The 125746-nt window shown below is 52.1% G+C and overlaps 4 protein-coding genes across 7 annotated transcripts in view; 2 read left to right on the forward strand and 2 right to left on the reverse strand.

The window, feature by feature from the left end:
* Positions 1 to 476: 476 nt before the first annotated feature.
* On the forward strand, positions 477 to 45102 carry LOC133349803 (integrin alpha-6-like). The gene is given in 27 exon segments (XM_061563574.1): positions 477 to 1056; positions 7870 to 7994; positions 17813 to 17892; positions 18422 to 18683; positions 19451 to 19585; positions 20694 to 20901; positions 21456 to 21649; positions 22455 to 22543; positions 23503 to 23636; positions 28166 to 28252; positions 29090 to 29151; positions 30411 to 30580; positions 30987 to 31127; positions 33835 to 33947; positions 34444 to 34603; positions 34994 to 35077; positions 35488 to 35567; positions 36091 to 36168; positions 36633 to 36732; positions 38172 to 38204; positions 38206 to 38343; positions 39767 to 39844; positions 40535 to 40648; positions 41159 to 41266; positions 42655 to 42780; positions 43152 to 43282; positions 43617 to 45102. Coding segments are annotated over 26 exon segments (3168 nt in total). The 5' UTR covers positions 477 to 898; the 3' UTR covers positions 43263 to 43282; positions 43617 to 45102.
* A 1498-nt stretch (positions 45103 to 46600) lies between these two features.
* On the reverse strand, positions 46601 to 66983 carry LOC133349804 (pyruvate dehydrogenase (acetyl-transferring) kinase isozyme 2, mitochondrial-like). Its single transcript, XM_061563575.1, is given in 12 exon segments — positions 46601 to 50262; positions 51432 to 51545; positions 52414 to 52524; positions 54809 to 54910; positions 55563 to 55639; positions 56748 to 56825; positions 57812 to 57901; positions 61469 to 61653; positions 62653 to 62724; positions 63751 to 63770; positions 63772 to 63893; positions 66138 to 66983. Coding segments are annotated over 12 exon segments (1227 nt in total). The 5' UTR covers positions 66253 to 66983; the 3' UTR covers positions 46601 to 50121.
* An 8951-nt stretch (positions 66984 to 75934) lies between these two features.
* Positions 75935 to 110851, forward strand: LOC133349805 (uncharacterized). 4 transcript variants are annotated; one of them, XM_061563576.1, is made up of 12 exons: positions 75935 to 76060; positions 76903 to 76964; positions 79097 to 79171; positions 80678 to 80725; positions 80858 to 80912; positions 89523 to 89612; positions 90221 to 90284; positions 93583 to 93649; positions 94122 to 94203; positions 95115 to 95198; positions 109707 to 109765; positions 110644 to 110851. In XM_061563576.1, the coding sequence occupies exons 2-11, from the start codon at positions 76910 to 76912 to the stop codon at positions 109738 to 109740; spliced, it is 654 nt and encodes a 217-aa protein (XP_061419560.1). In that variant the 5' UTR covers positions 75935 to 76060; positions 76903 to 76909; the 3' UTR covers positions 109741 to 109765; positions 110644 to 110851. The 4 variants fall into 4 exon arrangements, with proteins under 4 accessions (XP_061419560.1, XP_061419561.1, XP_061419563.1 ...); XM_061563577.1 differs by lacking the exon at positions 80678 to 80725; XM_061563579.1 differs by lacking the exon at positions 79097 to 79171.
* Positions 110852 to 111189: 338 nt separating this feature from the next.
* LOC133349858 (uncharacterized) overlaps positions 111190 to 125746 on the reverse strand; it is a 56748-nt gene continuing 42191 nt past the window's right edge. Inside the window, exons 8-15 of the mRNA XM_061563662.1 lie at positions 124647 to 124723; positions 121932 to 122005; positions 120228 to 120317; positions 119565 to 119690; positions 119253 to 119288; positions 117600 to 117756; positions 114198 to 114253; positions 111190 to 113961 (exon numbers count right to left, since the gene is read on the reverse strand). Of these exons, the coding sequence (XP_061419646.1) occupies positions 113065 to 113961; positions 114198 to 114253; positions 117600 to 117756; positions 119253 to 119288; positions 119565 to 119690; positions 120228 to 120317; positions 121932 to 122005; positions 124647 to 124723 (1513 nt within the window). The 3' untranslated portion in view covers positions 111190 to 113064. The remainder of the gene's footprint in view (positions 113962 to 114197; positions 114254 to 117599; positions 117757 to 119252; positions 119289 to 119564; positions 119691 to 120227; positions 120318 to 121931; positions 122006 to 124646; positions 124724 to 125746) is intronic.

Below are 125746 nucleotides of genomic sequence, written 5' to 3' on the forward strand. Positions count from 1 at the left end.
AGTTAAAATGGCAACCCGGTGATTTTATTCTCCCATGTGGTCACCCGTACAGGAATGCAAATAAAGATTTTAAGAACCGGTGTGTATTGGGGGGGGGGGGGGGGGGTGACACAAAGACGCTCCCGAGATGTGCTCGCCGTTCTCGTCAAGAGGTTGGGGGGGGGGGCTCTCACCGCGATGTTCATCGTGTTCAGTCGCATTGGCACAACGTGGTGCACTGGCCACGGTGCGAGGTGGGGGTTGGTGGTGGGGAGTAACGGGGGAGCTGTGAACGGTGTCACCGCGCGCCCCAGGGCCCTCTGCGAGCAGGCAGCAGGAGTGGCGCTCCGCCACATTCCTCAGTCGGGAGGGAGCGCAGGGAGATGCGGCGTTGACCGCAGAGGAGCAGAGGGTGGGGTTCGTCACTGAGACGGCGCGGGGGTAGGTGGGGAGTGGGTGGGTGGGTGGGGGGTAAAGGAAGTGGTGGTGGCTTGGCGGAGTCACGGCATCATAAAAGACAGTGCGGAGGCGCGCGTGGTCACGGCACCGAGGGAGCGCGCACAGCGGCGAGACTCGAGGCGGGGTTTGGATACAAAGGTGAGGGCGGATAGCGGCAGGTGATCTCGGCGGTGGGGAGGGAGCGGACCCCTTACTCGGGCACGAGTCGACGTGGGGTGACGCTGAGACAAGGGGAGGCGTGGAGATAAGACTGCTGCCGGGTTTGTGGGTGGGCGGGCAGCTCACAGACAGGTGAATCGGGGTTAAGTCCGAGACAGGCGAGCGAGCTCGCTCCCCACCAATTGGACCGGTCTCGGGGCTTTGGAGGCGAGCGGCGTGAATTGAAATCCCGGCGCCTCGTAGCGCAGGAGCGAAGGGCGCGGCTACCTCGCCTGGCGAGCGGTGTGCGGTGATCGATCCGATGGGCGCGAAGGAGGCCCTCGTGTTCCTGGCCCTGCTGGGCCCCGTGGGTGCTTTCAACCTGGACCCCGCTGGGGCGCTGCTCAAGACCCAGCCGGGGAAGGGGCTCTTCGGCTTCTCGCTCGCGTTCCACACGCCCAGGACTGGCGCGCCCCCGGAGTAAGTGCCACCTGCACCGTCACATCTCTTACACCCTGCACTGTTACATCTCTACACCCATCACAGTATCTAACACCCAAGCAAGTTCTTGGGAAAGATTCACGACTCCGGCACGTGTGTGTGAGAAGTTTGTATGTTCTCCCCTTGTTCTGCACGGCCTTCCTCTGGGATTCTCCGGTTGTCCTCCCATAGGTGGAAGAAAACAAAAATGAAGCTGGGAATTTGCCAAACATCACGATGCTGAAATAACACCTGAAAAATATATTCAATTTTAGATCGCGCAGCAGCAGCAGCATCGCCCCCTACTGCGAAAACTTGATAGGGCCCTCGGGGAAGAGTTGAAACTGAGTATTTTCTGGGGTAAACAAACGGAATAATAAAGAATCATCAATACTGTAGTCATACACTCGGCACATCGCGACAGCAGCAGCGAGTGCACGTCCATAATTCACGGCCGCAGCGCCTGCAGTCATTATTCGTAATGGAGGTTTTTGGGTGAGATCGCGTAAATATAGATGTGTCGTTAAACCCGCCACCACCCTACAGAGACAATTAGCAAGGGTTGTCACGGAAACGAAACGCGCCAATTCGTTTTCGTTACTTGTGCAGCACACTGCTGTGTTGTCGAGTAAACCCACGGCATTTACAATTCGAGTACGACGCTTCGTCAGGAATTACAACCAGCATCATCAGGCGACAGATAGAGTGGTGGAGAAATTCTCCCGTGTAGGTTTTTAAAAAATTGGTTCGCCCAGGTAGATGCAAACCCCAGGTGTGTCAGCTCACAGGTGTGTGTGTGCAGGCCGATGCCTACAAGTGGGGAACGGTAGCGCAGCGACGGCCCGAATTCGATTCCCGCTCACGGCTGGTGCCAGTGACAATTATCAGAACTGGTCCTGGGCCTCCCCCAGGCTTAGATGAGTAGCTCGTGCGATGCAGAAACATCGCCACTCGAGAGACAAAGGCGGCCGTGCGTGGTGCTGGCCACCCACCCGCCTGGCGCGACGTCCTGACCTTCATAGGTGCTGCTCGCTAACAGCACTTGACCCAACAGTCCGTGAAGGCTACACGGGGAGGGGAAAGGGGGGGGGGTCTTTGTAGGTTTGATGCCAGCACGTGTGGCCAGGTTGTGTATGTTAGGGGTTTGTTGTTAAGCACCCTTAGCCAAACAGCATAAGATAGCAGCAGAGATGTCACTTCCGTGGACACGGCGCGGGGGCCAGTGCTGGATTAAGCTACTGCGGGGCCTGTAGCGTATGTTATAAAGGGGTCCTAAATAAAAAATAACAAATAAAACACATAGATTTTGTTTTACTTGCATAGTGTAGTAATTGTATTTTTTCATTTGATATACATCCAGATAATACGACAAATCGCTAACCTTAAACACCCAATCGTCCATTAAAGTTGAAGGCGGTATAGTACTATAGTAATTGAGTAAGTGCAGAATCACTGAACCGGAATTGATAGCTTGAAAGCATTTAGCGCGGGGCCCTTGAAAGTGTGGGGCCCATAGCTACTACATATGTAGTAGATACTACATATGTAGTAGATACTACATGTGTAGTAGATACTACATGTGTAGTAGATACTACATGTGTAGTAGATACTACATGTGTAGTAGATACTACATGTGTAGCTACTCGTGCTTCTAGGAGAATCCGGACACTGGGGGGGACGTGTCGGAGGGGGGCGATGAGTTGAGAGGAGGGACGACAGGGAGAGAGAGAGAGCGGGAGAGGGACAGAGGAGCAGGACGATGATGACAAGATGGCGTTTGAGACTGGGAGATCCGCGTGTCAATAAAGGGAGCCCTCTCCCTCCCTATGTGGAGCCTCCGTGCCCCCTTCCCTTACACAAGGCATGCAGTGTGCGTCAGAGCCGTATCCGTGAGGTGGTGCTCGAGTCTTCTGAGCAGCTGCCACCAGCGCAGGGACCTGGCAATCGGTGGTGGAAATGCGCTGCTCGCGAGAGGCGGGGGTGGACACGGACCGGCGGCTTTGGCCACGAACCGGCGGCTGGGGAGTTTGATGACCCGTGAACAATCCCCGTTGAACGTTCGAGACGGCGGTGTTTGGTCAGGATTTAGGATTTTTCTAAATTCTAGACCGGGGGGCGTGCAGGTGTGTGAGCTTACATTTGCGTGTAGTTGTGCAATAACGTCGGTGGGTAGGCTTTACAGGCGGGTGAGTAGGTCGACACAAGTGAGCAGGCTGACTTCTAGTGAGTCGGCTTACAGGTGAGGAGGCTTGTAGGTGAGTAGGTTGACGCACAGGTGAGGAAGCTGACACACACAGGTGAGGAAGCTGACACACCAGTCCGTACCTGGAGGGCACCCAAAGTGAGTCAACATTTAACGATTTCCCGTGTGCTGGAGGGCGGGGGGAAGAGAGGTGGCTGGGTAGCGGGTAAAGGGGGTTGGTGGGTGGAGGCGTAGCGGGGGTGGAGGGGTAGGGGGGGGTAGAGGTGGTGGTGTTAGTAGTGGTAGAGGTAGTAGATGTGATGGTAGAGGTAGTGGAGTTGGTGGTGGTAGGGGTGGTGGTGGTAGTAGAGGTGGTGGTAGAGGTGGTGGAGGTGGTGGTGGTAGAGGTGGTGATGGTGGTAGTAGAGGTGGTGGTAAAGGTGGTGATGGTGGTGGTGGACGAGAGTTGTTGTCGTAGTGGTGGTGGTGTTTGTGGTGGTGGTGTTTGTGGTGGTGGTGTTTGTGGTGGTGGACGCGAGTTGTTGTATTTCTCGCGGTCTCGTCGTGAGTCGTCGCCTCGTGGGCGTGGCCCCGTCGCGGTGCTGGCACGAGCCCGGGGGCCTGCGGGGTGCAGCGTGGGGGTCGTGCGCTTGTGTCGCTTGTGTTCACGTCCTTGTGTCTAAGTGGTTGTGCGGTGTGTTTACGTGTTACTGTGGATGTGCTTTGTCTGTTTGGTTGTGTAGATGTGTCTGTGTGGTTGTGTCTGTGGTTGTGTGGTTGCATCTGCGTGGTTGTCTGTGTCTGTGTGGTTTTGTCTATGTGGCTATGTCTGTGGTTATGTCTGTGTGCTTGTGAGGAAGTGTCTGTGTGGTTGTGTCTGTGTGGATGTGTCTGTGCGGTTGTCTCTGGTTGTGTGGATGTGTCTGTGTGGATGTGTAAAGGAGAGCCGACACAAGATTGCAGGGGGTTCGTCTTTTAATCCTTTTCTCCCATCCACACCTGTCCCCAGCCGTCCCAATCTCGTTGCCGCCAAAGGCCCCTTCTTCCCGCCCGTTCTCCCCTTATATCTCCTCGATCACCCCTCCCACTAACCCTCCTATTGGTGGGAATCGTTCCCCTGACATCCCTACAGATGTGTCTGTGTGGATGTATGTCTGTGTGCTTGTGTGGATGTGTCTGTGTGGATGTGTCTGTGTGGTTGTGTCTGTGTGCTTCTGTGCTCGCTCGGGGCGGGTGATGTTTGTAGCCGCCCGCGTCTCCCACTGCTGCCCTCTCCCTGGCACCACCGTTCGTCTCCCGGCACCGATCTCACGCCGTGACCGAGTCTCCCACTCGCCGTCTGTGACTCTTCACACGTGACTCTTCACACGTGATGCTTCACACGTGACGCTGACCTCAATTGTTGGCCTCTCTCACTAAAACAACCTCACCACCACGTCCTGCGGCAGCGTTGTCTTCAGCGTGGACAGAACCAGCGGAGAGATTGAACCGCATGGCCCGCCGCACCTAACAACGCATGGATCGTGAACATTTTAGCGGTGTGTGCACGTTGAACTTCTTTTGCGCCGTACGCAGCCGACCGTGTGAACCGTCCTCCGTGTGGATGCATCGTGCCCGGGGGGGGGGGGGGGGGGGGGGGGGGGGGCGGTACCGGTGAGATATGCGTCCGAGCTGTGCGATTTTTTTCGTGCAACCTCTGCCAGTGCAGGGCACTTTGACCGGTTTCGGCGATTGGGAGGTGATTGACGGTGAGATTCTAAATACCCAGATAAAGTCACACCCCTATTTACGTCTCCCCTCCCCCCCCCCCCGTTCTTACGTCGAACCGCGAAGACGTCGTCTCTTCATTATTAACACGCCACCTGATGTGCGTCGCCTCATCCGCCACGATCACGTCGCCGGCAGCATCGTCGCCGTCCCTCCTTTCTCGTGAATCCGTCGCCTCTCAGCCTCCACCACCTCCTGCCCTGAAAGTCGCTTCGATTGACCTCGTTTGGATATTCGTCGTCGCAACTTTCAGGAACACGCATCCCCGACGTAAACCGGGGTCATTACTGTTAGATGACCTTTTCACTTTCGAGTTTTTCACGTGAAAAATTACACTTCCCATCGTGCCACACACAGCCTTTTGGGAGTGCGTGGTTTAAGCAAATTCGTGACTGATTTCAACACTCTGACTCAGACAGACTCGCGTGTAACTGCGGGTGAACTGCCAGGTGATTATAGGCAAGGATCCTCTCTCCGTTAGTTATTGGTCCTAGTTCCGACGCAAGCGAATTCATACACGACACAACAATAATTATCATCGGCGTTGTTGTGGAGAATTCAAGTCACAAAAAGAGCCCACATCCCTCCTCCCAAACGCAGTCAAAGTACATTCATCGTGACACTGGGCAGTGGCAAGTGCGCAGTGGGATGGGACGAGTCTCTACGGCGGTGGTGGCGGCGGTGGTGGCCGCGAGACGCTCCCCGGCCCGCTGGCTGGCTACTGGCTGCTGTGTCACTCACTGCAAGGCACAACCTGTCCCAGTCACCACCCCCACACCCCACACCAGCCTCGCCCGCCCGCGGCACATTCCGCAGTCGGGTTTACACCCAGAGCCGGGCACACTCCATTCCCTGAGCGTTCACGCGAGCCCCCCCTCCCCCCCCGAGCGTGTGGCGGCTTCGCGACGACGGCTGTGGCTGTGGCCGCGCCTTTGCTCGCAGCTCTGCCGCTGTCGGGACACGCGCCGCGTCCGCAGGTTTTACTCGAGCAGAAATTCCATCGCAAAAAAAAACCCACGGCGACGCGCGCGCGTGCGTAGATTGTAATTGTCGACGGTCGAAGTGGGGTTAGTTTGACTCGGTCGGTGCGAAAGAATCAACTTTTTACTTAATACGTTACACGCCGATGAATTTCAACGGTGGGACGCGTTTTGCACCGGACTAATCGTGAGCAAGCGCATTAACCATTTGGGACGCGACGGCGCGATTGGCAAATGCGAAGTACACGAGGGAGACAATTCCACATGGGTGGCCCACGGCCCTGCACACACGAGAGCACTGCCCCCTGACCCGTAGCCCCATCCGCTGACCCACAACTCCGCCCCACAGCTCCGCAGTGCACTCGGTCGTGGATGTAGTGATCGCTCGGCCTAGGCCCTTTTGCGAGGCGTGGGGCCACGGGGCCATGGGGCCACGGGGCCCAAGAGTCAGGGTGGCCCAGCGGCTCGCGTGGCCCCTGCAGGTGGTGCCGGCGGCAAGTTCCCGTGGTTGCCCCATAATAAATGTTAAATAACCACGAATGAAATACATGTGGTAACATGGAACAATATTAAAGACATTTCTAAACTCATTGATCGTAAACAGTGCAGGTTTCCAAGAGTAACCAGCGAGTGCAAACAAATTGCGTCACGCGTGCAGAGCGTTCCAAATTCGCTTGCAGTAACTCGCCCGTTAGGACAACCTCACAACATGGGCAATTGGTTAAAATATTAATCTTGATTTGAAGCTTTCGTGACTGCAGGAATCCATACTCTTTGGTAATTTCGGTAAAGTCACGTCGGTAGAAAAATAAAATAAAACAAAAAATAATATATCACGACGTTCCAATCGCAACACAAGCGGTCGTCCTCAGGCAGAAAAAAATATCCAGCAGTGGTACTGCTGAACCAGCGAGAGAGCTGCTACAACAAGAGGTTATATATGTGGCGATGGGCAAGCAGGCAGGGTCTGAGCTGGAAAGGAATTTCATCCCCGGACGCAAGCACGTCAGTTGTGTTCATGAGGGAGATTAGGGAGAGAGAGAATAGGGAGAGAGATTAGCATGAAATGAGCTTCTGTCGCCGCATAAGAGTATCGCTCCCGCATATGCGCACAACAGCAGTGTTAATGGGAGAGATTAGCACGATGTTGATGGGAGAGATTAGGCATGGAGATTAGGGGGATCAGTAAGTTAATGTCATGTCTATGTGTAACACAAGCTGCGGCGCTGCCAACTGCGCTGTGAGAGGCAAGCGCGTCCACGCAAGAGAACCACCGCAACGGTGGTCGCGCCAGTGAGACACACAGCCCATCACACAGCCAGAACCGTCGATACATCGAAGCTAAGGGAGCAGAGGTGGCCATGTTAGTGAGACTGCAGAGGCACCTAACAGGGCAATGCAACTCAGAGAGTCGGAAATAACAGCCAAACGGCAGGGAAGAAGGGAAGCACCACAGCAAGTGACGACTTTGCTTGGTTAATAACGTCCTTACAATGATTGCTCAGCTTATACCCATCTTCTCGGTTGAAATTGTCTCTGTGTTTATATATCTGGATGGCTTCATGGACAAATCTTTGATGGTAGCCCGAAGGTTTGCAGAGTACCTTGGTCTCGGAAAAAACAATATCGTGCGAGCCCACTGCGTTATAACAATGATCAGCCACGGCAGAGTACCTCTGCAAGGTTTGATATGAGCTGAGCAACCATTGGAAGGACGTTATTAACCGAGCAACGTGTGTCTCCCCCACCTCCTCCGTGTCTCTCGTCCGTGCGTCTCCCCCCCGTGCACCCCGTGTGTCTCCCGCGTCTCTCCCTGTCCCCCACGTGCCCACCCCGTGTGTCTCCCGCGTCTCTCCCTGCACCCCGCGTGCCCACCCCGTGCAGGCTGCTGGTCGGGGCCCCGACGTCGTTCTCAGCCAACCCCCGGTTCTCCTCGGTGCAGACGGGCGCTCTCTTCCGCTGCTCCGTCACCGCCGGCGGCTGCCGCCGCGTGGACATCGACGTTGACTGTGAGCTTCCGTCGCGAACTCTCCCTCCCTCAATGACACCAGCCACTCTCCCTCCCTCAATGACACCAGCCACTCTCCCTCCCTCAATGACACCAGCCACTCTCCCTCCCTCAATGACACCAGCCACTCTCCCTCCCTCAATGACACCAGCCACTCTCCCTCCCTCAATGACACCAGCCACTCTCCCTCCCTCAATGACACCAGCCACTCTCCCTCCCTCAATGACACCAGCCAATCTCCCTCCCTCAATGACACCAGCCACTCTCCCTCCCTCAATGACACCAGCCACTCTCCCTCCCTCAATGACACCAGCCACTCTCCCTCCCTCAATGACACCAGCCACTCTCCCTCCCTCAATGACCCAGCCACTCTCCCTCCCTCAATGACACCAGCCACTCTCCCTCCCTCAATGACACCAGCCACTCTCCCTCCCCTCAATGACACCAGCCACTCTCCCTCCCTCAATGACACCAGCCACTCTCCCTCCCTCAATGACACCAGCCACTCTCCCTCCCTCAATGACACCAGCCACTCTCCCTCCCTCAATGACACCAGCCACTCTCCCTCCCTCAATGACACCAGCCACTCTCCCTCCCTCAATGACACCAGCCACTCTCCCTCCCTCAATGACACCAGCCACTCTCCCTCCCTCAATGACACCAGCCACTCTCCCTCCCTCAATGACACCAGCCACTCTCCCCTCCCTCAATGACACCAGCCACTCTCCCTCCCTCAATGACACCAGCCACTCTCCCTCCCTCAATGACACCAGCCACTCTCCCTCCCTCAAGTGACACCAGCCACTCTCCCTCCCTCAATGACACCAGCCACTCTCCCTCCTCAATGACACCACCACTCTCCCTCCCTCAATGACACCAGCCACTCTCCTCCCTCAATGACACCAGCCACTCTCCCTCCCTCAATGACACCAGCCACTCTCCCTCCCTCAATGACACCAGCCACTCTCCCTCCCTCAATGACACCAGCCACTCTCCCTCCCTCAATGACACCAGCCACTCTCCCTCCCTCAATGACACCAGCCACTCTCCCTCCCTCAATGACACCAGCCACTCTCCCTCCCTCAATGACACCAGCCACTCTCCTCCCTCAATGACACCAGCCACTCTCCCTCCCTCAATGACACCAGCCACTCTCCCTCCCTCAATGACACCAGCCACTCTCCCTCCCTCAATGACACCAGCCACTCTCCCTCCCTCAATGACACCAGCCACTCTCCCTCCTCAATGACACCAGCCACTCTCCCTCCCTCAATGACACCAGCCACTCTCCCTCCCTCAATGACACCAGCCACTCTCCCTCCCTCAATGACACCAGCCACTCTCCCTCCCTCAATGACACCAGCCACTCTTCCCTCCCTCAATGACACCAGCCACTCTCCCTCCCTCAATGACACCAGCCACTCTCCCTCCCTCAATGACACCAGCCACTCTCCCTCCCTCAATGACACCAGCCACTCTCCCTCCCTCAATGACACCAGCCACTCTCCCTCCCTCAATGACACCAGCCACTCTCCCTCCCTCAATGACACCAGCCACTCTCCCTCCCTCAATGACACCAGCCACTCTCCCTCCCTCAATGACACCACCACTCTCCCTCCCTCAATGACACCAGCCACTCTCCCTCCCTCAATGACACCAAGCCACTCTCCCTCCCTCAATGACACCAGCCACTCTCCCTCCCTCAATGACACCAGCCACTCTCCTCCCTCAATGACACCAGCCACTCTCCCTCCCTCAATGACACCAGCCACTCTCCCTCCCTCAATGACACCAGCCACTCTCCACCTCCCTCAATGACACCAGCCACTCTCCCTCCCTCAATGACACCAGCCACTCTCCCTCCCTCAATGACACCAGCCACTCTCCCTCCCTCAATGACACCAGCCACTCTACCTCCCTCAATGACACCAGCCACTCTCCCCTCCTCAATGACACCAGCCACTCTCCCTCCCTCAATGACACCAGCCACTCTCCCTCCCTCAATGACACCAGCCACTCTCCCTCCCTCAATGACACCAGCCACTCTCCCTCCCTCAATGACACCATCCACTTCTCCCTCCCTCATGACACCAGCCACTCTCCCTCCCTCAATGACACCACCACTCTCCCTCCCTCAATGACACCAGCCCTCTCCCTCCCTCAATGACACCAGCCACTCTCCCTCCCTCTCCCCTCAATGACACCAGCCACTCTCCCTCCCTCAATGACACCAGCCACTCTCCCTCCCTCATGACACCAGCCACTCTCCCTCCCTCAATGACACCAGCCACTCTCCCTCCCTCAATGACACCAGCCACTCTCCCTCCTCAATGACACCAGCCACTCTCCCTCCCTCAATGACACCAGCCACTCTCCCTCCCTCAATGACACCAGCCACTCTCCCTCCCTCAATGACACCAGCCACTCTCCCTCCCTCAATGACACCAGCCACTCTCCCTCCCTCAATGACACCAGCCACTCTCCCTCCCTCCAATGACACCAGCCACTCTCCCTCCCTCAATGACACCAGCCACTCTCCCTCCCTCAATGACACCAGCCACTCTCCCTCCCTCAATGACAACCAGCCACTCTCCCTCCCTCAATGACACCAGCCACTCTCCCTCCCTCAATGACACCAGCCACTCTCCCTCCCTCAATGACACCAGCCACTCTCCCTCCCTCAATGACACCAGCCACTCTCCCTCCCTCAATGACACCACCACTCTCCCTCCCTCAATGACACCAGCCACTCTCCCTCCCTCAATGACACCAGCCACTCTCCCTCCCCTCAATGACACCAGCCACTCTCCCTCCCTCAATGACACCAGCCACTCTCCCTCCCTCAATGACACCAGCCACTCTCCCTCCCATGAACCAGCCACTCTCCCTCCCTCAATGACACCAGCCACTCTCCCTCCCTCAATGACACCAGCCACTCTCCCTCCCTCAATGACACCAGCCACTCTCCCTCCCTCATGACACCAGCCACTCTCCCTCCCTCAATGACACCAGCCACTCTCCCTCCCTCAATGACACCAGCCACTCTCCCTCCCTCAATGACACCAGCCACTCTCCCTCCCTCAATGACACCAGCCACTCTCCCTCCCTCAATGACACCAGCCACTCTCCCTCCCTCAATGACACCAGCCACTCTCCCTCCCTCAATGACACCAGCCACTCTCCCTCCCTCAATGACACCAGCCACTCTCCCTCCCTCAATGACACCAGCCACTCTCCCTCCCTCAATGACACCAGCCACTCTCCCTCCCTCAATGACACCAGCCACTCTCCCTCCCTCAATGACACCAGCCACTCTCCCTCCCTCAATGACACCAGCCACTCTCCCTCCCTCAATGACACCAGCCACTCTCCCTCCCTCAATGACACCAGCCACTCTCCCTCCTCAATGACACCAGCCACTCTCCCTCCCTCAATGACACCAGCCACTCTCCCTCCCTCAATGACACCAGCCACTCTCCTCCCTCAATGACACCAGCCACTCTCCCTCCCTCAATGACACCAGCCACTCTCCCTCCCTCAATGACACCAGCCACTCTCCCTCCCTCAATGACACCAGCCACTCTCCCTCCCTCAATGACACCAGCCACTCTCCCTCCCTCAATGACACCAGCCACTCTCCCCTCCCTCAATGACACCAGCCACTCTCCCTCCCTCAATGACCACCAGCCACTCTCCCTCCCTCAATGACACCAGCCACTCTCCCTCCCTCAATGACACCAGCCACTCTCCCTCCCTCAATGAAACCAGCAACTCTCCCTCCCTCAATGACACCAGCCACTCTCCCTCCCTCAATGGGACACCCAGCCACTCTCCCTCCCTCAATGACACCAGCCACTCTCCCTCCCTCAATGAACCCAGCCACTCTCCCTCCCTCATGACACCAGCCACTCGCCCTACCCTCAATGACACCACCCTCTGCTCCTCCCTCAATGACACCAGCCACTCTCCCTCCCTCATGACACCAGCCACGCTCCCCTCCCTCAATTGACACCAGCCACTCCCCTCCTCAATGACACCAGCACTCTCCCTCCCTCAATGACACCAGCCACTCTCCCTCCCTCAATGACACCAGCCACTCTCCCTCCCTCAATGACACCAGCACTCTCCCTCCCTCAATGACACCAGCCACTCTCCCTCCCTCAATGACACCAGCCACTCTCCCTCCCTCAATGACACCAGCCACTCTCCCTCCCTCAATGACACCAGCCACTCTCCCCCCTCAATGACACCAGCCACTCTCCCTCCCTCAATGACACCAGCCACTCTCCCTCCCTCAATGACACCAGCCACTCTCCCTCCCTCAATGACACCAGCCACTCTCCCTCCCTCAATGACACCAGCCACTCTCCCTCCCTCAATGACACCAGCCACTCTCCCTCCCTCAATGACACCAGCCACTCTCCCTCCCTCAATGACACCAGCCACTCTCCCTCCCTCAATGACACCAGCCACTCTCCCTCCCTCAATGACACCAGCCACTCTCCCTCCCTCAATGACACCAGCCACTCTCCCTCCCTCAATGACACCAGCCACTCTCCCTCCCTCAATGACACCAGCCACTCTCCCTCCCTCAATGACACCAGCCACTCTCCCTCCCTCAATGACACCAAGCCACTCTCCCTCCCTCATGACACCAGCCACTCTCCCTCCTCAATGACACCAGCCACTCTCCCTCCCTCAATGACACCAGCCACTCTCCCTCCCTCAATGACACCAGCCACTCTCCCTCCCTCAATGACACCAGCCACTCTCCCTCCCTCAATGACCACCAGCCACTCTCCCTCCCTCAATGACAACAGCCACTCTCCCTCCCTCATGACACCAGCCACTCTCCTCCCTCAATGACACCAGCCACTCTCCCTCCCTCAATGACACCAGCCACTCTCCCGCCCTCCAATGACACCAGCCACTCTCCCTCCCTCAATGACACCAGCACTCTCCCTCCCTCAATGACACAGCCACTCTCCCTCCCTCAATGACACCAGCCACTCTCCCTCCCTCAATGACACCAGCCACTCTCCCTCCCTCAATGACACACGCACTCTCCCTCCCTCAATGCACCAGCCTACTCTCCCTCCTACAATGACACCAGCCACTCTCCCTCCCTCAATGACACCAGCCACTCTCCCTCCCTCAATGACACCAGCCACTCTCCCTCCCTCAATGACACCAGCCACTCTCCCTCCCTCAATGACACCAGCCACTCTCCCTCCCTCAATGACACCAGCCACTCTCCCTCCCTCAATGACACCAGCCACTCTCCCTCCCTCAATGACACCAGCCACTCTCCCTCCCTCAATGACACCAGCCACTCTCCCTCCCTCAATGACACCAGCCACTCTCCCTCCCTCAATGACACCAGCCACTCTCCCTCCCTCAATGACACCAGCCACTCTCCCTCCCTCAATGACACCAGCCACTCTCCCTCCCTCAATGCACCAGCCACTCTCCCTCCCTCAATGACACCAGCCACTCTCCCTCCTCAATGACACCAGCCACTCTCCCTCCCTCAATGACACCAGCCACTCTCCCTCCCTCAATGACACCAGCCACTCTCCCTCCCTCAATGACACCAGCCACTCTCCCTCCCTCAATGACACCAGCCACTCTCCCTCCCTCAATGACACCAGCCACTCTCCCTCCCTCAATGACACCAGCCACTCTCCCCTCCCTCAATGACAACCAGCCACTCTCCCTCCCTCAATGACACCAGCCCACTCTCCCTCCCTCAATGACACCAGCCACTCTCCCTCCCTCAATGACACCAGCCACTCTCCCTCCCTCAATGACACCAGCCACTCTCCCTCCCTCAATGACACCAGCCACTCTCCCTCCCTCAATGACACCAGCCACTCTCCCTCCCTCAATGACACCAGCCACTCTCCCTCCCTCAATGACACCAGCCACTCTCCCTCCCTCAATGACACCAGCCACTCTCCCTCCCTCAATGACACCAGCCACTCTCCCTCCCTCCATGCACCCACTCCCCCTCAATGACACCAGCCACTCTCCCTCCCTCAATGACACCAGCCACTCTCCCTCCCTCAATGACACCAGCCACTCTCCCTCCCTCAATGACACCAGCCACTCTCCCTCCCTCAATGACACCAGCCACTCTCTCCCTCCCTCAATGACACCAGCCACTCTCCCTCCCTCAATGACACCAGCCACTCTCCCTCCCTCAATGACACCAGCCACTCTCCCTCCCTCAATGACACCAGCCACTCTCCCTCCCTCAATGACACCAGCCACTCTCCCTCCCTCAATGACACCAGCCACTCTCCCTCCCTCAATGACACCAGCCACTCTCCCTCCCTCAATGACACCAGCCACTCTCCCTCCCTCAATGACACCAGCCACTCTCCCTCCCTCAATGACACCAGCCACTCTCCCTCCCTCAATGACACCAGCCACTCTCCCTCCCTCAATGACACAGCCACTCCCTCCCTCAATGACACCAGCCACTCTCCCTCCCTCAATGACACCAGCCACTCTCCCTCCCTCAATGACACCAGCCACTCTCCCTCCCTCAATGACACCAGCCACTCTCCCTCCCTCAATGACACCAGCCACTCTCCCTCCCTCAATGACACCAGCCACTCTCCCTCCCTCAATGACACCAGCCACTCTCCCTCCCTCAATGACACCAGCCACTCTCCCTCCCTCAATGACACCAGCCACTCTCCCTCCCTCAATGACACCAGCCACTCTCCCTCCCTCAATGACACCAGCCACTCTCCCCTCCCTCAATGACACCAGCCACTCTCCCTCCCTCAATGACACCAGCCACTCTCCCTCCCTCAATGACACCAGCCACTCTCCCTCCCTCAATGACACCAGCCACTCTCCCTCCCTCAATGACACCAGCCACTCTCCCTCCCTCAATGACACCAGCCACTCTCCCTCCCTCAATGACACCAGCCACTCTCCCTCCCTCAATGACACCAGCCACTCTCCCTCCCTCAATGACACCAGCCACTCTCCCTCCCTCAATGACACCAGCCACTCTCCCTCCCTCAATGACACCAGCCACTCTCCCTCCCTCAATGACACCAGCCACTCTCCCTCCCTCAATGACACCAGCCACTCTCCCTCCCTCAATGACACCAGCCACTCTCCCTCCCTCAATGACACCAGCCACTCTCCCTCCCTCAATGACACCAGCCACTCTCCCTCCCTCAATGACAACAGCCACTCTCCCTCCCTCAATGACACCAGCCACTCTCCCTCCCTCAATGACACCAGCCACTCTCCCTCCCTCAATGACACCAGCCACTCTCCCTCCCTCAATGACACCAGCCACTCTCCCTCCCTCAATGACACCAGCCACTCTCCCTCCCTCATGACACCAGCCACTCTCCCTCCCTCAATGACACCAGCCACTCTCCCTCCCTCAATGACACCAGCCACTCTCCCTCCCTCAATGACACCAGCCACTCTCCCTCCCTCAATGACACAGCCACTCTCCCTCCCAGGACACCAGCCACTCCCTCCCTCAATGACACCAGCCCTCTCCCTCCCTCAATGACACCAGCCACTCTCCCTCCCTCAATGACACCAGCCACTCTCCCTCCCTCAATGACACCAGCCACTCTCCCTCCCTCAATGACACCAGCCACTCTCCCTCCCTCAATGACACCAGCCACTCTCCCTCCCTCAATGACACCAGCCACTCTCCCTCCCTCAATGACACCAGCCACTCTCCCTCCCTCAATGACACCAGCCACTCTCCCTCCCTCAATGACACCAGCCACTCTCCCTCCCTCAATGACACCAGCCACTCTCCCTCCCTCAATGACACCAGCCACTCTCCCTCCCTCAATGACACCAGCCACTCTCCCTCCCTCAATGACACCAGCCACTCTCCCTCCCTCAATGACACCAGCCACTCTCCCTCCCTCAATGACACCAGCCACTCTCCCTCCCTCAATGACACCAGCCACTCTCCCTCCCTCAATGACACCAGCCACTCTCCCTCCCTCAATGACACCAGCCACGCGACGCCACGTCCCGCTGGTCGCGCACGCTGATGAGGCCCCTTTGGTTTCACCCCCACCCCTCCCCATCCCTCCACCTACCACGAAATGTATTTCTGTTGCACTCTGAGACTCAGCATTTCCACTTAGAGCTCTCTGAGTCGCGAGAGAGTTCACGTGACCAGTTGTGAGTGTGAGTCGAGGTCGGGATCTCTTACGAGGCCGACTTGGTTTGCGATGGCCGTACGAGTGACGCGGAGGGATAAGACGCGCTGCCGGGACATTTAAAGTGATCGTTGCCGCAGGTGGGCAGGGTGCAACAAAGTTAAATGAAGGTGTTCGCTCGTGAAACGAACAATATCATAAAATAATGTGCAAAAGATTAACGTATGAAAATAAGAATAGGTATTTACCATTTCTGTCGATAAAACAGGAGGTGCTCAAACACCAAATAAATACATTTTGTAGCGTCAAGTCCTCATTAACCACATGTGCTTGTGGAAAAACATTCAAACATACATGCTCTGAAAAGATATGGGCATTGTCTTTGAAACTGATCAGCCTACACCAGAGATGGCCTTCTTTATGGCCTAGTCCCACCAGTGTTAAGCCAGATAATCATTCAATCCAGTCTTCATTTCTATCGCACTATTTCGTGCAAAGAATGCCAAAAGGCGAACAGTACAAAGATAAGTAATATTTAAAAATACTTTATAAAAAACACGCTTTAATGAAATGTACCCAACTCGTAATGGCAGAAGTCCAGGAAGTGGCCCCGAAGCTTGCCAGTTGAGTGTGGACAATTAGGCCCAAGCCGAAACATAACATATATAAATGAATGTTTAAAATACTTTTTTTATATTTTTTATGATAGAATATAGTATTGTCATCAGTATGACATAAGTATACCAAGTTTGCAGTCGATACCACATTGGGAAGTGGGTAAAAATTGATAATGATATGCACTGTGCTTGAAATTGATTGGTCCACACCCGAGACGGCTTTTCTTAGAGCCAAGTCTCCACTGGTGTGGCCCAATCAATTTCAAGGACAGTGCATATCATTATCAGAGTTGTCTCTTTTTTTTACATTTTGGCTGCTTGTGTTCTAGTGATTGCAAACATGATCCCTTGTATAAAGGTGTCAGTTTTGGTGCCAGATATAAGGGTAAAAACATATTACTATATCTTGCTACTGGCAAAGGAGGTCTCATAATATTTAAAACTATATTTTTTATTTTACCTGCTAAGGCCCACCAGTGAGCCGTAAGAGCTCTTTTTTCAGAAGCGGCCTGGCCATCGCAAATGACGTCTCGACGTATTGGCTTCCCGTCGTCGTGTGCAAACCTATGGCAGCCAAATTACTCAAGGCTCCAAATATTGAAAAAGAGCACCCCCCGAGTGGCAGCGATGGCCGTGTGGCACGAGAATGACCCCGCACTGAGCCCGCGGATTGGTCACGAGTCCGCCAGTAGGGGGGCGATGATTGGCCACGTGCCATCCCAACTGACTGATTTGAAACGCGCGCGCGGTACGTGTGTGCACGTTTGAACTCCTTTCGCAACGTACTTAGCCAACCGTGCGAATTGGAGGCGCGCTTTAAGCGTGCAAGCGATCGTAGAGTGCGAAAGAAGTTCAACAGACGCATACACCTTAAAACGCACACACGCACGCGTGCACCTTAGCTTACATCTCCATCCCCACGGGGCGTTGAGACCCTGCTGCCGGTGCCATCTCCATTGCGGTGACGAGGTCACCGCACGCGAGGTCACCGCACTGACCTCGTCACCGTCGCTCTCTCGCTGCCCCCCCCCCAACCGCAGACGACCCGTCCAAGGAGTCCAAGCAAGACCAGTGGCTGGGATCGGTTGTGCGGAGCTCTGGGGTCGGTGGCAAAGTCGTGGTAAATACACAACCACGGAGTGGCACGGCGGCATTCACCCTCACCGTGTGACACCGCCCAGTGGCATGGCGGCATTGCCCCCTATCGCTGCCCTGTGCAATGCCCAACGAGAGGTGGCGACTGAGCTGCGTGTGGTGCTCTGCCCTCGGTCGTGCGGGTAGCGGTGGTACAACGGTTAGCGCTATGCCACGCTACGAACCCCGGCAACCCGAGTTCGATTCCAGCTCAAGGCCATTAACACCGGTGACGATTATCTCAGCGGTCCCGGGCCTCACCGAGGTCGACTCAGCCCTAAATGAGTACCCGGTGCGGTGTGTAAACGTCGGTGGCCGGGCGCGACGCTGGCCACCCACTGACGCCACGCAGACTTACTGACTCACTCCTCTTCACTCACTGTGGAGCACGAGGCCGCAACAAGCCCATGCCATGTCGGACGATCCTCAGCGGCTCTCTCTGCGTCACCCCAAGACAGACGAGACTCGCCGAGGCTACACGGGGTTGATCTTTTTTTTATTTTTCTGGGTCACAGGTATGTGCCCACCGCTACGAGGTGCGGAGCAACGTGGGGCAGGTGTCGGAGTCGCGCAGCCTCATCGGCCGCTGCTACCTCCTCGACCAGGACCTGCGCGACAAGACCAGGGACCCGATCCACGGCGGACAGTACCACTTCTGCGATGGGCGCGCCGCCACGCACGAGTGGTTCGGCGTTTGCCAGCAGGGCCTCGACGCGGGCTTCACGCACGACACCCACTACCTCTACTCGGGCGCCGTCGGCTCCTACTACTGGCGCGGTACGTGCGCCGTTGCAGCCTCGCGTGAACGCGGTCGGCCACGTGGGTGGTGCGGAAGAGGTTCAACGTGTGTACATACATGGGCTCGCCACATAGACCCATAGACTCGTCATATGGAGACCCATAGTTTGTTGTCCTTCCCCTGCAGCTCCGATTAGCGGAGTTGGCTACGTACGGTGGTGCGAGGGAAGTTAAACGTACACACATAAACGTACACCCACACCGTTCCACACCTCACACAAAACACCAACACATCACCAACACACACACCACACACACACACGGTACCCTACACACACCACACACACACCACACACACACACGTACACACACGTACACACACCACACACACACCACACACACCACACACACACCACACACACACACGTACACACACGTACACACATCACACACACACCACACACATCACACAAACACCACACACACACACACCACACATCACACACACACACGTACACACACAAAGGTACCAGTCGAGGCCCGGCGGTCCGGGTTCGCTTGCGTCTGTGAGTCACCCGCCGGAGAAGCTCTGTATCCGGCTTACGCATGCGTGTGTGGTGTGTGTGTGTGGTGTGTGTGTGCGTGTGTGTGGTGTGTGTGTATGTGTGCGTGTGTGTGCGTGTGTGTGCGTGTGTGTGTGCGTGTGTGTGCGTGTGTGTGTGGTGTGTGCGTGTGTGTGTGGTGTGTGCGTGTGTGTGTGGTGTGTGCGTGCGTGCGCGTGTGCGTGTGGCGTGCGCGCGTGCCAGGCGTGGTGCACGTGGACGCCATCAACCTGACGCTGGTGGAGCGGGGCGAGGTGCTCAACGACGGCCCCTACGAGACGGGCGACGAGCGCATCAAGAACGGCAACGACGTCCCCGTGGAGCAGAACAGTTACCTGGGTAACCACCCCCCCCACACACCCCCCTCCCCTCCACCCCCACCCCCCCGGGAAACTCTGGGAAGGGGGGGTGCACTCCTCCCCGCCGGGGAAACTCCCCCCCCCCCCGGGTAATCCCCCCCCCCACCCACCTAGTAAACCTTGGAGGGGGGGGGGCGGGTGGGGGGGTGCTCCTCCCCATCGAGGAGGCCCCCACCCCACCCCTCCTCCCGGCTCAGCGAGGAGCCGTGGGTGGCCGGGCGACTGCCCTGTGGAACAGACTCGGCCCCCGCCATAGGTGAGTGGAATTTCCACCGCTGGCTCAGGGCTGCAAACTGGGGACGAGCACCAAACGCCCCTGTGGTCGTTTGCGCAGCAGGAAATGGCTTTTGAACAACGCGCCGTTTCCCCAACGTCTACGCGCTGTATTACACGCGCGCGTGCGCTGACGTGGCACGCGCCTATACGATGCGCATGCTCGTGTCTGGAGGACACGTTTAAGGTTTAGTGTTTAACCAAAACTATCGGACAAACGTCTACAGCTGTGCAAAGCAAAGAAAAAGAATGGAGAGATGCATCCTAGGAATGGCATCGATAAGGGGCGGAACACATGGATGGGAGAACATGGGGTGCGATGGTGGCGAGATGCTAACTACCTCACCTAGTAAACAGGAAGTCGTGGGTTCGATCCAGACCACGACCCTGTATATTTGCAGTTTGCGTGTCTCTCTCTCTCCGTGGTCGCGTGGATTTTTTTCCGGGTCCTGCGGTTCTTCCCTCCACATTTAGAATCAACATCACGCGTTGAGAATAAATCAGAATCAGTATTTATAGTGGGGGAATTCGATGAGCTATGAAGCTTTTTGTCACAGATGTCCAGAAGGGGTGGATAAGAACGTTGCAAATGGCTGCTGCCATAAACTTCCACACGATAAGCCACGATGAGCATGCAGGCACCGGATAGATCGTCGCATCGTGAGGTCGAATCGCGAGGGGTGGTGGCGGTGGTCGCGGTTGGCGGCGGGTAGTAAAGGCCTTCGTCCGGCAGTGGATAGACCACGGCCGACGTGGGCACTTGCTGAAGACCGCGAGTCGCGAGTGAGAGGCCGCGCCGTTTGCCTGTGACGCAGGCTTCTCCATGGAGTCGGGCATCGGCGTCACGGACAAGGACCGCGAGACGTTCGTGGCGGGAGCGCCGCGCGCCAACCACACGGGCGCCGTGCTCTTCCTCAAGATCAGCCCGCCGAGCAGCATGGAGCGTGAGCAGGTCCTCTACGGCGAGCAGCTCGCCTCCTCCTTCGGCTACGACGTGGCCCTCGTGGACATCAACAACGACGGGTCGGTCCCGCGCTCGGCGCAGCGCAGCGCAGGCCGCTCCGGTGACTCCGGCCATACCGGTCGCTCGCTCCACTTGCTGGTGCTCAGTCACCTTCTCTTCACTCGCGTGGATTTCTACCCAGGTCCTCCGGTTTTTCCCTCCACATTTAGAATCAACATCGCACGTTGAGAGTAGTTGTGCGCTGTTCATTTCCACGCGATAATCCACTTCGTTGAGCTATCATTTGGGGACAGATCGCTTCTGAAACAGAGGTTGCTCAGTGGGCCTTTGTCTCCCTAAGCGGCGTTGTTTTACACACCGCACTGGGTCCTCATTTGAGGCCGAATCGACCTAGGGGAGGCCCAGAACCGGTTTGGATAATCGCCACTGATGTCGTTGGTGTCCTTGAGCGGGAATCGAACCCCCGGTGACGCCATCGCTTCAGTAGCGCAGTACTGCTCTGACCGCTACACCACCACTCCCGCTACGTATAGACACGTACAACGGGGGAGACTTGACACAAGACGACTCATGATCCCCCCCCCCTCTCCCGCGTGTCCCTCGCTCCGCGCAGCTGGAAGGACCTGGTGGTGGGAGCGCCGCAGTTCTTTGACATCAAGGAGCACATCGGCGGCGCGGCCTACGTCTACCTCAACAAGAACGGGCACTTCGACGTCCAGTACCACCTGCGCCTCAACGGCACCACGGCGTCGATGTTCGGCCTCTGCGTGGCCGCCGTGGGCGACCTCAACCAGGACGGATTTCCCGGTGCGTCCGTCGCCGCCATGGTGCAAACCATTTGTCTGCGGGGACGCCTGCAAACTATTTATTTTTTAAACGATAAACTATTTACGTGTAGGTATTTTCCAGACGCGACGTGGCTATCGCAAATGATAGCTCAACGAAGCGGCTCATCATCATCGCGTGGAAATGTATCGTGGCCAAACACTCTAAACGCGTGATGTTGATTCTGAATGTGGAGGGAGAAACTCCGGAGAAAAATCCACGCGACCACGGGGAGGGAGACATGCAAACAACAATTATACAACAAGCGTCATGGTTGGGATCGAACTCACAATCTCCTGCATACCAGGCGAGGTAGTTAACATCCCGCCACCCTCGGAGCGAGGATGTTCTTGCAGGGATGCGTGGTGTGGCCAGGCGCTGCACCATGCAGGTAGTGAGGGTTTGGAGGATCGACCACATTTGTGAAACTTCCCAAATCTTCGATGCTGCGATGTCGCCATCATCCTGCCTTCGGCAAGGGTGTGCCAGACACAGCAAGTGGGACGATTTTGATCGGCGTTCTAACCGCACGGGGGGCGGGGGGGTTCCTGGTACTCCACTTTCCTCCCACATGCATACACACTAAACATCCAAATGTAGGGCCAGAGAGCTCGGGCAATTGTTGACGCCTCTCCTGCCCGCCCTCTAGCTCAGCTTGCGGTTTCCCCGGCGCCTCTGAACCCAACGAGAGAAACGCGTCACGGACGGAGTGCGACGATGACGATTGTGCTCGTCTCTTTTCTCTCTCTCTCTTTGCGCGCGTAATCGCCACCTCCGCCGCCTGCAGATGTGGCGGTGGGAGCTCCGTACGACGGCCTTGGAAAGGTCTTCATCTACCACGGAGGCTCGCAGGGGCTCAATCCGAAAGCCACCCAGGTGACGATCCTACACTCGCCCATCGTGACGTGACCAAAGCAATCAAGCGTTGCACTGTTTCCGGATTCGTGTCACCGTACCGGCTGTGCACATCCCTGACTCCACCCCCCTCCCCTCCCTGCAAGGATAATTCTCAATATTAGAGGTTTTTTGGGTTAGATCGCGTGAATATATAAATGTGTCGTTAAACTCGCCAACACCCGGTACAGCCAACTAGTAAGGGTTGTCACGTAAACAGAACGTGCCAATTTGTCACTAGTACAGCACACCGGTGTGTTGTGGCTCTCCAACACACCGGTGTGCTGTACTAGGGAGGTCCGGAGATGGCGATGATATTAACGAGGGCGTGCCGATCCAAATCGTTGTCGTCCCAATTTATTTTGAATCGCGAGCCTCTGTAGCACGTGTCGGATTTTCGCGACCAATGTTATTGCGACCGTCGCCTTACTCCATTTTAAGAAACGAGGAAACGGGAAGACTTCTCCACAATTTTTAACTAAACTGTTTACAATTGTTTTGATTTCACCAGGCAAGGCCCACTGAGCCATATAGCTCTTTTTCAGCGACCTGGCCAAAAACGATAGCCCAATCAAATGACTTATCGTGTGGAACTATATAAAAGCCAAATACTCTGAACGCGCGACGTCGATTCTAAATGTGGAGGGAAAAACCGGAGGACCCGGAGAAAAGTCCACGCGGCCACGGGGAGAGAGATACCGCAAACTTCAAATTTACAGCAGGCCAGGATCGAACCCGCGACCTCCTGTATACCAGGCGATGTAGTTTTAGTGAAGTCAATCGGTCCATGGTGGCTTCATATAAACGTCGTAAACCGTAGACCGCCTGCGGTAACCAACTGGCACGTCTTGTTCGCGTGGGTTCACGACGCATCCGCCCAAACGAACGAACCGCGATCATTAACCCCGGGGGGCCTTTCGTTGGGGGCGCTGCTGCTGTAGGTGATCGAGGGCGAGGCCTTCTCGAGCCCCATCAGATTCTTTGGCTACTCGCTGGTGGGCGGCATCGACGTGGACGGCAACAGCTACCCCGACATCGCCGTGGGCTCGCTGTCCGAGCAGGTGGCCATCATCAGGTGCGGGCACCGCCGCTGCCGCCATCACGTTGGGGGCACTGCCATCACCGCTGTCGTACCGCGGCCAGGGCACGCACACAGACACAGGGTACACACACAGACACGGGGCACGCACACAGACGCGGGGCACGCACACAGACGCGGGGCACGCACACAGACGCGGGGCACGCACACAGACGCGGGGCACGCACAAAGACGCGGGGCACGCACACAGACACGGGGCACGCACACAGACACGGGGCACGCACACAGACACGTGTTGGTACCACCCCGAAAGTAGCAAAGCATTTAATTACACAGCGAAATATTTGTATGGGTGATGAGAGAGGATTGTACCACAACTCCCGCTCGTTTCCAAAGGGTTGCCGCGTTATTCACTGGTATTGGCCACATAGGGGAGTAGGGAGCTCGGCAGCGATGACGTCCCCAGGCGGTAGCGACCAGCGAGAGGACTTGGTCTGGACTCGGGGACTACGGGTGATGGGCACGAGTTCAAGCGGTGTTCGTAAGTTTAGTCGGTCGCGTGTGTTGGGGTCAAGTGTGCGTACTTCCCACCTCTTGGAAGACCTCCGGCCAGTTCGGAATTGGAGGCCTAAGAACCCATTGTATGTGGTGTGTGTGTGTGTGGTGTGTGTGTGTGGTGTGTGTGTAGTGTATGCATGTGGTGTGTGTGTGTGGGGTGTGTGTGTGGTGTGTGTGTGTGGTGTGTGTGTGTGTGTGGTGTGTGTGTGTGGTGTGTGTGTGTGGTGTGTGTGTGTGGTGTGTGTGTGTGTGTGTGGTGTGTGTGTGGTGTGTGTGTGTGGTGTGTGTGTAGTGTATGCATGTGGTGTGTGTGTGTGGTGTGTGTGTGTGTGTGGGGTGTGTGTGTGCTGTGTGTGTGTGGTGTGTGTGTGTGGTGTGTGTGTGTGGTGTGTGTGTGTGTGGTGTGTGTGTAGTGTATGCATGTGGTGTGTGTGGTGTGTGGTGTGGTGTGGTGTGGTGTTGTGTGGTGTGTGTGGTTGGTGTGTGGTGTGTGTGTGTGTAGTGTATGCATGTGGTGTGTGTGTAGTGTATGCATGTGGTGTGTGTGTGTGGTGTGTGTATGTGGTGTGTGTGTGGTGTGTGTGTGTGGTGTGTGTGCTGTGTATGTGGTGTGTGTGTGGTGTGTGTGTGTGGTGTGTGTGTGTGGTGTGTGTGTGTGGTGTGTGTGTGTGTGGTGTGTGTGTGTGGTGTGTGTGTAGTGTATGCATGTGGTGTGTGTGTGTGGGGTGTGTGTGTGTGTGGTGTGTGTGTGTGGTGTGTGTGTGTGTGGTGTGTGTGTGTGTGTGTAGTGTATGCATGTGGTGTGTGTGTAGTGTATGCATGTGGTGTGTGTGTGTGGTGTGTGTATGTGGTGTGTGTGTGGTGTGTGTGTGTGGTGTGTGTGCTGTGTATGTGGTGTGTGTGTGGTGTGTGTGTGTGGTGTGTGTGTGTGGTGTGTGTGTGTGTGGTGTGTGTGGTGTGTGTGTAGTGTATGCATGTGGTGTGTGTGTGTGTGTGGGGTGTGTGTGTGGTGTGTGTGTGTGGTGTGTGTGTGGTGTATGCGGTGTGGGTGGTGTATGTGGTGTATGTGGTGTGTGTGGTGTATGTGGTGTATGTGGAGTGTGTATGTATGTGGTGTGTGTGGTGTGTGGTGTATGTGGTGTGTGTGTGTGGTGTGTGGTGTGTGTGTGTGGTGTGTGTGTGGTGTGTGTGTGTGGTGTGTGTGTATGTATGTGTGGTGTGTGTGTATGTGTGGTGTGTGTATGTGGTGGGTGTGTGTATGTATGTGGTGTGTGTGTGTGTGGTGTGTGTATGTATGTGGTGTGTGTGTGTGGTGTGTGTGTGTGTGTGGTGTGTGTGTGTGGTGTGTGGTGTGTGTGTGTGTGTGGTGTGTGTGTGTGGTGTGTGGTGTGTGTGGTGTGTGTGTGGTGTGTGTGTGGTGTGTGTCTGTGTGTGTGTGGTGTGTGTCTGTGTGTGTGTGGTGTGTGTGGTGTGTATGTGGTGTGTGTGTGTGTGGTGTGTGTGTGCTGTGTGTGTGGTGTGTGTGGTGTGTGTGGTGTGTGTGTGCTGTGTATGTGGTGTGAGTGGTGTGTGTGTGTGGTGTTTGTATGTATGTGGTGTGTGCTGTGTGTGTGGTGTGTGTGGTGTGAGTGGTGTGTGTGTGTGGTGTGTGTATGTATGTGGTGTTGTGTATGTATGTGGTGTGTGTGTATGTGGTGTGTGTGTGTGTGTATGTGGTGTTGTGTGTGGGGTGTGTGTGTGCTGTGTATGTGTGTGTGGTGTATGTATGTGGGGTGTATGTATGTGGTGTGTGTGTGTATGTGGTGTGTGTGTGTATGTGGTGTGTGTGTGTGGGTGTGTGTGTGCTGTGTATGTGTGGTGGTGTGTGGTGTATGTGGTATGTGTATGTGTGTGTGTGTGGTGTGTGTGTGTGTATGTGGGGTGTGTGTGTGTATGTGGTGTGTGTGGTGTGTGGTGTATGTGGTGTGTGTGTATGTGGTGTGTGTGGTGTGTGTGTATGTGGTGTGTGTGTGTGTATGTGTGTGTGTGTGTGGGGTGTGTGTGCTGTGTATGTATGTGGTGTGTGTGTGGTGTATGTGGTGTGTGTGTGTGGTGTGTGTGTGTATGTGGTGTGTGTGTATGTGTGTGTGTTGTGTGTGTGGTGTGTGTATGTGGTATGTGTGTGTGTGTATGTGGTGTGTGTGGTGTATGTGGTGTGTGTGGTGTATGTGGTGTATGTGGTGTGTGTATGTATGTGGTGTGTGTGGTGTATGTGGTGTGTGTGTGTGTGGGGTGTGTGTGTGCTGTGTATGTGTGTGTGGTGTATGTATGTGGGGTGTGTGTGGTGTGTGTACGTGGTGTGTGTGTGGTGTGTGCTGTGTATGTGGTGTGTGTGTGTATGTGATGTGTGTGGTGTGTGTGTATGTATGTGGTGAGTATGTATGTGGTGTGTGTGTGTGGTGTGTGTGTGTGTATGTGTGTATGTGGTGTGTGTGTGTGGTGTGTATGTATTTGGTGTGTGTGTGTGGTGTGTGTGCTGTGTGTGTGTGTGTGGTGTGTGTGGTGTGTGTATGTGGTGTGTGTGTGGTGTGTGTGTGTATGTATGTGGTGTGTGTGGTGTGTGTGTATGTATGTGGTGTGTGTGGTGTGTGTGTGTGTATGTGGTGTGTATATATGTGGTGTGTGTGTGTGTGTGGTGTGTGTGTGTGTATGTGCGTGTGTGGTGGTGTGTGTGTGGTGTGTATGTATTTGGTGTGTGTGTGTGGTGTGTGTGTGGTGTGTGTGGGGTGTGTGTATGTGGTGTGTGTATGTGGTGTGTGTGTGTATGTATGTGGTGTGTGTGTATGTATGTGGTGTGTGTGGTGTGCTGTGTATGTGGGGTGTGTGTATGTGGTGTGTGTGTGTGGTGTATGTATGTGGTGTGTGTGGTGTGTGTGTGTGTATGTGGTGTGTGTGTGTGGTGTATGTATGTGGTGTGTGTGGTGTGTGTGTGGTGTGTGTGTGTATGTGGTGTGTGTGTGTGGTGTATGTATGTGGTGTATGTGTGTGGTGTGTGTGTGTGTATGTATGTGGGGTGTACGTTGAACTTCTTACGCACCGTGCGTAGCCAACCGTGCTAAACGGAGGTGGAGGGGGGAGAACGACAACAAACTAAACAACAAATAGAGCATTGGAGGGGTTCCCCAGTGGAAGTTCTCCGCCAGCGCTGCTGCGAGCGAGAGGCTGCACGGCTGCACCTTTACTCGGCGCAGTAGAAAGCCCAAAAATACAAATTGAGCAAATCAGAAACGTTTCTTAACCGTATAAGCATCACATTCGTTGGGTCTTTTGGTAAAGTCACGTGGATAGGTTCAAAAAATAATAAAAACATAAACAAAAATGAGCATTGCCTAGGAATAAACAACACAACGTAATTATTTGTAATCTTAGCAGGTAAGGCCCACTGGGCTGTGTAGCTCTTTTTTAGAAGCGAACTGACAATCACAAATGAGAGCTCAAACGAAGTGGCTTATCGCGTAGAAATTTACATCAGTAGCCAAATGCTCTGAACGAGTGACGTTAATCCTAAATGTGGAGGGGAAAATGGGGTTGGACCCAGAGAAAAATTGCTGTGACCACGGGGAGAGAGACGTAAACTGCAAATATACAGCAGCAGGCGTCAGGGTAGGGATCGAATTCACGACCTCCTGTATACCAGGCGAGGTAGTTAACATTTCATAGCCACTGTGATGATGATGAGAGAGAGAAACACTGCAAACTCCAAATAGACAGCAGCAGGCGTCAGGGTCGGGATCGAATCCACAACCTCCTGCGTACCAGGCGAGGTAGTTAACATCTCCGAGCCACCGTGGCGAATATGACGGAGTGGCGTGAGGTTGTCTAGCGTTGGCGTGAGAGCCGCGGGAGGGGGCACAGGGGAGTAGAGGTGGGTGGTGGGGGGCGTGGGGGGTGTGGGGGGGGCGTGTTGCTGTTTCCTCACCTCTTCGTGGCCGCTTTGTGTTTGTCGCCATGGGGGGGGGGGCTTTTAGGTCACGGCCCGTGGTGAGCATAGAAACGGTGATCAACAAGCCCATGGACATCAACATCAACGAGAAGAACTGCGGCCCGCACACCTGGTGAGCGGTGGTCGGGGCGGTGGCGCCATGCCGACGAGCGGCGCATCGTGCCCCTCGTCTGTCGTGCCGTTACAGAGCGCCGCGTCGTGCTGTTGTTGTCGTCGCTATTCCTCGACTCCGCTCGTGCACCCGGCGAGGAGTTTCTTCTTCACGAGGGTCCTTGCCAAGTTCTCTCCGTCCGTGGGGGCGAGGGGGCGACGGCTACCGCCGCCGCTGCTGCTGCTGTTGTTGTGCTCCCCAATTAACCCTTTGCCGCTCCGATGGCGTGCGTGGTGTACGTCATCAACACAAAACCGGAGGGAAAACCAAAACTAAAATTAACTTTGTCGGTACCGAGGCTCCCGCAAGGCCACGCGATCGAGCGTGCCGCACAGTTTGTCGCCGGCTGTCCGAGTGCGGTCCTGTCGCCACGGCTGTTTGCACGCGCGTCACGGCGTCTTTAAAAGCAACGGCGCTGCTGCGCCTCCCTGGGTAAGAATTGACAGGGCTTTGGAGCGCGTGTCCGAGATTCGAGCGGCGAGCGGGACACTACGCAACCCCGCGACTCGCAGGCGTCTCGGAACCTCGGCCTCAAGGGCCAGGGGCGTTCACCCAACGAGGGGGGGGGGGGGGGGTTGTGAGCGACGGCGGCGCCTGGCGGCGTGGACGTCGAAGCGCGGGGCCGAGAATCGCGACGGTGCCCGGGGGGCGGCAGCGGTTTTCCCGTGGAGCTGCGTGACACGCGCCCACCCCCGGCGTAACACGCGTGTGCGCCCCCCGCCTAACATGCGTGTGCGCCCCCCGCCTAACACGCGTGTGCGCCCCCGCTGTGCCCCCTCTGCCCGCTGTGCCCCGCAGCGCCAACATTGACGCCTGCTTCACCTACCAGGGCAACAACCCCACGTCCAGCCCCGGCACCCGTAAGAGCGCCCGCACTGCACTCGACTCGCCGCAGGAATAAACAAACAAACAAAGTGAACGTTGATAATAGTTTTTTTACCCTTTTATCTGGCAACAAAACTGACACCTTTTTTACGAGGAGTCATGTTTGCATAGACCACAATACCTGCAGTCATAATGCAAACATGACTCCTCGTAAAAAAGGTGTCAGTTTTGTTGCCAGATAAAAGGGTAAAAAAACTATTATCATATTTTTACTGGCAAATGAGGTTCCAATGGTGTAAATGCTTACCCCCAGCTCTCATACTCTGATGGTGCATTGTTTTTGAGTTGTGCGCCTTTTTTCGTCATCTGGTCCAACACCATGTGAGACTGGGCTCTAAGGAAAGCTGTCTCGGGTGTGGACCAATCAACTTCAAGGACAGTGCATACATTATCAGAGTTATGTTTTTTGTTTGCATTATGACTGCAGGTATTGTGGTCTATGCAAACATGACTCCTCGTAAAAAAGGTGTCAGTTTTGTTGCCAGATAAAAGGGTAAAAAAACAATTATCATTTTTTTTACTGGCAAATGAGGTACCAATGGTGTAAAGTGAACGTTGACGCCGTTCAACCATTGGGGCAATGGGTCCTTCTTCATAGCACGTAGATGATGTTGTTGTTGTACCCCTGCGGACGCAGGAGGGCACACACGCTCGTCTTAGATGTGTTCGTTGCGCATGGCGTGCACGTGCGTACGCGTGCGCTGACCAGGAGCGCGGTGATGTTCGTGCGCTGAGGACCCAGTGACACGAGTTCAATTCCCACACCATGGTCGACGCCAGTGACGAATATCTGAACCGGCCGTGGGCCTCCCCTAGGTCGACTCGGCTTTAAATTAGTACCCCTCACGGTGCGTGATCGTTGGCACTGGGGAGACAAAGGCAGCTTGGCATGGTGCTGGCCACACCACCCCCTGGTGCACTGTGCCAGCCTTCAGAGGTGCAAACGTAGAGCACTTGCCCCAACAGTCGGTCAAGACTAAAGGCTACACGGGGGATCTTTGTCCCTGATCTTTGTTCTGGTGCGTGTGCGCGCATGCATACATGCGTGTGTGTGTGTGTGCGTGCGTGTGCGTCGTGTGTGAGTGCGTGTTTGGTGCGTGTGTGCGTGTGTGTGTGCGTGCGTGTGCGTCGTGTGTGAGTGTGTGTGTGCGTGCGTGTGTGCATGCGTGTGTGCATGCGTGTATGCGTGCGTGTGTGTGCGTGTATGTGCTTGCTTGCGTGCGTGTCGGCTCAGGGCTCATCTTCACGGCGAGTGTGGACATGGACCGCGTCAAGGCCAGCCTGAGCCCACGCGCCGTCTTCCTGGACGACTCCGGGGTGCCCCAGCAGGCCGAGTCCTCGGGGTTTGTCGACCTCGGAGGGCAGAACAGCAAGAAGTGCATCCGCCGCACCCTGCAGATCAAGGTGAGCTCGCGCCGGCACGCGGCTCCGCGACACCGCGAGGGCGCCGTCGTTCCACGCCGGAGATTCTAATCCCGCGCTGCGGAGAGCCTGCGCTCGAAGCCGGGCGGCCACGTGTGGTTACGCAGGGCTCTCGAGCGCAGTGACGGTCTGGGTCCCGTCACTGATGGATTCAGAACAACCCCACAAAGCGTCGTTTGGGGTTTTTCACTTCAATTGGCGACACGCTGGGCGGCACGCTGGGTGGCGGTGGGTGCCTCACGGCGCGTTTCCCTGGTCCTCGCGCCCTGCCGTAGCAGCGTCGCGACGTACGCGCCGTATGTCCAGGAGTTTGCGATGCTCTGAGCATGCGGCGCTCGTTTAGCAAGCTGCCCCCGGCTGAGCTCCCTCCCCCTTCCCTCTCCCGCAGGACGACATCAAGGACAAGCTGAGGCCACTCAAGGTTTCCTTCGACTACAAGCTGCAGGGGTCACGCAGGCGGCGGCAAGCCAGTGGGGGGCAGGAGAGGCCCGTGCTCGACTTGCTCAAGCCCAGCTCCTCCGCCACCAATGTGAGCCGCCGCCAACACGCCCTCCCCGCCATCACGGCCTCCTCCACTCCATCACGACCTCCTCCCCGCCATCACGGCCTCCTCCACTCCATCACGGCCTCCTCCACACCATCATGGCCTCCTCCACGCCATCACGGCCTCCTCCACTCCATCACGGCCTCCTCCACTCCATCATGGCCTCCTCCACTCCATCACGGCCTCCTCCACTCCATCACGGCCTCCTCCACTCCATCACGGCCTCCTCCACTCCATCACGGCCTCCTCCACACCATCATGGCCTCCTCCACTCCATCACGGCCTCCTCCACTCCATCACGGCCTCCTCCACACCATCACGGCCTCCTCCACACCATCACGGCCTCCTCCACACCATCACGGCCTCCTCCACACCATCACGGCCTCCTCCACTCCATCACGGCCTCCTCCACTCCATCACGGCCTCCTCCACACCATCACGGCCTCCTCCCCTCCATCACGACCTCCTCCACTCCATCACGGCCTCCTCCACACCATCACGGCCTCCTCCACACCATCACGGCCTCCTCCACACCATCACGGCCTCCTCCACACCATCACGGCCTCCTCCACTCCATCACGGCCTCCTCCACTCCATCACGGCCTCCTCCACACCATCACGGCCTCCTCCCCTCCATCACGACCTCCTCCACTCCATCACGGCCTCCTCCACACCATCACGGCCTCCTCCACACCATCACGGCCTCCTCCCCTTCATCACGACCTCCTCCACTCCATCACGGCCTCCTCCACTCCATCATGGCCTCCTCCACACCATCACGGCCTCCTCCACACCATCACGGCCTCCTCCACACCATCACGGCCTCCTCCACACCATCACGACCTCCTCCACTCCATCACGGCCTCCTCCACTCCATCACGGCCTCCTCCACTCCATCACGGCCTCCTCCACTCCATCACGGCCTCCTCCACTCCATCACGGCCTCCTCCACTTCATCACGACCTCCTCCACTCCATCACGGCCTCCTCCACACCATCACGGCCTCCTCCACACCATCACGGCCTCCTCCACACCATCACGGCCTCCTCCACACCATCACGACCTCCTCCACTCCATCACGGCCTCCTCCACTCCATCACGGCCTCCTCCACTCCATCACGGCCTCCTCCACTCCATCACGGCCTCCTCCACACCATCACGGCCTCCTCCACTCCATCACGGCCTCCTCCACTCCATCACGACCTCCTCCACTCCATCACGGCCTCCTCCACACCATCACGGCCTCCTCCACACCATCACGGCCTCCTCCCCTCATCACGACCTCCTCCACTCCATCACGGCCTCCTCCACTCCATCACGGCCTCCTCCACACCATCACGGCCTCCTCCACACCATCACGACCTCCTCCACTCCATCACGACCTCCTCCACACCATCACGGCCTCCTCCACGCCATCACGGCCTCCTCCACACCATCACGACCTCCTCCACACCATCACGACCTCCTCCACTCCATCACGGCCTCCTCCACACCATCACGACCTCCTCCACACCATCACGACCTCCTCCACTCCATCACGGCCTCCTCCCCATCAGACCTCCTCCACACCATCACGGCCTCCTCCCATCACGACCTCCTCCACACCATCACGGCCTCCTCCACGCCATCACGGCCTCCTCCACACCATCACGGCCTCCTCCCCTTCATCACGACCTCCTCCACACCATCACGGCCTCCTCCCCTTCATCACGACCTCCTCCACACCATCACGGCCTCCTCCACACCATCACGGCCTCCTCCACACCATCACGGCCTCCTCCCCTTCATCACGACCTCCTCCACACCATCACGGCCTCCTCCACTCCATCACGGCCTCCTCCACTCCATCACGGCCTCCTCCACTCCATCACGGCCTCCTCCACTCCATCACGGCCTCCTCCCCGCCATCACGGCCTCCTCCACTCCATCACGGCCTCCTCCACTCCATCACGGCCTCCTCCCCGCCATCACGGCCTCCTCCACTCCATCACGGCCTCCTCCACTCCATCACGGCCTCCTCCACACCATCACGACCTCCTCCACTCCATCACGGCCTCCTCCACACCATCACGGCCTCCTCCACACCATCACGGCCGCCTCCACTCCATCACGGCCTCCTCCACGCGATCACGGCCTCCTCCACACCATCACGGCCTCCTCCACGCCATCACGGCCTCCTCCCCTCCATCACGGCCTCCTCCACGCCATCACGGCCTCCTCCACACCATCACGGCCTGCGCTAGCCACTGCCTCTGCGGTGCTCCCCCACCCCCCCTCCCCGCGGTCTCCACTCACCCAGGGACACCTCGAGGTGCTGCTCGTTGATACGCCAACCCCCCCGTCCAAAGCCAAGTGGTGGAGCGTTGAACATGGCTCGTTCCTCTAACGGCACGGGGCAAGGGGAGGAGTTTCTATACATTGGGCGCCGCTGTGGCGAAATGTTAACTATCTTGCCTGGTATGTAGGTGGTCGTGGGTTCGAGGCCCTCCGGTTTTTCCCTCCACATTTAGAATCAACGTCGCGGGCTCAGAGTATTTGGCTGATGTAAATGTGCAACGCACATACGTAGCGCATGCACAGCGTTTGTGCGGCGTGTGTGCGGTGTGTGTGCAGCGTTTTTGCAGTGTTCGTGCAGCGCTGCTGGACCTTCCATGGAAAGCCCCGCTCAGCTCCACGCGTTCTCTGTCCTCAGATAAACTTCGCCAAGGATGGGTGTGGATTGGACAACATCTGCCAGAGCAACCTGCAGCTGGCTCACCTCTTCTGCCGATTTGGAGGCAACAACTCCTACGAGCCGCTGCCAACGTACGCAGTGACCCCCCACCCCCCGCACAGCGCCCGCACCGCGGCGTGCCCGCGCGCCAGCCGGTAGACGTTGACGAATCCGCCAACTCTGTCGTTCTACGGCGCACGCGGTGGCCCTTCGCATCAAAATTGCAACGCCGAGAGCAGCGCTGGGGTTCGCACCACGTGCTCGCGGCGCGGCGCCAGAGCATCCGTGACCGCATTTCGAAACGTCCGCATGCTAATTGCTGCGTACCGAGCCAGTGACTAAGGTGGGAAAACATCGGCGGGGCCCCAAGCTCGCGCGGGGTGGGGGGGGGTGGGACGCTTCCTGAGGGCCCTGTCCGGAGCGACGCCGCATGGCTCTTATTGGAGAGGGGCGCCGCCAGGCCGCCACGGGGTTGGCCGGCGGCGGTTTTCGACTCCGTGGGGGCCGTGCGACTCTCTATCCGCGCGTCTCTCTCTTGACCGGCCGGCGCTCCCTGCCCCCCCCCCCTCCCGTGTCCCCTCTGCGCAGGGAAGGCCGCGAGCAGGTGCTGCTGCTGAGCGGGCAGGAGGAGCTGGCGCTGCAGTTGACCATCACCAACCCGGGCGATGACGCATACGAGTCGCGGCTCAGCATCCGCCTGCCCCCCTCGCTCGGCTACATGGACGCCCGCCCCAAGGAGTTCCCTCCCGTGAGCCCCGCGGCACGCGCGCACGCACATGCCCGCTGCGTACTGCACACGCGCCACTTCCTGCACTCCTAGCATGCACGTGTGTCTACACCTACGCTAACCTTGGTGCACGTGTGTCCGTTTGCATGGTGCATGTGTCTGTGCGTGTGTCTGTGCGCGTGTCTGTGCGCGTGTCTGTGCGCGTGTCTGTGCGTGCATCTGTTTGTGGGGGTGCGTGTGTCTGTGCGTGTGTCTGTGCTTGTGTCTGTGCGCGTGTCTGTGCGTGCATCTGTTTGTGGGGGTGCGTGTGTCTGTGCGTGTGTCTGTGCGTGTGTCTGTGCTTGTGTCTGTGCGTGTGTCTGTTTGTGTCTGTGCGTGTGTCTGTGCGTGGGGGTGCGTGTGTCTGTGCAGGGCCAGCCTCCCGTGTGCAACGCCAACGCCAACGGGACACTGACCGAGTGCGAGCTGGGGAACCCCCTCAAGAGGGGCGAGAGCGTGAGTCCCGCTCGCGCACTAAACTCGAACGAGCATTCGGTTGGTGCCTTCGCAGCCCTGAGCCAGTGCTAAAAATTCCACATTCCCCTGACAGGGGCGACCCTATAAATGTGCAGGACAAACCGCTGAGCCACCTGGCTGGGTGTCGGCCGCTACGATGCGACACGCGCGGTCACGCGGACACGCCACCGCCGTGTCCGCGTGACCACTCGTGTCAAATAAAAAAAAAAAAATACTTGCAAATCACTTCATTGGGACCGCTGCGAAACTTCAGCAGGACCCACCAGAAGTTGCGCCGCAGTCTCACACCCCCCCCCCCCCGAGCCGCGCCGGGCTGTTGCTGAGAGCGCGGCGAGGGGAAGCGCCGCGGCGCCGACCGACCGTCGTCTTCCGCTCTCTCTCTCCTGCAGGTTGTGTTCTACCTCCTCCTGAGCACCAACGCCCTCAACGCCGACCAGGAGTCTGTGAACGTCGAGCTGCAGCTCGCCACGTGAGACGCCGCCTCGCGCACCCTGGGCCCCGTCCGTGGGACTGTGTTGCCCGTCCGGCAGGAGAGGGCGAGAGACAGAGAGCATGGGGAGAGAGAGAGCATGTGGAGAGAGAGCGTGGGGAGAGAGAGCGTGTGGAGAGAGAGAGCGTGGGAAGAGTGTGAGAGAGAGCGTGGGGAGAGTGTGGGGAGAGCAAGAGAAAGAGCGTGGGGAGAGAGAGAGAGCGTGGGGAGAGCCTGTGGAGAGTGAGAGAGAGAGCGTGGGGAGAGAGAGCGTGGGGAGAGAGAGAGAGCGTGGGGAGAGAGAGAGAGAGCGTGGGCAGAGCGTGGGGAGAGCAAGAGAAAGAGCGTGGGGAGAGAGAGAGAGCGTGGGCAGAGTGTGAGAGCGTGGGGAGAGAGCGTGGGGAGAGAGCGTGGGGAGAGAGAGCGTGGGGAGAGAGCGTGGGGAGAGGGCGTGGAGAGAGCGAGAGAGAGAGCGTGTGGAGAAAGCGAGAGAGCTGAGTGCCGATGTCTCCGTGTGTTGCAGCACGAGCGAGCAGAGCGACCTGGCGCCACAGACGGCGCGCCTGCAGGTGCGCACCGAGCTGCTGCTCACCACCTCGGGGTGAGCGGCGTTCACGGGGCGCACGCGGCACGGGCGGGCAGGGCGAGAGGGGCGCACACTCCGTGCTGATGCTGCCACTGATGGTAGTGGTGGACGCTGTGTTACTGGTGATGACGGTGGATGTTCCGTTGCGATGGACGCTGCTGTTCGTGTTTGGTGGTCTTGGCTGTGGGGAGGAGTGAAATTTTTTTTTTATAATATTACAAATATTACATAGAAAATATAGAGGGAACAAAGACATGGAGTAGGGAGAGAGGGGGTAGAGAGAGAGAGGGAAGGGCAAAGGAGAGCAGAGCGAGAAATCTTTCATTTCAAAAGGGGGGGGGGGGTTAACATAAAGCAAAGAATAAAAAACCAAATGATGAACGAAGCAAAGTGCCGACTGCACCGAGCATCGTCTTGTTTCCTCTGATCGTAAAACAAAAAAGGAGTAACGAGCGTTGTTTGTTGCCTCCCCCGGGCAGAGTGGCGAAGCCGTCCCAGGTTTACTTTGGCGACTCCATGGAGGTCGCGTCGACGCTCAAGAAGGAGGACACGGGGAACATCGTGGAGTACGAGCTCACGGTAACCACGACGACAACGCCGCCGCACGGCCACAACGACCGCAGCGCACGTGGCGTGCGACGGCGTGGGCCCACGAGAGATCCGGCCACACCAACACGAACCACGCACACCCAGCCCTGTGACTGATCAGCCCACACCAACACGGCCCACGCACACCCAGCGCTGTGACTGATCAGCCCACACCAACACGGTCCACGCACACCCAGCGCTGTGACTGATCAGACCACACCAACACGGCCCACGCACACCCAGCGCTGTGATTGATCATTGATCAGCCCACATCAACACGGCCCACGCACACCCAGCGCTGTGACTGATCAGACCACACCAACACGGCCCACGCACACCCAGCGCTGTGATTGATCATTGATCAGCCCACACCAACACGGTCCACGCACACCCAGCGCTGTGACTGATCAGACCACACCAACACGGCCCACGCACACCCAGCGTTGTGACTTATCAGCCCACACCAACACGGCCCACGCACACCCAGCGCTGTGACTGATCAGCCCATACCAACACGAACCACGCACACCCAGCGTTGTGACTTATCAGCCCACACCAACACGGCCCACGCACACCCAGCGTTGTGACTTATCAGCCCACACCAACACGGCCCACGCACACCCAGCGTTGTGACTTATCAGACCACACCAACACGGCCCACGCACACCCAGCGTTGTGACTTATCAGCCCACACCAACACGGCCCACGCACACCCAGCGTTGTGACTTATCAGCCCACACCAACACGGCCCACGCACACCCAGCGTTGTGACTTATCAGCCCACACCAACACGGCCCACGCACACCCAGCGTTGTGACTGATCAGACCACACCAACACGGCCCACGCACACCCAGCGTTGTGACTGATCAGACCACACCAACACGGCCCACGCACACCCAGCGTTGTGACTTATCAGCCCACACCAACACGGCCCACGCACACCCAGCGTTGTGACTTATCAGCCCACACCAACACGGCCCACGCACACCCAGCGTTGTGACTTATCAGCCCACACCAACACGGCCCACGCACACCCAGCGTTGTGACTTATCAGCCCACACCAACACGGTCCACGCACACCCAGCGCTGTGATTGATCATTGATCAGCCCACACCAACACGGTCCACGCACACCCAGCGCTGTGATTGATCATTGATCAGCCCACACCAACACGGCCCACGCACACCCAGAGCTGTGATTGATCATTGATCAGCCCACACCAACACGGCCCACGCACACCCAGAGCTGTGATTGATCATTGATCAGCCCACACCAACACGGTCCATGCACACCCATCGCTGGGACAGACCCGGCCACGCCAGCACAGGCCGGGTTTGTTTCCCTCCTTGTTCTCACATCGCGAGCGCAGTGCCGGGTGCTAACGGGCGCCCGTGCCCTCCGCTGCCTCTGTGTTGACCGCGCGGTGCAGGTGCACAACCTGGGCAAGTCTCTGGGCTCGCTAGGCATCCGCCTACCTCAACATGTCCATGCCGGCCTTCACGCCGAGCGGCAAGCAGCTCCTCTACGTCACCAGCACCAGCGTCGTGGCCGGCACCGTGGAGAGGAGCTGCATGGCCCTGGGCTCGGACGGGCAGTTCCTGGTCAGTTCCCCCACGCCCCCCCCCCCCCCCCCCGCGTGACCCCGCCGCGGGAAGCCCACGGGCAGGGCCGGTGCGTCGAGACCGACGCGGCAAACGCCACCGTTGACTGCGCTCGACGCGCTCCAGTTTACACTTCGAAGCGTTCGTTGTGTGCTCGGTTGTGTTTGGCTTTGGTCGCTTCGTGAACCCAGCTCAGCCTCGCCGGCGAGGATCTTCCTGGTCTCTTCACTTCTCGCCTGGTGAAACAAATGTTACGCGAATTAATTCGTGAATTACTTTATACGATTGCACTTTGGTCTTGCCGGGAAAACTTCACAGAGTCTCTTTTCGTGAGGGTGGGGGGGGGGAGGGGGGGTCCTGCTAAATGTCCGCGGTGTGGGGGCGACGGAAGTGCTGCGTGCGCTTCCAAAATTCGTTGACTTTGCGGTGTGGCGTTTTTTTAAAATTTGGCGCATGCCGACCTTGCCGCTACCTCGAGCGATGCCACGGGATCTGTGGCGTTCGTTGTGAAGCGGACGGTGCGCGCTCTCCCGCGCGGTTCACGCACGCTGCGGTATTAGCCAGGGCGGCCCGCGCGACTACGACCGCAGAGTCTCTGTAACAGCGAGCGGCGAGGGCTCCACGGCTGGGCCGAGTCGCCACCCCCCATCAATGACTGCCACGTGGACGGTGGTGTCCTGTATGCTCGTGTGTGCGTGTGTGTGTGCTTGTGTGTGTGCGTGTGTGTGTGCTTGTGTGTGTGCGTGTGTGTGTGCGTGTGTGTGTGCTTGTGTGTGTGCGTGCGTGTGCTGGTGTGTGTGGATGCGTGTGTGTGTGCGTGTGTGTGTGCATGCGTGTGTGTGCATGTGTGCGAGTGTGCGTGTGTGCCAGTGACGATTATCTGAACCGGTCCTAGGCCTCCCCTAGGTCGACTCAGCCTCAAATGAGTACCTGGTGCGGTGTGTAAACATCGCCACTGGGGAGACAAAGGCGTTCGGGCGTGGTGCTGGCCACCCACCCCCTCGTGTACCGTTTCGGCCTTCATAGGTGCTCGCAAACAGCACTTACCCCTACAGTCTGTTAACGCTATACGGGGGATCTTTGTCTTTGAGGTGTGTAGCGGTTTGCGCGCCGTGCTACGAACCCGGAAAACCGGGTTCGATTCCTGCTCATAGCCAACACCAGTAACGTTTATCTGAACCAGTCATGGGCCTCCCCTAAGTCGACTCAGCCTCAATGAGTACCTGGTGCGATGTGTAAACATCGTCACTTCGGAGACAAAGGCGTTCGGGCGTGGTGCTGGCCACCCACCCCCTCGTGTACCGTGCCGGCCTTCATAGGTGCTCGTAAACAGCACTTGCCCCAACAGTCTGTTCAAGTCTCCACGGGGGATCTTTGTCTCTCTGTGTGTGACTGCGTCATGTCCTTGCTTTGGCTGCTGAAGAGGAAGAGGAGAGATGAGACTAAAGAGGGGAATAAAGAAGCCTTCATCTCCAAGCTGAAGAAGAAATACTTCAAGCTGGTGAGTGCTGCCCCTTGCACCGACTCGCTTCCAGTGCTGGTCGCCGCTCCCCCTTTTAACGTTACCATTGCAGCGCGAAACGGCCAAGCAGATTAAAACATACATATACATTTATTTCAGTTTAACACGTAGACTTTCGCGACCAATATTTATAATAAAGGTTTTAGGGTTTTTGGGGCAAATCGCCCAATGATGCTGGATGTAATCACCAGCGAAACGCCGTGCTCCTCCGATTGTAAATGTTGTGGATTTACTCTCCACCACACCGGTGGCCTGAAGTAGTACACTACACTATACACTACACTATACACTACATTATACACTACACTATACACTACACTGTACACTACATTGTACACTACACTATACACTACACTATAGTATCCACTACACTACACTATAATTGGCGTATTGTTTACGTGACAAATCCCTTATTAATTGGCTTTTCCGGGTGGTGGAGGGTTTCGACACATTTATACTTACGCGATCTAACCCACAAACATTTATCACGAATATATCTCTCCCAGTTTAACGTGCCCGGCATAGTTAAAATGACAAGTGAGGTGACAAGTGCTTTCTTATCCATAGTAGAGGTTTTTTTGGGGGGTTAGATCGCATGAAAACCTCTATGATGCGATGACATTGATCGCGAAAGCCCACGTGTTCAACGGAGTGCTTTCTTGTTGGCAGCAATGTGGCAGCGGCGACGTCCTCTGCCAGCTCTACCACTGCCCCCTGCAGGGCATGGACACGACCGCCGTCGTCAAGATCCGCGCCAAGCTGTGGAACAGCACCTTCACGGAGGCACGGCACACGCGCACCTCGCTCACTCCTCGTTCGCTCCTCGTTCACGCCTGTTCCTCCCCTGTTGTGCCACACGGCGCCCGTGGGTTTCTCCCGGTACTGGGCACGTGGCGATGTGGCCAGCAGTGGATAGACCATGACGCGTGATGCGGCCCGGTGTGTGGCCCTGGCGATGTCCTCCACGGTGCACAGATCGGGTGGGTGGGTGGATGGGTGGTGGATGGGTGGGTAGGTTGGTGGGTGGATGAGTGTGTGGATGGATGGGTGGGCAGGTGAGTCTGTGGGTGGGTGGATGACTGTGCAGGGGGTGGGTGGGCGAGCAGGTGGGTGGGTGGATGACTGTGCAGGTGGGTGGGTGAGTGGGCAGGTGGGTGAGTGTCCAGGTGGGTGGGTGGGCGAGCAGGTGGGTGGATGTGTGTGGTGGATGGGTGGGTGGGTGAAAGTGCGCCGCTTGGCATCCTCCTCGGGAACGCTCGCTCGCTCATGGGACGGATCCGTCGTCGTTTGCAGGAGTACGACGACGCAAACTACCTGGACCTCATCTCGTCCGTCACCACGGGACTTTTCTCTCAGAGCAAGAACATCATCCTCAAGGGATCCGGCCTCCAGACGTTCCCGGTGAGCTGCTCACAGCCCCGGCACGGCGCCCCCCCCCCCCCCCCCCCCCCCCCCGCTGTCTTTGTCTCCTGCGCGAGTTGCCGAGCGCAGGGGTCCCGGAGGGCCCAGAAGCGTCGAGCAGGCCAGCGACAAGCAGCACGGTCAAAGTTGTAATCGATAGGGGTTGATACACGTTCGTCGATTGAAGAAGGTTGTTGTTGTTATTGTGAGAGCTCGGGGGGGGGGAGGAGATGGGAGGAGGGAATTCCAGAGTGGAGCAGTGCAAGGAAAGAAGCGGAAAGAGAATTGAGGTGATCTGCGATGTGGTGAGTGGGTGAGTGGGTGGGTGAGTGGGTGGGTGAGTGGGTGGGTGAGTGGGTGGGTGGGTGGGTGAGTGGGTGAGTGAGTGAGTGGGTGAGTGAGTGAGTGGGTGAGTGGGTGGGTGGGTGAGTGGATGGGTGAGTGGGTGAGTGGGTGAGTGAGTGGGTGAGTGGGTGAGTGAGTGGGTGTGTTGTTGTGACCTGCAGTGTGGTGAGTGGGTGGGTAGTGAGTGAGTGGGTGGGTGAGTGGGTGGGTGAGTGAGTGAGTGAGTGGGTGAGTGGGTGTGTTCTTGTGACATGAGTGGATGGGTGAGTGGATGGGTGAGTGAGTGGATGGGTGAGTGAGTGGATGGATGGGTGAGTGAGTGGGTAGGTGGGTGGGTGAGTGGGTGGGTGAGTGGGTAGGTGGGTGAGTAAGTGAGTGGGTGTGTTGTTGTGACCTACAGTGTGGTGATTGGGTGGGTGAGCGAGTGGGTGGGTAGTGGGTGAGTGGGTGGGTGGGTGAGTGAGTGGATGGGTGAGTGAGTGGGTGGGTGAGTGGGTAGGTGGGTGAGTAAGTGAGTGGGTGTGTTGTTGTGACCTACAGTGTGGTGATTGGGTGGGTGAGCGGGTGAGTGGGTGGGTGAGTGAGTGGATGGGTGAGTGAGTGGGTGGGTGAGTGAGTGGGTGGGTGGGTGAGCGGGTGCGTCGTGGGGACCTGCAGTTGAACACGGTGTATAGGATGAGACGAAACAGTGGGACAGAGACCGAGTCCTCACAACGGAAGGAGGAATGAACGAGCGACGTCCACGGCTACGGTAACCACGGGAGCAGGAGACGACTGACCGCCAGTGAGCGAGTGGCTGGAGTGAATCAGGCAGTGCTCGTCATTGGAATTCTCTCCGGTGCGGCGAGGTAGGAGCCGGGATCCCCACCCCAGATTTGATGGCAGCAGCAACAGGAGTCCAGCTTGCGGCAAATTTGTGCTCTGTACTGTAGCGTGTGTGACGTGTGTGTGACGTGTGTGTGTGACGTGTGTGACGTGTGTGTGTGACGTGTGCGTGCTTGTGTGTGTGTGTGTGACGCGTGTGTGACCTGGTGTCCACACAGGTGAGGCTGACCGTGTTCCCGGAGAAGTCGACAGTGATCACCTCTGGCTTTCCGTGGTGGATCATCCTCGTCGCCATCCTCGTGGGGATCCTGCTGCTGGCCCTGCTGCTCTTCCTGCTGTGGAAGGTGCGAGCGACGATTCGGCAGCCTTGGCTCACGACGAGCTCCACGTAGCTCTTTCTCACAGAAGCGAAGTATTCGCAGGCGCCCCGTAGAATGATGCCGCTCGGTGCTCGGGAACTCGCCAGGCCGTTGCGGAACGCTCCCCGGCACCGATGGCGCAGTTGAACGGTTGATCAACGTGGGGGGGTAGGGGGGGTGAATAATGTTTTCCACGTGCGGCCCTTCGTTAATCCGCTGGGTGGACGAAGGCCTCCGACGGCGCCGCGGCGTTCGCGCGAGTAGTTTGACGGTGCTCCAACGCGCTGGCCCCCGTTTGCCGCGCGGCCTCCCCACAAGCCGGCTCTCACCACGTGTGGCGGCGCTTGTGTCCGCAGTGCGGCTGCCTGAACTTCAACCGGAAGGCCGACCTCTACGAGGCCAAGTACTACCACGACGAGGTGGAGGTGCAGCCCTCGGAGACGGCCAAGCTCACGTCCGACTGCTAACACGGCGCCGGCGTCAAAAGGTCAGTGGCGGTCGGGGCGCGGTTCCAGTGCGCGGCGGCGGCCGCCGGTGCTGCCGGTGCCGCCGGTGCCGCCGGTGCTCGTTTGACCCGGCGAGGTCCGGGGAACCGGCGTCTGCGTTCGGGCGGCGGCGGCAGCTGCAGGAAGCGAGTTTTGTGCCGAGATCTGCTGCCGCTGTGCTGCGACGAACTTTGCGCGTCTCTCCGGTGAACCTTGGCCGGCTCGAGGAATCTGTCAGGGTTTGGGCGAGCGGTGGGAACAAGGTGGCAGCGTGAAGGGAAAATGAATCGGTGTCGGCGCTTATGTTCACGTGGCTCGTAACTTGTCTCGTTTCAGGTTTGCGTTCTGGAAGTCAAAGCCGAGAGCCGCGTCCGTCGTTTCACAAGCTTCACTTTTTCCCCCGCATCTTCCATCATCCCCCCCGCCTGTCCCCTCACCCCCATCGCTTTTGTGACTTCCGACAACCGTCCACTCCCCCCCCCCCCCCCACCCCTGCGTCTGCACGCGGAATCCCTGCACGCGCACGACGCTCGCACGGTCGTCACTCCGCGATCACGACGACGACGAAGCGTGGCTGCTGCGCTCCTACTTGGGGGGCAATTCGCGTCTCTCGTGGGAAAGGGAGTCCCGCCGACGCTCGATGTATGCTGCGGGCAGGCCCCCGTGGGCCTTGCTGTGAGCCTCAACCATTGCAAGGGCCACGGTTGCACAGGCGGGAGCCACGCTTCCCTGGGAGTCTCCCCATCCTGTGGCTCCCCGTGGCTCCTCGTGGCTCCTCGTGGCTCCCCGTGGTTCCCCGTGGCTCCGTGGCTCGCGCCGAGCCTCACGCTTTGCGCCCTGCACCCCCCACACTTTGCGCCCCGCCCACCGAGAGCGGCGTCCATGAGAGCAGTCTCGCCGCGATCGCGCTCGGAGCGCTTTTCAAAAATCCCTCCTTTTTGCGCGGGATCCTTTTTCTTTTCGCGGATTTTTTACAAAACGTCGTCGGTCTATACGTCCGGCAATTCGAGAGGGAATTACGGAACGGGTGTTCTGATTATTAAAATCATCGCGAATTGGATGTTAGCCCGCCCGCACGGTCGTTCAGATCCAATGATTCCTTAAACGACGAGAAAACTCATTCCGCGTGCGGGCGGGAAACGACACGGGCGGCACGCGATGCAGCTCGCACCGAGTGGGCGACCTGAAACAACAGCACGGCCGGACGTTCAGTTCTCTTGAGCTGGTGGTCTGGACAAGGTCGAGAGCGTCGTTGTGGGCAACGTGCGAGGCATGACGGGAGTGGGCGTTCGACACCGTGGTGTCAAATCTCAGCCCCGCGGTTGCAACAAATCGCTTCCCGTGTCTCAAGAGGGGGGGGGGGCACTGGGGGGGGGGGGAGGTTGGGGTTTCTTCAGATGATTTTTTTTATCACAAGGCTCTGCGTGGGGCCTTGGGACTAAAACCATCTGGCGGCGGAATTGGCAAATCAAGTAGAAAAAAAAACTGCTTTGTCACTTTCGCGCACAATTCTGTAAGATGCAGACGCACCCCCCCCACCCCACACACGACGCAGCGTCACACCCGCACTGCCCTGTGCAGACATTGCCCATTTACCCACGGCACTTTTTTTGTAGGTTTACTTTCGACGGCGCTCACTTCCAGCGTACGCTTTCAAGCAGAGCGTCGTTTCTTTCCCCGCCACGGTATTTGCGTGGCTCGCAAACGGCACAAGCGGCGACGCGCGCGTCCACGCGGCCCTCGCCGGTAACGAACGCGTTTAGTCTTCGAGAGAGCCGGCAAGGGTGGGTTTAAGGGGGGGGGGCACGGGGGGGGCACGGGGGGGGGGCCCATCCGGCCCACCCCGGGGGGGGGGGGGGTGGGAAATCGCGGCGTTCGTTCGGGTGGTGGGGGAGCAGTTCACGCGTCACGAAATTTCGGCCGCCCCACGCGGCGTCCCCGCGGCCGATGGCTGCTCTCGGACGCAACGCGGCGGCTAGGAGATTGTCACCCCCCCCCCCTCGCCTAGTCTGCAGCAGCCTCTTGGGTTCGATTCCGACCCTGGCGCCTGCTGTGTATGCAGCGTGCTTCAAAAACAAATGTTAACATACTCTTTGGTAGAAAAATTAAATAATTATTCTTTAATTAGTTTTTCTACCTATGTGACTTTACCGAAAGAACCAAAGAGTATGGATTCCTGCAGTCACGAAAGCTTCAAATCAAGATAAAATGTTAACACTTACACGGGACTATCGTTTAAAATGGGAAAAGAACGGATAATGCGCTGTAACGTGATAACAAATGTATGTTAATAGCTTCAAAAAGTAAAAGTGTTCCACTCGTTCACCATCAATGTCAACGCGTGCCTGGAATCTTCTCCAGGTGGTCTCTCCAGACCCGGAGGCACATTTCTCGTGGCATTGTTGCAAATTCTCTGGAGTGTTAAAAATGTTTTAAAGCACCCTGTATTTGGAGTTTGCGTGTCTCTCTTCTCTCCGTGATTGCGTGGATTTTTCTCCGGGTCCTTTGGTCTTTCTCTACACATTTAGAATCAACGTCGCGCGTTCAAGAGTATTTTGCTGCAATACATTTCCACGTGGTGATGCTAAAGCCGCTTTGGTGAGCTCATCATTTGTGATAGCCAGGTCGCTTCTGGAAAAAAGAGCTATACGGCTCAGTGGGCCTTACCTGGTGGAATAAAACGTTTTGTTTCGTTTAATGTTGGTACGTGGGTCGTTTTTTTATTGAAAAATACCTTTAAAACGCGTTAGGCCATTATTTGTGAAAATTACCACTTTAACACGTAGCGTACACACTCAGCCAAAACACAAAGGAGGGTGGCATTGACTTGTTCTTCAAAAGTCAAGTCTTGAGCCATTTTTGTCGACGTCTTTCGGGGGTGACAAAAAAATTGGATCGTAACAACAACAAAATAACCACATTCCAGATAATCCTCATGACGAAAAGCTCAGGGCCCACGAGCTCAGAGGGGTTTACAGCCTCGTCGAGCGGCTATCGGCGGCGCTGGCAGTGGCAGCCTGCGGCGGCGGCTGCTGCTTGCACGCAAGGTCGTCCACCGCCGGTGGGTCACGGGCGCTTGCGAGCGCTCTTCAACGAATGTCTCTCGACTTGCGAAAAAAGGGCGGTTTGGATCTTGCTGCCGCCGCCGTCCTGCGTGGAGTTAATTGGGAGCAGGAGACTCGCAAAACACAACTCGGGTCGCACGCAGGAGTGTCAATTGTCGCTTTCACGGAATTCCGCGTGGTTTTTTCATCCTCCCAGTGTGTAGATGACTTTGTAATGTTTGAAAGTGGTGTCCAATAAAACAAAACCGCTACAAATACTTGTCACGATTTCTTTATTAAACGTCATAGATGACACGTCACTCTTCACCACGACCTTTTTTTCCCCGAGCGATTTTTTTTTACGTGCAATTTCCCAATTTCCTTGGATACATCGCACGGTGAGCCTCAACACGACGGAGCAATTCACTTTTTATTGATACATAACGCAAAATAAATTGTGGCATATTTGGCCAAAAACAACTTGTGCCGATGTGCCTTGGGTGTTTCGGTAAAGTCACGTAGATAGGTTCAAATTAATACAAATAAAATAAATAAAAACCACGACGTTTCGATCGCAACACAAGCGGTCGTCATCAGGCGGAGAGGAAAGGGGGGGGTAAGCCTCTAAATGCAACTGTTTATAAAGGTTTGCAAGTGGGCGTAGCCCAAGTGTCAGAACAGAGTGGGCGGGGCACAAGGGTCTAGGCCAGCAGTGGATGGAGCATCCTCTAGAGATGGAGTCTCGGCCATGACAGAGCAAAAGCTATAGAGATGGAGCCTAGCCCAGCAGTGGATAGCGCATGCAATAGGCATGATATACTAGAGGTAGTCTAGGCCAGCAGCGGATAGAGCAGGGCTCCTCACCTCAGCTCTCTCCCCAGCGGTTGCAGGCGGAATGAGTGGAGCAGGTTGTGCGAGGGGTAAACAACATCTGGTGAGCATCGGAGTGTTACAAAACGGAGAGATGGTGAACTCGAGGAAGTCTCGCCCAGCAGCGGATAGCGCATCCGAGTCTTTTTCGGGTCAAAAACGTAATGTGGAATTTTCCAATTTCTTTTAATGTGTAGATAGCATCCTAACCCCTAACACATCATAGGAATTCACTTTCTATTGAGAGTTAACTCACATATTTTTCAATACTTTTTAGCCAACACCGACGATTCTTTTTCAAAGTAAAAAAAAATTCCGCGAAAGAAAACCGTTACACTCCCCACGTGTTCTATTGGTGACATCGGTGCCGATTGGTCGTGTCCACGTGACGTCAGAGAACAGGTCGGGGAGGGGGGTTAGGGTGCATGGGAAAAGTTCGATAAATTCTACACCAAATTTTTCACGAACCAATTGAAACTTTTTAATGCCCACGAATCAAATTCTAGAGCGAGCAAACCAGGGTATCTGTTCACGCTCTCGTTCACCCACATTTGTGTTCGTAGGCTGCTGACGGCAGCCTCCAACTGTCCTCAATCTGCAATCAAATGTCCCCTGAAGTGACGACGAGCATGTCACCCGGCAACGATCATTTAAATAAAATTAATTTGTTTCAATTCCACAAAACCAAGTGGACGTTTCCACGGTGCAGTGGACCCGCAGCAACAAGTCACTGGAGTCAAGGGATGGACAGCAAGAGTCCCAGCCTGGCTGGGGCATGGAACCCGTCGTCGTCGTCCTCGTCATCACAACCGCTCCATCTAAACACGAGCTCCCACAGGGTCCCACTGGGGGATTCTGTGCACCTCGTTGGTATAGACACAAAGCACCCTGCAGGCCAGTTGGGATTCTGTTTGAATATCAACCGACGACGGAAATTTTCCCAAACATGATGCCAAAATGACGCGTTTAAAACCACAGGAGCCCAACACTAAAATCCAAACTAGACTGCCCTTCCCACGACAGGCAATGCACTTCGTCCACCCAGCGGTGCCCTCACGCCCGCGGCACTTCCCACGGACAGAGATTCGTTATCTTCACAATTTGTAACGGTGAACGTCTCTTGATGCCCGGGTGGGGCTGCTCATATCAAACGGCAGGAGTCCAAAAGGCAGGTGGGGGGGGGGGGTCACAAAACACTGGGCAAGTGGGTTCACCACAAGTGACGGGGCCCTTCACCGAAACACCAAGACTCAGAACACGAGGAGAGAGGCTGGAAATGATTTCATTGCGATGACGAAAAAAAAGGTAACCGCCGCAGTAATTCGTGACTCCGATTAAAATGAGAGTAACACATGAGAATAGGTTTTACCCTTTCTGGCAATAAAACAGGTGTGTGACGATGTTAAAACACCAAACACATAGACTTGTGGTGAACATGCAAACAAAAAGCATGCTCCGGTAGTATATGCAAACGGATTGGTCCACACCAGAGACAGCTTTCTGAAGAGCTTAGTCTCAAACAGTGTTAGATCAACTGGCAAGGGAGGTCCCATGAAGAGCAACCCAGTACTAGACGTTGTTGTCGCCCGATTAAAATTGCTTATGACCCAACCACAAGGTTCTAACCTAACGCCATCGAGATGTACAAAGTGGCAAGAGCAAGGGAGTCAGCCGCGGTTTCAACTGCAACGCTACAGAGTTGAGAACACATCACGTGACAGCTTATCAGTAATACTTAAAAACGTTTCATCTTTGCAATATTTGAAATGGTTGGATGAAAACCAAAATCTTACGTGTGTGCACATATATATTTTTTCATATTCTTAAAATAAACTGGTTAAATTGTAACGAAGTAAAGCTACATGTTCAGTGTGATGCAGTGCACTGTGACCGCCCAGAGGTCGCCATTAGGGTTCCATCTTCCGATGTCTAAAAATCCCTCCCCGGTTCTGCCTCAAACTCGACGTTTGTAAGACGAAGCACGACCCGTCTGAAGTTGGTGTCCGGAGACGAGATTCTAGAGAAACCGATTCGCCAGATTCGAGAATCAGATTCTGCAGATTTTAGAGAAACAGATTCTGTAGCTTCGGGAGCTAAACAAATTCTGCAGATTAGAGATATAAACACATTCTGCAGATTCGAGAGCTAAACAGATTCTGCAAATAAACAGATTGTGCCGAATAAAAAAAAAATCCTCAAGCGTCTGTTTAGTTTATGTTGACGGTGTGTATTACGTGTCTCACGAGTGTATTACGAGTGTATTACGTGTGTATCACGTGTGTATCACGTGTGTGTCACGAGTGTATTACGTGTGTCGCAACGACAACGCGATGTGACGGGGTCCGCGCATTGCCTGAATCATAATTTTTTCTTTTAAACGTCGAGTGAATATTTCGTGAAGAATGGAACTCGTGTGGCCATCCGGACGCTCCTCCTGAAGAAATGACCACAGCTCCTCTCTCTCCACCTCTTACCGCATCTGCAGCACGGACGCGGAGAGCGACGGGACCCCTAAGGGCGTGCACGAGTGAGAAACCGGGAGCCCCCTTTGAAATTCATGAAATGAGTGTGTGGACGTACGTGATCATTTCACGTTGAAAAGGAAATGCTGGGATCTTGTCCTTACACGTTTTGATACTATACTCTATAGAGTTCTGTACTATTTACAGTTCTATATTCACACAGACTCACACCAAAATATATTATTACTCCGTGACCTTTCAGAGTGAAATCGGCGCACCCACACCACCGCAGGATCGCACGCGCTGGCAACCATCACGCGCACTGCGGAGGTAGGTGTGGGGGGGGGGAGGGTGCCATGTCGCTGGGTGCGGGCGAGTTCGGGAGATGACCGCACAGTTGACCGCACGCCGATGGGGCACACGGCTCGGGCGAGCGGTGCCGGGCGGCGGGGCGCCCGACGGCCCCTAGCGAGGCTTGTAGGTGGCCATGTTGCGCGGCTCACTGCTCGGCACGCACCAGTCGTCGGCCTCGTGCGCCTCGTGGTAGTGGCGCCACGCCGACTTGTTGTAGACGGGCAGCCGCTCCACCGACTCGCTCGACAGCGCCTGCGCACGCACGCACAGACCGGCCGCACTCCGCTTCACCGCATCCATCGGACGAGGCACCCGCCGGGGTACGGATAGCGACCGCAGCGGGGCACCGCGAGGCGATGACCGCACGCGCTTTACAGAATCGGAATGATTATTTATACTGGAGGAATCCGACGAGCCGTAAAGCTCTTCCTCCACAGATGTCCAGCAGTTCATGGCCAGAGAAGCAAGTGGGTGGACAATGGACGCGTCTTTCCGTCGCACGGCGGCACTGCGGCCTCGGTGGGAGTGCATCTTTTTTCAGCGGCACTGCTTCAACACGATCAGCATCTTTTATTCAGACCGGAGGAGGAGGAGAAATCCGATGAGCTATGAAGCTCTTTTTCCCCGCGGATGTCCAGTCGGGACGGGTCAGCAAGTTACAACAGCAAGAAGTACAAAGAGACGACAGGGGTGCAAAGTAAGAAAAAAGGTAAGCAAGTCACTAAAGGCAAATAAATAACGTACAGAAGGACACATTTCATCAGCATGTACATTCCTGCTGATACGTCAACACCAAATGCAAGTTCGGGCAAGGCAGCAAAAGCAGCAACAACGACAGTCCCAGACCACATCAAGACGACACGCAGTCCCTCAATGAAATTGCACATTAAAATGTAACTATCGATACATGAACAAATGATTAAAGAAAGATCCCCCATATAGACTTTACAGACTTTTGGGGCAAGTGCTGTTAGCGAGCACCTATGAAGATGAACGCAAACAAGCAAATGATGGGCCGGTTTTGACATTAATTGTCTCATCAGCAGTCAGGCTTGCCTGAACAAATGTTGGTGTTAAAAGGCAAGGACCTTGTTCGACATGGGTGCTAGTTCAACACAAAACTACACAATACACAACTCAAAGAAATCATTTGTGTTGTTGTGGAGAATATTTAATTATAATTATGATTATTTGCTTTTACATTAACATCTATTCCTTCCGTTGATTTTTAGGTGACAGACCACAGAGTGTGGTTGTTAACATCTCGCCGTCGCGGCACCCCGAGCTCTTGGCCGGATCTCAAAAAACTCAACGCCGTAAAATGCTGCCAAGTCTCCACACGACGACGTCGCGTAGTCCCGGTAACGGCGGCTTCTTAGTGCATCGCAGCTCCCCCACCGATCTCAGAGCAGCCAGCTCACCTTCAGGTAGACGAGGGCGGAGGTGCCGTGCCCCTCCATGGAGTACAGATGAATGTCCCCCTGGAAGTAGCGAGCGTAGAGCCGGGAGAGAGGCAGCCCGTATCCAAAGCCAGCCTGAACGCCACGCACACACAAAAAAAGCCAGTGCCCTACAGCACGCTGGGGATCTGCGTTCCGTGAATATCTCTCGGCCCCGCTGCAGCACGGCGGAAGCTGCCACGGGTCACAATCACTGTAGGGGGGCCTGAATTAGCCTGGAATGTGTGTGCAAGTTTGTTCGTGCTTTGTAATTGGCCATGCTCGTGTGGCAGGAAACAAGGGGTCTCTGTACGGAAAGAAACTGAATGGAGACCGGTTACCCAGGATGCAATGAGTCGGCAAATGTTGGTGATTTTACTTTGAATGCAAATTAATTGTGCATTATATAAATGTTTGATGTGTTATGAGTTTCGTCTGTTACCTAGTATCCACTCATGAATAACTATGCACATACCAATGAAGTACTGGTCATCTTGAAACATCCTTAAAATATGTATTATTATTATCAGAGCCCAATGTAATCTCCAACTGTTGTTCACTCCATCTTTATAGCCTTTTTGTAAGTACTTCTGTATAAATGTTTAACTTCTTTCGCACTGTATGTAGCCAACCGTGATAATTGGAGGTACAGGGGAAGGACAACAAACTAAAGACAAAAGGCAGTTTTAAAGAAATTAGTTTTAAATCTCAAGGTTAAAGTGCATAGCTCCAGAGGCTTCCTAATATCGGAAGAGCTTTCCAGACGGCCACATAAGTGCCTCTGAAAGCGCGTGATGCAAGCGCGATGAAGAACTGCCATTGCCCCGAAACATCGCCGATCACACTTTATGATATTCTGTTTAGTGCAGCGCTCTTGATGAATGCACCAAGTCGCGCTTTGTCATTTGCGGCAACCGCCAGATCACGTGACCGGGCTGTGGCGCCCGCCGCTCGGCTTCCATACCAGGGGGGCAGCACGGGAGGTGTCCATGCGTGGTCGGGGCGCGGTGGAGTACATGTAGTTAAACAGCCGATCGATTTTTCGGAGGGGCACCCCGCCTCCCTTGTCGCTCATCTGTCAGGGCACACGGCACACGGCAACGGTGACGAAGCCAGGCCACTGGGGCGGTGACACCGTCAAAACATCTCCTCTCGTCACTTGGCATCGCCACGCGCCGTATAGCTTCGTGGCAGACGAGGACTCACGGCTGACGAGGCGGCTGCATTGCTGTGTACACACTGGGCCGCTCGCCAGCGTTCGGTTCAAGCCAAGGAGACACTGAATGTCAAAACCAGTGCAGAGTTGGGCTCGTGTTGAACCAACGCTGATGAAAAGTAAATCATAAGGCCCTGTGGCAAATGAGATGTGTAAACAAATGCCGTGATTTTTGACGTGAAAAGGTCAGATATGGGAAGTAGGAATTTTGTCTGGCCATTTTTTGTTTGCAACAAAAGATGTACATTTCATAGATGTAGTTGGCGAAACAAACACACGCGTGTGATTTGTAGTAAATAAAGAAACGTTGGTTTGATATCGAGACTGATGGTCGTAGGATTGTGCCTTTCTTGATTGGACATTGTACACAGCAATCACCGCCTCCGACTGGCAGTCGAACGCCCCAGGTCACTCTTGCAAATGAGATGATGCTGCTCCCTCAAGCTCTCACCGCCCGGTTAAACAAAGTACACCTGAAACTTTGTCTGAATTAGTTCTTAACCGGTACACAGGTAATGGTCATCTATCCTTAGTTCGGGGGCTGTTACGAGGCCGCACCTCCGATCAGCACGGTCGGCTACGTACGATGTGGAAGAAGTTCAACGTACATATACGTACGTATGAAGGCAGCGCATTCGCCCCCTGTTTCAGAGGTTCACCGTTCCAATCCGCCAGGCCACCGTGGTTAATGCTACGGGTGTATTAAGCATAAAATACTCGCAGTGTGCTTCACAGGGGACGTTAGAGATGCCGTGGCGTATTTTCAGGGAGGGAGGGAGGGAGAATGGCGTGATCTAAATTTGTCAAGTAAAAAAAAATATTTACAAATTACTTCATTTGGAAACCCTTAGCAACTATTGCGAAAACTTAGCAGGACCCAGCAGAAGGAGAGTCTTGAGACTCGGTGAGTCACACTGCACACTGCAGGAGCTGCAGTGTATAGCAGCAACATCCGGCGGTGTATTCTAATTTATTTATTCACGGCAAACGCGGGCGGGGTGGCATCAGGTGGCCTGCGTGGGCCTGTCAACCCAGGGCAATGGAGGTCATTCCACACCCCACAACTGCTATACGCCGGAGGGGCTGTAACATTTAACGGCAATCAGGTTCTGCCAACATTGCGAGCATTCGTGCCGCGAATCAATCGGAGTATTTACTGTATCGGTGCCGCTGCGGTGCAACTGTCAGCACAACCCAGAGGTCAGCAGTTCGATTCCATCTTCCGATGCGGCGGTGACGATTCCACAACCCACGATACTCGTGCCACTCAGCAGACTAAACGAGTCTTTAACCATCGATCGGCAGGTCGCGTATGGGTGGGGGGAGTGCGGGGATGTAGAGTTTGGGTACACCTCATCAAAAACGTCTGGTCAACGTGGAAGAGTAGACCAAAAACACCCTCTATAAGGGGTGTTCTAGAGCAGCGCTGGGCAACCGGCAGCCCGCGGGTGGCATGCGTCCCGTGGAGTCTCTCGCGGTGGCCGGGAGGCAGGGGCTCAGCAACCAAAACAACAGCGGCAAGAGCAGCCGCTTTTTGTCAAATTCGGTCCCACAACTCAATACTTCAAGATTTCCGCAACGCGATGCGAACGAGAGACTGCGGCCCTTTCGTAAATAATAACGTCAACAAGCGCGGCCCTTCCAGAGCCGCACGCAGCTTGCCGACCCCTGGGTCTAGGGCGACGCGCAGGGGTCACGATGAGCGTGCCGCCAAAGCTCCGCGGGCCGCTGAGACGAAGGAAGGCCGCACGTGCCGGCCCGCAGACTCGTCCGGGTTGCCCGCCGCCGCCGCTCGAAAGCCCCCCCCCCGCCCTCCCCAACGCCGTCCCGTTGCCTTGCACATTCGCCGCGGGGCCGCTCGGGGTTCGTAAAATCCGCTGTTGCCCTCGGATCGCCTCTCGGCCGAACAAGGCCAATTCGTGAAAACACCTCGACAGTCCCCAGAGAGCCTTGCAGAGGAGGTAATAATAACTGCGCGCCTCCAACGGGCTAGGAATAGAATGCGGCCCGAGGTGGGGCTCATCGACAATTTGTGGCTCTGAGCCAACGGTGGAAATTCCACAGTGCTATGGTGGGGGGGGAGAGGGGGGAGGCGGCGGCGGCAAGACTTAAGATGCATCGCAGGAGTTGTCGCGGCGAGTACCCGTATGGTGAGGTCCTCCTTGCCCAGCGCCACCAGCACCTCGATGGGGGGGTACACCAACGTTTCGGCCGGGTGGTGCTCCACCGTGGCACGCATCGCGTTCTGCCACGGCACGTAGAGCACGCACAGCACATGCGGGGCATATACAGGGCTTATACAAAAGACAAAGATCACCCGTATAGCCTGTAACAGACTGTTCGGGCAAGTGCTGTTAGCGAGTAGCACCTATGAAGGCCGGCACGGCACACGAGGGGGTGGGTGGCCAACACCACGCCCGGCCACCTTTGTCTCCCGAGTGACGACGTTTACACATCGCACCGGGTGCTCATTTGAGGCTGAGTGGACCTAGGGGAGATCCAGGACTGGTTGGAATATTCGCCACGATTATTGGTCGTGAGCAGGAACTGCACTCGGGTCGCTGGTTTCGTAGCGCAGCGCGTTAACCGCTACACCACCGCTCCCCAACGCATACCCAGAGCTTGTACTCGGCATCCGGCACACGGACTGCAGCCAGCTTAGGTTGTTGTCTTTCCCCCGCACCTCCCATTAGCAAGGTTGGCTACGTACGGTGCGAAAGAAGTTCAACATACATCCACAACACGAGCACGATACAGAACACACGGCGCACGCTGTAGACAACAGGAGACGAACGTGAGCCCAGGACAGTTCACGGGCACAGCCAACAGTGTCACTCCGGTTTCAAAGAAATCACCTGGACATTCCAAGACAGACAGAGTCGCAGCAGCAGACTTACCTTGAAAAGTTCAAACAGCATGTGGTACAGGTGGGAAGGCACATTCACCACGTAGATGGCTTGTTTGGGCGTCTGGGCTGGAAACACACGCACGCAGGCACGCACGTAGGCACGCACGCAGGCACGCACGCACGCAGGCACGCACCCAGGCACGCACGCAGGCACGCACGCACGCACGCAGTCGCGTCAACACCCTGCACGCAGCGCGCCATCCACCCAGCAGTTAACGCTCGAGGGTTGCACACGGATTAGCACCTCCGATTCGCACGGTCCGCTACGTACGGTGCGAAAGAAGTTCAGCGTGCATAGGTACGGACATGCACGCGGTTCGCCGATTTGAGGCAGGCCGCTACGATTTACAGTTGTTTTGCTATCGGTGGCATTTGTTGCGCAATGGTGTCAAGTGCACAACAATCCGAGCCAAGCGTGTTTCCAGTTAGCTTGGCGAATTGTGAAATACGTGAACCCAGACGCTTACAAGTTGGTGCCACACAAAAGTACGCGTCCGTCCAGCGCTCACCGAGCTGCATTGGCTTATGGGTCCTGAACGAATGCATTATTATGAGGCCGCACTCATTACACACGAGGCACTTGCCACAAAATGAACCACAATACCTTGCTGATCTCGTCCAGGAGCAGCGGCTTTTGGCTAAGCCATCGAACAAAGGATGGTCACCGCATCAGTGCGCTTTCAGATGCGCTTCTGCTGGCCGTCTGGAACGGCTCTTCCTTCCGATATTAGGAAGCCACTGGAGCTATGCAATTTTAAATCTCGATTGAAAACTCATTTCTTGAGGACTGCTTTTAATGTTTAGTTTGTTGTCCTTCCACTGCACCTCTGATTAGTGCGGTTGGCTATGTACGGTGGACGAGGGAGTTAACATCTCACCACCGTGGGTTCGATCCCTACCCTGACGCCTGCTGTATATTTTAAATCTACATGCTTCTCCTCGTGCTTTCGTGGATGTCTCTCCGGGTCCTCCCCAGCTTTTTCCCTCCACATTTAGAATCAACATCACGCGTCGAGAGTAGTTGGCTGCTGCTATAGATTTCCACACGATAAGCCACTTCGTAGAGCTCTAATTTGTAATAGCCAGGTCACTTAAAAAAAGTTATTTCGTTGATCAAATAAAATAAAAAATAGTGTAAACATTCCCGGAGGTGATGCGTGGCTGCAGGACATACCATTGCACTCGGTGATTTCCAGTTCAGGGGACGCCAAGTAATACTGGTCACAGAGCATCTTGGCATTCTCAAAGGCATCTGCAGAAGGTGATATTATTTGAAACGGTGACAGAATATTGAGAACAGTTGAGAATTAACTTCAGTTTGTTTGCCTACTTTCATCTCTTGTATCTCACTTGGTGCTGATAAATGTATTCGTGGGATTTACACGAAATGGCCAACCCTTAAAACCTGTTGTGGATACAAACCACAAATGACATCACATTACCCCTTGTCACTCTCCATCAGAGTCCTCCAAAGGTTACAGTTTGGCATTTCAACAAACACTCCACTGGGCAGTGATAGCAAGTGTTTGCGTAATGTGGGCACACTCACACACACCCACAAAAAGCAAAGATAAAGATCCCCTGTATAGTATTAACAGACTGTTGGGACAAGTGCTTTTAGTGAGCACGGCACACAAGGGGGTGGGTGGCCAACACCACGCCCGACCGCCTTTGTCTCCCTAGTGGCGATGCTTACACACCACACCAGGTACTCATTTGAGGCCGAGTTGACCTAGGGGAGGCCAAGGACCGATTCAGATAATCGTCACTGGTGTTGGTGGTTATGAGCAGGAATCGAACTCGGGTAGCTGGATTCGTAGCGGAGTGGCTGCACTACCCCTGACACACACTCACACAAAGACATAGATCCCTCGTATAACCTGTAGGCTGCTGGGGCGAGTGCTGTTAGCAAGCACCTACACTCCCACACACACTCACGCACTTATTCACTGACTCGCACACACAATTATTGACTGACTCTCGCACACACACTCACACACTCATTCACACACTCACACCGACTCACTCAAAGCACATCAGAGGATGGAAACACAACTGTGGCGGAGCGCGCCGAGGCCATGCAACACTTCTCGCATTTTTAAACCATCATAATCGATTGGGAATGAGAACAGATTTCAAATGCACTCTGCCCTGACATCATCAGTAACTGTTGCCATGAATGACGGTGTGTATTCGTCGCACATTCCACGGCATTGGTGGCTGCTGTTGAGTGCTCACCTTTGATGACGCCAACCACGTCGCAGTTCGGGTCGATGCTGCCGATGTGCTTGGGGTGAGCTGGGTTCACTCCCCCTCCAAACAGCAGCGCTGGAGAATAGTTAATAATCACCGCTTAGGCTCTATAGCAAATCACCATCATCATCATCTCTTAGAGTGCAGAGTTAATCATCACCAGTTAGAGTGCACGGTTAATCATCACCACCTCGGCTGTATTTGTCCATAACATGCATCTCCGCGGTCAATGGTTCCCAGCCAGGGATCTACATACTGCTGGTAGTACGAGAGGGTCATGGGAAGTGGTCCTCGGAACTCCCCATTGCACCACTACCACTCATTGCACAACTCTTTCGATCGTATTCACGACTCACCAACACAACTGGCTGTTGACCAAATTTGCCAATTTCTGGCAACGCTGAGAGTAACAAAACGAACGAGCGGGCTATACACCTCCCTCCCAACCGTCAGCCACCGTACGCCCTTCCGGGAGTGAATATTTTCATCCGAAATTGGTTCAACACAAGCAAACTCTGGAACCGTTTTGACATTCGGTGTCTCGCAAGCAGAGTCAGGCTGTTGTTTTTCTCAAGTACAGGGTGGCCAGCAAAACACTACCCGAGGGTTGACGATGACCGACCCCGGGGGTCAACGTCGGTTCTGAACGCGTGCCCCCAGATTACTTCTAGATTTGAAGCTTTCGTGACTGCAAGGATTCATATTCTTAGGTTTCTCCAACCATTATATAAACGGAGTGGTAGCTCCTGCAATCTCTCATTTACTTGATACAGCTGTCGTGGCTGTGACGGTTCCACCTGAAGACGGAAGCTTGTGTTTACTCCGAAACGTCGTGATTTTTATTTTATTTTACTTTTATTAATTTTAATGTTTTACCCCAGATTACATCGCGGCTGTAAACCAAGTCGCGTGCTGCCACTTCAAACTGAGCCACCATTCAGCCACTGAGTAAACTTTCATGAATATTGCGATGCTTTCTCGAGTCTTTTCTTTTTAACGTTTGAAGGAACGCCATCGCGTCGTTAAAGCCCCTTTGAGGCATTTATTGAGGAATAAGAATGTAACTGTTTGAGAAATGTGTTTCGAACGCCTACCTGGGCCGGACTAAAATAGATTTTATTTTCCAATGCTCTTGCCGGAACCACAGTGTTGTGAAAACTAAAAGCTTTTGTCTGCATGCCTTTACTGTTTTGCACTGTACTTGTGTAGTGCTGCTGTACATTTTCCATGCGACTTCTAGCCCAGGTCACCTTTAAAAAAGAGACTTTAGTATCAAGGCCCTCTCACCTGGCTATCCAGGGTATTTATTATTATTACTGATGGGTTCACAATGATGATGTCATCTTGCTCGATTTAAGACCAGAAGCAGGTAGATTGCTTCACCATTCTGGCAAATCGCCCGATGATGCTGGATGTAATTACCAGCGAAACGTTGTACTACTCAAATTTTAAATGTTGTGGATTTACTTTCCAACACACAGGTGGGCTGAAGTAGTAACTAACTGGCACATTGTTTACGTGACAAGTCCCTTACTAATTGGCTGTATCGGGTGGTGGAGGGTTACGACACATTCATACTTACGCGATATAACCCAAAAACCTTGATCATGAAGGATTACTACACTAGTTTACCCTGGAAAGCATCACTTGGGTCTAAAGACTCTTTTTCAGGAGGGTCCTGTTAAGTTTCCACAGTGGGAGGCGATGACTGACATGCTGTTCCCAGCTTAGTAGCTTGCGGGTAATTTTTTTAATTTGGCAAATCTGGACCGCGACGCCAGTACACAATGGCCGACTCTTCTCCGAGTGGCATCATGGGATCTTTAAAGTCCACTGTGAAGCAGGCGGCAGATCGTTTGTGGTTAACAGGCCCGCAGTATGAATCAGTGGCATCTTCCAGGATATCATCCCGAACCTCTCTCTGCAGCAAGCAGCGAATGCGCTCCCGCTGGGCCACGTCACCGCCCCAGGAATGAATTGGGCGCCAAGGTGGCGATAACTTCCTCGCCTGGTGTACGGGAGGTCGTGGGTTCGATCCCAACCCTAACGCGTGTATGTTTGAAGTTTGCATATTCTCCCCGTGATTGCGTGGATTTGTCTCCGGGTCCCTTAGGTTTTTCCCTCGACATTTAGAAACATGCATCTAAGAGTTATTTGGTTACTATAAATTTCCAAATGATAAGTCACTTTGTTGATCTATCATTTCTAGCCAAGTCGCTTCTGAAAAACAGTTATACAAGTCAGTGGGCCTTAGCTGGTAAAATATTAAATAGTTTGTATAATTAATAGTTAGAATGTGATTTTCCTAAACGATAGTAGTACTGCCAGCAGCAGCCAATCCATAAACTCTTACAGTGACGGGGCGGAGACCAACGTGATGATGGCATGACCTCCGATTAGTGCAGTTGGCTACGTACGGTACGAAAGAAGTTTAACACACAACATAAGGATAGGCTTTATCCTTTCTGGAAATAAGATGTTCAAACACCAAATAGATACCGATTGCAAGGCATCAAGTTGGCATTAACCACAGGTACTTGTGGCAAAACATTCAAACACGCTCTGATAATAGAAGCATTGTGTTTTAAACTGATTGACCTACACCGGAGACAGTCTTTGTTATGGCCTCGTCTCACCAGTGTCAGACCAGAGAACACAGAAAGCTGAATAGTTCAACGACAATGCAGATATCAAAGTATTAATTTCTCGGGTAGAGCAGTTATGGCAAAAAGGTCTCAAAGATAGAACTGCTCAACACGAGCTATTAATACTTTGATACTCACATTCCCTTTGTGCTGCTCGCCGATTGGTGTTCTCCGGATCCCGTAGATATACTTACAACATACATACAACAGCTCCAGCTACAAAGACAAAGATTCCCTTAAAGCCTGAACAGACTGTGGGAGCAAGTGCTGTTAGCGAGCACCTATAGAGGCCGGCACGGCACACGACGGGGGTGGGTGGTCCAGCACCACACTCGGCCACCTGTCTCCCTCGTGGCGATGTTGACACACCGCACCAGGTACTCATTTGAGGCCGAGGCGACCTAGGGGAGGCTCAGGACCGCTTCAGATAATCGTCACTGGTTTTGACCGCGAGCGGGTTCGTAGTGCAGTGCGCGACCCGCTTTTCCACCGCTCTAGCTACACACCACGCACGCACTATTTTTATTTTAAATTTTACCAAGCAAGGCAACTGAGCTAAGTACCTCTTTTTCAGAAGCGATTTGGCCACAAATGATAGTTGTTACTCTGCATCTATATCAGCCATACGAAAGATCGTGTGGAAATTTATCGCAGCCAAATACTCCAAAACGCATGTTCCTAAATGTGGAAGGAAAACCAGAGGACCCTGGCAAAAATCCACGCGACCACCGGAAGAAAATGCAAACTCCAAATATAACGCAGGCGTCAGGGTCAGGATCAAACCCACGACCTCCTGTATACCAGGCGAGGTAGTCAACATCTCCTAGCCACCGTGGTGATGAGGATCATGAGAGACGCAAACTCCAAACATACAGCAGGCGTCAGGGTCGGGATCAAACCCACGACCTCCTGTATACCAGGCGAGGTAGTTAACATCTCCTAGCCACCGTGGCGCCAACACACACAAGGCTGTGCCATGCTCTCAGACAGCGCTCACTGTGCTGGTTGATGAGCATGCGGATGGAGATACGGCTCATGTAGAAGCGGTCGAGGAAGTACTGAACGTTGGAGCTGGACACGGGATCCACGCCGTAGGCGTCCTTGTACTCAATCACGCCCTGGGCCATTGTGGGCACCACGTCGTTATGCCGGTTCCGGATCTTGATCAGCGTTTCCACAAAACTGGTGCGATCACAGGGGGAGAGAAACAACACGTGGTTATGATGTCCAGATGTGCAGCTGCACAGCACTCGGAAAAACAAACCACGAGCACGATGAAGCAATCAGAAAAGGCTGAATTACGATCGTTGCAGATCGCATTCCGTGCCGTCACGTATTGAGAGTTTACCGAAAAGCATCCCAAATGGGATACATTACAGATGTAATTAATAGTACACACTACAGTGCTCTTGCAACTGTACTGTAGACACTAGCACCTCTTAGAACATATGTGCTGGAAAGTCACACCCGGGGAAAGCCAACCCTACTCCTATTAGCCCAAGCAGCAAAGGGTGTTTAAACAAGAGCACACATTAAACGTAGCCATCTCAATGACGCCTGTGGTACTTGGTGTGATATTAAGCGTGACGCTTTTGGATGTAACAATAGTCGTGTTATATGATAATGCGGCGGTAGTTGCGTTCCTGAAGAACATCGCGTTCTGGAAAAACCGCGTTATAATAAATAATATATCATATAGAGTAAAGCACAGTCCGTGATAACGTGTGCGATGTGTACGCAGGCTGAACGAAGACTGAGGCGCGTGGGTAGCCTCTAGAAGCATCCAGCAGCATCCCAATGCCTTGTGCGATGCTACGCTGAGGCAGCCGTTGCAACCGCTTAATCAGTACTCGCGCTGTGACGTAGCTCTGTCCACTCGATCGCATAATATCCGATTCGCATCCGTGTTCTAAAAAAATGTGTTCCCTTATACAGTCACCGCGTTATATATCTAATTTGCGTCATTAAAACAAGAAGCGGCGTTATAGGAAGAACAGACTGTCATTTATATTTATGCAACCTCACCTCAAGGGTCTGTGCAGAAAGGATGGGTAAGTACACTGTATCGGGACAAACAGGGGGCCACTATAGGACAGGAAAACGGAAGGGTAACTGCCCTTGGACCTTAACAGGGCCCGGGGAAACCAGTGTGGATCCAGACGGTCCAGTGTTCTCACATACGTGTTGAGAGTTGTGTCTTCCTCAGGGTCCTTGCGTTCGTAGTCGAGCATGTCCAACAGGCTCTGGTTGTACCTGCAAGATAAAGCGGCGTTCCAATCGAACGCAAATCGAGCACACGGAGGGTCATCGACGGGCGAGCTGACCTCTAGCTCGGGATCAACATTTTAACATGGAAGAACGCACGGCTGACCTTGTCCCTAGCGCCGCAACAGAACGCTCCGCCTCCAATGATCTTCGTGAAGCATTCATCCGTGTGCGATAAGAGGCTGATGGCTCCGTGATTCTTATAAGTCAGTTTCATCATATTTTTATAAAAGCAGAATTTTGCGGGAGGGAGATAGATCGTTGCATGGAGATGGTATCTATGTATGTTGAACTTCTTTCGCACCGTATGTAGCCAAACGTGCCAATCGGACATGCGGGGGAAGGACAACAAACTCACAAAATGCAGGTCTAAACATTTTTTGTGTGAAAACTTTGGGAGGCTTTTATCCAGCAGTAGACGGATCAGTACACTGTATTTCATCAATAAATTATATTGTAACTTTTCCCATTTCATATTCACCTTTGCCACTGCAAAAACCATATGAATGCAGTGTTTTAAAAGCCGTCATATTTACATAAAATAAACGATATGTGTAACGCCAATGAATCAGTGACAATACGAATGCTTCCTCGACATGTACTATAAGCGGCAACGCCTGCTGCTTAAAATAGCCATCTTTTCCTATCGTACAAGTTACCAGTTCTCTCTCTCACACACAGCTGGCACACACACACATATGACACGTCGCCTGTCATCGCTTCGCACCGCACACAGATGAAACCCAAGACAACACTGTGCCCACTGTCCGACTCCACGATCTGCACGTCCCCTAACGCTGGCCGCACGATTTTCCAGCAATTACAACAAAAACGATCGCCCGATCGGCTGACCGCACGCATAATGAACTTGGCGTCGGTTTTCGCATCTCGGCGCAGTTGGTTTTCTCGGGTGCTGCGAGGGAGGATCGCGCAGTGTTGCGCCCATCTTAGGTTTCACACGGAGAGACCTTGGCCTGACCGTGACGCCCCGGGCACGGGGCAGATGCCACTCACCAGCTCTGAACGAGGCGTACAGGACGGCGTCTGCAGGAGTTTGTCTGGGAGCAAATTAATCTCCTTCATGATGTTGCAGAGTCGCACCGGGAGCTCATGGCGCAGGAACGTGAAAGACGTTTTCTCACACGCATTCTCCGAGCCTGTCAACACGCGGGGTGGACAACAACAGGCAAATTTAAAGTGTTGCTGTTGTTGTTTGGAACAAATTCAAGGTATCAGGAAAGAGAGTAATAGACCTAACAGAGAATGGGGCTTGACGACGACATCATAAGAGATTGGTGCCAGAAAGACGTGGCACTGCTTGAGCATCGTGGCACAAGACAGAGAGGAAAGTGGAAACAAATGACGACATGTGCAGTGTACACCTACGGGGGCAATCTGCCCATGGAGCGTGATGATGATGATGACCACGCACACACAAAACATGCGATTGCTTTCTTTACCTGTTACCCCCAGCTTTACCCCAATTGTGTTGCCGACGCGATGTCCCATGAAGAAGAATCCAAATTGTAAATCTCGCAGAGCTGTGCAAACCATCATGTTGGAGAATGGTCCGTGGAAGCAGGTGTTACAGAACTACTTCTGAGACCCCTTCCAGTGACATATTTTTCACACTAGGGCACAGCACGCTCCCACCTACCCTGCTATAGATTAATATTCATTGCTTGACAATCGTATGAACATATATTTATTATCCGAGCTGGAATTCAGCCAAATTAACTGCGTAACCAAATGTAACGTGAAGGTCTTTTGGTGCAGTCATTGGTGACGGGGCTGGAACCATAAACCCACTCGACTCAAGAAGCCGGTTTAATCAGTGGCCTTTGCCAGCTAGGCGCTAACCTCCGGGCGACTGGGCCAACTCACATATAACAACAATATATAAGCACACACACACAAGCGCGCGTGTTTTAAGTAAACAAAACTGCCCGCACACAGAGATATCTAAAATAAACATGCATGAGAAATGACATGACCGCAGCAACGAAGTGTTAATGTAACGCCAGACCAACAGTGCTGTCACAGCTCGTGGCAATTCAAACACGATCCTTGCTATTCGTGGTTAATGCGAAATCAGTCAAATGAGCCCAGCACATACAGAGATCACCACCTGAGTTGGCATCACTGTAGAAGTTCCAATTTCTTGATAATGGACAAAATCAGTGAATTCTGTGATAACCATTTGAAAAAGTTTGTTATCAAAAGCATCCTCTCTCTTAACCCAAATACATCGGTGCGATTAAAACGCTCTGCGACCTTCGGTGGTACAGGTATCCGTGTCTAGTCTGGCCAATGGATTAGGTTTCATGTAGGCAAACTGCGTAGGCCACATTTGACATCCTTTGTCTCATCAGCAGCCAGGCTTTGCTTCTTGAACCGATGCTGGCGAACTGACAGCGCTTTCCGATGCGCTCTTCTGTGGCCGTCTGGAACGCTCTTCCTTCCGATATTAGGAAGCCACTGGAGCTACGCACTTTCAAATAATCTAGACTGATTTCTTCAGAACTGCTTTTTGAGGTTTAGTTGTTGTCCTCTCCCCGCATATCCGATTCGCACGGTTGGTCAAGTACGGTGCAAAAGATGTTTAACATACATTCCACATGGCGGGCAACAGCAGGGAGCAAGCAGGGAGCTATGGGCAGAGGAACGAAGGGTAGCAGGGTGTCGAGTGCGTGGGGAAGTGATAGGTCGATCTGGCGGTAGCAAGCAACGTCCAGCACGGGTCCAGCACGGGCGCAGCGGGGTGCGGGGGTGCAGCACGTGCGCAGCACGGGTCCAGCACGGGCGCAGCACGGGCCCAGCACGGGCGCAGCACGGGCGCAGCACGGGCCCAGCACGGGCCCAGCACGGGCCCAGCACGGGCGCAGCACGGGCGCAGCACGGGCGCAGCACGGGCGCAGCACGGGCGCAGCACGGGCGCAGCACGGGCGCAGCACGGGCGCAGCACGGGCGCAGCACGGGCGCAGCACGGGCGCAGCACGGGCCGCAGCACGGGCGCAGCACGGGCGCAGCACGGGCGCAGCACGGGCGCAGCACGGGCGCAGCACGGGCGCAGCACGGGCGCAGCACGGGCGCAGCACGGGCGCAGCACGGGCGCAGCACGGGCGCAGCACGGGCGCAGCACGGGCGCAGCACGGGCGCAGCACGGGCGCAGCACGGGCGCAGCACGGGCGCAGCACGGGCGCAGCACGGGCGCAGCACGGGCGCAGCACGGGCGCAGCACGGGCGCAGCACGGGCGCAGCACGGGCAGCAGTCCAGCACGGGCGCAGCGGGGTGCGGGGGTGCAGCACGTGCGCAGCACGGGTCCAGCACGGGCGCAGCACGGGTCCAGCACGCGTGCAGCACGGGTGGGGTGCACAGCGGGGAGGGAGGCCGCTCTCACCGAAGTCCATGAACTGCTTCATGGAGAGTGGCGAGGGCGAGAAGCGGGAGTAGTGCTCGATGTGGCGCGGGATGCTGCCCGCGCCACTCTGCAGCAGCGCGCGAACCAACCTCATGGTGCGCGGAGAAGGAGGGGGACACAGAGACAGAGGGGGACACCGGGGGGAGACGGAGACAGAGGGAGACACAGGGGGGGGAGACAGAGGGAGACACGGGGGGGAGAGGGATACCGGGAGGAGACGGAGACAGAGGAAGACACCGGGAGGAGACTTGGAAGGGCTGGGGGAGCAGGCGGGATACAAGGGTCTAGAAGACGGAAAGACGCCGAGATACCGGGAGATTCCAGGCAGAGACGGGGGGGGGGGGAGGGGAGACACGGAGAGACACGGGGATCCTGCGGGAGACACGGGGAGAGAGCGAGAGACACGGGGAGAGAGCGAGAGACACGGGGAGCTCGAGGGGCCGACGAGACGGGGAGCGCCGCGGTGACGCCGCCGATCCTGCGGGGTCCCAGGCCCGCACTGCGCGGCACCGCCGGGGGAGGTCACGTGAGCCGGGGGAGGTCACGTGAGGCGGGAGACGTCATCAGCGCGCGACCCGCGGTGGTTGTAGTTGGTGTGGTGGTTGTTGTTGTAGTGGTTGGAGTTGGTGTGGTGGTTGTTGTTGGTGCGGTGATTGTTGTTGTGGTGGTTGGAGTTGGTGTGGTGGTTGTTGTTGTGGTGGTTGGAGTTGGTGTGGTGGTTGTTGTTGGTGCGGTGATTGTTGTTGTGGTGGTTGGAGTTGGTGTGGTGGTTGTTGTTGTAGTGGTTGGAGTTGGTGTGGTGGTTGTTGTTGCTGCGGTGATTGTTGTTGTGGTGGTTGGAGTTGGTGTGGTGGTTGTTGTTGTGGTGGTTGGAGTTGGTGTGGTGGTTGGAGTTGGTGTGGTGATTGTTGTTGTGGTGGTTGGAGTTGGTGTGGTGGTTATTGGTGCGGTGATTGTTGTGATTCTTGTGGTTGTTGTAGTTGGTGTGGTGATTGTTGTGGTGGTTGGAGTTGGAGCGGTGATTGTTGTGGTGGTTGTTGTAGTTTGTGGTTATTGTGGTGGTTGTTGTGGAGGTGATTGTTGTTGTAGTGCATGACTCGCTGATGAGTTAAATTCTCGACGATGGCAACTGGCCACAGTCAAGCGCATCAAGCCAAATGCCCGCCGGGGCTGCCTGTCCCGTGCGACGACTCATTGCCATTCGGGCTGAGAGGATCGAACCTGGCCCCCACGCGATCCTTCGCACACTGCTGCTGTATATTTGGAGTTTGCTGTGTCTCTCATCACCATCACGGTGGCTTGGAGATGTTAACTACCTCGCCTGGTGTGCAGGAGGTTCGTGGGTTCGATCCCGGACCCTGACGCCTGCTGCTGTATATTTGGAGTTTGCTGTGTCTCTCATCACCATCACAGTGGCTTGGAGATGTTAACTACCTCGCCTGGTGTGCAGGAGGTCGTGGGTTCGATCACTGACCCCTGACGCCTGCTGCTGTATATTTGAAGTTTGCGGTGTCTCTCATCACCATCACGGTGGCTTGGAGATGTTGACTACCTCGCCTGGTGTGCATGAGGTCGTGGGTTCGATCACTAACCCCTGACGCTTGCTGCTGTATATTTGGAATTTGCGGTGTCTCTCCCCGTGGATTTTTTTCTCCGGGCCCTCCGGTTTAGAAACACGCGTGTAGGGCATTTGGCTGCTATAACATTTCCGCGTGATAAGCCACTGCGTTCAGCTTATCGTTTGTGGCCAGGTCGCTTCCGACAAAAGAGCTTACAGTAGTAATGTGGCTCGGTGGGCCTTCACCCGGTGAAATACATAAAATTGTCAAACAGTCGTAGGCTCGGGCTACCAGCAGATGGCAGCACGTGGCGCTCGCCCTCGTGAAACTGGAGGTAAATCAGCTGGCGATGCAAAAGCTCCCGGGATCGTGGATGCTGATCGTCGATGATGTTTGGCGAGTTGTTACTCCTCTGGTGCTTATGAGGTCACCCCTCCGCATTAAATTAATTGGCACTAAACCACAAATATATCTCTAACTAAGCTTGTGCCAGAGGCCCCGGGGGGGGGGGGGGGAGAGGCTGCTATGACGTCTTCTGGCAAAATCACAATTGGCATAGCCAGGAGACTGAAACCTTTACCCTCGGTGTTTTTTCAGAAGTGGCAGTAAACCACTGTGAGTGGCCACGTGGAGGAGAGGCTGCCACTCCTCTGTTGGGAGGTGAACCGGTACTACCTGGATCTCTGGCATTCAGGAGGTCCGGTGGACTGGTTCTGGCTCCAGGCACCATGAGCAGTGGACAGTCCTCTATTTGGAGGCAGGAGACTGTCAAACAACATCACACACACTACAATCACCACACGCGGGACTAGCCCAATAGCATAGCCACCCCCACCCTGGCTCCTTCCATATTGATTTCCATCCCGGCAGTCCTCATGGGATGACCTCGCTCACAGTTTCCAGGACATGGAAGGGGGCAGCTGACCCAGGGTGTGGGAGCGGGAGGGGGCGTGGTGCAGACAATGGATGAAGCCTGCCTACCAAAATGCCAAGTCTCAAGGCCACCCTGTTAAGAGGATCAATCAAGGTTATCATTTAATATATACCATTGTTATACATATAATGAAATAAACCCATGACTCCAACTAACATTGCATTTCGATTTAAAGCTTTCGTGACTGCAGGGATTCATTATTGGTTCTTTCGGTAAAGTCACTGTAGAAGGGAAATAAAAATAAAACAATAAAAATTCTCACGATGTTTCGGCCACAACGCAAGCAGCCGTCCTCACGTGAAGACCAGCTTTTGGGAAGAGCGTCCGAATGAACACTGCTCAGCTTGGCAGCGTATTTTAAGCTGGGTGGGAGGAGGAGAGCGCCTTGACAAAGGAGTTTACATATCAACAGGAATTTAGCATGTTGATGACAAATGCAGGTATGGAGTTAGTCACTCCTTGTGGAATGTGTAGGTGATGGGGGGTCTCAAAGTCATTATGCTGGTGTATTATGTAGGATTAGCAGTAATGAAGGAAGGGAAATTTTAGTAACAAAGAACTGCAGCAGCCAAACCACCGCGTATCAAGCTAGTGCACTAGCAAGGGCCTGAGTCACATCGCTGCAGACGTAGCAAGATCTGAAATCGCTGCAACCCTCAAAAACGCTAAGATGCCAGCTAGCAACAGCAAAGATGAGCGTTTTGAATTATCTCAATTAAAAAAGAGGGATGACATTGTCATCCTCTCAGCCGACAAGGGCAATGCCACTGTCATCATGGATAAAATATAATATAACAACAAAATTAAACTAAACGATGGCAGCTATACAAGAATAAAAAGAGACCCCACCAACAGCCTCGTCATAAAAAAATAACAAAATAATTTCTGATTCAACCGCATTAATTTGAGTTTTTGCTCCGCTGCAAGTTTCCTTCTACCACTCTCCCAGTGACATTTATTTGCTTCCTCTTAGTACCTTTCACGCGACGGTCAATGGTATGGTGTATAGTAAATTGTTTAATAATAAATAGTATAATAGCGTAATTCTAGATTTGAAGCTTTCGTGACTGCAAGGATTCATATTCTTAGGTTTTTTCGGTAAAGTCACGTAGGTAAAACATCAAAATTAATGAAAATAAAATAGAATAAAAATCACGACGTTTCGGAGGCAACACAAGTCTCCGTCATCAGGTGGGACCGTCACAGCCGGATTAGCTGCATCAAGTGAGGCAATGATTCAAGATGTAATCCCTTAAAAGCAAGTTGAGGGGGGAGGAGAGGGGGGGGGGCTCATCAGAATGTGGTAGCCAATGAATGGAACGTATCGGGAGGGAGGGGGGCGGGGCTCAAAGACGGCACGGAGTGCCAAGTACAACACATCGGGAGGGGGAGGGGGGCGGGGTCAAAAGAATGGACGACGGCTTGGACGCGGTTGCTGCTGCACACGCCAACGCATTGGACAGAGAGGGGGAGGGGAGGCCTGATACACATGATAGAAAAAAGAACGAAAATGCCCATGTTTATACCAATGCTGGCTTAACAATGAAGAGAGTACTGTTAAACACTGGGGATGTTAACACTCGGTAAAGTAAAGTAAGATAGTGCCTGTCAGATAAGATGGTCCAAAAAAGTGTAATTAAGTCTTTTTTGCGTGGTTGATAACATCTTTCCAATGATTACTAAGTTTGTACCCATCATCACGGTTGAAATTATGTCTGTGTTTGTATATTTGTATGGCTTCGTGTACAAACCTTTGATGGTAGCCGGGAGGTTTGCAGAGGTTCTCTGCAAACCTTTGATGGTAGCCGGGAGGTTTGCAGAGAACCTCTGCAAACCTCCCGGCTACCATCAAAGGTTTGTACACGAAGCCATACAAATATACAAACACAGACATAATTTCCACTAATGTCACTGAAATACCCCCTATTTTTTCAGGTATAAATGATGAGCCTCCAGATGCTGCTATCATTCTATGTTTCAACTTTCGAATTTGGGGTTTTGACACGCCAAACTTATTTACTGGAATTGCTTCCAAATTAACCTGAATATCTTCAATTAATTTAACTCATCGTTTGTGATGGTGTCAGATTTTGTGTTTATGTTCATGTCCACTGTTATTTAACGAATGCATACTCTTTGGGTATTTCGGTAAAGTCACGTAGGTAGAAACTTAATAAATTCTGATGTACCGGCCCTGGTGAGACACTGCCTCACCAACACTTACTTCACTTGGAATGGAACATTCTACAAACAAGTTGAAGGTACCCCAATGGGTTCTCCCTTTTCTCCAGTGGCAGCTAATGTTTTCATGGAAAATTTTGAGACAGATGCCATCCAGGCATCCATCCTACGTCCTTGTGGAAGAGATGCATAAATGACACGTTTGTCATCTGGCCACATGGCCTGCCAGCTCTGAACCAATTCTTCAACCACATCAATTCCATACACCCAGCCATAAAATTCACCATGGAGGTGGAAAAGGATGGAAAGTTACCATTCTTGGATGTTTTAATCAAAAAAAGACCTGATGGCTCAATGGGACACTCTAAAGCCACCCACACGGATGCATATCTACAACCTGACTCCCACCATCATCCAGCCCAGAATAATTCCCTCATCAAAACTCTACACCATAGGGCTCGTTGCATTTCCGACCATCACCACCTAGCCAGTGAACTGGAGCACGTACACGAAGTCCTCAAGATGAATGGATATTCGGACTACACAATCCGTAAAGCTATCACCCGAACCGTTGGGAGAGAACCACCTGATGACCCAATCAAAACCATCACCTTGCCATACATAGCAGGGGTCACCAAAAATATTTCCAAAATCATGAGCAAACAAGATCCAGGTCCGGTTCAACACAGTACATAAGATTCGTGATCTGATCCAATCTGTGAAGGATGTGATCCCTGACAGGCAATACCCCGGCGTCTACAAACTAAGTTGTGCCTACGGCAGCAGTTACATTGGGGAAACTAAGCGACATGTCTCAGACCGTGCTCACGAACATAAGGCGGATCTGAAACGGTATGACCAATACTTATGCCGTGGCTGATCATTGTTTTAACGCTGTGGGCACCCATGAAATTGATTTTTCCAAGACGATGCAAACCCACTGGCTATCAACAAAGATATGCAAATCCTTTTGTCAAGGCGCTCTTCTTCCCCCTTCAACCCAGCTTAAATATACACTCCAAGCTTGGTGGTGTTTCATTCTTCACCTGAGGACGGCTGCTTGCGTTGTGGCCGAAACGTCGTGAGAATTATTTTATTATGTTTTATTTTTTATTATTTTATTACTTCCCTTCTACGTGACTTTACCGAAAGAACCAAGAAGAAGATCAACAAAGATTTGTTCATGAAGCCATCCAGATATATAAACACAGACACAATGTCAACCGAGAAGATGGGCAGAAACTGGGCCATAACTGGCTGTGATGCTTCCATCCTACCTGCCGAAGTTAGCAGTTATTTCCGACTCTGAGTTACATTACCTTGTTAATTAACAGGCTAAATGTCTCACTAATAGAGCTGCTGCTCCCTTTTCCTCAATGCGGCGGTGGCGCTCGTTGTTTAATAGGCTGAATGTCTTTCATTAAAACAGCCGCTGCTGCGGGATCCGTCTCACATTGACACGCTAATCTTAAATCTCGAACAATACAATGGGTTATTCAGCACCGTAGTCGTGGGGTTACATTAACAGATTGAGATGCTAATCTCTAGCAACACAATAGCCAAGGTATACCTAGCTCTGCGATCTTACATTTACTTGTAAATTCCATCTCTAGCCCCGCCCACTTACCCTTGGGTTGTACCCATCTCAAACCTATATAACCTTTGGCTGCAGTAGTTCTCTCGCTATATTTCTCCTGCCTCAGCAGTCTGCGTGCTGTATTTTTTCACCTGAAGACGATTGCTTCTGTTGCGATTGAGACGTCGTGATTTTTTGTTATTTTTCTGTCTACGTGATTTCACCGAAAGACCCAAAGAGTATGAATTCCTGCAGTCACGAAAGCTTTAAGTCAAGATTTAAGGAATGGTTGAATTATTTATATTTCTGATGTTTTTAATTGAAAATAATTCGAGCGAATCAGTCTATGTATTATTAAATACACTGTCTACCGTTTCACATTCAGCCAATTCATTACTATTCCCGGTAACTTTTACTGAAATAGATTTTAACGAATCAGTTCTTTCATGAACGGCCGATTCTTTAGTACTTCTGGTTTTTATATCTCTCATGCGCCCACCGCCCTCCCTATCGGCAACCACGGCCAAGCTGCTCCCACCGCTCCATGCGGCCAAGATGAGTCCACATGGAGTCTCTCCCTCCACCACGAGCAGCACCAGATCCACCAGGGGCGGTCACTATTCCCGTCATCGCTGACCCCAGGAGCAGCAGCAGTGCCTCCATCAACGGCACTCGGGGCCGCTCTCAACAGCCGTAGAAGGCCCATGGCAACTGCCACGAGCGGCTGCCACAGCAGCAGAAGCTGGGCCACATCTGCTGGCCCCAGCAGCAACCTCGCCTCCAGCGGGACTCGGGCCACTCAGCAGCAGTTGGCCCATGGAAATTGCCACGAGTGGCTGTTACAGCAGCAGAAGCTGGGCCACCTTTGCTGGCCTCAGCAGCAGCCACGCCTCAATCAGCGACACTTGGACCACTCTCAGCAGCAGCAGTAGCAGCAGCAGCAAGCCCATGGCAACTGCCACAAGCGGCTGCCACAGCAGCAAAAGCTGGGCCACATCTGCTGGCCCCAGCAGGTGCAAATAATGTGTTTATGTTCATCATGAATGATGCATTAAGACATTACTGCACGCTTTGGATTTTATTCTGGTCTTCCATTATAACTGTAAGTCATTATTTCTTTATCGAAATGTTTTATAATTCATTTTATTTTGATGCTATTTCTTTATAATAGTAGTTGGTAATTGTCTATGGAAAGTAATATTCTTATATGTATTCTTTACCTGATGTGTTATGGTGTTATTCTCTTTATCGTGAAACTAATTTTTATATTCAACATTCTTAATGTTGGTGGTTCTTTAAATTTAGCATGTAATATCTCACAAAAATGCCATGATAGATTGTTATCATTTGGTATTAAATTAGATTTGGTTGAACTTCTGTTATGACGATAGTTGACAATATTATGGGTGTCTGTTGCTATGGTAACGAATGCCCCGCGGCGTTTCCCGTTTGAGCCGTTTGTGAAGAGCACAATGGACATGTGACCTTTCCACCACTTTTAAAACATGTTATTTCTGTATTAAAATCCCTCCTTACATTTTGCTCCCTTTTATAATATATTCCATGTGGTTGCTGATTAAAAAATATTATTTTCCCCAAGTTGCTGAATCCCTAATTCTATTCTTTGTAATGTGCACACCATTAGTTGTTCTGCACTTGGCCCTACTGCAGCAATTACATTTTCTGACTACTTTCTCCATATCATTTCCAACGACTCTACTTTGTGATATATTACCCTTTAATTTTATACATTTCCAATATTGTCTGCTACCCGTTGTGAATTTGGCGATCCTTCTGAAACTATTGGTAAACCAATTGTGTGTACTTTTGCATATTCTTTTAACCTTGCGATTACTATGGGAATGCATTATTTGCCAACGATGTTAATTTATTGTATACGTAGAGATTGATAGAGATCCTTTCCCCTCTTTTTAAATATAGAAGTCGTTTATTTCGGTGCTGTTGGAGATTTTCTGTAGTGTAAACTCATTTCATGTAATGCAGATGTCAATGTTTTTCTTTTGTTTTCTGCAATTAATGACAACTCCGTGAATGAATCATCATCCAAATACATCGGCAATTCCCATAGAGCTGCTATTTTAAATCTTTCCCAGTCTGGTTTGGCACAGTCAGATATTGGAGGTACCCGAGATGGCCTTGTGAGCTGACGTCAACGAACAGGCATCAACTTCATCACTTCATTCATTTCGTTCCTCTTCGATGTCTCGGATGGATGTGCCTCCTCTTGTTCCTGGCACGTCTTCTAAGTTCATAAAAGAAAACCGCTGTCACCAAATGTAACTTCGCTTAAATTGCGCTATATATTAACAGTATACGACTGACAATCGTGTATATTTTGTAGCCAGAATGGGTAACACATTTAATAAAATGTATTTCTTCACAGTTGTAATAATCGGTAACTTGTTGTTAATTGTTTTTTTACCCTTTTATCTGGAAACAAAACTGACACCTTTTTTTACAAGGAGTCAAAAAACCATTTATCATATTTTGCTACTGGCAATGGAGGTTCCAATGGCGGTAATTGTTGTTTACACTCCAATACTTATTTATCCTATGAATTCATATGGAGCTCTCACAAAAGACCTACTCCCTGTCCTCTCCAGGATTAACCACTTTCCAACTGCTGTTTAACCCCTTCTTATTATTACACGCTTTTATTTAACTAACTCAGATTGTCTGTTGTTGTTGTCGTTGTATGCTCAAATCTTGTAACTAAAATTTAACCCACTTCCCAATATGGTATCGACTGCAAACTTGGTATACTTATGTCATACTGATGACAATACTATATTCTATCATGAAAAAATTAAACATGAATTTTTATGTTATGTTTCGGCTTGGGTCTAATTGTCCACGCTCAACTCACGGTGGCTGTAAATCACCACGGTCCCTTACGTTATGGCAAGCTTCGGGGCCACTTCCTGGAGTCGTTGAGTTCTGCCATTACGAGTAGGGTACATTTCATGAAAGCGTGTTTCTAAAAAAGTATTTTTAAATATTACTTATTATATCTACTCTCATACTCCCTGCATTGCACCAGCTGACAGCCTGTAAGCTGTCAGTTAACTGCCGCAACTGACAGCTCCCGCGGCTGTCGGCCAATCACACTCCACTCCACACCCACGTGCTGTAGGAGCAGGGCTCTGTCCACTCAGTGGTGCTGATCGTGTTCACGTTCAGCACGATAAGTCGGGAGCCACATCCCAGCAGTTCTCCGTCGTGGGATCACCTCCCTCCACCATACAGCCCCTCAATCTCGCCATATGGTGTTGCATAATAATCAAATCCATTGACACTGTCTTGTTTTGTGAATAGTTCTTTGCCGCCCGGAAAGAGTTTGTTGGAATAACATTTTACTTTTGTTTGTTTTCCACTAAAACAGAATGCTTGCCAGAAGAATCTTGGGGGGCGGGGGTGCTGGGGGCGGGGGTGCTGGGGTGCTGGGGGCGGGGGTGCTGGGGGCGGGGGTGCTGGGGTGCTGGGGGCGGGGGTGCTGGGGGCGGGGGGGCGGGGGTGCTGGGGGCGGGGGTTCCCCGGATGTGACGTCACGACCGGTGACGGGAAGTGCCGTTTTGGCGCGAAACGAGCGCAAATTCAGTTTCCCCGCGGGCGCGAAGCGTTCATTGCTGAGGTAAAAATTGTTACAAAAATACATTTACGTTGTAAACACAAAAATATCAAGAAACAAAACGCTGTATATACAAGCACCAATGAAATCGTATCGGTAAACGGAGCTGCTTATAGAGCAGCCAAATTCGATAGTTATATTAAAAATACTGTAATTTTTTGCCAAAGAATAATATCACTACACCTCTGCTCCAAATTAACTTCTGAGGTAGACCAAGCGGCTTCTTTTTCAATAAATGTCCCTGTAACAGTGTTCTGAGGGGGTGGTGATACCAGCACCACGCCCGGCCGTCTTTGTCTCCCCAGTGCTGATATTAATTACACCACCCCAAGTACTGTACTGATTTAAGGCTGAGTCGACGTAAGCGAAACCCTATCAGTACTGGTTCTGTAAATCAATCGCCTCTGATGTTGGGCCGTGAGCGCTAACCACTGCGCCACCGCTCCCCCACAGGAACGCATTCAGTACTCGGACATGCACATAGAAGCATGGAGTTTAAATAATAATAACAATATTCTGTTTTTTCTTGCTGTGGTTGTCCCCCTGATGACGATTGCTTGTGTTGCGATCGCAACGTCGTGATCTACCTACGTGACTTTACCGAAATCACCAAAGAGTTTGGATTCCTGCAGCCACGAAAGCTTCAAATCTTAATAAACACTCAGGCAGTTCTAGATTTGAAGCTTTCGTGACTGCAAGGATTCATACTCTTTGGTTTTTTCGGTAAAGAAAAAAGTGATTTATTATTTTATTTCTATTATTATTTTTATTATTTATTTTTTACCGACGTGACTTTACCGAAAAAACCTAAGAGTACTCAGGCAGTTGCTCTTGTGTCTTGTTAGAGTCGCCATGGACAGCTTCAGTATGCAGACCGTAAAGGACGAGGTGGAGAAAATTTACCAAAGTAAGCAATGCCATCCTTGCCTTGCCCTGACACCACCTTCCCTGCCCTTCCCCTCATCCCTTATTTTCGTGTTGTCAGAGTCCTTAGGGGCCATCCATTTAGTAGGTACGCAAAAATCTGTCAAAACTTGACCCTTTACCCCCCTCCCTGTAGGCACGCGCACTTTTACACCCCCCCCCCACCTGCGTACTTAGGCTTGACGCACCCCCCCGAATCCTATAGAACGGCCGATATTTAATCCACGCAGAAAGGATACATTTTATTTACGTGTTTAAGCAAAAATTATACCGCCGGGCTATCTAACTCATTTGAAGGCCAATGTAGACAAATGACACTATGTAACACAATTTTTGTTCCTGGGTACTAAGTGTTATTTTTTAATTGCTTATGCCTAAAAAGTATAGAAATTGGATATTATTCCCCACAAACTTTGCTTTTGTGACCAGGACTTTATGTGAACGAAATACACAAATGCACATGTTTTCTCATTGAAAATAGGTACATTTCAAAATATCATTGTCCTGGTCACAAAAGCAAAGTTTGTGGGGAATAATAGCAATTTTCTGTATTTTTGAGACATAAGCAATTAGGAAGTAACACTTACTACCCAGGAACAAACACCTTTTTTTTTTTACATAGTGTTTTTATCGAGGCTTCACAACCCCCCCCCCCCCCCCGTTTCCTATGCGTATGTACATTGTTAGTAGACCTCCCCATAAGCAAGCGTACGCATTTGGGTTAACCCCCCCCTCCATGCATACGTACTAAATGGATGGCCCCTTCCTGCCTGTTTTAACCTCAATGAACGACCTTACCCTCCCTGTCATGCCTGCTCATTACTGCATTTCCTGCCCTACCCTCACTGCCATCCCTTTTTATGTTCTCTGCCCTCTGGTTCTAATAATATACCATCGAAACGTATCAGTGTTAAAAGGGGAATGTCAATTTTAACCCAGTTAAACTTTTTTTTCTGGAATTTCATCCTTAAACTAAAGTTGCCCCTTTGTCCTTGTTTGGGTTACGTTTCTGAGACCCGTTTGTAAGTCGATGTTTTCGTATCTCGGAACTCAATACTTAATTGTACATACGGTCAGTGTTATAAAATGTGTTATAGTTCACTAAAAAAGGGACGTATGTTGTGCATCACGCGGGATGCTGGGACCCATTACATCCTGTGGAGGATTGCTCCGCCAAACAAAATAGTTCTGCATCTTTTGTCCGTAAGTACGACCGAATGCTTGCAAGTCGGATGGTTACAAATAATAACGTGTTACGGCAGTTTGTAGTGCGGATGTTCGTAAGCCGGACTTCCGTTTCTTTGGGACTGCCTGTACCTGCTTTATAGTCTATTCCTGTGTTTAACAAAATATTTGTGAAAAATTAGATTTTGTTCTGGGTGTTAATTTGGCCTTGTGCTCATCTCATGGTATGGGCAAAGGGTGTAGGGAACTGAGTAGTGGGTGTGGTCAGACTACCTGGGTAGTGGGTGGGGCTACCTGGATAGTGGGTGGGGCTACCAGGGCAGTGGGAGGGGCTCCCTTGGCGGGGTTTGCAGGCGGAGTTTGTGGAGCCTATGAGCATTCGCTGGGGCCATTGTTAGAGTAAGGACTGTGGGCCGAGCTAGTGGTTGAGTGGGTGTGGCTATATGAAAGTGGGCAGAGCTGAAGGAGAGGCGGTGCCAGCCCACCACCATGTGTCTCGGTTGAGCTTCCCATAAAAAATTGTACCTCTGTTACTTATTCTAGTCACTAGCTCACTGGTGGCTAATCACCTTCTAATCACTGTTTTATCGATAATACGATAGTTACTGTTGCCGTTTTGTGGACTCATTCTCAGAGACTGTTGCATGTCGTCCATACAGTGTTCATCCACCACTCTGCAGATCAAAATACTCCTTTATGCTTCTTTCCCATGCACTGCTCCACCTTGGAACTCGCTCCTTCGTCTCCTTCCTCCCTTTTCTCAAGCTCTTATAATAACCAAATAAAAAAAGTGTTAACGTTTACCTATTACAAATTAGATTAAGCTTTGTGTTATTGACCACTCGACGTTATGGGCCTTGGATCTGTGCTCAGTGATGGTATTTAAAGGAAACAACAAAACATAGTTTATGATCATCTTGACATTTGCAGGGATATTGTTCGCGGAAAAAACCATTCCGGTGTTGAAGCAACGGAATTTTCTCTCGACCAAGGATTTAAACATTGGTGAACAGCCCCAGCACCACACACATATCAGCACAACAGCTGCCATTTAACACAAAGTGGTGGTTACATCTCTACAGCGCTTGTGCCAGGATAGGTGCACTTTGAGGCCACGGGACATTTAGAAGGCTCCCTAGCAGGAGGTGACAGGATACGATTGTGCCACCCTTGCTGCGTTTTAGCTGTCCGGCACTCCGCTTGTTGTGCGTCGCTCCTCTGCACTCCAGTGTTGTCAGAGAGGAAATGCCTCCAACTGCCCAGTAGCAACCTTCACGGGTCGTCTCCACAGAGGCCTATTTTGACACCACTGGTACCAGTCATTGGCAAGCCGACTCAGCTCCACATTTTCCTGTACCATATTCCATTATGTTAGTCCATGCCATGTCCATTTAATCCCTTCTATCCAGCCAAACAGAAGCTGCTTGGACATGCGGTGGCTCGGCATGCGTGCTACATGACCCTTGCAAATACAGCCTCACCTGGTAGAGCAGCTCTGATGGAACCGTTCAGATCTTTCAAGAATCTGTGAGCTCCTCGCACAAGCCCGTCTACTTTATCCCGGGAGAATCATAGCCTGGCGAGCCTGAATGTTTAAAGCCATTGCAGATGTTCTTTAAAAGGGTTCGATGTTTTGTAAGCATACACAAGGGAGCGCTTAATTGTGACAGAGAAGACCCGGCGTGTCATAGGGAACGATAGGCCAGGGAGCTTCCATACAGCGTTACGCAGTCAAATTAAAGTGAATGCTACTAAACTGATTTGGAGTGACACCTCTGCTGGCAAACTGGAGCTGGTCATAAATATACTGCCCAGGTATTAAAACGTTCCACTCTATCCACAAATGCCCCTTCACTCATGGAGAGTTGAGGGGGTGGATTATATGATTACGTAACATACCCAGGCAGGTGCTTTGTTTTTTGGGGGCTGATTTTCAGGCCCCTTCTGAGTAGCATGATCCAGGTTCAGCTGCAGAGTCTCCAACTCTTCATAATGAGCAGGAATCACCACATCATCTGCATACGGAACATGGAATGCTTCTTGAAATATATGGTCAAAATATGTTTTATAGTGCAGGGGCCATCAGACATCCCTGTTGTACCCCAAGGTGAACAGATAATAGCTCTGGCTAGCTTCCACGCAGCTTTATCCAGGTTTGCCCACCATCATGAAGGTCTTTAATAACTGCGCAGAGGGTCAGAGACGCCAAAAGCACAAAGAATAACCCAGAATCATGGCCTTTTAATAGTATCATAGCCTGCCTGGGAAGGCAACTTTGGATAATCCATGCCAGAATCTTTCCTGGCACACTGAGGAAGGAGATACCCTGATAATTGTTGGAAACAATGCGGTCTCCCTTCTTAAAAAAAGCTGACTGCCAGAGAATCTTTTAGTCACGCACAATAGAAGCACAAACAACCCTTGGCTTTAGTCAGCCCTCCCACAAATCCCACGAGTAATACTCCTGAGCGTGTGCCCTGTGTCTCCATCTTCTACTTCGTTGTGTTACAGCAATCACGTCGCTATCTCGCATGACGGTGGCCTACCACAAGACGATGGGTAAGAATGTGGAGCAGCCATGAGTCGGCAGCAAGGGAGGGTCACGCGTATCCTTGTTAGAGGGAACCGATCCCCAGGCGCTAATCCCTGGTCCCCCCCCCCCCTCCGTGTGTGTGTACGCATCTCCCTCAGCCAGGATGCATTGCCTCCAGTTCAACATTGACCACCAGCAACAGATTTTCTCCAGGTGCCCCGTACATACCACATACACTGCTACGTGGCCCAGCAGTAGCAGGCTCACTGCTGCTTGCAGAGGTTCACAGTTTTAATCCAGAACCTAGAGGGTCCACAAAAAAATGCTATTAACTGTATCCCTATTTGTATGGTTTCCCATTATGCATCGCGAAACAGCTTCTTATTAATTCCAATGTTTTGCAGATAAGAGGAGTCTTGTCAGCAAATTCGTTGTATCATCGATTGGCTAATTCGTCATGCAAAGTGGTCTCATCCAGAACTTCTCTTATGGAGCAAGCCGCTTTATTCATGGGCAAACCAGTGTCCATTCACCTGTCCATTCATTTGTATTTGAGTGGACATTGGCTACATTCCAGAGATTGACTGGAATGTAATGAACATTGCTCTCAGTGGCAGAGCAGGTAGGAATATGCTGTCCTGTCGTTTTGGAAGTTATATAATTGGTTTGATACTTGCTCTGTCTCGGGTATGATTGAGTCATTATACAGGATGACAAAAGCCAGCCTCATTGTCCAGATCATTTAATGTCTTGTTTGTAACGAATGGATTTGACACCCTGTTCAACCAAACACACGGTAAAGATTTTAATGTAAACAAGTCTGTTATTAAGAATGACACTCAGTCCAAAAAATACTTCATACTGTTAAAAAAAAATTGACTTAACTATTGCACATCTGTGAAAAACCGCTTCATAGCTCATTGCATTCCTCCAGTCTAAATGAAGATTCTGATCTCAGAATTTGGGTTAATACGAGACCACCCACTGCACGCTACGATGATTTGAATTAAGCAAACAACACAACAAAGGCAATTGTCTTGCAGGAAAGGAGCGTCAACAGGCGGGATGAAGCCATGTGCAACAACGGATTTTCAAGTGTAGTTTTAGTACACAATACCCATCTTTGCTGAAGAGCGTGACAGTATTTTATAATTTAAAACTCCATCTCCCCCCCCCCCTTTTCACGATTAAAAACCCCCCATGATTACTCCTTCCCACCTTCTCTGCATGGTGATTAATTTGCAACAATTAACGTAATCTGGTTGTCTTCATTCAACAATTTATTGTTGTACCTATAACAGCTTTCACGACTTCTTTCCATGCAGTCCTGTCCAAGATAAAAGGAACCTTAAAATACATGGTTTCGCTTTTTTCAGATGAGAAGCAGTATATTGCTTGCATTTCCGCACAGTTTTGTAGTATTCTCGCCCGTGATGGGGTGTGTCGAACTCAATTTCATTGGTCAATCTCCCCATTTCAGCTCTCCAGATTTTTGACTATAAATCTCTTGCTAGCAATGTCCTTTTACGTAAATAATTGTATTCAACATTTCTGGCAAGACACTCATCAGTTTTTGAAGGAACACATGCTTTACGATCATCACCCACTGTCATGTCACTGAAATGCAGTGGAACTGTTGTTTTCGGTGGGAGAGTAATTTTTCTTTAACTGTTTTTTCCTATATTCTTGGGTCTTTCGGTAAAGTCGCGTAGATAGGTTCTAAGAAAATAATACAAAATAACAGAAAACTACGACGTTTCGATCGCAACGCAAGCGGTCGTCTTCAGGAAAAGGGGGGTTAGCTTCCAAGGCAACTATATTCTTAGGTTTTTTCGGTAAAGTCACGTAGGTAAAACATCAAAATTAATGAAAATAAAATAAAAATCACGACGTTTCGGAGGCAACACAAGTCTCCGTCATCAGGTGGGACCGTCACAGCCGGATTAGCTGCATCAAGTGAGGCAATGATTCAAGATGTAATCCCTTAAAAGCAAGTTGAGGGGGGAGGAGGGGGGGGAGCTCATCAGAATGTGGTAGCCAATGAATGGAACGTATCGGGAGGGAGGGGGGTGGGGCTCAAAGACGGCACGGAGTGCCAAGTACAACACATCGGGAGGGGGAGGGGGGCGGGGCCAAAAGAATGGACGACGGCTTGGACGCGGTTGCTGCTGCACGCGCCAACGCATTGGACAGAGAGGGGAGGCCTGATACACATGATAGAAAAAAGAACGAAAATGCCCATGTTTATACCAATGCTGGCTGAACAATGAAGAGAGTACTGTTAAACACTGGGGATGTTAACACTCGTGTGTGCAGCAACCGCGTCCAAGCCGTCGTCCATTCTTTTGACCCCGCCCCCCTTCCCCTTCCCCTCCCGATGTGTTGTACTTGGCACTCCGTGCCGTCTTTGAGCCCCGCCCCCCTCCCTCCCGATACGTTCCATTCATTGGCTACCACATTCTGATGAGCTCCCCCCCCCCTCTCCTCTCCCCTCAACTTGCTTTTAAGGGATTACATCTTTAATCATTGCCTCACTTGATGCAGCTAATCCGGCTGTGACGGTCCCACCTGATGACGGAGACTTGTGTTGCCTCCGAAACGTCGTGATTTTTATTTTATTTTCATTAGTTTTGATGTTTTACCTACGTGACTTTACCGAAAAAACCTAAGAATATGAATCCTTGCAGTCACGAAAGCTTCAAATCTAGAATTCCAAGGCAACTATTTATTAGGGTTTGAAATGGGCGTAGCCCAAATGTCAGCAGCCAATGCTAATGTAAGTGTTCGGCAGCGAGCCCGGCGGAGGTTCGTTTTACACCAATTAAAGGGCTGCCAGGTGAAAATTAGCATGTTAAAGAGAGATTAGCATGTTATTGGAAGATCTAAGAGCTGCAACCAAAGGGTTGGCGCGCGAAGTGACTGTGAAAGCGCAAGTTTGAAATGGGCGTAAGGCACAACTAACATTGGAAGGTGTTAGAATGGGAACATCATAGCCAATTATGACTTAAACTGGTTGATAACATCCTTCCAATGATTGCTCAGGTTGTACCCATCTTGGTTGAAATTGTGCCTGTGTCTATATATATGGATGGCTTCATGAACGAATCTTTGTTGATAGCCAGTGGGCTGGCAAAGTACCTTCATCTTAGAGAAATCAATTTCGTGTGAGCCCACCGCATTAAAACAATGATCAGCCACGTTCGAGGTATTGCCTTATGTTCACAAACACGGTCCGAGACATGTCGCTTAGTTTCCCCAATGTAACTACTGCCGCAGACACAGCTTAGTTTGTAGACGCCGGGGTATTACATGTCACGGATCACATCCTTCACAGATGGGATCAGATCACGAATTTTATGTACTGTGTTAAATCGAACCTGGATCTTGTGTTTGCTCATGATTTTGGAGATGTTTTTAGTGACCCCTGCTATGTATGACAAGGTGATTGCTTTCCGGATTGTGTAGTCTGAATATCCATTCCTCTTGAGAGCTTGGTGTATGTGTTCCAGTTTACTGGCTTGGTGATGATGGTCGGAAATACATCGAGCTCTATGGTGTAGAGTTTTTATGAGGGAATTCTTCTGGGATGGATGGAGGTGGGAGTCCGGTTTTAAGTAGGCATCCGAATGGGTGGCTTTCCTGTAGACAGTGTCCCATTGAGCCATCAGGTCTCTTTTAGATTAAAACATCCAAGAATGGTAACTTGCTATCCTTTTCCACCGACATGGTGAATTTGATGGCTGGGTGTATGGAATTGATGTGGTTGATGAATTGGTTCAGAGCTGGTCGGCCATGTGGCCAGATGACAAACGTGTCATCTACGTACCTCTACCAGAAGGACGGAAGTAGAGTGGATGCCTGGATGGCATCTGTCTCAAATTTTTCCATGAAAACATTGGCTACAACTGGAGATAAGGGAGAACCCATTAGGGTACCTTCAACTTGTTTGTAAAATGTTTCATTCCAGGTGAAATAAGTGTTGGTGAGGCAGTGTCTCACCAGGGCCAGTACATCAGCATTCAGTCCTTGTTGGACCAAACCTTTAATGATTGCAATGGTGTCAGGCACAGGAACTTTTGTAAACAGAGACCACATCGAAACTAACGAGAAAATCACCTGGAGATAGTGAGATGTCCTTCATTAACGATACCAAGTGAGCTGAGTTGAGTACAGCTGAGGTGGTCTTACCAGTGAATGGTTGTAAGGTCTCATACAGAAATCGGGCCAGTCTGTAGGTGGGTGAGTCAATGGTGGAGACGATAGGACGAAGGGGTGTCCCTTCTTTACGGATTTTTGGTAAGCCATACAATCTGGGTGGTCTAGCAGCAGAGGGTTTTAAGGAAACCGCTTGGTTGGTTCGATCAAAGATGTCGAATCAGTGTTTTTGCCCTCAAAATCCTCAACTTTTTCATCACTTCGAGCGATGAGATGGGCTCATTTGTCTCAACACACGTTCTTAGCAATGGCAGACAGTGCAGTTTTTTTCCAAGGGAAATTTTCTTACCGTCTGGGTCTCTGCTCATAAAATCTATGGGCTGCAGGCAACTTGGCAACCTACTCTTTATTGTACCACTTGGTGCGTTTACATTTGTACGCACATTCTGATGCCTGATATACGTACACTTTTGGTTTTGCATTCACTTTATTTTCTCGGGGTTCTTGGTCGCATTACTTGTTTTCACCGTGGATGGCTCTTCCAGGTTTACCTGTTTCCTTAGTCGTCACAGTAGCTATGATTGATTCTCCTTTATCATTTGATGTCTTTCCATGCTAACTTGGCAGCGTCTTTCTGAAGCTAGGCTATCTGCCCCTCATGGGCGTACATCCCCTTCCTTGATTCCAGCCTCCTCTCCCTCGTATGTGTAAGGGTGTATCCACGGCCTCAGAGCCGATGTTCTTCTAAGAGCCGGGTCTGTCTGGCTGGGTGTCATGACCTGTGCCATGACCAGGGCCGAGTCAGATAGCCTCTCCCAGCACCCTTAGCGGAAAACCTGGGAGCAGAACAGTTAGGCAGATAGCCTAGGGGTGTATCCCAGTCCAGTATAGGTAAAGGGGCCGTTACCCCTTCATACATTGCCCTGTGCCGAGTGTAAAGTTATAATGAATAGTGTGCCTCGACTACACCGTCTCTGTCGCTTCGGAACCCATCTACATATGTAGATAAACCAGTTGCCCCCTTTACATTATCTAGATGATCAGTTTTCTTGTTCGTCTGGTGTTGTGTTCCCTTGTTAATGTATGTCTGTGAGGAGTTTTACAGAAGGTTGCAGTGTTATCTTGTGAGATTCCCCCTGGCATCTCACTTCCCGCAGTACGTGGACCCATGCCACTTGCTGCCTCAGACACATGTGTAACCATGTCTTGCTCACAACATCTTTGTGATTTCTGGCCTTACGTACATGGAAGTAATACATATTACACACCCTATTTTCGTCATCATCTTCCCCCCCCCCCCCCCCCCGCATAAAATAAACGCTTAGAGTGTAGAAGTTAATCTCGAGGGTCTTTATCTGTTTTTTGCTGCATAGTTGTGGAGGTACCCAGTCCGTCCAAAGATGTCATCAATTTCCCAAATCTCTTTAATTTCTTCGCCCAACTACTGAAAAGATGTTTTGGTCTTTGATGGTAGACGATTCAAACACGTCAATATCACTGACGTAGGTTGCAGTTTAACAGGCTGGCCTTTCACTCGACCTCAACTTCCTATATCCAGCCTCGGATTCAAAGGGTCATTATATGCACTTGTATGTCACGTTTGCTGCTTGGATCAAAACAGGTAATGCTGCTGAGAGCTTTTTCCGTGCTCTTTGTTACATGGCCCCTCATGTGTCGATCCTCATCTACATATCCGTGTCAGAGGACTCGTCCCATGGGTGGGGAATTGTCCTCGCTGATGGCATCGTCCACGTTTCCGTTTTCTGTGTCGGCTTCGATCACAGTCCTCTGATCACTGGGACTAGAATTATGTATATCATTGTCCCACGTTATTTTACACATGTCTTGAGTGGGGCAAGCGGCATCCATGTCTTATGCCCAACACACTTTTATCACACTCCCTGCTTTTCCTCGGCCGTGATCATACTCCCCGTATTTACGTCGATATTGCCGATCTATCTGGGCCACTTTCATGCTCCCAGTCAGCTCGGCCGTGCCTTGTTTCAGAACCGCTGTAACTTTTCCAGCATATTGAAGAGTTGTCTGTCGCAGTGACCTGAACTTGTTTCATTCGTAACTGCACACGATCCTTGAGTTGTTCCATCCTAGATTTGGAGCTTTCGTGACTGCAAGGATTCATACTCTTAGTTCTTTCGGTAAAGTCACGTAGGTAAAAAATTAAATTAAAATTAATAAAAATAAAACAATAAAAATCACGACGTTTTGGAGGCAACACAAGCCTCCGTCATCAGGTGGGGCCGTCACAACCAGATTTGCTGCTTATTGTTTTATTTTTATTAATTTTTATTTCATTTTTTACCTACGTGACTTTACCGAAAGAACTAAGAGTATTGTTCCATCCTATCTAGTATGTACCTAATATTCCTCTCTTTTTTTCTCATATATATGTTGAACTTCTTTTGCACTGTACATATTCAACCATGCTAATTTTAGATGTGGGGAAGGACAACAAACTAAACACAAAAAGTAGTTCCAAAGAAATTAGTTTTCAATCAAGATTTTAAAACTTAGATTTTTTTAAAATAAGTTCTGCAACATGAATTTCAGATAACACTTTCTTTTTCCCACTAATTTATTCCTGATTGGTATAGTCTCCTATGCCATCATATTCCCCATTTACCACACTGCCTCTCTTATGTATGTATGTTGAACTTCTTTCGAAGCCGCGAGGAAAGGACAACAAACTAAACACAAAAAGCAGTTTTAAAGAAATGAGTTTTCAATCTAGATTTAAAAGTGCCATAGCTCCAGTGGATTCCTAATATCGGAAGGAAGAGCATTCCAGACGATTGCAGAAGTGCATCCAAAAGCGAGCGATGCAGTGACCCTCTTTGTTCGATTGCTAGCCAAAAGTCGCTGCGAGGATGACGTGATGGTTTATGCTCCTTGAGATCAGCAAGGTAATCACAGATGGGCATGCCCCCCATCTATGCTGTATATTTGCTTACAGGTCATTGTATGCCCTATGTCCCTTTCGCAACTCAATTGCTTGGCTTTGACATTCCCCTGATATAAGCTCAATTATGTGTGAATAAACCCTGATAATATCCACCAATTTATCATGAAGCTCTTGGCCATCATATCTAAAAGCAAACTTTAATATTTGCTGTTTTTGAATAATATAAAGCTGATACATAATGGCAAGTGAGATTAAGGAGACTCAAAGTGAGTGCTGCGGAATATATATATTGAAGGAGAGCGAGAAGAGATTTGCCTACTGGAAAAAGAAGCCATTGCTTTTGAAAGGGAGATAAGTTGACATTGCACTGAACGTGCTGTAGACGACACGAGATTTAAAAAAATGACTAAAACAAGTCCGTGGAAAATTTTCAAGATGACGACACATCTCTATGTAGGACATTGGAGACGGGTGTCATCGTTTTACACGTCAAAACCCATCACACATGGCAAGTTATCGACTACTTCGATCATCTGGCTACCGTGCCGTCATCCATCAAAGCTGCTTTCTGCGTTGGGCGAGTGACGTGTTCGACGACATTACAATACAAGGGACCTGTCTGTTACTCGTCCATTGACTTCAAATTCACCAGCCACAGAAGACTCGAAAACGTCTGTCATGTCACCATTTCACCATAGACTGAGACCATCTGCTACAGACTGTGCCTCAAATGAATACGAATCTATGGTTATCACTACCTGACACTTAACCATTCCATTACGATAATCTCATTATCACATTTTACATTGACAATCACAAGAACATAAAAAACTGGTATCGGAGCCTATGACGCAATTGATATTCTAAATGTATATGCACCCAATATTAACCAGGCTTCATATCCTGAAAGCCGATTGCCTTTGTTCCATTGCTTGCCTTATCATAATCATCATAGCGTGCAGTGGGTGATGCTTTATTAACCTAAATTCTGAGTTAAGTAATTGATTAATACCTTTTTGTTTTCAGTGCGTAACAGGATCAAGTATTCTTTGGACCAAGTGTCAGTTGCATATTTGATGACTGGTACTCTGATTTTTAATTAGACGTTTTTGCATTTAATTGTGTGTTTGCTTGAGTGGGGAGCGGTAGTGTAGCGGTTAGCGCACTGCGCCGAACCCGGTGACCCATGTTCGATTCCTGTTCACGGGCAACAAATGCGGTTGGTCGTGGTGATGGCCACTCACCCCATCGTGTACTGTTCCCGCCTTCATAGGTGCTCACTAACATCACTTTCCCTAAAAGTATGTTAAGGCTACACGGGGGATCTTTATTTTTTGTGTGTGATTGAACAGTGTCAAATGCATCCATTACACGCCAGATATCAAAGAATGTGGACAATACGACTAGTCACTGCGTATAATGAATCAAATATACCCTAGACAATCATTAAAATAAATGACGGATATCTTCCTGGACGACGACGACCCCCTGCTGTGTGGACCTGAGGTCACTCACGAGACATATCCGTGATATCCACTTCCGAGGGGCATTCTCTAAAACAAAGGCTTGCTCTGTGAGGTGTGAGAGATCCAAGTGGATTATTCGTCACTTGGCATGATGGTGACAGAAATCGGGATAAAATTGGGGGGTTGGGGGGGGGAGACACAACGTGATTATTTTAATGTTTTAAATGTGTTACGAGCGAAGGAGCTCGGAAGTGTGACGTTATCGCGGGTGTGCATGTGCAGGCTGGGGTATGTGATCGAGTCACATATTAAGCGCATCGAGCACTACGACGTGGCCATCAAGGATATCAAGGAGATCACGTCGCAGCTCAAGTAGGGAGATTCGCACGCGACTATTCTGGATACTATTCCTTGGATCGTGTTTTCTCACGGTTACGCATTTATTCCTGTTGTGCCCATTGCCTAATTCAATCAATATAATCAAAGTTTCCTGTTTCCTCGCCCTTCGTTTTAATACTCTATATTTATTGAGATCTTGTATATAATTATTACTATATTTTATTATTGCTATATTTAAATCACGTTTTTACAATGACCAGGTTACTATGGGTTCTACAACCCGCACACATGTAATGCTGAGAATATAACCCCCCACTCGAGCCCTGCACACCCGCACCACCTGGGGTAGAGTGTGAGCTGCACTCTGCGTGCACGGAGCAGTGTGGACAAGTGCGTGCAGTCACAGTTCCCCAGAATGGCTAACTGCAGTGCCTAACTCAGCTTTGAATTAGTACCTGTTTACCTTATGTGTGTAAACAGCAGCAATGGAAGAGACCAAATATGCGGCCTGGCGTTGTTGCTATGGCCACACCGCCCGCCTCGGTGCGCTGTTGCCAACATTTTAGGTGGCTGCTCGCTAAAGGCGCTTGCACCATCGGCCTGAAAGGCTAACACGGGTGGGGGTTGTTCGTTCTGTGCAGCGTCAAGTTCAAGGAGGACATGAGGAACCTCTCCGACATCCTCAGCAGCACTCGGGAATACAACGTGCGTCTTGAGCGCCTCGCGCATACTTGGCAGCGTGTCCGCTCCGCAAGTCACGCATTCAATGTGGACGGCGCAGCACTTTGCCAAGCTGTGGACTATGGGAGTTTTATAATAACGGCCCGGATGTAGTTGGTTTATTCCATTTTTTATTGCATAACCGGTAAAAAAAGGTGACCAGTTTGCCACGCAAACAGAAATGTCTCGTGATTAGCATAAAGTTTTGAGCTGAGAAACCAAGGGGGCCGCCACTGTGGTGCAAGTGGTAATCAGCATACTGGACTTGTAATCCAGAGGTTCCCGGATCGATTCCATCTCACAAGCACGTAGTTGAAACAATAAGGAAAGTTTCTTAAATCCCAACACCCCCACTGCCTGTCCAAGCAGCATCCGTGAGTACAGCACAAATACCCGCTAGAGCTCCCTCGAGGTGATGAACTCCCGGCAATGGCATGAACAAAGCAAGCATACAACTGCAGAACTGCACCTTTACCTTATCACTGATGTTCGAGCGTGCCAATCGGTTGCGTTCATGACTCACATTGCACTGGAAACAGTTACCAGATCCCGATTTTAGGAACTGGTAACGGATTCTGAAAAGAGTTGCCGGTTTCCCAGTTATCATTTAACAACCCTAGTTTTGTTGTGGCCTTAGCGGACATAGAATTGTGATGATACTCAGATGCTGTAATGATAGTTGCGGTTACCTATGGCGCTGTAAAGACCCCTGGAGGCATTCGGCCGCCTCTTAAAAATCTAATTTGACAACAACAAAAACTCAACACATTCGTCAATAATATTGTCTTTAAAGGAACAGTCTATGAGGTAGTCTTATTGACAAAAGTGTTGATTTGTTTTTGTTATTTGTGCTCGTGCACCACTTCCAAAGCAGCGACGACAGCATTACCAAATAATTTCTGAGAATGACATTCATTGCCCGTGACTTAAAGCTTTCGTGACTGCAGGTATTCATACTCTTTGGGTCTTTCGGTAAAGTCACGTAGATAGAAATGCTATTTTAAAAAATCACGACGTTTCGATCGCAACACAAGCGATCGTCTTCAGGTGAAAAATACAGCAGGCGAACTGCTGAGGCAGGAAAAATATAGCGAGAGAACTACTGCAGCAAGAGGTTAAATAGGTGTGAGATGGGTACAACCCAAGGGTAAGTGGTCGGGGCTAGAGATGGAATTTACAGTAATATACCTCGGCCATTGTATTGCTAGAGATTAGCATGTCAATCTTCTGCACCGTAGTGGTGGGGTTACATTAACAGATTGACATGCTAATCTCTAGCAATACAATGGCCGAGGTATATGACTTGTAAATTCCATCTCTAGCCCCGCGCACTTACCCTTGGGTTGTACCCATCTCACACCTCTTTAACCTCTTGCTGCAGTAGTTCTCTCGCTATATTTCTCCTGCCTCAGCAGTTCACCTGCTGTATTTTTTCACCTGAAGACGATCGCTTGTGTTGCGATCGAAACGTCGTGATTTTTGAAATAATTTTTATATCTGCGTGACTTTACCGAAAGACCCAAGAGTATTAATTGCCCTGTTTACGCAGAAGGGGGCAGCACTTTCTCACCCGATCTGTCTACTGACAGTAATGCTTTTCTTGCATTATGGTCAAACCCAATACTATAATAAAACTATAAACTAAACCATTTTTTATTTTGCCAGGTAAGGTCCACTGACCCATATAGCTCTTTTTTCATAAGCGACCTGGCCATAAATGATAGCTCAACGAAGTAGCTACGGGGCCGTCCATAAATGACGTCACGCACCTAGGGGGTGGGGGGGTCAGACATTTGTGACGATGTGTGACGAGGGGGTGGGTTGAGAAATGTGACGTCACATCAAAATGCGCAACTTTAAATAAATATAAAATTGTTATAACAGCACTAATTTTGATCAATTTTCATTATTAAGTATTTGATTTTTTAAGTTTACTAAGGTCACCTTTTATTTATTCCATGAAGGAGCATTTTTCTTCTCCATGGGAGAATGGAGAAGCATACATTTATAATTTATTATTGTTATTGAACATTTTGATTCTAATGATTTTACCAGGGCTTTTCATTCTGTCGAATGAATGTGATTGTTATAATTGTACTCTCAATTTTGCTTCGTTCTACTACAAAGTTTCAAGTATTTTTTTATAGTTATAATTACTTTTAATATTTTCAAATTATAAGAAAATTTCAACATAATATTCTGAACATCTGCAGTTTTAGTTAGACGTTGAATATTTTCAAGTGAATTTTATGCTAAATGTAAGCTTTCCAACGCCTCCTTTTTAATACGTGTTTTCTGCTACAACATCACAGTGCAGGGCCACATCACATACGCACTACAATGACAATAGTTTAAAGGGATTTGAAGCATGTTTTATTTTAAAAATGGAAATATGGTTTTGGGGGGGGGCAGAGCTTTGTGACGTCATATTTGAGGAGGGTGTCTGACTTTTTGTGACGCCGTGTGACGGGGGGGGGGGTCAAAAATCGTCCAAAATCAAGTGACGTCATTTATGGATGGCCCCTTATGTGGAAATTTCTAGCAGCCAAATATTCTAAACGCATGTTTCTAAATGTAGAGGGAAAAACTGAAGGACCCGAAGAAAAATCTACATGACCATGGGGAGAGAGAACATGTCAACTCCAAATATGCAGTCAGGGGTCGAGATCGTGCCCACGACCTGTTTACCAGGCGAGGTGCTTAACAACTCGCCACTGCGAGATGTTCACTAAATTAAGCGCAGAACCATATTTAATGTGTTTTATTGTCTCATTGGTGAACAGGCTGTTACCATAAACTCTATGCTTGAGTTACCTGCAGTGCCAGCTCAGTGCTCTGACCTCTGAACCAGCTGGCGTCCTCTTATATTCACATTTATTTTGCTTAAAAGCTGCTCATGGAAAGGGATGATGAGGATGTAGATTTGGCAGGCGGTGAAGATGTGTTGAGATTGAGGCGATGAAAGTCACACTGTGGTCAATGGATAGAAACTTCTTTGCATGCTATTCTGCACCCGAACAGGCTGCATTGTACGAAACGAATTTGTTTTAAGACCAGAACGATTGCATTTATAATGGCTCAGGGTGGTCATCTGCGTAGGGGCTGCGAGGCTGTTTTGATGCCTGAGGCTAACGATAATGAACGTAGTGACATGTGTGAGATGCAACGGCTGAGAAGGAGGCTTTCACCCAGCGATGGATTGATGAGTGACAAGATGACGAGCGCGTGCGGTTACTCCGTTGGCAGTGGAATCTGAGAGAGATGTCGTTTTGCCGCCGCTCAGATGCAAAGAAATTTACAGTGCGAGGCGCAACGCTTGGAGAAGTTTATTGAAGAGAGCTCCCTGAGAGGTGAGGGGCTCCCCACATGCACGGGTTGGCAAGACTGGGTTAGCTACATGGCAGGAGGTGCCGCACCCCCCCCCTTCCCCCTGAGTGGACGATAAAGATCTCGTGACTTGGACTGATACCTCATCCAAGCCACTACTTCGCGTGCTACGTGTGCATTGCCTTTATTGAGGCGGTGATACGACATCTGAGAGAGAGAGTTTCCTTCTTAGCTCACCGGATTCTTCCAATCTAAATAAAGATTCTGATTCAATGGCCCCATATTGCAGTGGTTTGTGGTTTCGAATTCAGCAAGCCGCCCTGATTAATACTGTCAGTGTATGTGTGCGATAAAGAAGGGCAATTTTCAGAAACGTTGCCTGTTATATAAATACTTTTTAAAGCCATCGGCGTTATTGACGGATGTGTTGAGTTTTTGTTACTTGTGCACAAAAGCATCGCCAAATCATTTGTTGAATGCGCCGTTGTACTGCAGTCTCGCATCCGGCGGCGACGCAGAGCGAGGAGCCCGAGGAGAATGAGGACTTCCTGCGCAGAATGGAGACACAGCAAATGGAGTGCGCTGCTCCTCCTGTCCATCCCTCAGCACCCATTACCAAATCTAATGCTGGATGAGGGCCTCCCCACACCTATGCGGAATGTAGGGGGTTATTTGGGACAAACCTAACCATGCTGGTTAGCGCAGGCTGATGAATGCGGGTGGGGAGCATAGACATACAGGTATAAAAGTACTCGACAACAAATAATTTTGCTTGCATTGTCCTCTGCTGTCGACAGCTGTAGCCTCTCTGACCAAATCTCCTGATTTGTACACAATCTCACCAGATCTCGGAAGCTAATCAGGACTGCAAACCTGGATAGTGCTTGGATGGGGCACCATTATGCATAACATGTGTTGTAGCCTGCAGGGAAAATGTGGGGGTGCAGCTGTAAGTGAAGCCGAATATAAGTGCAGGTGTGTGTGTATATGTGGGAGCCGACGGACAAGACCAGTAATGGGATGGCAGCCCAAACAGCGAACACGTCCCAAGAGTAGGTTTTACCCTTTCTGGCAATAAAACAGGTGTTAAGATGTTTAAACACCAAGCTGAAACTTTTGCAAGGAATCATGTCTGCATTAACCACATATACTTGTGATGAACATGCAAACAAAAACACATGCTCTGATATTATATGCATTGTCTCTGAAACTGATTTGTCCACACCAGAGACAGTTTTCTTTAGAGCCTAGTCTCAAACAGTGTTAGATATAAAACAGATTCTTATATTTTGATACTGGCAAGGAAGGTCCCATGACGTCCCAAGAAGACAGCCAAAGCTGGGATGGTAGTAATGAAAGGATGGTAGCAGCACTGCACCATGAGGCATGGTGACAGTGTAGGGAAGCTTTCATCCAGCAGTGGATAGACAACGGCTACTGCTGATGGTGATGAAAGTGCGGGTGTTGAGCGCGTGTCTCTGTGTACAGGGCACGGCTGTTGAAAGAGAACCGCGCTGTCCAGAATGCAATGGATTTGGGGAGCACTGAGGAGGAGCTGCACCATGTCGTCAGGTGCGCCCCCCCTCTCCCCGTGCACTCGCTGTCTCCCCTTGTGCAGTTCCCTTCGTTTCTCACTGAGCCGGCTGTTTCAGGGATGTGCGATTGTATCACTTCTGTGCTCCAATTGTTGCGCTGGATTCCTGTTAAGTCTCGGATGCACTCTAAGACAGCAGGAACTGTTTTTAAGATTTCTCATGGTCTTGCCCCTTTCTACGTCTCCTCTCATCAACACACACACGCTTTGCTACCTATCCCCTTTCATTTCAATGCACTACCTGTAAATACTTTCCTACCTTTGCGGGGTCATCTCTCTGCTGCACCTCTACACGCTACTCCATCTCCGCTCTCATCTCACTTTACTTCCCTCCACACGCCCTACCTCTCCCCTCTCATCACACTCCACATGCTCTCTTCCCCTCTCGCCTCACTCTCCTCCACACGCTCTCCTACCTCTCGTCTCCCTCCACTCCCCTACCTCTCCACTCTCATATCACTCCACTCCCTTCTGCATGCTAACCTACCTCTCTGGCGTAACTAAATTCATAACTCACCAAGCCTCTTGGTTCAACCCTTATCGTTAAATCATGATTGTACTAAACCCCATAGTGCTACTATCACGCTTAATTTACAATGACTATAATTGACTCTCGCCACGTATGTTTAATTTATTATAATGTTGCAAATTAAAAACACCAACAATCATTTTGTATCACTAATTTATCATCGTGATAATCTCCATAACCTTTATGAACAACTAAGTTAACATTTGATGACAATGACAATAGCTGATCGAGTCGCTCACTTTCCTGAAGAGATGTCGCGGCACTAAGATAATACCGATCGCCTTTACACTCACATCTGCTGTTGTCACTTCTAATGCTAAACGGATCTTGTTCAGGGCCAGCCTAGCCCTGGTCTCAGAGAGAATAAGACTGTTTCGATTTGAACTAGACAATTTAGACAAGCCCCTATTGCAATCACACTTAACATTGACAGAAAAAATGTCTACATCTGATTAGGACCATGTAGATAACATGACAGCCTCTTCAGCCGCCTCAATGTCAGCTAAATGCAAAGATAACTTGATTTCCAAGTTCAACCTCCTCTCCAAGAAGAAGCCAGTTCCAGACACTAAAAAGTTAGATGGTGACAAGATTGTTATCAATCAGAGCAATAGCCCAATATCCGACAGCCTAAAATCGGTTATAGCTAAAGGGTTGAATTTCGCAGTCACCCTTAAACACATCTCAGTTGCAACATCAGCAAGGATGAGCGCCTTGAACTCTCTCAACTAAAAAGAGAGATGACATAGTTATCCTCTCAGCCGACAAGGGCAATGCCACTGTTATCTTGGAAAAAACCACGTAAAATAACTAAATTCAGGACCTACTTAATAATGGCAGCTATACCAAAATCAATAGAGATCCTACCGACCGCCTGGTTACAAAACCAACATCATCACTGATTCGACATCTTTAATCGAACCAACCAAGCAGCTTGCCTTAAAACCCTCTGCTGCTAGACCACCCAGATTTTATGGCTTACCAAAAATCCATAAAGAAGGCACACCACTCCGCCCTATCGTCTCCACCATTGGCTTACCCACCTACAAACTGGCCCGATTTCTGTCAGAGACCTTGCAACCATTCACTGGTAAGACCACCTCAGCTGTACTTAACTCAGCTCACTTGATATCTTCCATTAAGGAGATCTCACTATCTCCGGGTGATTTGCTTGTCAGTTTCGATGTGGTATCTTTGTTTACCAAAGTTCCTGTGCCTGACACCAATAGAGTAATTGAAGATGTGGTCCAACAAGGATTGAATGCTGATGTACCAGCCCTGGTTAGACACTTCCTCACCAACACTTACTTCACCTGGAATGGAACTTTCTACAAACAAGTTGAAGGTACCCCTATGGGTTCTCCCTTATCTCCAGTTGTAGCCAATGTTTTCATCGAGAAATTTGAGACAGATGCTATCCAGGCATCCACCCTACATCCTTCCCTGTGGAAGAGATACGTTGATGATACGTTCGTCATCTGGCCACATGGCCTACCAGCTCTGGACCAGTTCTTCAACCACATCAATTCCATACACCCAGCTATCAAATTCACCATGGAGGTGGAAAAGGATGGCAAGTTACCATTCTTGGATGTTTTAATCGAAAAGAGACCTGATGGCTCAATGGAACATTGTCTACAGAAAAGCCAGCCATACGGATGCTTACCTAAAACCTGACTTCCACCACCATCTATCCCAGAAGAATTCCCTTATCAAAACTCTATACCACAGAGCTCGTATTTCCGACCATCACCACCTAGCCAGTCAACTGGAGCACGTAAACCAAGCCCTCAAGAGGAATGGATATTCGGACTACACAATCCGTAAAGCTATCAACCCAACCGTTGGAAGAGAACCACCTGAGGACCCAATCAAAACCATCACCTTGCCATACATAGCAGGGGTCACCAAAAATATTTCCAAAATCATGAGCAAACACAAGATCCAGGTGAAGGATGCGATCCCCGACGTGCAACACCCAGGTGTCTACAAACTAAGCTGTGTCTGAGGCAGCAGTTACATTGGGGAAACTAAGCGACATGTCTTGGACCGAGTCCGTGAACATAAGGCAGATCTGAAACACGGTAGGAACAATACCTCAGCCGTGGCTGATCATTATTTTAACGCTGTGGGCACACAAAATTTATTTTGCCAAGACGAAAGTACTCTGCAAACCCACTGGCTATTAACACATTCGTTCATGAAGCCATCCAGATATGTAAACACAGATACAATTTCAACCGAGAAAATGGGTACAAACTGAACAATCATTGGAAGGACGTTATTAACCAGTTTAGGTCATAACTGGCTGTGATGTTCCTATGCTACCTAGCAGTTATTTTCGACTCTCTGAGTTACATTCACTAACACAGCCACCGTTAGCTGTGCTAGTAAATGGCGGCTTGCCATTGTTTTCCACCTCCATGTGGCTACTGCGCTGTCTTACATTGACTTGCTAATCTCTCACAATACAATGGCCACCCCCCACAGCTCTGTAGCACCTCCCCCACATTGGCATTAGCTGCCCCGCCCATCTCTAAATCATTTGTAAATAGCTTTTTGATTGGTGTAGACCTACTGCAGATTACGGAGACCTCTCCCACATTAACATTAGCTGCCCTGCCCATCTCTAAACCATTTGTAAACAGTTCTTTGATTGGTGTAGACCTACTGCAGTTTACGGACACCTCTCCCACATTAACATTAGCTGCCCCGCCCATCTCTAAACCTTTATAAACAGCAGATTTCCCCCTTTTTTCACCTGAAGACGATTGCTCGTGTTGCGATCGAAACGATGTGATATTGTTATTATTTTGATTATTTTCTCTATCTACGTGGCTTTACCGAAAGTCGCAAACTATATTCACCTTATTACACTAACCTAACCAGCCAGTCACAACCCAACAAGTAACAATCGACTTATGATTAAATTAGATCACGTGCATGACTGCCCCTATGATATCATGGCACCTACTTAAGGACCTGGATTAGGAAGCACTTTCACCTGAGATCTGAGCTCCTGTTAACAACTTGATGATGCTGGGCACAGACGCTTCCAAGTGAATGTTGTAAGTTGGCTCTCCAATAGCGGCACCATTGGTGTTGCTGAAGCACCAATAGATTAGGCATGTTTGATTCACGTGACATATTTGTAGTGTTGTAATAACAGATGAATACACTTCTTTAAGGCACACACTGGTTTATTGTCTTTCTTCCGACACAGTCCCTAAAGCCTACGTGTTAAACTGACAGGCCCTATACACACACAGAGGGATATACGGTTCCCTCACCTGTAGCCTGAGGAGGTGCAGCCTCCGTATCTAGCGGGACCTTTACACGGCTCTGACTGCTAGCTTAGGGAGGTACAGCCTCTGAACTGGCGGGAGCTATTCCCAGTCTACCCGCTACCCTAGCGTCCTCCGGCTGGGACCTAGGGGAGGCTAGCCTGACCACTGGTCGCGCAGAGCCTTAGCTCTCATAAGAGCTGGAAGGCTGGGGAGCCAGGGTCCTGCCTGCCAGGACTTATTCTCCCCTTGACTACTGGAACACTGAGCCTTAGCTCTTACAAGAGCTGGAAGGCTTGGTCCAGGGTCCTAGCTTCTTCAGCCGGGCTTCTGTCTTCGTGTGAGGAGAACCGTGGGCGCTCCCCGCGCTCGCCCTTTTATACCCATTTGTAACGGTCCTTATCCAATCCCACGCTCCCTCGTGGGACCCTCTGATTGGTTCTTTACAATCTGCGTTTTCGATGCTCTTTTACTTCATCTGGCCCCTGGCCGTTGGTCTGGCGGGAATCCGTGTTTACGATCCGCTCTCACCTCTCCCTGACCCCGGCCGTTGGTCTCAGAGTAGTAACACTGCATTGCCCCTCTAATACATAGTGGCCCCGCAGAGGTCACCGAATAGAGTGTCTAGCACCTTTACATCACCCCCCCCCCCTTTGGAAGCTTCGACCGTCCCGGCTGCAACAATGGGAAACTCCAACAATGCAAAAATAAAGTGTGTGTGCCTTGCGAACAAGAACAAGAACCAATTTCAAGAACAAGAATAAACACCCAATATAAATCCCCCCCCCCCCTTAATAATAACATATGTACACGGTAACATTTTAACAATTTGACAACATGCGCGACGCAAAAACCCATGCAGCGGTTGTCGCAACCAACGAAAATGATGCACCACCTGGACCGTGTCATACAACGTAATATAGATATTACGAAAACTGGCGGGATTTAACACGCGTGCATTTTGCGGGACCATCGTAGGGGACGAGTGGCCCCTTTAGCGGTGCAGGCGGATCAGGCGGCATGACAGGAATGTCAGGCGGGTCAGGCCTCTCCGTGGAGACCCCTGACGACCCATGGTCCCCAGTGGCCGATCGTGGCCTGCACGGCCCCATCATTCCTACGTCATCTGCAGAAGGAAGGACACGTCTGCGCTGTGGATTTGGCACCAACGGGGCGACATCCGCTCGTCGGACACATCGTACGCTCGGCCCCCGTGTTGTGAGTTTGACGCAGAAACGCGCAGCGCAACAAAACGCTTTAAGCGAGAAGGGTGAACAAACCAGCGACGCCGTCCTCAACGGATTCTAACACATTGTGGTCGCACAACCTCGACCACTTCCACCGGACCCCTCCACGGTTTAAGGAGTTTTGCCGATGTAGACACCGGCACCTGGGGGCAATGAAGCCACGCTTTATCACCCGGTGCCCACTGATGCGTGAACGTGTGAGGGACTTGAATTTGCCCGCTGGCGGGAGGCCGAATTTTCGATTGCCGCATCACGTGCCTCGGACAGCTTACGGAGATTGAAGCGTAAGTGATCAGTGAGCTTTGATGATTGTGGAGGCTGCTCTATCTCCAGCCAAACGTCGGCAGGGGGAATGGCATCCCTGCCGTACATTACAAAGAATGGGGAGAACCCCGTCGCTGCATGTGGCGCCATGCGGTATGCAGCGAGGACCCCCGGAACCTGCAAGTCCCAGTCTAGGTGGGATTCATCAACCTGATGGCACAGCATAGAGGTGAGGGTTCTATGCAGGCGCTCCACCATGCCGTCAGTTTGAGGGTACTTGGGCCAAGTGCCCATGTTCTTTGTGCCCAACTGGTGGCATACATCGCTCAACAGGGCGCTCGAAAAATGTATTCCCTGATTGGTCAGCAGCCATTCCAAGGCGCCCTTGTCCAATACGTATCCCTGAACAAAGGTGCTGCCGACTGGTTGGGGAGGGCCCAGGCCATAGGCCACCGTGTAAAATACTCAACCCCAACCAGAAGGTGCTTGTTACCACGAGGCGTATTAGAGAAAGGCCCCAGAATATCGAGAGCAACCAGCTCGTTTACACGGGACACCGAGATGGGCTGCAGGGGTGGGCATGCATGCTTCGCTGGCGGTTTCCGCTGCGCACATTGGGTGCAGCCCATTAAAATATCCGTTACATCATGCAGCATGCCTGGGCAGAAAAATTGCAAACGTAGCAAGCCAATGGTTTTGTGCACGCCCAGGTGCAACAATCGCTCGTGTGCCGCCTACACGGCCTTACATCGCAAAGCCGAAGGCACCACAATTTTGTAATGGCATGAATCAGCATCCCAATGCATGAGCATACCGCGCCGTATAGCGAAATAATTCAATTTCTCATAACGTGAGGCCGTATCACGTGTGCGACGACGCAGAGGCAACAACGATGCGTCGTCCATCTGGTGCCGACCCCATTCGTCCAGTGTTAGCCCCAGCAAGTCGTCACTTGCTGCCGGACCCGCATGGTCCGGCAGCAGTGGCTTGGCGATTGTGGCGAAGCCAGCAACAAAACGTCGGTAATACGACGCAAAACCAATAAAACTGCGAACGTCCCCCGCAGAGGTGGGGGTAGGCCATTGGCTGACGCATTTGGTTTTTTTTGGGGATCAGTGGAAATTCCTGAGCGGCTGACTATGTGGCTCAAATAGCGCACAGACTCACGCAGAAGGTGGCATTTCTGTGGTTTGAACTTCAAGTTAGCAGCACGCATCTTCAATATAACAGCGCACAACCGTTCAATGTGTTTGTTGAACGTGCGGCCAAAGATGATAACGTTGTCAAGGTAAATGAGACATGAGTCCCACTGGAGCCCAGCGAGGACGAGCTCCATGAGCCTCTGGAACGTTGCTGGGGCCGAGTGGAGACCCATGGGCAATCTATTAAACTCGAAATGGCCCTGTGGTGTCCGAAAAGCAGTCTTTGGTTTAGACGCCTCGTCGAGGGGAAGTTGCCAAAACCCCGACAGAAGGTCTAGAGTGGAAAAATTATGTGCCCCTGCCAGAGCATCCAATGATTCATCCATACGTGGGAGACGACAGGCGTCAGCCATGGAAATTTTATTCAGGCGCCGAAAATCAACACAAAAACGAAGACTACCATCGTGCTTTTTGACCAGCACTATCGGAGCACCCCAGGGACTGGTTGAAGGAGAAATGATATTAGCCATCAGCATGTCGTCAACTGCCAATTTCACATGCTGTTTCTCCACCAGGCTGAGCCGAAACGGGTTTTGACGGATAGGGGCAGCGTCGCCAGTATCAATGTGGTGACGCAGCAGCTTGGTGCAGCCAATATCAAATTTAGATTTACTGAACACATCCGAGAATTCTCGCAAAAGAGCCCGCAATTTCATCTGCTGTGGCCTGGATAAATCTGCTGCAGCCTGGATAAATCGCCAGCGTCCGCGCAGAGTGCATCTAACCGTCCCTCGTCTGATTTGGGAGGAGGTTGAGGCTGCAGGGCGTCAAATACATGTCCCATGACCTCGGTCCCCAGAGGCGCTACTGTCGCGTAAGCGAGCACAGTCCCCTGTGGAACGACGGCTCTGTGTGGCCACCAATGCTAGACCCTTAACCGCCATGTTGGAGGGCCCTAACAGAACGTCATGTACCGAGGCGTTAGGAGCGAGCTGTTTCTTTAACCGCAAGGGTACAAGCATTTGTGCCCCCGGTGGATTGCGTACAGTGCAAGCCGCAAAAGCCTGCACAGAGCCATTGGCCATACGTGAATGCGTGGTCGCGGGTAAAAACGCCATCCGATGGTCCGACGGAAGTTCAATACACCCCTGATCCAGGGCCGGCCAATTTAATATCACCAATCGAAATTTGCGCGAACTTCTATTCGCGGCAAAACACGGAACAGAGACCTCTTGCAAGGGTCGACATCGCACCAGTAGTATGTTATAAATTAAGTCCGAAATGATAGTGGCCGATGCGCCGGTGTCGACTAGCACACAAAACTCTACACCCTCAATTGAACCTGCGACCACTCTATGGGCCAGCTCTGACCACTGCCCAGGTCGGAGTGGCCGTGAAGAATCACCAGAACAGCGCACGTCATACGCCGAATCACGAGCGAAGTCAATGGTGCGTTGTGGTGTATAAGGTGTAAGTGAGGGCCGAACGTGAGGGGTGCCGCGACTCGCCTGTTTATGCTGCGGTGCGTTGGGTGCCCTGCGGTCCTGGCCTTGGGATCCGGAGGAGTGCCGACGAGGTGAACGGCAGTCATTTGAAATGTGGCCTCGGCGGCCACAGTTGAAACACGTCACGTCGCTGCGGGGGAAGGGCCGTCCCCACCGCTGGTCGTCGCGGCGCCCGGTGCGGTCGGGTGATCGCCGGCCCGTCGCCCTGGTCGTTGCGAAGGCACGATCTGGAGAGCTATTGTCGTCCCTGCTGGCAGGCTCCGAAGTCGTAGCCAATGCGGTGATGGTCTCGTCCTGGTCAAGCATCAGATGAGCATGGATGCTCCGGGTAGCTCGCAGTGAGCACATATCTTCATCATCCACGGCTTGGATGACAACGTGCAGTCTACGCGCCAGATCCAGCAGCTTCTGGAGGACGAGAGCGTCTATGGCCTCATCGTCCATGCGGGGGTAAGCCGCTCTTGCGATGGCGAGTAGTGTAGGTCAATGGCGATTCTCTAGGTTTGCACCGTCTCTCATAGAACTGGTGGCAGGTGGTGGAAGGAGGTCCATTCACCGAAGTTCCGCTTGTAGAGTGGCTCTTTGTCGCTTGAGAATGGAGATGAGCGCGGCGAGAGCGTCGTCCTCTAAGGTGGCCAGCAGCGCCCGTAGCGCCTGTGCGTCTGACCAGCCCACCATCTCTTGGTGGCTGAGGAAGCGACGCTGGAATGCCGCCCAGTCGCCCCCTGTGAACGTGAATTCGCGGAAGACGGGCAGACGTTGTTGGAGAGCAGTCATCTCGTCATCTTTAGCTCGTTCGGACTCGGTCCCGAACGCTGCGATCGCTTGGCCTACGATGTCTACTGTACAGCGTCGCTGCCGTGATGACGTGGCGTTGCCCGAGCAACTTGCGGAGGCAGCGTTGCGCGCCGATGACGCGGCGTGCCGTGATTGGCTGTCAATGTTCCCAGCGTGCACTTGATTTCAACTTCCGGCGGAAGCACGTGACCCTCCGGCGGGAAATTCAATTCCTTCCGGGTTTGTAATGGCGGAAACATCCGCCGGTGGCCGGTCCACTCCGCCCGCAGCCCCCAAGGTAATTTCTTCAAGGATGGCGGCTGCAGCATGCAGCAGTTGGATGAGACGGCCGTTCGCAGTCTGGATCTCGTCGCCCGCGGCGGTCGGGCAGGCAGTTGGGCGGATGGCTCCATGCCCATATCTTCAGCGGCGCTCTCCGCTCCTGCAGGTGTCGGAGTTTTTTTTCTCCGTACCTCGCACACGGACTGTGCGTCTTGTTTCCATGTTCGTTTTGAACCACTTCTGACTCCAGTTGTAGTGTTGTAGTAACCAGTCCCTCCAGAAAAACGCGGAGTTTTTTGGTGATTGTTGCGGGCAAAAATCGTTGATTATGCGGCACGTTTTCTTAAAAAATGCGATGGAATATGCGGGATATTTATGCAATTTTAAGCGATTAAATTGCGGGAACTTGCAAAAACTGCGGGAACTTGCAAAAACTGCGGTTTGATGAAAAAGAGAAAAAAAAGTGATTCCCCCAACACCCTATTCACTAGGCTACTACTTTAATGTAAAGAGTCATTTTTTATTACTTCCTATGATAAGCAAGCATACTACATCACAGAAAGTGCTGGGAATATTTAAGTTCTCATTTTGTTTTATTTCAGACCTTAACAAACAGATTGCTCAAACTTACAAAACATTGAGTCGAACAAGTTCTGTAGCTTTACAAAATGAATATGCTACAACTTCTGTAAAAATGAATAAATAAAATATTAAAAAATAAAATGTGTGCTTCCTGTTTTACAGAAGTAGCTATACAAAACAGACATCTTCTGTTAAAATAAGTGTTTTCAGTGCACAGTAACGTAAGCAATACAGTAACAGTACAGTCTTACAGTAATGTAAATTTACATACTACTAACAAAAAAGTGCAATCTTACAACTGTAAAGTTGCATAAACTCCTGAATAAAACTAACTACGTAGCCTCTAACACTGGCCAATCATTCACCATCCTCATCCTCCATCCCCTCTCCCTCAGTGTCCATCTCCTCCCCCTCCACCATCTCCTCCCTCTCAAATGCTCCACTGCGGACTCGTTGGTTATGGTAAAGGAAGACCAAGGCTTTGAGGTTTTGGTTGGTAGTTGATCTTCGGTTAGACAACACTAGTTTGTAGATGCTGTTGCTGCGTTCAGCATCAGCTGAGTTTGAGACAGCATCTTTGTACCGCTTGGCCAAGGAACTCAGCACAGGAAGTCTCTCCTGTAGGCCATCCCAAAACACAACCAAATCCACCACGCCGAATGGTGCAGCTCTGAGTGCTGCTGGACCAAGTGTCTTGAAGTAAGAATCAAATTCATCACCCTGCAGATCACTGTTACAACTCAGTGGGCTCACATGATATTGACTTCTCCAAGACAGAGGTTCTCTGCAAGCCATCTGGCTATCATGAGAGATTCGTTCATGAGGCGATCCACATATACAAACACAGAGACAATTTCAACCGAGAAGATGGATTCTGGCTTAGCAATCATTGGAAGGACGTAATAAACCATTTCGGATCTTAACTGATTGTGTTCACGTTTACGGTGACTTTCAGACCGCGTTCCACTCACTGGCATGGTGCAGTGTGCAGAGTAATGTATGGTGTCGTAATTGTATAGTAAACATATAGCAGTGTGATACACATTAGGGTGGGTAGAATAATACATAGTGTTATATTAAAATGGATAAGGCAGCAACTGCAGCAGCAGCAGCAAGTGCAGCAGCAGCAGTAACAGCAGCAGCAGCAACTGCAGCAGCAGCAGCAACTGCAGCCGCAGCAGAAACTGCAGCAGCAGCAACTGCAGCAGCAGCAGTAACTGCAGCTCCCTTTGATGCTGTTAATCCTGCATAATGCGCATGCATATGCAGTACTAATCACATTCCTGCATTTCCCATAAATATGCTAAATTCCTTTTGATATGCAAATTCCTTTGTCAATGCGCCCAGCTTATATATATGCTCCAAGCTCGTGTGCTGTTTCATTCAGACTCTGTCGCCTCGACGGACCTGGTTTTCACCTGAGGACGGCTGCTTGCGTTGTGGCCGAAACGTCGTGAGAATTGTTTTATTATGTTTTATTTTTATTATTTTATTACTTCCCTTCTACGTGACTTTACCGAAAGAACCAAGAAGAGACATCACCCTGCACTTCAGTGAAACCTGGAATGGCCTTGTAGCTTGCTACGGAGTCATCTAGGAATGCAATGTGGCGAGGGTCAAACACCCTAACCTCCTGGAGAAACTCAATGGCCGGCTGCCCATGTGACATGTACTTGGTGAGCTTTTCTTCAGCGTTTTCATATGCCTGACCAACTGTGCAGAGGATCTGTGTCTTTGTGGTGTAAGGTAAGTTAAACCCTTCAAAGTATTCGGCACACGCCTCATACTGCAGCTCTTTGTTGGCAGCAAAGACCACCTGCAGATCCTCCAGATAAGTGAAGATCTTTGTGGTCACAGGACGTCTGCTCTGGAAGATATCGAGAAGACTTAGGAAGCGTTTGCACTTGTCAGCCATGATGTTGATCTGGACATTCAGGGACTGAGCTAGGTCTTGGTCTTGAAGCATCTCGTGGAGTCTCTCCGCAGACTGTGGAGCACTTCTGCTACACACCTATAAAAACACAAATAGAAAGAAAGGAATTAGGTCAAACATACAATATGTTCAATGCAATTAATTTTTTTACTTTGATCTTACTAAACTATTCATGTTTGTATGTGCAAAGGGGGTTAACTGATGAAGAAAAGGAAGTGTTAATTGTATTGAGGAATTATGTGAAGGAAGTTTTTACCTCGATTTCCATCTCTATGAACTCCTTGTACAGTCCAAAGTGCTGTGCGTGGTGCTGCACTGCAGAGAACCAGGAGTTCCAGCGTGTTGCACAGGGGTTTGGAGGCATGACCGTCTTTTTTCTAGGCAGCTTGTTTGACAAGAAGCAGAGGTATCTTCTCTTGCGTGATCCAGCATTGAAGAACATCTGGGAGAAACTTAGCATGAAGCTGTTCAACTGAACAAAAGGTTTGCGGAAGGCATTGCTAATGAGATTCATTATGTGTGCCATGCATGTGATGTGTATCGAGTTGGGGAACAACGACTGCAGAGCTGCTGTGAATGCCTTCTTCATGTAGGCTGCATTATCAGTGTCGAACACAATCACATCCTCGTTGTTAATGCTGTATTCTTGAAGGCACCTTACAACAGACATGGATACAGTGGAATGATTGCATTGCTCAAGGAAAACAGTATCTGCAAGGTAGGCCAAGATCCTCCCAGAATGATCCTTCTCAAGTGGTGCAAGGAGGATATTCAGGACACATCTCCCCTCGACATCTGGAGTCTCATCAAATATCACAGCAAGAGGTTTTCTGGCAAGAAGTGTCTTCAGCTCCTCTTTATCCTTCTCATATACTGCTCCCAAGTACATATCTTGAAGCTGGTGAAACCCTGGAATGGCGCCGCCATTGATGACTTTCTCATTCAGAAATTTCCTCAGTGCAGGGTGGTCAGTCTTAGACAGTGGGATGTTGATGGCAGTGCAGGTGGCAACCCAGGTTTCACAAATCTACAAACAGAAAAATACTTTTGTATCATTGGGCTGTATTACACACACACACACACAAAGTCCAGTGTAACCTACAGAAAACTGCTGTATAAAACTGAATCATTTACAATAAGCCTTTCACAGAACAGTAGTGTTTCTGCAAATAAAACATAATTCTTTCATGCCAAAATCAATCATCTTGCATGGGAAATTACACTACTGTTAGTCTATCTAACCCTAACGTTAACTTACATCCACACAACATACTTGGAAATCTCATTCACACACACCTCTCTCTGTTTCAATTTAACTATCAGCCTTTTCATAATTTTACAAGCTTTAATCTAATAGGCTACTGACCTTGATTCTTTCAGCCCTAGCAACTGTTTTGGAAGTTGACGCCTCAGTGTAGGTGAGCTGCTTCATCTTGGCTGATTCCGCTGCTGCTTTAACCATCCTCGAATGTTTGTCGGTTGTAAAGTGACTGTCCAGCGTCGACTTCCGCCTGTGGTCCAACACGCAGTTGCACGGAGTGCAAAATAATTTGCCCCCACTGTCATGTAACACACTGGGAAACTGCTTTGCGCGGTCTTTTGCGCTTATGTTTGTTGGCAAATGAGAAAGATTTGCGGGCTTCATCATGGTTTCATTGGCATCGCGGGGTTTGCAGCTTTTCAATGATGTCGCGTAATGAGTGACGTCACTTCATAACGTTCCCATGGCAACAGGGGAAATGGCTGCGCTTGTGTGAAGTAAACGCAACATTTTTCAACTTTCTGCTAAGATATATGTGACTTTTTGAAACGAAAATGCGGGGATTATGAAATCATGCAAGCCCGCATATTTTGCGCGCGGAAATCTGCAATTTATGCGGAGAAAGTGCGGCGTATTTGAAAAAACGCGCCCCCGCATAAATATGCGGACTTTGGCTGATTTTGCATAGAATCATGCGATCGCATAATCGCGTTTTTCTGGAGGGACTGAGTAACAGATGAATAAACTTATTTAAGGCACACACTGGTTTATTGTCTTTCTTCCATCACAGTCCCTATACACACACAGAGGGATATACGGTTCCCTCACCCGAAGCCTGAGGAGGTACAGCCTCCATACCTAGCGGGACCTTTACACGGCTCTGACTGCTAGCCTAGGGAGGTACAGCCTCCAAACTGGCGGGAGCTATTCCCAGTCTACCCGCTACCCTAGCGTCCTCCGGCTGGGACCTAGGGGAGGCTAGCTTGACCCATCGCTGGCTCGATGGGTCCCCTTGACCACTCGAACACTGAGCATTAGCTCCTACAAGAGCTGGAAGGCTTGGTCCAGGGTCCTAGCTTCTTCAGCCGGGCTTCTGTCTTTGTGTGAGGAGAACCGCGGGCGCTCCCCGCACTCGCCCTTTTATACCCGTTTGTAACGGTCCTTATCCAATCCCACGGTCCCTCGTGGGACCCTCTGATTGGTTCTTTACAATCTGCATTTTTGGTCTTCTTTTATCTCATCTGGCCCCTGGCCGTTGGTCTGGTGGGAATCCATGTTTACGATCCGCTCTCACCTCTCTCTGACTCCGGCCGTTGGTCCCAGAGCGGTAACACTGCATTGCCCCTCTAATACATAGCGGCCCCGCAGGTTACCGAATAGAATGTCTAGCACCTCTACACATTTATTAATTGGCTGTGTCGGGTGGAGGAGGGTATACTACACACATTTTATTTACATAACCGAACCCAAAAGAAACCAATTGTGAGTCGCATTGGACTTTAAGCCCTATGTATAAATATAGTAGTAATATATACATCTTCTTGGTTCTTTCGGTAAAGTCACGTAGAAGGGAGATAATATAATAATAAAAATAAATATATACATGTTAATATATAAATATTAATATATACATGTTAATATATACATATTAATATATACATGTTAATTGTATTCTGTCAGGATGGACCAACAGGTGTTGCAGACCTCCGTGTGAACGCGGGGTTTACCTCTTCATCCAGGTGAGAGGGGCATTGCTTCTCACATGCGCTCACACATTCACACACGAAGGCACTCATAAAAACAAAGATCGCCAATGTAGCCTTTAGCAGACTGCTTGAGCGAGTGCTGTTAAGGGGCCATCCATTTTGTATGTACGCAAAAAATCTGTTAAAACTTGACCCCTCCCCCCCTCCCTGTATGCACGCACGCACACGTACTTTTTACACCCCCCCCCCCACCTGCGTAGGTACGCCTGACGCCCCCTCCCGCCTCGAATCCTATAGAACGGCCGACATTTAATCCACGCAAAAACGATCAAGGATTTAAGCAAACAGATAGTCCACTGCCGGACTATGTAACTCATTTGAAGGCCAATGTAGACAAATTATTATCGAGGCTTCACCCCCCCCCCCCCCGTTTCCTATGCGTACGTACATTGTCAGTAGACCCCCATACGCAAACGTACGCATTTGGGTTAACCCCCCCCCCCCCCATGCGTACGGACTCAATGGATGGCCCCTAACGAGTAGCACCTATGAAGGCCGGCAACAGGTGGGTGGCCAGAACCCCATCTGGGGCCGCCATTGACTCCCCAGTTCCGATGTTCACACACCACACCAGGTACTCATTTAAGGCTTATTCGACCTAGTGGTGGGCCAGGACCGGTTCAGATATATTCGTCACTGATATTGATCACGAGTGGAGATCGAACTCGGATCACTGGGTATGCTAATTTCACCACCACCGCTAACGCACTCCACACACATGCGCTCGCTCTCGCACGGCCGTTCACGCACACGTGCACCCGCACTCATTCACGCGCACGCAAACTAAAACCTCGCACGTCAGCGTGGGCAGTGTGAATTTGAGCCCTGGGTGTGGGTTTTGCGGTGAGCAGGCGCGAGCGTCGGGAGAGGAGGCTGCTCGTAGCGGCAGCGGTGGACGCGGCGGTGGTGACGGGCAGAGAAGATCCGGAGCTGAAGATGTCTTGAGATGTGTCATCTCATCGAGTCCTCTGCTTGTCTTGTTTTTACTGTTAATTGTTACTCGTGTTCACTTCGTGGTGCATATTTGTTCAGGGAAAAATAAAAACCACGGTCATTTGACTCGAGACCCCTCCCCCCCATCAGACACCGTTCATCATAGACGGGTCTGTCAGTCTATTGTCGAGACATTCCACGAGTGACCAGCCTTGGGGCTTCGCAACTTCACCAACCTGCACTTACAAGAGTGGTAAAGTATCGTCAAACAACCCCCATGACTGACACGGTGTGGAAGGAGCCTTCATCCAGTCATGGATTGACAAAGGGCTGTTTTTCTTTTTTACAAAATCCATAACAACACGGAGCATAATTCAAGAGAGCTATAATTACCCCATTTGACAAAAATAATTACCAAGATCCCCAGTGAAACAAAAGAAAAATAAATCCCAATGAGCTCCGGCCTGGTTAAATAAAACGTAGATTTATTGATATATAAGTGAGCCGACAGGCCCTATAACGCACAGCGCTCCTCGCATATACAGCGCGCACGAACAAGCAAATACAATATGCGGCCGAGTTGTGTATACATCGGTGTTTGCTTTCGTTCCGATTAATTGAAGAACGCGGCGATCCCCTCGCGATGACCGCTACCAACCACCGGACGTGAGAGTTGCGTGTGACAGTAGCCGAGGAGAGAGTTGGAAGTGGTGGATGGGAGTGAGTTGATGTGATAGATATGGCGGAACCTGTAGTTAAGGTTGACCAAGTGCACCTCCTACCCCCCATAACATCCGTCTCATTCCGTGTCTCTGTCGGTCTACTTGTCTTGGTGTATGTCGTTCGCCTTGTCTATGCGTTGTATTGCCTCTCATCTTGTCACTCTTCATACCCTGCCCCCCACCCCCACATGTATTTTGTTCTGCTACATCTGCCTGGTGATACTCTTTGGTTCTTTCGGTAAAGTCACGTAGGTATAAAATAAATTAAATCACGACGTTTTGGGCGCAACACAAGCGTCCGTCATCAGGTGGGACAACCACAGCAATAAACAATTGCTGAAGTGGGCAAAAGGGCTGCTGTAACAAGAGGCCATATAGGTAAGAGAGGGGGAGGAGCAAGGGGGGAGAGAGAGAGAGGGGGGGGGGTAGGGAGAGTGGGGAGCAAGCACGACAATATGCCGGGGCTGGAAGGATGTTATTAACCAGGTAAAACCTTAACTGCTTTATAGTTTGCCTTCATATCCGCATCTCCAGTTTCTTCAGCCTACTACCCCCAGTCCCGCTCACTTCCCAGCCCCGGCATTTTGTCGTGCTTGCAGCTCCCCACTCTCCCTAACCCGCACCCCCATCCTCTCTATCTCTCCTCCCTGGTTCCTCCCCCCTCTCTTACCTATATGGCCTCTTGTTTCAAGCAGCCCTTTTTCCCACTTCAGCAATTGTTTCTTGCTGTGGTTCCACCTGATGACAGACGCTTGTGCTGCGCCCGAAACGTGATTTAATGTATTTTATACTAATGAGACTTTACCGAAAGAACCAAAGAGTATGGATCCCTGCAGTCACGAAAACTTCAAATTTAGACTGCCTGGTGATGTTTGTGAGAGGTAATTTGGTGGTTGGTTGAGAGGTCGATCTGTAGTGGCTTGTTGAGAAGTTCCTCTGCAGTGGTTGAGAGTTTGATCTGCGTTGGTTCGTGTGGCCAAGTGGCAGACGCTGCTGGCTTTTCGGCACAGGTGCATGTGGAGGTCTGACATTTCGTTACAGCAGAATAGGGTAAAAGCAACTCTCAACTTCAATATAAATCTTGGCAACAAAAGCGCTGTGAATGTGATCAGGAGTGGGATGTTGTACGTAGTGGGAGGCACGCGTGTGCAGGGTGTAGGAGGAAGAGGAGGCCAGGTTTCCGAGTCCAACAGAGAAGTGGCACCCAGAGCTTCTGGCGATCAAGGGAGGGTAAAATCTGAAGCCGCCAGATAATGAGTGGTGTTGCGATTGTAGGAGTGGACATCAGAGACTGGGCATTGACTCGTGTTGCCACAGTTTCCGGATACAAAACCCGGACATGTTTGTCAGTCGGCTTTGGGTCTAATTATTTATCAAAACTGTGCACTGTGCTGTAATAAAGTTCAACTCGATTCCCGCAACCAAATCTCCGTGCCAATTCAAACCCGGACAAGTGGCAACCCTCATGTTGTCTGTGGCAGCTGCACAATCTTGCGGCGGGGGGAGGAGTGGTGGCCTCCACATCACTGGACACGATCACCTCTTCCATGCGACCTTCGGTTCAGCTGCAACTCCCATTGCCAAATTCCCCCGAGCTGGTGCCCTTGGGAGTGGCACTTACAGCGTCTTTATGCTCCGGCTCAGCCTGAACTCCCTCCTCCTCCTGCTTTTGCTGCCGCTGCCGCCGACAACACTGGGCTCGGGCTGGGCTGCGGATACCTCGGGTGGGTCGCGGGGGTCATCGGTTACCGGGGCGAGACAGGCGGCCGACCATCGCGGGGGCCTCTCCCGCCGGGTCGCCTCTCCCCCCGCGTCGCCCCTCTCCTCCCCGCCTACTCCCCACGGCGCCCCTCCCCGCCGCTCGCCCCGCTGCGACGGCACAGGCGGCGCGCTCACGCACACCTGCAGGCGCGCGTGCCGCTCGCGCCGCTTGCGCGTCAGCGTGTCGCGGTGCTTCACGCGGAACGCGTTGAAGGCGCGCGAGCGGCCCGTGCCCTGCTGCTCCTGCTGCTGGCCCTGCCGGGCCCCGGTCTCGTCGGCCCGTACCGCTCCTCCTTCTGCCGCCGCCGTGTCAATGCGCGGCTCCACGACGATGGCGATGCGGCAGCGGAAGGCGGCGGAGGGGGCCGACGCCGCCGTCTGCGAATCCGCGGAGCCCACCGAGGCCTCCAGAAGCGGCAGTGGAACGGCGACGAAGGGCGCGGGACCGCGAGGTCCGCACGGGAAGAGGCGTAGCGGCAACGCCACCCGGGCGGACCCCCGCGCGGCCACGCGCACCGTCAACTGGGCGGGCGGCGGCGCCGGCGCGGGGTCACCGCCGGGGGCCGCGGAGCGCGAGGAGACGGCGGCGGTGATGGTGGAGCCGGCTCTGGCGCGGGATCGCTTCTCGTTGCCCGCCCACCGCTCGGTGTCCGGCTCGTCGGCGCCGCCAGCGTTGCCGTGACCGGTGCCGCCGTAGCTCTTCTTCTTGCGCTTGGGAGAGAGGAGGGAGAGGGGCCGCGGGGGCGCCGCACCCTGGGAAGGGAGGGGGGGGGGGCGTGGGAGGGGGCCACGGGGTGGCGTTAGAGGAATATGCGACCACACTGACCAGCAGCTATAGTAACTACACTCCCAGGCTGTGTGGCCTGGGTTGCGCGGCCTGCGCTACGTGATGCGCTCTAACACTACTGTGTGGGGAGTGCGTCGTGGTGACGATAACATTGACACCGACGATGATGAGGGTGATGTTACTGATGTACGACTCCACTCACCGCACTCTGCACGTCTCTCCTTCGTGCCGTCGTGTCCTCGCCCCCTGCCGTGTCGTCTGTGAACGCGCCACACAATCGCCGCCGCCGCGGTCACACTCGCGATGGCTCCTCGCACGCGCCACGTTGCACCACCACAGCCTCGCACCATGTCCCACCGTGTCCCACCGTGTCCCACCACACAAGACCCTCTACATCACAACCTCACACTCTCCTATGCACATGGAACAAATAATTCGTACACACATCACACCACACGCTCAACACAAGACAACCTCGATACAAACCCCACATCACAACCTCACACACTTCCTATTCACATTGCACAAATTAGTACACCCAGAATGGCACACCCCACACAGTCTCTTGCACTCACACTCTATTCACACAGATCGTCCCTGTCACACACACACCACCATTTCACCCTCCCACCTATGCACACAGAACATCCATTACACACCACCACTACACTCTCCCCCCCCACCTGTTCACACAACATCCCTTACACATCACCACTACTCTCGCCTATGCACATAGAACATCCCTTACACACCACCACTCACCCATTAACACAGAACATCCCTTACCACCACCACTACACCCTCCCTCCCGTATATTCACACAGGACGTCCCTTAGACACACCACCACAGAACCCACCCCCCTATTCACACAGAACATCCCTTACACACACACGCCGCCACCACCACAGCACCCACCCCCCTATTCACACAGGACATCCCCCTCTACACCCCTCCCCCCACACCCCCCAAACATCACAACACAACCATCCCTCTCGACCCGCTCATTCAGAATCCATTAAACAACAAAGTCTGCTCGTGCAATCGTAACCACGGCACTTAGGAGCACTTAGTTCCCCTGTGTGTGTGTGTGCACTCAGCTCGTCTGCATTGATAAACAATGAAATGCAAATGTTTGTTGCAATTAAATATTAATATCTCCACTCTTTGCGTGTGTGTAATCGGACACGTGCAGCTCCGTCGTCGATCCACTGCTGGATGAGGGAGGTCTCCCTTCCCCAAGCCGTTGCGGGTCATGGGGGGTGGTGGTTATTTGACCATACTTCACCACACTGGTCAGTGCGGGCTTGGCCAAGGTGGGCGGGTGCATAGATGGATATGAGAGCACAGTACAACTATTGATTTTGCTACACATGTATATCATGTGTACAGATTTAAAAGCAATGGGATTTCGATGTTGCTATGATGACTGCACTTGTTAATCCGGGAAAGCCTCATCGTCGAGTCGCATGACTCATTCGGGAGGTTACCTGCCAGGTTCTTCGCAGCGGTGTGCGGCGATTGCTCTGTACGTTCCAACCGAATCATCGTAATTTTTTGTCAAACCTGACCAAGTTTGAACGGCGACACCGGCACGCGACGGCCTTGCTCTCGCCAACGACGTCGCGGGGATCTTTTGCGGATGTATCCAACTAACAGCTAGTAAATGGCGAGTCCATTTTTTCAAATTCAGAACGCGACGCCGGCACGCAATGGTCTGCTCTTCGCCAGACTTCACGGGATGGGTGGTCGGGGGGGGGGGGGCGGTCATTGACGTCCACTGTGGCATGAAGTTCGTTTACGGTTAAGCACGCAAGCCGCAGTATTGACTTGGGAGCGCGCCCGCCAGGTTCAAACCGCGAACCCTTTTCCGCAAGAAGCGGCAGAGGGTTGGCGGGTTTGTGCTGCCGCTGGGTCCGCGTCGTGTCTTCTGCCGTGGTTTTCGTCTAAAAGTGTACGATCTTTGCGTTGTGGTTCGTCCCCCCCCCCCGCCCCCCTTTCACTCAAAGTCAGTCAAACCCAGGTCTGCCTTTCAAAATAGACCCTGGATGTCAATGGGCTCTGCTTACCTGGTCCTAAGACAACAGACGAGACAGACAGACAGATGTTGTATCTATGGTTTGGACAAGGAGCACTGCAACGTACGCGACACGCATTTAGACGTGTACAGCAAATAGAAAACGAGACGCGTGTGATGATGTCCTTCGGGCTGTGACCTGTGCAAGAAATTTGCGTCACCCGTTGTGTGGATTTCTATTTAGAACATGATAAGACTATGTTGGTATGCAGGTACTGTCAGTATTATTATACAATAAGTGGCGCATTATGAGCGGTGGTTCATCGTGGATTTGTTCCACGCTGATAGTTTTGTGGTGACTTGGAGGTGACAGTAGTGCCGGCCCAGTGGCTGGGCCAGGTCTGCGGCTATGGCTGCGGTTCGAGCTCGGGGTAGGGTCAGAGTTCGAGCTAAAATGAACAATTTTTTATTTGACCAGGTAAGGCCCATTCAATTATGTAGCTCTTTTTTCAGAAGCGACCTGGCCAAACATAATAGTTCAACTCGAAGTGGCTTATCATGTGGACATTTGTAGCAGCCAAATACTGTCAACCCATGTTGATTCTAAATGTGGAGAGACAACCCAGAGGACTCAGAGGAAAATCCACGCAACCACGGGGAGAACATGAAAAGTCCAACTATACAGGCGTCAGGGTCGGGATCGAACCCACGACCACCCGCATATCAAGCGAGGTAGTTAACATCTCGCCACCATGGCTAGGGGTAGGATTAGTGTTAGAGTTAGGGCTAAAGTTGCGAGTATAGTTAGTGCTGGAATAGAGGCTAGTCATGGCACTGGTTGGGGCTAGCATTACTCATACCTCCAGAGTTATTAGAATTAGGGTCAGTGCCCGCGCTAAGGTTAGCAGAGTTATGGTTAGAGTTGGTGTCACAATTAGGGCTATGGTAATGGTAATATTTTGGTGCTAGGAAGATGGTTAGTGTTATGGTTAAGGTGAGTGCTGGGATTAGTGTTTGGGTCACCATTAGAGCTAGGCTTAAGGCAGGCATGCCAGCGTGGGTACAGCCGGGCTGTGAGTGGGGGTTAATCCTACCGGGTTAGTCGGCCTCCTGCTTGGCGCGGGGGAATGCTGGGGGAGAAAGGGGGAAGCACCGGGCTGTTAGCGTCCACTCTGCACTCACCACATACTCACCACGCACTCTCCACACCACGCTCACACGCACAGCACCCGGGTACAGCAGCCCAGGGCGCTTGATGATCCGACACTTACCAATTCACTCAGGTCACTCGCTCACTGGCAATCGGTTGCCTCCTTAGCACTTATGTTCATTGGTGAATACTTGAGCTGGTCCCAGGCCTCCCCTAGGTCAAATCAACCTTCAGTGAGTACCCTGGCGTGGTGTGGAAACATCACCGCTGGAGAGACAAAGGTGGCCGGGCATGCATCGTGGCGGCCACACCACCTGGTGCGCCGTGCCGGCCTTCATAGGTGCTCGCGAGCAGCACTTGCCCCAACAGCCTGCCAAAGGCCACACGGGGGACCTTTGTCCTTGGGGGGGGCGGTGAGTGTGAGGTCGTCACGCCTCACCCGAGCCGCTGTCGGTGATCCCCTCGGTGCCCGGGATGCCGTCCGGGAACTCCGCGTGAGACGCCAGGCCCTCTTTCCCTTCCTCGCCCGCAGCCTCCTTCACCTCGCCCGCCTCCTCCTTCACCTCGCCCGCCACCTTCGCTTCGTCATCCGGTGTCTGGGGGCGGGGAGACGGGAGGCGCGGGGGGGGGATATGGTGAGCAAGCGTTGTAGCCAGAGGCCGATCTGGGGGGGGGGGGGGGTGGCGATTTTTATTTTGTTATTAAGGGGGCCCCCTTAAATTAATAAAATCACGCGCCGCACCGTTTCACTCCACTCACTCGCTCAACAGCGGTTGGTTCGTCTCCCTATCACTCTTCTGTAGCTGCTACCACTGCTGCTGCTGCTGTTGCTGCTGCGGACCTCACTCGTTGATTCCTCCTCCACCCGTGTTGAGGACTCGGTCTCAGCCAGACGCTGACCGTTTTAGTCTGAACCACCACACAATGTGGTGGACCGGTGTTCACGTGAACAGCCCGGAGCTGTCTGCGGACCTTATTCAGTAATGTCAACAACATCCAACACAGCCGACTAGTCAGGGTTGTCACGTAAACAGAACGTGCCAATCCGTCACGAGTACAGCACACCGGTGGAGAGCCAAGCCACGACATTTACAATCTTGAATACGACGTTTCGCGAGTAATTACAACCAGCTTCATCAGGCGGCAGCAAGATTTGTGGAGAAGTCCTCCTGTTTCGTTCCTTAAACAGGGGTAGATGTAGGTAGAGGGGTAGGGTTTAACGAAATTCACATATTTACGCGATCTAACCCAAAGAAAAAGCAGTGTTATGGATGACATTGGTCGCGAAAGCCTACTACGTGTTAAACTGTCTTATGAGGTTCACAATGGCCGTGTCGTAGCGCTAATCTAGCAACACTACGATCCAGATGTGCATGAACAATCAGAATCATAAGTACAGACGCACAATCGCATACACGCGCACTCGCATACACATTATTACGCACAATTGCGAGTGCACATCACATACACACAATCACGCGTGCACATCACATACACACAATCACGCGCGCACATCACATACACACAGTCACGCGTGCACATCACATACACACAATCACGCGTGCACATCACATACACACAGTCACGCGCGCACATCACATACACACAATCACGCGTGCACATCACATACACACAATCACGCGCGCACATCACATACACACAGTCACGCGTGCACATCACATACACACAATCACGCGTGCACATCACATACACACAATCACGCGTGCACATCACATACACACAATCACGCGTGCACATCACATACACACAGTCACGCGTGCACATCACATACACACAGTCACGCGCGCACATCACATACACACAATCACGCGTGCACATCACATACACACAATCACGCGCGCACATCACATACACACAGTCACGCGTGCACATCACATACACACAATCACGCGTGCACATCACATACACACAATCACGCGTGCACATCACATACACACAATCACGCGTGCACATCACATACACACAATCACGCGTGCACATCACATACACACAATCGCGCGTGCACATCACATACACACAATCACGCGTGCATATCACACACACACAATCACGCGCGCAGCGTGGTACTCACCGGAAGATCGGAGTTCTCTGAAAAGAACCAGTCGCACTGTGGTGGAGGTGGAGAGGAGACGGGGGGGGGGGTGCAGGGGAAGGGGGGGGAAGCACTCGGAGTTAATTTATTTAATTGGCGTTTGTCGTGAGCGGTGAGCGACCCCCGTCTCAGCTGCATGCGTAATGGGGTCACGAGGTGACAGGGTATAGCCCGGCAAACGATATCGGGAGTAATGCGATAACGGGACAGCTGGTAAACGAGGTAATGGGTTGCAGGGGTAACCGGGTGACCGGGTGACGAGATAAAATGGGTAAGTGGGGGGTGACGAACGTGTCGTATGAGCGACTCCACGAGGCGGTTGTGCTCGGCCATGTTGGCCATGAGCTTGGTGAGGGAGCCGCACGGAGGGCGCAGGACGGTCTGGCCGAACACGATCGCCAGGTTGTGTGCGTCCATCTAACACGCACCACACACACACACGCATCACACAGACACGCATCACACACACACACGCATCACACACACACAGACACTTCAAACACACACGCATCACACACACGCGCATCACACAGACACACGCACGCATCACACACACACGCATCACACGTGCTCACACACGTCACACGCGCTCACACTCACACGCACATCACACACATCACATACACAAAGATGACACACGCACAGCACATGCACACTTAGATCCCCCGTATAGCCTTAAGATCACCAAGTTGTGTGCGTCTATCTAACACGCATGCACATCACACACATATCACACACACATCATATACACACGCACACACATCATGCACACATCACACACACATCACACACACATCATGCACACATCACACACACATCACACACACATCACACACATCATACACACACATCACACACGCACACACATCACACACACATCACACACATCACACACACAGTTTGTTAAGGCTACACGGGGGGGGAGGGGGGGGCTTTGCCTTCGGCGCGGCTCACCTTGTTGTGCTGTGCGTGCTGGGCCACCTTCTGCAGGTGTTTCGCCAGGAACCTGAGCGTGTGGTAGTGGTGGCCGGGCATCTCCTGCACCTACATCGCAACAACAACAACAAGGACAACAACAACAAGGTCGATGGTAGAAACCCATCAACAAAAACGCTCGTCAATTGCGGCAATCACAACGCTCATCAGCGACTACTCAAATACACAGAGAAAGGTCGACACAGTCCTCAGCAATGCCAACGACGTAACATCAACAAGGAGAACAAACGGCGATGTTCAAAGCATCAACAACAACAACAACGACAACAACTTAACAAGCTTTGGCAGCAACAACAACAACAGCAGCAACTACTTCATCAGCGATGTGGTGAACAACATGAACGATCAGAATCTGAATATATATTTATACTGCAGGAGAAATCCGATCAGCTATGAAGCTCTTTCTACACAGATGGTCCAGTCGGGGCGCGGGGTAAGAACGTTTCACCAACAAACAACACAACAAACATGGCAGCCGTGCAAAGCACAAGCCAGGTTAAACAAATCGCACGATGGTAAGCGACAAGGCGTAGGAGCGTGCCAGTCTGGGTGCATAGCAGCAGCAGCAGCAGACTGCACAACAGATACAATTGAACCACTTTCCCGTTGCGAGACGTCTACAAGTTGCGGGGTGGGTGGGGGTGTGCCACTCACCGCCGAAATCTTTTACTTGCGGAGGCGAAGGCGCCACCGTTGTTTTTAGAGGCGTTGTTACTCACCGCAGACAACCCTGGCGACACGACCGCCCGCACTCTGCGATAGCCGGCGCCAAAACTGCCACGCGCGCAGCCCCTAACGCGTGGTCCCCGTGGGAGCCTCGGTACCCATGAACTTGTTTTTAGTTTTATTTTTTCCCCCTCTAGTTCCGTTCACCGACGGATGTACAATGCTCCCAGCCTCGCCTAAACCCACCGGCATCGCACAGCTGAATGTGTCGCCGTTATTGTTGCTGTTACCGTCGGTGTTTGTTAGCCGGCAGTAGTGGCTACGCACGTGGCCTGCATAATCGAGCAAGGGTTGGTGGATCACACACAGACGGGCTGCGAGACTGCGTCCCCCGCGTACCCTGGCTCGCCAGGAGAAGGCGGCACAGCAAAACAACGCGGACATCCAACCTCTTCCATCTGCACGGGGATACAGCGTTGCCCCCTCGCATGCGCGGATTTTCTACGAGTGCCCCAGTTTTCCTCGCACACCTATACACGTTTCATTAATTGGCTGAAAACGTTTGATACATAGAGGGCCGCAGAGCTTCGGCAATTGTTGGTCGCGCCAGCCCCTCACCGCTAATTGGCCGCTTCTGCTGCGGCCTTGCCGCTCGTGCCTGTGGCAGCGGTGAAACGGAGGCAAGCGGCTTCACCCTCACTGGAACTCATCGCTGCAAATGCTCGTTACCTCTGGGCAAGCACACAATGTGAAGGAGAGCCCTCTTCATGTGTCGGCTCACAGAGGCATAGTGCAGCAGTGAACAGCAGCAGCAGCACCTTCACCCTGATCGTTATTGTCATCATCGTCACCCTGATCGTCATTGTCATCATCGTCACCCTGATCGTCATTGTCGTCATCGTCACCCCGATCATCGTCATCATCACCCCGATCGTTGTCATCGTCGTCATCGTCGTCATCATCACCCCGATCGTCAGCAGTGTGCGGCCCCCTCACCCGCTGCCGCAGGGCGCGCAGTCTCTCCGCCGGCTGCGCCCTCTGGTTCGCCTCGATGAGGGCCTTGTACTTGCCTAGCGGGAGGCAGTGACATCGTCGTCAACACCTCGCCCGTCACCGCGTCAAGTGAAGCATCGACCATGAATCACGCCACCCCCAGGGTCGACCTCGCAGCGCCAGCGGCTCCCCCGGGCTGCCCGTCGAACGAAGACGGTAACACTGCATCGTCGCGCGGGGCCGTCTGGAACGCTCTGCCTTCCGACGTGATGAGGCCACTGGAACTCGGGGAAATGTTTAATCATCTTCGTCGTCATCTAGACTGACAAACGCATTTCTTTACAACCACTTTGCGTGTTCAGTTTGATTGTCCTTTGCACCCGCAACTCGGATTAGCACGGCAGGCTGCGTTCCGGTACGAACGAAGTTCAACGCACGTGCCGAGGTCTGTCAAGCCGTGCGGTTCGCCTCGTGTTCTTGTGCAGGAACAGCGAGTGTTCACGTCCACGCGGCGTACAGCCGTCTCAATACGGGCACACGTTTAGTAAAAATAAATCGTCTGCTTGTTTGTGTTTCTCGACCTTGTGATGGGACTTTGCAGGATGAACGTTGAGACTTATAAGGGGCACGGGGTGACCAATACGGTCTGAATTAGTCTGTAAAAAGGTAGGCCCCTGGCAAGGGGTTGACAGGCATGTACGTCCCACATCACCGCCAGGCGGCGGCAGGGTGGCCACAGCGTAGCGGTGGCACTCGCGACTCGCGGCACTCAAGCCTGGGTTCGATCACCGACTGGGGCGCCTCTCCACGTGGAGTTTGTACGACCCCCCTCCTCTATTCTGCAGAGTGCGTGAGTACGAGGAGCGTGTGAGTGTCAGAGTGTGTGAGAGAGTGAGTGTGAGAGTGTGTGAGTGTGAGTGTGTGTGAGTGAGTGAGTGAGTGTGAGAGTGAGTGTAAGTGTGAGAGTGAGTGTAAGTGTGAGAGTGTGAGAGTGAGAGTGAGTGTGTGAGAGTGTGAGAGTGTGAGAGTGAGTGTAAGTGTGAGAGTGTGAGAGTGAGTGTGAGTGTGAGAGTGTGTGAGAGTGTGAGAGTGTGAGAGTGAGTGTGAGTGTGAGAGTGAGTGTAAGTGTGAGAGTGTGAGAGTGAGTGTGAGAGTGTGAGAGTGTGTGAGTGAGTGTGAGAGTGTGAGAGTGAGTGTAAGTGTGAGAGTGAGTGTAAGTGTGAGAGTGTGAGAGTGAGTGTGAGTGTGAGAGTGTGTGAGAGTGTGAGAGTGAGTGTGAGAGTGAGTGTAAGTGTGAGAGTGTGAGAGTGAGTGTGAGAGTGTGTGAGTGAGTGTGAGAGTGTGAGAGTGAGAGTGTGAGAGTGAGTGTGAGTGAGAGTGTGAGAGTGAGTGTGAGAGTGTGAGAGTGTGTGATTGAGTGTGAGAGTGTGACAGTGTGAGTGTGAGAGTGTGAGTGTGAGAGAGTGTGTGAGAGTGTGAGAGTGAGTGTGAGTGAGTGTGTGAGAGTGTGAGTGTGAGAGTGTGAGAGTGTGTGAGTGAGTGTGAGAGTGAGAGTGTGAGTGAGTGTGTGAGAGTGAGTGTGTGAGATTGTGAGAGTGTGAGAGTGAGTGAGTGTGAGTGAGAGTGTGAAAGTGAGTGTGAGTGAGTGTGTGAGAGTGTGAGAGTGTGAGTGTGAGAGTGTGAGAGTGAGTGAGAGAGTGTGAGAGTGTGAGAGTGAGAGTGTGAGAGTGAGAGTGAGTGTGTGAGAGTGTGAGTGAGTGTGTGAGAGTGTGAGAGTGAGTGAGTGTGAGTGAGAGTGTGAAAGTGAGTGTGAGTGAGAGTGTGAGAGTGTGAGAGAGAGTGTGAGAGTGTGAGAGTGTGTGTTGTGCTGTGTGCGCTATGAACCCGGCGACCCGACTTCGATTCTCGCTCACGGCCACCAACACCCAGTAATGATAATACGAACCGGTCACTGAGCCTCTCCTATGTCGACTCAGCCTGAAATGAGTACCTGGTGTCGTGTGTAAACATCGCCACTCGGGAGACAAAGGCGGTCGGGTGTGGTGCTGGCCACCCACCCCCTCGTGTACCGTTCTGGCCTTTATATATGCTCGCTAACAGCACTTGCCCCAAAAGTCTGTTAAGGCTACACGGGGGATCTTTGTCTTTGTGTTTTTGACGGTGTGCAGTCTGTATGCTATCTCCCTGTGTTGTAGAGAGTGAGTGAGAGTGTGAGTGAGAGTGTGAGTGAGTGTGAGTGAGAGTTAGAGTGTGAGTGACAGTGTGAGTGAGAGTGTGAGTGAGTGTGAGTGAGAGTTAGAGTGTGAGTGAGAGTTAGAGTGAGTGAGTGTGTGAGAGTGAGTGTGTAGGTGAAAGTTAGTGAGAGTGATGGTGAGTGAGTGATGGTGAGTGATGGTGAGTGAGTGATGATGAGTGAGTGATGGTGAGTGATGGTGAGTGATGGTGAGTGAGTGATGATGAGTGAGTGATGGTGAGTGATGGTGAGTGAGTGATGGTGAGTGATGGTGAGTGATGGTGAGTGAGTGATGGTGAGTGATGGTGAGTGAGTGATGATGAGTGAGTGATGGTGAGTGATGGTGAGTGATGGTGAGTGAGTGATGGTGAGTGAGTGATGGTGAGTGATGGTGAGTGAGTGATGGTGAGTGAGTGATGGTGAGTGATGGTGAGTGATGGTGAGTGAGTGATGGTGAGTGAGTGATGGTGAGACGCCCTGCTCACCTTCAGTGAGCAGGGCGTCTGGCAGCTTCTGCAGGAAGGACTTGAGCAGGGAGCTCACCACGTTGGGGTCATGCCACCTCTGACGCGCACCCACACAGAGACCTCTCACTCCCCCCTCTCACCCCCACCCTCTCACCCACACAGAGACCTCTCACTCCCCCCTCTCACCCCCACCCTCTCACCCACACAGAGACCTCTCACTCCCCCCTCTCACCCCCACCCTCTCACCCACACAGAGACCTCTCGCTCCCCCCTCTCCCCCCCACCCTCTCACCCACACAGAGACCTCTCACTCCCCCCTCTCACCCCCACCCTCTCACCCACACCCTCTCACCCACACAGAGACCTCTCACTCCCCCCTCTCACCCCCACCCTCTCACCCACACAGAGACCTCTCACTCCCCCCTCTCACCCACACCCTCTCACCCACACAGAGACCTCTCACTCCCCCCTCTCACTCCCCCCTCTCACCCCCACCCTCTCACCCACACAGAGACCTCTCACTCCCCCCTCTCACCCCCACCCTCTCACCCACACAGACACCTCTCACTCCCCCCTCTCACTCCCCCCTCTCACCCTCTCACTCCCCCACCCCCTCACCCTCCCCCCCCACCCTCTCACCCACCCACCCTCTCACCCTCCCCCCACCCTCCCACCCTCTCACCCTCCCACCCTCTCACTCCCCCCACCCTCTCACCCTCCCACTCTCTCACTCCCACCACCCTCACCCTCCCCCCACCCTCTCACCACCATCTCACTCCCCCACCCTCTCACCCTCCCCCCACCCTCTCACTCCCCCCCACCCTCTCACCCCCCCCACCCTCCCCCATCCTCCCACCCTCTCACCCCCCCCCCACCCTCTCTTGTACATGCTTCATGTGCAGACTATTTTGCACAAGATGATTTGTTTACATTGTGCAGAAGCCACGGCGTGTTGCTTCTCGTGAGAATCAAGACGGATTTTAAAAGCCAAAAAGCCTCCCTCTCTCGCTGTCTCTCCGTATCCCACACCTGCCCTGTGCAGTCTGAGTCTCTGTCTGTCTCCGTGTCCCCCTGTCCCACATCTGCTCCGTGGACTCTCTCTCTGTCCCGTGTCCCCG

This window comes from Lethenteron reissneri, chromosome 31 (genome assembly GCF_015708825.2).
Source record: "Lethenteron reissneri isolate LAM-NWPU_2019-01 chromosome 31, ASM1570882v1, whole genome shotgun sequence".
NCBI classification, from domain to species: domain Eukaryota; kingdom Metazoa; phylum Chordata; class Hyperoartia; order Petromyzontiformes; family Petromyzontidae; genus Lethenteron; species Lethenteron reissneri.

Coding starts and splice junctions, on each gene's coding strand:
- LOC133349805 (XM_061563576.1), top strand. CDS start 76,910: ATGGACAGCTTCAGTATGCAGACCGTAAAGGACGAGGTGGAGAAAATT. Junction 79,172..80,677: donor GACCAAGGATTTAAACATTG/GTGAACAGCCCC, acceptor GTTGTGTTACAG/CAATCACGTCGCTATCTCGC. Junction 93,650..94,121: donor TGAAGAGAGCTCCCTGAGAG/GTGAGGGGCTCC, acceptor GTTGTACTGCAG/TCTCGCATCCGGCGGCGACG.